The 117,847-nt window shown below is 38.1% G+C and overlaps 5 protein-coding genes across 7 annotated transcripts; all 5 read left to right on the forward strand.

Annotated features, from left to right (window-relative positions):
• The first annotated feature begins 9,840 nt into the window (after positions 1–9,840).
• si:ch73-40i7.2 (FYN-binding protein 1) lies at positions 9,841–26,373 on the forward strand. The gene is made up of 16 exons (XM_062423777.1): positions 9,841–9,954; positions 14,474–15,107; positions 16,111–16,225; positions 17,016–17,071; positions 17,403–17,440; positions 17,789–17,820; positions 18,453–18,585; positions 18,797–18,959; positions 22,144–22,294; positions 22,516–22,532; positions 23,178–23,238; positions 23,476–23,518; positions 24,109–24,271; positions 25,216–25,249; positions 25,714–25,751; positions 25,885–26,373. The coding sequence occupies exons 1-16, from the start codon at positions 9,952–9,954 to the stop codon at positions 25,908–25,910; spliced, it is 1,707 nt and encodes a 568-aa protein (XP_062279761.1). The 5' UTR covers positions 9,841–9,951; the 3' UTR covers positions 25,911–26,373.
• A 1,676-nt stretch (positions 26,374–28,049) lies between these two features.
• On the forward strand, positions 28,050–32,938 carry pex11g (peroxisomal biogenesis factor 11 gamma). Its single transcript, XM_062423779.1, has 5 exons — positions 28,050–28,282; positions 28,918–29,115; positions 30,178–30,356; positions 31,252–31,320; positions 31,446–32,938. The coding sequence occupies exons 1-5, from the start codon at positions 28,220–28,222 to the stop codon at positions 31,657–31,659; spliced, it is 723 nt and encodes a 240-aa protein (XP_062279763.1). The 5' UTR covers positions 28,050–28,219; the 3' UTR covers positions 31,660–32,938.
• Positions 32,939–33,418: 480 nt separating this feature from the next.
• On the forward strand, positions 33,419–43,960 carry si:ch73-40i7.5 (amyloid-beta A4 precursor protein-binding family A member 3). Of its 2 annotated transcripts, XM_062423780.1 has the most exons (11): positions 33,419–33,643; positions 35,041–36,176; positions 36,538–36,568; positions 36,686–36,831; positions 37,514–37,600; positions 39,140–39,319; positions 40,150–40,329; positions 41,546–41,758; positions 42,239–42,358; positions 42,972–43,112; positions 43,200–43,960. In XM_062423780.1, exons 2-11 carry the CDS (start codon positions 35,172–35,174, stop codon positions 43,269–43,271), a joined length of 2,175 nt encoding a protein of 724 aa, XP_062279764.1. In that variant the 5' UTR covers positions 33,419–33,643; positions 35,041–35,171; the 3' UTR covers positions 43,272–43,960. The 2 variants fall into 2 exon arrangements, with proteins under 2 accessions (XP_062279764.1, XP_062279765.1); XM_062423781.1 differs by lacking the exon at positions 33,419–33,643 and having other exon boundaries at positions 34,993–36,176.
• An 883-nt stretch (positions 43,961–44,843) lies between these two features.
• abca7 (ATP-binding cassette, sub-family A (ABC1), member 7) lies at positions 44,844–77,779 on the forward strand. The gene is made up of 49 exons (XM_062423449.1): positions 44,844–44,934; positions 46,813–46,911; positions 48,843–48,936; positions 49,780–49,921; positions 50,372–50,496; positions 52,116–52,234; positions 52,597–52,794; positions 52,945–53,037; positions 53,374–53,611; positions 53,981–54,120; positions 54,686–54,802; positions 54,901–55,098; positions 55,234–55,439; positions 55,758–55,934; positions 56,211–56,433; positions 56,829–57,050; positions 57,279–57,483; positions 59,890–60,003; positions 60,348–60,519; positions 60,766–60,897; positions 61,029–61,168; positions 61,314–61,451; positions 62,654–62,898; positions 63,228–63,285; positions 63,430–63,632; positions 64,343–64,469; positions 65,055–65,200; positions 65,458–65,582; positions 65,813–65,920; positions 66,410–66,602; positions 66,907–67,001; positions 67,508–67,540; positions 67,705–67,810; positions 67,898–67,972; positions 68,123–68,292; positions 68,665–68,842; positions 69,889–70,004; positions 70,510–70,654; positions 70,902–71,025; positions 71,392–71,521; positions 71,679–71,805; positions 72,165–72,227; positions 72,710–72,816; positions 72,932–73,073; positions 73,403–73,537; positions 73,914–74,017; positions 74,304–74,396; positions 75,331–75,580; positions 75,740–77,779. Exons 2-49 carry the CDS (start codon positions 46,846–46,848, stop codon positions 76,205–76,207), a joined length of 7,125 nt encoding a protein of 2,374 aa, XP_062279433.1. The 5' UTR covers positions 44,844–44,934; positions 46,813–46,845; the 3' UTR covers positions 76,208–77,779.
• Positions 77,780–86,440: 8,661 nt separating this feature from the next.
• On the forward strand, positions 86,441–96,883 carry r3hdm4 (R3H domain containing 4). 2 transcript variants are annotated; one of them, XR_009925431.1, is made up of 9 exons: positions 86,441–86,619; positions 89,328–89,485; positions 89,757–89,878; positions 90,026–90,143; positions 90,230–90,315; positions 91,018–91,103; positions 91,801–91,856; positions 92,395–95,863; positions 95,902–96,883. XR_009925431.1 is itself a non-coding variant. In XM_062424367.1 (8 exons), the coding sequence occupies exons 1-8, from the start codon at positions 86,579–86,581 to the stop codon at positions 92,496–92,498; spliced, it is 771 nt and encodes a 256-aa protein (XP_062280351.1). In that variant the 5' UTR covers positions 86,441–86,578; the 3' UTR covers positions 92,499–96,883. The 2 variants fall into 2 exon arrangements, 1 of the variants encoding a protein (XP_062280351.1); XM_062424367.1 differs by having other exon boundaries at positions 92,395–96,883.
• Positions 96,884–117,847: the final 20,964 nt, after the last annotated feature.

Consider the following 117,847-nt stretch of genomic DNA (forward strand, 5'->3'; position numbering starts at 1 on the left):
ACCCGATGGGAGTTTAAGTCAAGTCATGTACACGTCAATCATCTTCTAAAGAATCGCTGAAAAAATAAGAAAAACAAAGACAACTCTTAAAACAGACATGGGTCACAGGGGTTGAAGACTGTGTAGTTAGTTATTCAGCCGTAAAATAATGGTCACATGTACAGGGGAGGAACAGCGATTTTACAAGTGTGGGGGTTCTAGTGGTGGGACATGAGCACTGCAACCTCTCACCTTCTGCCTCCATCCCAGTCTCCACAAATCAAAATGAATGCCATGTTTTTCTACATTTTACACTACACAGCCAGTTGTAAGTGACAGAAGCACCGTGTGTGACCGCTTTACTTTATGTTATTTCAACTGTTTACTCTTCCTTTGCCTGGTGGGTTGGTCAAATGGCTGTGATTGGTTGGATCGCTGTTCAATTAATCTAACTTGGTCAGTGGGTTTTCATATATGGGGAACTCAATCAATAACCACCTCAGGAAAAAGTGTGGGGGATGAAATGATATTTCTGTGAAAGTGCGGATATCACAACACCCGTAACACCCAAGGCTGCGACGCACACACGCATGTATCTTCTTCTGCATATTTATATATAGTAGGCTACCCTCACATACTGTATATAGTGTAACTTACACCTCCCAAATTACTTTCCTAAAAAAAATCCATGTGTGTGAAATTATGTGAAACTTGTGTAATATTTGAAAATATATGATTTTGATGCCTCCATTGGTGGTATAAAAAAGACAATATATGCCAGACAGTGATGCATGCCAATATTGGGCCAATTTTGAGGAGACCTTTTCAATTTTCTATAAACCAAAACTTATAAGATCAGATTTGATATATGACTGTTCGCTAACCCCCTATTAGCAAGTGTTGATACATCTGTCAGTTTGCAATGATAATGGCAGCAGATTTAACAAAATCAATGTATATACTAATATAATGTATAATGAAACAATAGGTCCTTGATTGCAGACAGAAGTGGACAAAAGCAGATGATCATTTCTAGCCATTTTATAAGCAATAGCTAGCTAATGTAAGTTAATGTAAGCTCTGTCAGTTGATTTAAAACACTTTATTTGACTGACGCATGATATCAGGCTAAAAGGCTGAAGATAAAGCTGCACGACTTAGGCAAAAATCAGTATATATTTCTCCTTGATGACCTGTGAGTGAGTTAGGAGTTTAAGGGAAAATGTACGATCAGACTGATATTTCGTTCTAATATTTTTGAGATATCCATGTTCTGTTTAGGACTGCTATCTAGATGCAATTGGAGAGAAAAGGCTTTTTTGGATGAGGACAAACAGATGTGTTTGGCAAATTTAAAACAAATAAAGTGGGTTTGTTTGAGTGTAAACTTCCCCAATCCAATGAAGAGTCACTAACATTACTGTCATAGGAGGTTTCTGGGGAGGTTTTGGGCATGCACTCTTCCCTGCAGCACTGATCCATTGTCTTCTCACAACAAGAAGAACCCACTTTCTGACACCACGGACTGTCGTGGGATTTTTCTGTAAAGACAGGACTAAACAACAAAGAGAGAGATCTTTTTAGTTTATTCAAATACGTCTGCAGGCGGGCGAGTTTTAACACAGAACGTGCTATGGAAAAAAAGGCACACTGAAGTCTACACAGAGTTGTCTTTTATACACACAGGCAAAAACATCAACATACAAAACATCCCATACACCTGTGATGCATACGTCATAACCTACTGACAAGTTACCTTACATGGCTCTCAGCCAAGTTGAGAGTGGACAGAAACAGACCTCAAGGTCTCCTTCCTGTCTTGAATATAACTGTATGACTCTAGACAACTGAACAAACAATGGATGTATTTTTCCTAATACACATCACTATAACTAAACTCTGTTTACAGAACCAACTTTCACATATCCAGAGAATAAAACACACACAATGGATGTGAGAGGCTTTTTCTGTCTTTCAACAAACAAACTACTAATGTAGTTAGTTCAATATGGGATATCTCTTGGCTTTAAATAGGTAGTAAGATAAACCAGACATGCTACAAATAGAGTATTTAATCTATTCCTTACAAATTCACTCTTGTGAATTTGTTGGCAGGGCTACCACCCTGCCAACTCTTTAAATATCCTACAGAGCATCTGTGCTACTACAGCGCCATGTTCACTGAGTCAGTATGTGGGGAAATCCAAAGTTTGACAGGCCTGCTGTGCCTATTTACATTTGCTAAGCTGTGACTGCACATTGGTATTTGGGAAAGGAGTTCAGTGACAGTTAGTTGTCAGTTACATAAAAAAGTCTCCTCATTGTGAATTTACATAAATTATAAACACAAGTTTCTCTGTTTGCCACAGCTTTGGCACTGACATGCAGGATTTAAATATACATTAAATCAATATCGATTCATTTCAGTCTCACTGGAACCAGTATTTCATATTCATGTTTACCTGATATTTTCATCAACTGTGTGTGTGTGTGTGTGTGTGCGTGTGCGTGCGTGCATGTGTGTGTGTGTGTGTTGAAGGGCATTGAGGCAACAGGGAGGAAACAGGGGAAACACAAGCAGAGAGTTTGGTTGAAAATTTCATTCAGCGGCCTTAAAATCATCGATGAGAGGACCGGGGTGAGTCACATAAGCTGAAACTCACTCTCTCTCTCTCTCTCTCTCTCTCTCTCTCTCTCTCTCTCTCTCTCTCACTACTCGTTGTTATAGCGCCTCCCTCAGGTTGATTGTTAATCTTCAAACTGTTCTGTCAAGTGTGTGCAACCACAACACCGACTGTGGATTTCTAGTGGTCAACAAAAGCTGCTCTTTCCCCCGAAAACTAAACAATTCTCAGGATGATTCATTATTCAATTATTTTTTTGCCTGTCATGGATCATAAAATTGCTCTCAATTACTTTGTTTTCTAGTTGTTTTACAAAAGGAAAAGCCAGTGAGCCACTCTACTGTAAATGATTCCACCTGAAGCTCAGTTAGAAGTAAAAGTTTCTGTTTTAATTTCCTGAAAAGCATCACGTTTGGCATACTGTGCTGTGTTTTCTTCCAATAGTTAGCAGTTAAACATTAATCGGTGTTAAATGAAATAAGGAAGTAGCATGTTTTGAGATGATTGAGGTTTTGGTTCCACATCTGCAATCTGTTTTGGTCCGAGCTTTGGTTTCTGTGATAACAGAAGAAGGCTTTGCAACCACAAACTGCTGCCTCTAAAGAAGGAAAAATACAAAAAGCTAAATTGTAACAAATTGATTTTTTTTCTCCTTCAAATACACTGTCGGGATTTAGAATTAAGTTCTTATCTTGGATATTTACAAGGCAAAAAAAACAATAATCCTGTTAATGAGTCAGTAGAAAGCATTTGAAATTACTAAAGAGGGGAATCTAGTTACATTTTATGGTTATAACATATTTCCTCTTTTTCATGCAGCTAATTGTACTTTTCTATTCCCTTTCTTCCTTGGTGTTTTACTGCTGAATGTTTGTGAAGTGGTTAGTTGTGATGTAACTTAATGCTCAAATCCTCTTAATTTATTTATTTTTTCTGTTTTTCAGGCTGTACTCCACTACCACGAGAGGAGCAGGATCAGCTCTTTAACAAAAGATGAGTCCGACCCCCGAGCTCTGGCCTACATCTACCAAGAAGACGACACATACAGCCTCTTCTACATCAGAATGGCCAACCTGGTAACAACACAGAGTAGAAACGGAGGAGCAGTGAAACAAAGGGAACTCTTAATGACATTTAAATTCTTGAAATGGGTGGCGTTCTTCATAAATACCAGTCATGTTTATAGAAACGAAAAAAGTCCTAGGAAACAAGATGACTTATCTCATAAAAGATACAGGTCACTCTCAGCTAACCACACATACATCACCACAGTAATTATAACTGTTGCATAATCACTATCAATGCCCCATTGAACCAGATTGAACACATTAGCACAATAAATCATCCTCTCAAATTGAAAGAAAAACTGATTAATGGTGTTTTAGGTTTCACTTGATATGAACAGACAGACAGATACAAGCTTAAATGTATCTATCAGTATGTGAAACTTGCTCTGATCATTCTACTTATTGATAAGAAACGCTTTTCTAATGTGTTTTCAATTTAAGTAATGGGGCAGAAACTACACAGTCCTCGTTTTGAGCAAAAATGTAGTACAACGTTTATCTGTAGCTGATTGTAAACCAGCAAGCAAGTGGTTTATTTCACATGAAAACTTTGTTTAGTTCAAGGTTTCTGTGGAAAGTTTTTAAGCTACGAAATCACCTAAAGTTAGTGAAACATGGTGGTTTCGGTTAAGTGATGATAAACATGTTGTGCTTTAAGTCATTGCAGACTTATTCTGTGTTAAATCAAAACTATGATCTTTCCTAAACCCACACACACTGCCTTAACATGACCATTAAGAAGCTTTTTATGTATTTATTTTGGGGCTTGATTGGGGCGTGATTACTTAGCATGGTGGTCGAGTGGTTACTCGACCACCAGGGCGCTCCCATAAAGAAGTTTAATATTGCTGCAGACACCACCAGCAGATATTGTAGTTCAAGATTATAAAAGAGAAATTATCAAGTGGGAAAATTAACAGCAACATTTTGCCACATTTACATCCAAACAGGGTTTTAAAAAGTAGTGTGAATTTTTTACAGCAATTTTTACTCACTGAACATTTTACTCACATTTCACTTTTTTCTTTTAATTTGCTCCTTAAAATTCATTTTTATCAACTGGCTTTGACATCTTTTTATACTTAATGCACATTGTATACATTTTTGTTTTTTACGTACGTCTGTTTTACAGTTTTCTGCCATGTCTTTTACTCTTGTATCTCTGTTTTATTGTGCATTTTATCTAAAGCACTTTATTATTATGATAACGACAATTATTATTATTAATGTTAATAATATGTGTTCATCAGGCAGATCCAGTCCTGGCTGACTTAAATGAAATCTGTCAGAGTGTGGACCAAGAGACACCAACACAAGTCAGAGAAAATCTTTTATTTTATTTTTTTTAATCAGTGGACTTTTTCGTCAATACCATGTTTTTATTTTAATTTAATTTAATTTTCTGTTCTTTCTTTTCTTTTAACAGAATGATGCCTTATTGGTTCTAGATGAGAGTTCAGCCCCTCCACCTGAGGTAAATGAAATAAACTAAATGTTGCACATCTTTTAAAACGCACTACATGCCTTCCTGAGTTTCACTATTGAACATCTGTAGACAAAAGAGGATCCAGTTGTTGAAACAAAACTCTTTTTTTTCTGACAGTTTTTCACTATTATTTTTAGGTTTCAGCTCATGAGTACGTGTTCAGTCCACAACCAGAGTCTTCATTTGGACAAATTAAACAGGTACGATTAATAGAACTTCATATCTAACATGGGAGGGATTTTATCCAAACTGCTCCTCAGTGCCTGGTCCAACCAAACGCCTTGACACAAAAATATGAACATTTTTCATCATTTTTAAAATATTGTCAACGCAAACCACAATGGTCACATTTGTCCCTGTGAAAAAACTACCAAAAGAAGCTCAAAAATACATTATTATTATAAAGTGATGAGCCGATTGGGTTACAAAATAGCAAATTGTGAGTGTGTTTCCTGTTCAAACTACAGTTCATAACATTTAAAGTGAGCTAGTTAGTTAGCTGATCAGCCTTTAAGATCATGCATGTTGTGAACAAATGAGAGAAGTAAAAGTATTTCCATTTCATTTAGATTTGTATATTATTTAAGATGTATCAATAGCCTTCAGCCTTAAAACATTTCTGCATACTTATTGCTTCATGTATGTCTGTTTGGCTCCACTCTCAACTATGCAAACTACAGCTAAAACTTCAACTCAAAATCTGCCTCATACAAAATGAAATTTATTTGTTTTTTTATTGTTACTAAATTAAAAACACAGACTTCATCTTCTCTGTTTTTTGTCTGCAGACTTCTTCCAGTAATGAGCTGATGGAAGTCTTCTCCATCCAGTTGGAGGGGCCGATGATGCCCACACAGAGCGAATGTGCCAGTCCGCCAGGTCAGTTACACCACGAGATGAGGAACTGATACAGTATGTTTTTACCCTGAGTTAAAGCAGGTTTTCTTCTTAAAAACAGGAATAAGTGCTTCCAAACAACCTTTTTTTTGTGCTGCTTTTACAACTTTCCTCAATTTCTCTATTAATGTTTTAAAGATTATTACAGCAAGAAATCACTAAATGAATTTACATGTGCTTTTCAAAAATAAATGGGATGTATTTGGATAATTTTCAATAAACTTTAATACACTGGGCTTTCTAAATGTGACACATTTATTTCCTGGTTTTTCTTACGACTGATAATTAGTTGTACTTTGTTGAATCTGACAGATTTAGCTCTGTTCTGTCTGTGGATTTAGTTGGTTTGCTTTTAAAGGGGACAGCTCCAAAAAATGGACATAGAGCATTTTTAAAGGCACAACATACAGTATGTAGTTACAGTCCCTGTTGCCATCACTTCAAGGCCAGCATTCATGCAGATGTAATGTGCCATCATGCAAATAAACACATAGAAAACAGGCTGTTCCATCATAAAACTAGAGGACCATAAAACAAACAAACGTTCACTACTTCCCTCATCAGGTTGACTCGCTTTTGGTACCGTCATGACGTATTGAATCAGTGCTTTGACACTTCTGTAGTGTGAAAAACACACATCACACTGTGGTAGTGAAACTGTGTTTCAGTAGAAAATGATTGTAGTGGTATAGAGCCTGCAAACTAAAACTTCAGTCACATCAAATAACAACAAATCAGTCTTAATCTGGTCAGAACTAAACACTTCGTCCTCACCCACATACAATATAATATATATAATTAAATTATTGGATATCTCCAGTCATTATACTCATAAGAAATCTTTTATCCTCATAATTTCATTACATTTACACACAATCGGTTGGCTGAAGTACTGCCTAACTAGCACTAACCCTCCACATGTACATAATATACTGTACATTATTACAATATACATAAGTATACATTGTGATAAATTCATGAGATCAGACAGGAAAGTGGATGACTTGACGCCATACACTGATTCTCAAACAGCTGGCCCTCAACTGACCTCTGACCTTTGTCCTGGAAGTCAGAGAAAGGAGAGATTTCCCTGAACATACAGTTTTTTCCCCCATGATCACTCTGTATACATTTTCTGTGACGTGCACGCTCACTGTGAATACTATAATTCCCATGGTTGAGGCATGTTTTAATATTTCATACAGTAAGACAGAAGAATGTGAACTGTTTGCTGTGCATAAGTGACGTAAGAGATAATCTCACAGATATTCAAATGCTCAGTTCCCACACTAGAAGATTAAATTATTTTCCTCCTCTGTCCCTCCTCTTGAGAAAAATCATGAAACGCAGAAGAAACACAGCAAGAAACAGAACCAGATCCAGAACCTTTTAGATTTTAGATATTTTGTTGAAGCTCTTCTCTGGTCTACATGTGAGGAGGCGGCAGTGTGATGTTCATGTAGTTCAGCCAAAGTTCAGAGTGTAGAGGTTAGGGTAGAGGATGGTAATATGTACATCTTCCAGGCCTGGGTTTACAGCCTTTTTTTCTTGTGTTTGTCTGATTATATTAGCAAACAATCACAACAGTTTTTACCTTCAACTTTAACCAAGCTGTTTTATTTCCCTTAATGAATCACACATGTCCAATAGAGGTGAAATGCAATAATCAAACAGTAATTAAAAGGTTGTAAAATAACCTTTAAAAAGTTTATCAAAGAAATCCGGAAGTTAGCAAAATGCCAGGAGACGCATAGATCTCATGTCTGTATGGTAAACATGAAACCAGAAGAGGATTAGCGTAGCTTAGTATTAAGAGACTGTAAACAGCTAGTCTACCAGCACATCTAAAACTTACTAATTAACACATTATATGTTCATTAGTTTAATCCGTAAAAACAGAAGTGAAAAAGCAACAAGAGAAGTATTAAACAATTAAACAACTGATTGTTTCAGCACGAATATGAGCATCCTCTTAAGCGAGTGAGTTGTGGTGAATATGTTTGATTGGCCGAGGGAGTATTTTGTTGCTCTCGACTGTTAACAGACAATAATATATAACTGTTCAATTAAAGCAGATTTGAGTTTTAAGATTAACTTATTTTCTCTGCTTCAGTTCCTCCAGAATCTCAAAAGCCAACGTTGTCCACCTCTCAGATCCTCTCCATGTACCCCACACAGCCAGTAGGGGGTTCTCCATACTCCTCTCCCGCATACTCTCCCCTTGCAGCTCCCTGGCCCACCATGCCTGGCAACATGGCTCCGTGGCCAGCAGCAGGCATCGTTGCTCCCCCTGCAGGCAGCCAGATTCAGGCTCACAACTCGCAGCCCGGAGGCATGATGAGAGGAAACCCAATCAACTACCTGGCTCCGCCTTCTGCTGCTAATGGGTACCACACCCCTCTAAACCCCGCCTACCCCCCTCCTGCAACAGCAACACTGCAGTCAGTGTCGCCCCCTATGGAGCAGAATCTTTTCCTGTTATAAACTGGTTAGACTGGGGGAAATGGTTAGTGTGGTTTGGATTAGGAATAAAATTATAATTAAAATGGCTCTATGGCTTTTGCTTTGCTTTTGTTTTATCATCTATTTTAATTTTTAGAATTTAGCTGCAATGATTTTAGAGGTGCAATGTCCGTTTGTGGGGTGATCCAGTCTGAAATATCTCAACAACAACTTAAATAACTGACATTTAGAGAGTCATGATGCCCAGAGGATGAATCCTGCTGCCTTTTCCTATAGCACCACCAGCAAGTAAAAATGTTCTCTCATATTGTGAAATGACTCAAAAATGATGAATTTGCAAAGACTTTTGTACAGACATTCATGGTTCCCAGACAATAATCTTAATGACATTGCTAATTTGTCTAAAACCACCATGAAGTTAACATTTTTGGGTGTTAGTGAAATGTTTATTGCTTCTATGAGGTTTTTTTGTTCAGAAATGTAAGCATTAGTAGTAAATAGTAAGTAAGGAATAGTAAAAACTTTGGTGATCTCATCCCCGTCATTTCATCGATATTTTATGGTTCATGCAAATTCATTACATCAGTCTCAGCTGTACTTTGTGTTTAGTGTCACTTATTACAAGATTACAACACTGAAACAAGTTGAGTTATGAGGACATTTTCTGTCAGTTTAAACTGGAAAATATGGGAGATCTGAAAAGATAATTGTCCTGCTCTTGTTTCTCAAAAAATGTGTGGAAAGTGAGACTGAATTATTATTGATGTCAACACTTGATCCATATCACACTTTGATTCTCCTGCATTTTCACAGTTTGTACTTGATTGTATCTAATACCTCAAATTATTTTTCCTTTCTTTCTTTGATTTCTGAACCTTACTTTTTTTAAATTGTCTTTAAAATTGTACATACAAAATCAAATACAGAACACAAAAGAAGCTTACAACCTACTTTTAGTTCATTTTACTTGGTTTCATTTATTATTTTTTTAAAGACAATATTTCAGATTTTCTTTTAATTTTTTGCACACGTGATATGAAAAAAATGCATAAATAGGGGAGATAAAAATGAATAAACACACATTTTGCCAGAGTGACAAAAAAAACTAATTTTTCTTTGCTATATTGAAATATCCCATAACACATATTCTGTACATTATCAAACATATGACGGATTAAAGCCTGACCTTTTAAGAAGACACAAAACAAACTGGCAGTTGAATGTTTCTCCACAGTTAATCTCATGTTGTGCTGCTGTCAGTCACCTAGTGGCTGAATTACAAATCATTTCCTCATTTGCAGTAAGTTTAGCTGAGCGCGGGTCATGTAGTGTAGCAGTCTGTACAGTAGCATCAGCCTGGATACTGAATCAATGCTGGACATGTAGCACTTTATTATCACCTAACTCTGGAAGAACAACATCACTAAAGGCAAACATGGTAAGAAATAGTTGCTTACAATTGTTATTAAAAAATATTTGTGGTGGTTGTGTTCACATATATATATATATGAAAGAGTGTTTTAATTATGGCCATTTCCTTTTGACCGTCAACACTGCTATGAATAACCTGACTGATGTTGAAAGGCCAGCGACAGATTTTATTGTATAACTGTGGGTAATACCTCAGTTTACCTTTGTGAAGTGTCTTAAGAATTTTTTTTACCTGGGTAACAGACTTTTTTCAGATATTTCAAAAGAGTGTAACCTGACTTTCTGGTATCCTTAGTTAATTGTCGTATTGTTTAGTCACAGTTCCCTACAGTAATTACATAATTTTTACAGTATTAAGGGGAAGTTGGATTTTTGAAACAGAAGAAATGGTCATGGTGCTGCTAATGAAAGAGAGCTTTCACAGTTATCACCAGTTAATGATTGACTCTGCTACTGAAAGCACTATTAACACAACTGCGCTCTTACTTTTCTATTTACCTATCTAACAACTGTGGGAAGAGAAGGTATATCCTATTTATAAGTTCCTTTTACTGTCAGGAAAAGGCAATCAATTAAATTGTAATATTTGTATGCCTTAAAGGATTCTGTGCTTCCTCCTGGAATTTTTTCCATATCAGGGTACACACCTGTATAGGTTTTAATCCACTGTGACTCAAAAACTCCAGTAATCATTTAATTTCCAGCAGCTCTTTAATAGAGGAACAATTAAATGAATGAATGAACTACATCACATGTCTGTTATCTGTAGCTGTGTTCAGATATGAACTCTGTAACACTGACAGGCTGGAAGATAATATTTGCTAAAAGATTATTACCTTCATATTTTGCAGTAGTCTTAAAAGAGATTGAAACTTCACCAATATTCCAAAAAGCTACCAATTCAAATACATACAAATATTTGAAAGTGCAAGTGTCTCCTGAGTTAAGAAGTAATATTGTATTTGACACTCTTTCAAAAAAAAAAGAAAGAAATTTTCTTTCTGACTCTCATTGCATTTTCTCTGCAGCCCACCTGCACAGCTACAGCCTGTGACAAGGCCGTTTTAAAACACATCTGATATAATGTGTCAGTGCCACCAAAGGCAGCAACACGCACACAATGCACACACACGTACACACACACTTTGTTCTGCAGATGCTCGCTGACTGAAAGTAGGACTGTGTGTGTGTTTTGTGGTGTAGAAACAAGGTATTTTTCTGTTTCCTTTCTTCATTGTAATGAGAGAGACGGATGCGAGGAAAACTTGCAGCTCATTGGTGCAAGGGTGACAGCGGAGGGCGTTTCTATGGCAACCAGTGCAGGTTGCTGGCTGAGGTAAAGAGATGTGTGGTTGCATACACTTCCTGCTCTTCCTCACACCCTCAGTTTCTTTTTGCAAAGGTTACAACTGGGTGTTAAGATAGATATTTCATTCCTTTCTCATCTTGTTTTCTTTTTGTCAACACAACAGAGTTCAAGAATTATTCATTCATAAAGTTTCACTTCTCTCACTAAGTTAGCGCTTACGTTTTGCTGATCCTGTTGGTCAGTTAGCTAACTAGCAATGTTTCCTGACTCCACCTGCCGAAGTTTAACTCAGCCGATGCGATTATTTCTGTTCCTTTGATAAACTGTTCTGAGCAGTTTACTCACACTCTCTTCCCTCTTTTAGTTTGGTTATGTGTCTGGGTGTGATGGATAACATTCAAACTCCAAATAATACCACAGAAACACCTAAAAATTAGAACTTCACACCTCAATTTCACTGATAAGGAGAAACGTTTTTCTGTTTTGAACGTCCGTTCTAAAAAACACTCTCACAAACATGGTTACAGTGAAGAAAACCGTCTCATAAGACTAAACAGATTGATATCAATATTTGATCACCAGTTTCTCATTTATGGAAAGCAGATGCGTTTAAAGCCAGTATTCCAAACAACAAATGCAACTTCTCCATTTTACGAAAATTGCAGCATGACTGCCTTTTTAACGTTGGTCATGAAATCTTTCCCAATATTTCTTGTAACTGGGTGTTCACATGAAATACAGAAACACAGTACAAAGGAGTAACAATCTGATGGCAGGTGTGGCCCAAAGGCATACAAAGATAATTGTATATACACACAAACACATCGATCTTTCCACATGTAGCACATTTTACGAAACTCATATTTCCCAAGTAACAGAGGACAGAAGGAAACCAAATGAAACAAATGAACTAATTGAACAACATACCTGAGCTAGTTACTGATATTCTTAGTGGACAAACGAAAATAAGTTTTCTTTTATAATTTAAACAGTTGTTTAGTGTCAGTATCAGTTATTGTACACTCAAGCTTTTAACAACTGAAACAACAAAAGTGACATTATCCCTCATCTCCTATAGTTGCAGATCCACAAATGTAAACATATGTAAGCTACAACTTATTAGTTAGGCACGGCCACTCCACTGGATGCCACTAAATCTCACACACTGGTCCTTTAAAAAAACAAATTCCAAGCAAAAGTTGATGTTCTGTTTGATCCATCCACACCTGGAGATCATGCTGCAAACCACAGCAGAACAAGGCAGGTGTGGAGTCCTGGGAGTGGAAACCTAAGATACACTGAAGTGTACTTTAAGACTTGTCCTTAAGTGACCCAGAACATACAAAAACAGAAATATCTTATCCAAAAATTATTTTTGTGCAGCTGGTATAGATTTGTGTGTATACATTTGGCCCTGTACTTATTCAAAGGGATTTTAAAGTCACCACAGGGGATCAAATCAAGGTAAAGAGTAGTTATGAGGAATTATGAAACAGTGAAACTATGAAACTATGAACAGAGTTCAAGGGGAACCTTAACACTGCCATATGAACTGCTTGTGTTCCCACCATAATGTCACATTTGTCACGGTCTCAGAATCCTGTAGACATTTAAGATGTTATTTAAAAAAGTAAATTAAAACTGCACATAGACATCATGCCGTGTAAACAGGTACATATGTATCCCTGTTTTAATGGTGGAAAGAGTATTCAGATCCTTTACTTAAGTAAAAGTACCAGTACAGTGATCTAAAAATACTCCATAACAAGTAATAGTACTGCATGGAAAAATACATGAGTATTATCAGCTTGTACTTAAAGTATTGTAGTTAAAGTAGTGGTTTGGTCCATCTGACTGATATGTTATTAAAAATGACATAATTAGATAATAATATAATAATAATTAATATTGAAGCATCAGCGTGTAAGCAACATGTTACTGTTGAAGCTGCTGGAGGTGGAGCTAGTTTGATATACTTTATATATAGTTAACTAGTTTAGTGCAGTGGTTCCCAACCTAGGGGTCGGGCCCCTCCAAAGGGTCACCAAAAACATTTGAGGCCTCATGAGATGATTAATAGGAGAGGAAAGAAGACAAAACAAAGTTCTGGTACTCAAATCTTTTCCTCTTATCTTTGATTTCTGGTGAAATATTGAATAATTTAAATAACATGTATTTAAATGAAACCATGTGAGAAGATTACAGGGAAAAATCACAATTTGGTGGAGCTGTTAACAACCCATAGTTCAGTAGCATGTCTGCAGGCAGTGACATGTTATGCATGACTTCAGGGCCTACATGACTGTATTGCCTGAGCAGTTTTAAAAAGTGTGTGTGTGGTTTTTATTATGTAGCTGTGGGAATAGTGTTGACTAATGGTTGATAAGAAAATCAACACTTCAAATATGTTGTTGCATTCTTCACATTTATGTTATGCTGTTATGTCATCATGTTTTAGGAAGCATGAGACCATAATTTAGTGTGACTGTCTATGAACAAACAGTGTAAAACTTAAAGAATACTGTCTCTGCTCTCTTAAATTGATTAATCACCCATTTATTAATGCCTTTTTTAGTCATAAGGTATTGATACATGCCAATTATATTTGTAGTTCAATATTTTGCAAAGAGAATAATTATGAAGGAATACATGGGCAAAGTTCATACTGTAAAGAGTATGTAATATGTACAGTATATAACATATGTCCAGTATGTTATTGTTAATGCAGTTACAACAATTGTCCTTATAAGAAAGAGGTGATAGGGCTTTAAGCAAGTCAAAATTGCTGCTAAATGATTTAAATTAGGTAATTATTTGAATTAAAGTAGCTTTATAGAGTGGCCTTGACAATCGTGTAAAAAAAAAACGTACATACTAGAAGGGCCTGTTGTGACAAAATTCTTCATAATAATTAATTGTGAACAGAATCTCTGACAGGATTTACACTGACTGATTGCTGCTTTCAGTCTCTTGTTGTTGAGTCTGCTCAGGCTTTTGTCTGCTGCACAGACTTATCATATTTTTGAAGATAAAAAAAACCAGGAAACTGTGTTGTTGCAGAGTGCATTCACACTTTCTAAAGAAAGCGTAGGGGTTTGTCGATTGCAGTATGATTGTGTGCGTAGGGGGCATGCCTTGCTCTGTGCCTTGCTGCTAACTTCCTGCTTCTTAAGTGCAGCAGCTTCAGTTTGCGTTTCTGATTCTGTTTTGTTGTCAGGAGGAGAGCGTGGATGTCAAGGCTCTGAGGGCCAGGTTCAACAGCAAGGCCAACACTTCAGACAGCAGCAGCCGAGACAGCGGCTCCCCAAAATCTCCACGACCTGGGTTTGGGAGAGCAATCCTCCCAGCACTAGAGAACAATCTGGCCCATCAAAGACTGTCCCCCACAGTTCCTCCCCCATTCGCTGGCCCAGGCCTGGTGAGGCTCCCGAGGGCAGAGCCGACGATGGCAGCCTCCATCCCCTCCAGACCTGGTCCCTTCCCTCGGCCTCCTCCCAATCCAGGCATCAGAGCATCCTTCCAGCCGGCAGACTCCAACAAGGTGAAGCAGACGGGGGAGAGGCTGCAGAACATGATGCGGACGCACCAGAAGCCTGCGGTTATCAAGCCGGCTCCACCTGTAGCTCCAGCTCAGGGTCATGCACCAGCTCATGCCCCCACTCCTCCCCCATTCCGACAACAGTCCAGACAGAGGAGTGCTGGGGAAGTGACCCCGCTGAGGAAACCCCTTCCCCCTGAAGGACCTCTGCCCTTAAAACCGAAACGACCTCCACACGTCAATCTGGAACCCTTCCTGAGGGTTACCCGGGGAGCAGTGGCACCGACATTGCCTGCTCCAAGGAGGAGTGATGGTGAGTCTGTCTCCCCTGAATCGTTAATTTCTCCTCCTGCACATTAACAGCAGAAAACTCAACTTCTCGTCTGTTTTTGGGTTGGCAAAATTGTGACAGAGGTTGTTGGATTTAGATATAGCTCAACATGTTCCTGTCCTGACACCTTGTAGCCTATTTTTGCTTGATATATAGATAGATATAGATAGATATAGATAAAATATATTCATATTTTCTTTTACTGATTTCAAATACTTTTTAATCTCATCTGTAACACCTGTTGTCTTTATGTTTATTTGTAGTACTGGTGATCCAGGTGTTTAAACTTATACTGATGCTATTGATGTCAAACAGTGGAAAGTTACTGTAAGTCAGTTTATTGGATAGAGTTACTGTAAAACCTAAATAGAGTTGTGTGCAGTTGTTTGCATAAGTAAAATCATAAATACTGAACTTTAAAATGAATGTTGTGAACACTGTGTAGTCAAAGATTTGCTTAAGTGAAACCACGGAGTCTTTGCATCATAAATTATTTGAAGTAAAAGTTCCAGTTATGCAGAATGCTAAAGTGTGTTTCAGAGTGTGCATTATTACATAAATATATTATTGTATTAGATTGGAGATTAATAACATGTACGCACCTTTTTAATGTTGTAGTTTGTCAAATTTTAAATACTGCTGCGTAATTAAATCAATGTACCAATCCATCTTATTTTGTAAACCCGCTGAGTGCTTCGTATGTACAATCCCAAAAACTAACCTGCAACTATTGCAGTCAGATTATTAGAGGGTTACCCCCCTCTAATAATCTGACTTAAATTATTAAATACTTAAATTATTCCATCTTATAAGTATAGTAAGTGTAAAGCACAGAGTGCTTCATCTCTCTGTGCTAATAAGAAAGAAAAGCGAGAAAGGACTTTTTGTTGACTGTCAGTGTGACTGTTTTTTATAGAATGTAATCCTTTGCATCTTTCAAAATACTTCTTCACATATGGATGTTCTCTGTGATTCCCCCAAGCAGCAAGCTCCCAAGGCTCAGCAGGCAGAAAAATGTCTTTACCTACAGTAATCAGTCCTCCCAAGCCTCCACAACGATCCAACAAACCCCGCGGGCTACCGCACCAGATTGCCTCCGTGTGAGTATTTCACTGAAATTCACAACATGCTGCTGTTATTTCACAAACTGCAGAATGGGTACACACAGAGAAATCTACCATAGGTATTAATTTCATATCAACACATTTTGCAATAATAAAATCAGGGAGTATGCCAGAATGAAATAAGAGTCCATCACAGCTGCCATGATGGCAGGAAATAGTGTGTTTGTGTGTATGCAAAGCACTTACAGCCAAACAAATCATATAAGAGGCTGTAATTTATAGTAGACGAATGGAGGTATAAATAGAATATTTGCAATGTGTGGAAAAGTCACACTCTTCTGGGGACAACATTTTCAGTATCCAGGTATCATCATGCTTTCTCCTCTATCTTCCTGTCAGGCTTTATTTTAAGCTACCTAATTAAGGAAAAGCGATGCCATTACACAAATAATCAGCTTCTTTTTCAGTGTAGATAACTGCTGTTTGTGTCCCTTTCTATCTAAATAACATTGAATATAACATGACAGGTGTGTTTCATTTGCAGAAAAATGCATCTCTTGGTTCTCAGTGCTCAGTGTTTAACAAGAGATTAACACTGTCGCCTGTTCTCACACAGTGAAAAGAAAAGGTGCTAAGAAACGCCTGCACTATATATAGTGATATTGAATAAAATAGAAAATATTGCAAAAACATTCTTTCTTTCTTTCTTTCTTTCTTTCTTTCTTTCTTTCTTTCTTTCTTTCTTTCTTTCTTTCTTTCTTTCTTTCTTTCTTTCTTTCTTTCTTTCAAACAATGTTCGTTTATGTTTTTTTTGTTTTTACTGCAGGGACATTGACGATATCGAGGACACCTATGATGACATTGCAAGCTTTGACAAGACCGGTAAAAAACACACACACAAACATTTTTATTTTTTTGACTGATTCATGACTGTAACTCCTTTGGTTCCCCCAATCTATAGTGTGCAGGATAATACAATGTGATCTTATTCTTACAATTGGAACAAATTAACTTTAAAAATTACATTTATCCCTTTCTAGAAGAAAATGATTACTTAGTTATTCTTTTTATACCTTATCAACCATTGACTTCAATTTTAAATTTATATATTCTTTCCACATCGTTGTGATAATAAGCCTTTATGAATGTGAATGTGCCTCTCTTTAAAAGGGAAGACTACTGTTCATTTCTTTTTTATTGTGTGATTTCACAGACTCCTGGAGTGACAACAGTTCTCAGTGTGTGGAAGAGGTAAGGACAAAAAAATGAAACTAAACTTAATTTACTATAAAGTGAAAAAAACATTTTCTGTAAGAATTCAAAACCAGGTGGCTGCTCTTGTGAGAACACGTTGCACTCTTCCCTAAAAATACAAATTTATGATGAAATTTAATTTAAATGAAAGTTTACACACAATTAATTGTCAATGGAGCACACTGATTTGTTTGATTTCTAGATTTGGGAATTAAACATGTTCAAGGACACTGATGCACAAGTGCAGTTTGTTCTAGGGCACAAAAAGAGAGCAGGTGTTATTGCATTTTAATATGCTTGTTTTTTTTGTTCTTTAAAAGTTCAAATAAATCCTTTCTCTTGCAGGATGCTGATGACGTTTATGAGTTCATTGATGAGTGAGTGTAAACTTTCTGTTTTTACAGTTGAATTACATAATTGTGTGTGAATTTAACATGTTACCCTACTTGCCTATAGTAGAGTGTGGCTGCAGCTGCATGAACATGAAGCAGAATAGTGTTTCTATTATTTATGGTACTGCTGATGTTATTTTTGCATCTGTTGCTACCACAGCTGCAGTGGTTACCATTGTAAGAACCACTGTTATAGCAGTACTCCAGTTCTCTCAGTTAAACGTGTTATTGCTTGATGCGTGATTATAGTGTCTGATAATATTTCTTTAATTTATGGTTATGTATTGCTTCTGTGATTCAAGATATTTCCTGCAAAATGATGGTTATGTGACAAAATGAAGGGATGAACTGTTTAAATATCAGCATAACTAGAATACACTGAGAAAGTGAAAGGGGGTGAAGTTTGTTGGATACTGTTAACTGTTGCTGTTAACTGAGAAATGCTCAGGGTGTGAATAAATTCAGCCCAATCGTTGTTTTTGTTTTGTTGGGTGCCAGTAAAAATACATCTTTTTTTCCCAGAAGTGAAATTGCTGAGAATATTTAGCATGTAGGAGGTGTATTGTGCGATGTCGGGAATCTAAAATGTCATGTTTCATTCGATTGTACAATTACAGAGACCAAATAGAAGTGAACCGGTCTAACGCTGAAAAGAAAAACAAAAAAGAGGCAAAGAAGCTACAGGAGCAGCAGAAGAAAGAGCAGATGGAGCGCCAGAAAAGAGAAAACCAGTTGAAGAAAAACTTTCAGGTATGATTCCAACAACATCCTGAATTTATTTAAAAAAATCCTGGTTTAATTAATTTTGTATTCCTTCTTGAACATTCAGATGGACCATTTAGCTTATGTGCGTCAAGAAAACATTGAGGCTCATTGAGGCTTGTTTCCGTCCATTGCACCCTCATCCAAATCTCATTCATATCTGTCAACTTTAACACCTTTCCTCTCTGTCCCTCTGTAGTTACAAGGGGAGGTGGAGGTTATCAATACAGCCAGAGTCCGGCAAGACTGGAACGGAGGAGGAAAACTGGACCTCAGCGTGCGACAAGGCGAGAGTGTAGAGATCATCCGAGTGAAAAATAACCCAGGAGGCAAATGGCTGGTTCGCTCTATGAACGGAAACTGTGAGTTTCACTTTGAATCTCACTGTAAATCAAGCATGGGCAGGAAACCTTCCCATCTGAGCTCAAATCAAAACGTTTAGGCGGTGACATAATCTTAAAGATGGAAAGGTGGTTGTTGTTATGGTGGTCTACTCTTAAACTGTGTGCTTGATATTTATTAAAGATGGCAAGCAGGTTTATGGATTACAGACTGGATGTGCTATGTAGCCTAGTTTTCTGTAAATATCCAATAACATTTTAGGTCCCCTGTTTAGCAATAATAAGCAGGACATAAACAGTTCACACATGTTCATAACATGCTATAATGTAATTCTAAGACGATATCAGGACATTTTTTAGGGTTAATCAATGTACAATATCAACATTCATAACAGAATTTATATTGCAATGATATAATACACCTGTCTTTTACTCTATTGTAATAACTACAGTACAACATGTTATAAACCATTCATTAACTGTTACAGTATGCTTAAAAACGATATAGCTTATATCATTATAAATTCTATAGCTTAAAATAGTCATAGTGGTTTGTGCATGTGTGCAGGGGCGGACTGGGACAAAAAATCGGCCCTGGCATTTTGGACCAGACCGGCCCACTACATTCGATAACGCACACCTTTTCGGTCTTTTGAATGTGTATACCAACTGTGCAACTCCAGAGGTGTTCACAAGTCATTTTTTGCAAGTCCAAGTCAAGTCTCAAGTCTCTCGCCAACACTAAATCAAATTCAAATTCTGACCTTAGACCTGTACAATCCTTCATATAGGACAGTATGAAAATTGATCAATTGTAGGTTCACTATAGTGAATCTACTGCAAAGAAACACACACTAAGAATTATTTCAATTTTCATTAACAAAAAATAATTATTTAAGGTGCATGGTGCAAGAAAATGAAGTTATACTAATATACTAGTTATACTAACTTAAATTGCGCAATATTTTGTTTTTTAATAATTAGTAGAACAGGCAACGGTTAAGGTGAAAGGCAAAAACAGCATGAAAAATGTTAACATATAAGCCAACTTGTTTTTACTGTTGAGTGTGCTATCCTTCCACATTTCCACTAACTAACTGGTGTGTGAAGGTAAAGGTAAACGAAAAAGACATTAGACCCTTCATATAGCACCTACCTGCAGCTCTGCAGTGCTGGCTCTCCCTGCATCACCCTCACCACTGTTAGCTTCCAGCTGAACTTCATCTGATCTCTAATATAAAAGCAGTGGACATGAATAAGGTATAGAAAAATACTGATGGGAATATCAAGAACAAGCAAAAAACACACAGACAGAATAACAAATTTCTAGATGTGGGAGATGTGTAACGTTACTCGTTTTCAAGTTACATGGGCTAAGTTAATAGAAAAATCATGTTCTTTTACAACCATACTGTATTCAGTGACAAATCGCTTTTGGAAAGTCCGCCATATTTTCGCCAGCCAACGTTGGCTAGTAACGTTAATAGTAACAACGTTTACCAGAGTGTACTAGTTGTTGAATCACAACATCAGCTTAACATCAACAAGTCTAACGTTAGACAGAAAATATAATTATCTTTCTGGACAAAATTATTACCAAGTCACATTTCCTTTCTTTCTTTTCTTTCCCATGAGAAAGAAATCACTTAAACTCATCTTAACCTCTGTCCTGTCGCCAGCTGCAGGCCACTGCCTGTGTTTCCCGCTTCTGGGGCTGGTGACAAGATGCTGTATCGCGCTTTCGAAATAAAAGCAAGTGAGTTAAAGATTTAAAGAAATAATTTTAAAAATAACTTTTTTTTGCCGAATGCAATATGCAGGCAGGACCAAAGCGAAAGTGTTTAACAATGTGATCGGGCCAGCCCAGTGTCAATCGGGCCGCTGATTTACTGGTTTTATGGGCCGGTCAGACCAATATAATTTTTTTTTTAAAGTGTCGGGGGTCGGCCCAAATAGCACGTCAGCCCACCGGGAAAATGCCCGGTATGCCAGATGGCCAGTCCGTCCCTGCATGTGTGTGTGTGTGTGTGTGTGTGTGTGTGTGTGTGTGTGTGTGTGTGTGTGTGTGTGTGTGTGTGTGTGTGTGTGTGTGTGTGTGTGCTCATGTGCTTATGAGGATTTACAAAAAACTATTTAGTTTAGATATTTCTGACTATGACTATGGTTTCCTCTATTTTAATTTGTATATACAAAGATGGTGTATCATGTTATGCAGATGATACTCTACTCTGTCTGTGAAACCAAATAGGCCTGCTAACTGTACAGCTCTCAACCACTCTGCCTCTTTCTATGTGCTTCTTAACCTTTTGAGTAGTAAATATAGAACAAGATGAACCATGTAAGACAATAATGGCATAAAATTGGATGTAAAGAATGCCGCAGAGCAGAGCAGAGCAGAGCAGTATTTTTTCCACTGAGAAAATTAGGCCGTGGAAAGTAATGAGATACTTTTTTAAGTTTAACCAATGCTTACATTTCTTTCTCTTGTATGCTAAAGAGCAATGTAGCATGAAAGTAGTGTTGCTATGGTAACCTGCGGTTTAAAATAGCTTTCACGCTGATTTACATGATAGTCAAGTAGAACTACGGTAAGAAAGAAATAGTTCACATGGTACTACTGTACTAATGCATATATATATAAACAGAATATTTATTGCACATTGACTTAGCTGTAAGTGGGTTTGAGATAGATTACCACTTTTAAATAAATGTTCAACAAAAACGAAACACATATATCACAATCTATCATCTGTTTACTTTGAATTGTTCATGTGATCTTTGTTTCTGCAGATTAACCAACTTTTCTTCCTTTGAATGACAAGTCTGCCAATCCATCAGCAGCATAGCAGAGTGAAAAAAAACCTATACAATGACTATCACAGCACTGTAATGACCTTTTACTGATATACTCTAATGATATGATAAAAAACACAACTTCTTGTTCATATCCTTGATTCAAACAACATCCTAGTACACCAAAATCCACCATTATCAGAAGAAGCAAAAACAATCTTGCATATAATAGTGTCATTAAGCTTATGACATACATATTTAATGAAACTGTTTCTATATAAAAATTGCAAGCCAAGATATGTAAACATAAATACTTAAATCATTTTATGAGATTATATGAAGAAATGCCCAGTGCATTGAACTGTCATAATAAAGACATGGCACATCATTTTGTCTTTGTGTCAACTTTCAGACGGATACATCAGTAACCAGTGTGTGGACATTGACTATGAGGCAGTCAAGCGCAAAGCACTCCAGTCCAGAAAAACAGACACATCAACATTACCTCCAGCACCTCCAGACCCTCCGCACATGTTAAATATGGAGTCCAATAACAGAGACAGGTGTAGTAGATCCTGTTCATCCTGCTGTGACAAAATTGTCTCACTATATTGTGCAAAACATTTATTTCCTCCTAACATAAGACATTGCTCTTCTGTCAACTTTTTCTAAAGGTGTAAAAGTCATGCTTTGTGAACACTAAATTGTTTAGCTGCATTGCTTTCTCAGTTTCACCCGCATCTGTTCCAACTAACATGGTGTTTGTGTTTCCTCTTCTCTGCAGCATGGATGAAGATGACGGTAAGTGGCAACACAACATGTATTAACATCACTGGCAGATTAGGATTTGTGCCATATAAAATATTGCTGAATTTATTTACTTCACTCACTGGACAAAAAACAGCAAATCCATAACTCTTTATTTATCCTAAAGAACACAACATTTGGGTTGAATGTGGATTTGATGTGAGTGAAAATACATCACCAAATATTAGTATAATTATCCTGCCAAAGATAATAAATAAATAAATAAGTCCTGGAAAAGTATTTTCACGTTTTACCGGAAATTCATTTCCTAATATTATTACACAGTAAAAAAAAAAAGTAAAACATGGGTTTGACTGTTTTAGAGTTTTTTGTTTTGTTTTGCTTTCTTATCCCTTTAAAGTATGAATCTGTTGATTTATTTCGTTTCAGCTCTCATTTTTTTAATTTTTGGTGTAATGCTCAATGTTTCATGCTAGTGTACATTTGCAACAGGCACTTTATTATACACACTGATACTGACATGGATTATTTTATCATTTGAATCAAGTTATTAATATCACTAATTTAAAGTTGCAGCTGCTTCACTAAAACATAATTTACAGAAAAACGTTCATCTTTTTTCAACATGACAAGATATTTTTAGTTTTTTAGTTATTTTTTTCCGTGTTTTCACCTCAGATGACTACGATGACGTTCAACCAATACCTGATGATTTTCCCCCACCACCGCTTGAAGTCAGGTATCTATCCATATCTGGTTCACTGAAAAGGAACAGGAAATAACTGGTTAGATACTGACAGCTATGTGTAGCTGCAGTATCACTGCACTGTAAATCTTATTGTTGATCTGATATGTTGAAGTTGAGGTGATGTTCACATATAAAAACAGAATTACAAAAGAAAAAAAATGTGAGAAATGCGTTACTTGATTATTGTTGTCTTTAATTATCAAACTGTAAAATCATCTTTCCTTTCAGCATTGATCCCAAAGTGGAAAAGGAGCTAAGAAAAAAATTCAAGGTAAGTATTCTTTACATCAGATTATTTGTTTTTTAATTGTAGATAAAGCAGAGTGCCGTCAACATAGCGGTGAAAGGAAGATCAAATGTCTTGATCTTATAATCTAATCAAAAAGTTATATCATTGATCCTTGCAACATCTATCACACCCATCACACTTACTTGTCCTATTCAAGTGGCTTTGACCAAGGCAGTGAACATTTTAAACCTGCTCACTAAGTATAAAAATGTTGGTTAAGCAATGAAAAACTCAAATGTAGTATTTGTTCTATGTGTGTTATTTTATCAAATGCTCGGTTAAAAAAAAAAAAAAAAAAAGGATCACTGTGTAAAAATAAGTAATTACGTAATTAAGATGACTGTATGTAACGTTGTTGACATGTGAAAAAAATGTTTTAAAAAAGAGAGAGAAATAAAGAAATCCAAGAGGGAGCGTGTGAAAGATACACGCAAGATAAGACTAATGGCATGAAGGTGATAGGTAATGCTAAATTAAGAATTCAAATAATTTATTTGAGAGCACAAATTCCTAAACTGTGCATTAAATAAATAATAAATAAGTAAACCTCAAATGTAACTGTTGTTTCTCAGTTTGATGGGCCATTCAAGGTGCTGCACACCATGATGGTGGATCCTAACAGCGTCATAAAGAAACCAGGAGCGAAGGATCTGTCTGTGGTTCAGGGAGAAGTCCTGGACGTCATCCAGCTCACCAACAGCAAGAAAGCTCTGTGTCGCAACCGGTTTGGAAAATGTATGTAAACACACACATCCCTCTGTGGTTGTATGTTATTTTGATCTGCACTTTGACACATAAGCAGTTGTGGTTGGCTTTAGAAATAAGAGTTAATGGCATGCGTAAAGGTTACCTGGTGATGAGAGGTTTTTGCATAACCATGAGGTCCAGAATAGCCACATGTGCTCTCAGTGTGTCAGTATTACATGACTCATTTGAAAGAGTATTTTACTGTGTGCGTTAGTGCCTCTGCTCTTTGAACTAGGACGGAAGTTCTTATCCTTATCAGAGCACAACACAAACATTAAGAAGAGGCTTCGTCATCATGGCTACGTGATTAAAACACACACACAGGAATTTTGTAACACCTGTATCCACCCAATGAATGAACACCATGTCAAGTATAACAATGGTGGAAACTAAGACTGCAACAAATTATTGTTTTCATTATTGATAAATCTACCAACTATTTTCTTGATACATTGATTAATTTCTTGTTGACTTTTGAAAAACTGGAAGTTGACATTTTGACTTTTGTTTGATTATGCAATATTTCTACACAAATTCTCACCCGTGCTTGTAATATTGCATCTGAATAGTGTTTCATTACTATCAGATCCCAGCAGCACTTCTGTTTTTCTGTGACTTGGATAGTAATAAATAATTAATTAATAATTAATGATAATTAAACACAAAAATACAATCATAAGGTTCCAAAACAAATGTGTATTTCTTGTATTCAAAGGTTGATGCACAATCCCTGCTTGATTGGTACATGCTGGTAGCATGGAACCATATTGTGGGGAATAAACTGTACAATGATTAGTGTTTGTCAGATGGTTATGAAATATATTTTCCAAAAAATAAATTACAGATGATAATTTAATAAATTCACTGTACTGTGTTTCACAAATTCAAATTGACTGTCATACATAAAATGTGTTTTGTCTCACTCTTCACAGATGGTTATGTGTCCAGATCTCTTCTTCTTCCAATGTAAGTGAATTATCAGTTCATATTTGACGCTGACAGTTTTAATGATACTTTCATATGGTCTTTTTATACTGTGAATAAATGATAAATTAACCGTAGCCTAAGTAAATACTTTATTTATTGTGGTGTTAACAGCTCATCTTTGACTTAGATTTTTGTCCTATTATTAATTCTTATGAAAGATTTTGTTTTTGTCTTTGAGAGTATGGATGAAAAGAGTCATTGAGTGACAACTAAATTATTGGTCATTACATATGAATACAGACATGTATAAAAAAAATGTATGTACACTTAAAGTATGTACATACATTTTTACCAATTTAAACATGTAGTACATTTTTTCTTCTTCATATCATATCATATCATATCATATCATGTTTACAAGTTCTGGATATAGATTTTGAACAGAAATATTATAATGAAAAACAACTTTCTGCTGTCAGTTTAACATCAATCTTCATTCACAGGGAAGGAGACATTTACGATGATGTTGACTGTGCAAACGGTCAGTTTATAGGTTTTTTTTAACCTTATTTATGAAATTTCTTGTTAAAACTGAAATATTCACTTATGGCAGCTCATGTGTGTGACTGTTTAATGTATGTATCTTATCTGTTTTTATTTCTTTCTTCTTTCAGACATCTACGACAACGACGATTTTTAAAACCATCAAACTAAGCACAAACAAACTCACACAATTAGAAAGAGAAAGAAAGATTCAAACTATATTAAATTTAAAAACTAGAGCTATATCAAACTATAACTGTATAAAACTAGAAAATAGAAGACACATTTTGCTTTATTTGATTGCACCATTTGTGTTCAGTTGCACAGGATTGACAGTCTGCTGCCTGTTACACCTGAGACAGAACAGAAAAGAGCTGGCTGGCTCACAAACAAACAAACGTATTCTTATATCAGACTAAAGCTACTTAACAAACTATACAAAACTGACAATAACAGAAAACAGAGTGAGAACAGAAATCAGTCTGTAAGATCAGTCACACACACACTTTCCTTATGCTGAGAATAACAGACATGTCACCATTACATTGTTTGTCAAACTGCTTGTATAAAAGATGAATACACTATTTCTGTAGCTTTGTGTATTGCTTGACTTCTTAGATAATTTAAAATAAATAAAATAACTTTTTGACAGATATCTGTGTCTCTCTGTTTGAATTGAAGCTCTGAATCATCTCAAGAAGTCTCAAAAGAAGAAGTGCAAATACAGCTCACTCTTTTCTTTTTTTTCTGTTTTCTTTTCCGAGACTATGATTTTACATGGTAATATGAATTTTAGAAATGCATAAAGAACAACAACAACAAAAAAGGTTACTACAAAATGCACTTTAGAATTACTGGACTATTGACATGACTTATTATTAAAATTATTAAAAGGGATTCACAACTTGCTTTTCTGCAGCAAGAGGTAAATAAAGCCACACATTTAAGTTGATGCAAAAGGTGTCCCAACTTTATTTGATGACAGTCAAACTCTCTGCCTTGGGCTGAGCTAAGGGGGTGGCTTCTAGGGCAGCAGCCCCAAAAGTTTTTTTAGTTTTCTAAAAGTTGACTTCAAACAGCTGCTGACTGAATCTGAGTGAGTTTATAACAATTGGATTAATAGTGAAACTTCTGAAGGCATTTCAGTTGAGATATTAATGTAATTTTTTTTGTTTTCTTTTCTTTTTGATTTAATGCCCTATTGTTATATATTTATTTCTATGTGCATTCTTTTTGGAAAATTGTTTAAGGACCGATGTAAATCACTGATACTCAGCGATGGGAATAAGGGCGTTATAAATAAACGGCGTTACTAACGGCGTTATTTTTTCAGTAACGAGTAATCAAATTAATTACTGTTTGTCCCGTTACAACGTTGTTACCGTTACTGCCCAAAAAAAGTAGCGTTACTTCTTCAGACCTCACTGAAGCGGTTTTCTTTGGGTTCAGTGTACTTGTGTGACTATCAATGCAGCGTGTGTGAGAGCAAAGCGTCCTGATAGCTCTGTGTTGCTGCTTATTAAACCAATCGCACCCCCCCCCCCCCCCCCCCCCCCCACCCTCACAGGACCTTTTTATTGATTTATTCATTTCCAGTACAATCTTTCATAGTTATATTAAGAGAAGTTAATATTGTTATTGCTTTTTGAGGAATACAATTCAATTGCTGCACATCTGCTACGTAAAATTATATAATTTAGTTCTTTTTTAGTACATTTCTTAAGCATAATTTAATTTTGAACGTGTTTTGGGCCATTTGTTGTTGATTGGGGCAGCCAAGTAATATGACATATTTGAAACGTAATAGTTACTTTTCCTGGTAATTAATTACTTTGACAAATGATGTACTAACTCAGTTACTTTTTGGGAGAAGTAATGAGTAACTATAATTAATTACTTTTTCAAAGTAATGTGCCCAACACTGCTGATACTACCACTAATGTTTGCAGTAGTCATACAATGCAGTAAAATTAAATTCTGCACATGTGAACCATCAAAGTGCCCTTGCTTTGGGCACTCTGGGCTTAGCCCCGGATGTCACCTCATGGATCCGCCCCTGGGTCTGGTCTGGGGCTTTTTTGCTGCATCAAGAGTCGTCAACTTCAGTAAAGTGACTGGATTGCATTTTGCAGAGCCATGCAACACCCTCACCCTCCGGTCTACGTCTGTGGTGCAAGAAGTACTCAGATCCTGAAGTACCAAAGACTCGAACTGAGGAGGGCAGCAGTGCGTCGAGTCAACCAAAACAACTCAACGAGAAGAAGAAGAAGAAGAAGAAGAAGAAGAAGAAGAAGAAGGAAGAATAAGCAGCTCGATGCTTCCTGTTCAAAGTCCAGTAGATGAAAGGTTTAATGTTGATCAGAAAAACTGAAACCTGAGGATGTCGTGCAGGAACGGGGCTCTTCACAGAGCTTCATAGATCAGTTTGTATTTGTTTTACAGTGTGTGTGTGAGAGAGCTGCAGACATGCAGCAGGCTGTGGAGTCTCTGGTCCGCCTGCTGGAGTCCTACAGAGGAAGAGACAAAGTTGTGAGTAGTCAGCTGTTGCCAGTCCTGATGAGGGCTTTAAATAAACAACTGACTGTCTGCTGTGGGATTATACATCAGTGTTATTAATTAGGGCTGCACCTAACGATTATTGGCATTGTCAATTAAGCTGTCGAGTATTTTCTCAATTAATTGATTAATTGTGAAAATGGGCAATTACTGTTTATCAAAGTCAAAGGATTAAAGGTCTTCAGATGTCTTGTTTTGAAAGATGTTTAGTTTACAATCATGTCTGACAAAGAAAAGCATCAAATCATCATATTTTTGCTGTAAAAATGGCTAAAATTATCCGATTGTCAGAATAGTTGCAAAAAATAATTATTAACCATTAACAAAGCATTTAGATACAACATATAAAACCTGTAGAAAGGCTGGTTTATAAGAAAGTAATACTGAAATGTCAGTACTATTGCAGAAGTATGATTCTTATTTTCAGTTTTCTCCTTTATTAATGCTTATTTTTACTGTGTGATATTACTTATCGTTGAATTACTGCATTAATACTGCATGTAACAGCAAAAATAAATATTATACAAACTGTACAGATCTATGTCAGTGTGAAAGTTTATGAAACATGTTATAACATCCTCTTATAACTTTCTCGTTCATCTTTGCAGATCAGGACGGTGTGTTATGGCTCCCAGCTGGTCGGAGGAGTTCTCTCCCGTAAGGCAGAAGCAGACGTTTCATCCCACCAGCTCGGGAAAAGTCTGCTGCTGTTTTCTGCTCAGCTCAGTCACTGCAGGACGGTGCTGAGGCTGTTCGACGATCTGTCCATGCTGGCTTACTCACACGGCTACGGGTTTGGAACCGAGGTACGCCACACAACTCCTCTCTGCTCACTGTGTTCCTCCTGGGATTAGGGCTGCAACTACCAAATATTTTCATTATCGATTAATCTGCTGACCAGGGCAGGGCGATATCACCTTAAATCATTATCTCGATTAATTGCCACATTATTAAATACACCTGTGCACAAGATCCTCTGTCCTCACAGTGGAGCTCTTATTTGTACTAAAAAATATACAGTAATCCAATGGATTTTGATTTAGTTGTTTTAATTTACTATTCCCAGTAGTTAAAAACACTTTTAGAAATTTCTTTTGTTATAACAGAAAATTGAAAGTATAATATATCTCATTTTAACATATCTTGTCATAATAAGTAATACAGATGGATTTGAGAAACACTTTTAGGACTTCTGTTATCTCATTATCTTATTATCTGAATCTTTTAGAGTGATGTTATTTTAACAAACACTTAACAGGCTGCTGTGTCTGAAACAACCTGCTGCAGCCTCCTGATTTACCAAACATATTCACATGACTACAGTTAGGCCGGTTAAAGAGTCATAATGTCTGTTTCAGTTACTCTACGATTAATTACCCAGCCTTATTTTCTCAATGAATCAATTAACTGTGTTAAAAACTGTGTTATAAAATGATATATGATGATTGATGATAAGTGAAAAATGCTAATTTTAATTCCCCCAAGCCCAAGATCATATCTTCATATGTCTTGTTTTGTTTGAATAACACTCCAAAATCAGAAGATATTCAGTTTATTATCATGTATGACACAGAGGAGCATTAAATCCTCGCATTTCATAAACTGGAACGTTGCAGGTCCATGTGGGATATGTTGCTATTAAGTTAAGACTAACAAAATCATAGTTATCTTTGTTAAAATGACCTGCACATACAGCAATATGTACTAATTCATTTTAGAATATGGTCATAAAAACACCTCTTAATTCAATCCTGTGAGGCAGCATTTATGAATGTTATCATATGAAAATTCAGTGTTTGATATATAAACATGCAGCTTTACAACGTGGCAGTAAAATGAGGGATTAACATGCTGCATGTCTTCTAAAGGAAGAGGACAAAGTCGTTCGCTGGATATCAATACTGAACAACGTGGCCGACCAGCTCTACTACCCCTGTGAACACATCGCCTGGGCTGCGGACGCCGAGCTGATCAAACTGAAGTCTGATAAATGGTGGCTGTTCAGCACGGTGCTGTGGGGAACCTCGCTGCTGCTGGGAATACTCAGGTGACGTCATCTTCCCACAGATGACACGCTGACACAAAATGTTTGGAGTCCCAGAAATGACAAATATCACTTGTAGGCGGGGGCATAATTTACATTGTCCTATTTTAAATACCCCTTACTTTTTCAGTTTCAGTTTTATTCATTCATTAAAATAACTTCAAACATCAGCCCATAAATGTCCAACCACCAAAATCGAGACCACAGATGCTCTGATTATATTAATAATATTCTCATTTGAGTCATGTTCATTTATTAGTGTGTGTTACAGCCATTAAACTTTACGACAAAGGGATTTTTGCCCTGGGTTTCACATCTCAGGAGACATACATAATGCGCTATTCTTTGGGTTCATGTTACTGGTGTTCATGCCGAAAAATGCCTCTACATTGTGGGTATCACAATAATTTAGTCTTTTTTATTTACTGATAATTATCCTAAAAAGACACCAGAACAGACCAAAACAAGACAGTGCTGTTTGTTGAAATGATGTTCAATAATATTATTATTTATGGCATTTAAAGGGTCATTGTTAACATTCAAAATAGTGGTTTGATTTAAGGGTTAGTGAATTATAATACTAATATACTAAATAATATTTTTCTCATTTAAAAGTCGGTTTTATCAGTATGCTGTGTTGAAAGTTGTTCTGTCTGTTTGGCACTTTGATGACAAGTGGACTCACTTGTCTCACTCATTTATTTGTTATTGGTTCTTTTAATATTTGAAAAGTAAAGATCGTGTTCAAAGTGTAATTGTAGTGTAAATAACACTGTCTTTCAAGCCTAAAGTGAAGGACTTTGTAACCTTGAGTATTCTCCAGTCTCTTTCACTACCTGCTGAATATGGAGCATAAACAGCGTCAGTCTGAGGGTCATGTGACTTCTTCGTTCTGCAGGTCGCTACGAGTTCTGCTGCTGCTGAAAAAGAAGCTGAAGAGATGTGAGAGAGATGGAACTGGCAGCAGGTGGTCTTTAAAATATTTGATCCCTTTTCAATAAAGTTGGACATGCTTCTAGACATGATGAAGGTATTTCTGTCTGAAACCCTGAAACCACTTGTCCTGATTAACTTTGTGTTTTTCTCCCGTAGTCGCTCTCGCCTTCGCAGGCAGATGCAAGGAGAGCTGCTGTCTGTCCTCAGCAGCATGGCTGACCTCAGTAACGCCGTTCACTGGATGCCGCCCGGCTTCCTGTGGGCAGGACGATTCCCCAGCTGGCTGGTCGGACTGATGGGCACCACCTCATCTGTGATTGGTTTGATCCAGATGAACGCTGGCAGCAACGACCAATCTGAAAGTGCCTAGTCCTCATCTCACAGGGAGAGGTGTTTTATCAGTGCTGCAGGAATCACATGTATCTGTGGAAAAAGCTGAGCGAAAGGATGTCAAGTCGGTCTTTAATGTGGTCAGACTCAAGTCAGACTGTCTGTGGAGATTCAGTGCAGTTTTCTATTGAGTAAAATGTCCAAAATACATAATCAACACCCTCTAGACTTATAACTAAATAGCAATAAGTGAATATAATCAAAATCATCTAAGAGATTTTTTCAGTTGTGACCTCTTGAAATAGATTGTTTTTTTTCTATATATTTGAAGATTTTAGTCAGTCATTAGTGGAAGATATGATTTGATAATGAGATGAATCAATTAAATTTTCATTCACATTTTCCGTCACATTTCTCAGCTGACTGTTGTAGCAACATAATCAAATGTTGTCTTACATATAAAAGCATCAGAACAGCGTATTACTGCAGTGTAGAGATTGTCAGAAAGTATTGAGCAGGTAATGGCTCTTGCTTTTTGTTGTCACCCTTTCAGTGCAACCAAGTGTCCAAATATTTGAATGGGACAACAACTGTTTTCCCTAAGAAATACACGTCTCCTCAGGGGTTTTTCAACATGCAAAGTCTTCCAAGCCTTCATCCTGCTCCTCTCAGGTCACAGGTTGATTCTTTCAACTGCCATTATGTGGATGAGTAGGTTTAAGCCCAGAATAAAGGCACATTTGTCACTACTTGTTCAGTGGATCACCCTAGAAAGTCAGTGCAAAAGTAGCTAAATGATTAATTATGATTATAAAAACGATTGTTTTTAAAGATCGCCGATGTAAGATGAATCCAAGAGGATTTCGAATGTGTGGAAGCCTGCCTGGTAATTGTTGCCTTAGACATGCACTCCATACACCTGTTTTTTAATATCACATTCACAATGAAAACTGAATTAATTATTACATCTTTGTGATTTAATGTCTGCTGTAGTTGCTCAAGTGAACAAGATATTTCTGTGCCACTGTGTTAAAGTCCAAGTCAGTGTTTCTTTAACACTGACTTTAATGTCCTCTAGCTACACTACAGCAACCAGTTTCTCAGGCTGCTGTGGTTGTGACAACCTAGAAATTAGCTGCAGAAATATGATTTACATTAAAGAATCAATAAAAGAAAGCTGTAATGCAAAGTAATTGGACGACACTGGTGAGGTTTTGTGTAGAAACAGTCTTTCTAACTAGTCAAGTGAAACAGAAGCTGCTTTAGTAATGTGTAATTATGTAAAATAATGAACTTTTTAAATAAATAAATAGTTTTTTCGTCCTCGGATCATTTTTTATCGACGTTTGATTGAGCGGGACTGGACGCTTCAGCGGTGACGTTTGGCCACCGAGCAACCGTTGCGTTCACAAACTAACGGGCGGGTCGTAATTGAGAAAGGAAAACAAAAAAAATATTTAAAGAGATTTAAAAAGGCGAATTACTTCATTGAAGCACCTTTTCAGTATGCTGTAGTAGTAGGGTTGATAACCTGCTCTTTAATACATGTATAATACAAAGTGTATAACACCAGGATGATCGATACAGCTGATTATACATGGGGTGATTAAGTTGTGAGTCATGAAACTGTTACAAGTAATTATTATTATTGTACTCCAAAAAACTGTGTTTGTGCTATGAATGTATCTTAGCCCTTAGATATATATGATTAAGCCTCTATAGCGTCAGGAAAGGAGGAAAGTGGTGGTGAGTTGGTAAATTACAGGAGTACGTGAAAGCAGCACAAATTCAGAGTCAGCGAATAAATAAAATCGGTCGACTTCATGAGCGACAGTAAAGAAACTATATCACACCGAGACTCCTTTCAGTGTGATTATGTGACATTACACAACATTTAACGGTGCCGTGGCTTTGTTAGTATGACGAATAAAATAAAGCCAAAGTTTTGGAAAAGACTCAAATCCCGGAGCACGTCAGTTTATCAGTCGTGGCACAAAGAAAGCGAGAAGGACCTAAAATATCAGGTGAGGGTTCCTCTTTTTACTTCTACTTTACTATTTGGATATAAAGTACATATTTCCATATTTCATAAGTGAGCTGCTCTTAGGAAGCTGGGTTTTTATTAGCTCACGGGTTAGCTTTAGGCTACTTGGACAGCTAACTTCAGCTAGCAACTCAGCTGATTGTGACTCTCAGTGTCTGAACTCTACTCAGGTTTTTTTTTTTTTGGGGGGGGGGGGGGGGGGGGTGTCTTCAATTTTCTCTACTGTCTGTGACTCGTAATCGGTACTACTATTTGATTTGGAGTTTCAAATCCACTTTCCATCCACATTTTCTCTATTTAAAGCGTCACTGTTAATTTCAGAACATGTTTAAATCAGTAAAGTTGCATAATAGCGACAACTTTAATTCACACAAACAAGGTCTTATAATTTAATCCAAACCAGGGGCGATTCTAGGATCAGACCTTTAGGGGGGCTCAACTCATAGTGAGAATTTGACATACAATGCCCTGCAAGTGTTCAAACCCCCTGCTAAATTACTCATTTCACTGAATAACGTAAATTACGACAAGAAATATGAGTGGTCTACTGTAGTGTATAATAATAATGGTTCAGAATAAACAATCACAGATTTCTACAGAGAGGACCCAAAGATAAGTTAATGAACCCTTAGGGAAAAACTATATATAAATGACAGAACTATCCAAAGTACATTAAACCTGTTAAAATGAAACCATTAATCTATGTGTAATGAAAACACCACGGCTAAACATTGAATAGATATTTTTCCTTCTTAGTTAACACTCAAGGTATACAAAACAGTAGATCAGAGAACACCTGTATAGATTTGGTCACCTATGAAAAATAAAATCATGTGTGGTTTCATGGCAAATGTAAAGGTAAATCTACATGTGTGTACAAATACACTTGCACATATATGTGGAGTAGACAACAATAAAGCACAAAGTAAATTATTTCAATGAATTTGGTAGGAATATTGAAAATGGTCAGAGGTTGTTGTCAGTGCCGGATGGTAGCAAAGGTAAAATTACAGATTTTTTTTTAATAGGGCGTAACTGTGTTATCCAAGCAACCAGACTGTAGGGTACGTTTATATACATAATGAAAAGAAAACTGAATGACTTATATGAAAAAATAGAAAATAATAAATAGTTGTTATTTAGGGGTTTGTATGATGGTCACTGTTCTCACATGTGTTATCGTTGACCTTTGAGCTTCAGGTTGCTGCTTCTATCTCAATGATCATGGGTCCAGGAGGATAAGAAGGTTGTGTCACAAAATACTGGCTTACCTGATGCAGTTGTGTGTAGCCTACTAGTAATAAACACATAAGACGGTCTTTAGTTAAACCGACTGTTTGCATTAGTATGACTCTTTTTTTTAATGCTTTGTTTCAGTGCTATTCAGATAGTTGGAAACTTAGTGAACGACACTCCTGATGGCTTTAAATGAAAGTCTCCTGCATCGTGACTTCAACCAGGATTCAACACAGTAATGCCAGTTTTCCTCTGACGGGGTTTCTTACAAAATGGACTTGAGCTCTGCTGATCAGTCAGCTCCTGCACCCTCAGACACCCAGGGCTCCGCCTCTGTCTCTGTCAATGAAGCCTCTGGGGTCGTCGAGGTCAACAGGCGGACGGTGGCAGGTTCAGTGGTCGAGGATCTGGACTCTTACAACCTGATAGAGCCTCCTCCTTTAGACTGGAAGTCTGACTCCTCCAGTGAAGTGGGCTCAGCAGATGATCTAGACGACCCGGGCTTCCCTCCCGCTGTTGATGATCTGAACAAGGCGAGTCCAGGTGAGGCGGTTTTAGTATCTTTAGACGTGGATACCACTGTGGCTTCACTTGACATGAACCAGGAGGAGCTTATGGGAAGTAACACAGACTTAGTCCAGGATCCTGAGGTGGATGTGGACGAAGAGCATGAAGTAGTTAAGGAACAGGAAGGAGGGATCGTGGCGGACTTGGAGGGAAGTCAGGAGCACCAGGAGGAGATAACAGTCAGGGATGTGGAGAATATACTTACTGAAGAAGAGATTGCTAACAGGAGATCAGGTGATGAAGACCACACCCGCATCCACACCCTGCTCAGCCAGCTCCAGCTGATGGGTGAAGAGCCTCACCCCAGCTGCAGGACGCCACCGTGCTTTTCCCAGCATCAGTACTCCAGCCTGTCTGACCCGCAGGCGTGTTCTCCCTCCCTGTTAACAGACGACAGCTCTGAAACCACTGGGCTGTTGTTCTCTGAAAACCACCAGCGAGACCTGCTGGGGCTTCTGCAGTGCACAGACCTCAGCTCTCCATCCCATCCCCCCTGCCTGCCGCACAGAGGGGAAGTGGACGCTGTCGTGTCAGTTTCCTACAGCCAGGAGGACGCCCAGAGGTTATGGGGACATTATGGGAATGGTCGGCAGCAGCGGCACAGAGACGACTCCCTCACCTCCCTGCCTGACGATGAGTATCCTGAGCCGGTGTGGATGAAGCTGGGGGAAGAGCCTCCGGAGGAAGAAGCTGGTGCAGAGAGCGAGCAGGTGGGATATCAATCTGCCTCTTCTTACTGCATCTACTGCTATTATTATTTGTATTTTCTGTTATGAATGAAACTATTATTTTCAGTTTGCTTTTTGTTGTTTAAATTAATTAATTACTTAGTCTAAAAAATTTCAAAATTCATGTCGAATAATCATCATAAGTTACCAGAGCCTAATGTAACTCTTAAGTACACTTTAAATAATATTTTTACTACCCAAGATTGCTTTGTATTTGTAAAGCATAGATATGCAGCTTCTTTTGGTAATTTAACTAATTTTAACTAAATTGATTGAATATCAGAATTAATCTTTTACATTTCTGTACTTGAAAATTCATTAATTGTATTAACTGTATTTGCAGCGTGCTGATGATCAGCCATCATATAGAGACGGTAAGTCACCCCAATGTGCTTCTCTTCCAAATCGGTGTACAAAAATATGTTAAATATCTCATTAACAATAGAAAAAAAAGGCAGGATGATTATAATGTTTGTTACTGTGCTTTTTAGTGCCTGGTCCATGTGACCCTGAAGACCTTTTAGAGGGAGTAATATTTGGTGCCAAGTACCTGGGTTCCACCCAGCTCAAATCGGAAAAGAACCCGTCTACAAACGCCCGTATGACCCAGGCTCAGGAGGCTGTGGATCGCATAAAGGTAAACTTCATTATGAGATGCACCAAAACCATCATTACCCCGGATATATCATTTTAACAGTGACATGACACTTTCACAACACCTGCCTCGACTGTGACAACTTAACCCTGTGTGTAGACAGTGTTGCACGTGCAGCACGTCAGCAGATCAGCAGCAGCAGTCAGTGCTCCATCTGTGTCTCTACAATGGAGGCGTTCAGGTTCAGTGTTGAGCATAGGTCACCAGAGTTTTGGAGAGCTCAGAGCCCAAAACACATGACTGTAGTGACACGCTTAAAACGGAGGAAAATAGATTTGAAGCGTAAATGAACACTTGATGTTGTGGTTACACCCGTGAGACACAGCTGAGAGTCTGCTCGGAGCCGGTGCAGACAGCTGCATCAATTAAAATTTGAATGTATCGGTTACACGTGACATGCACGTGAAAAACACATCTGACACGCTTGCTGTCTAGACACGGCTAAAAAAAAGACACAAGGTTATTTGTTAGTTTATCTTTGTTGTGTCTTTGCAGTACTGATTTTTATTTTACTCTAAAAATACTGTTAAAGAATCAAAGTCTTTCCATTATAACACATATTTGAATATACTTGTGCTGTAGTAAAACTCAAATTGTTCCTCGGATATTGATCCATATTGATAATGGGTGCAGCACTGGTAAAGTCTGGGACTGTTTGTTTCAGGCTCCAGAAGGTGAGTCGCAGCCAATGACGGAGGTGGATCTGTTCATCTCCACTCGGCGGATCAAAGTGCTCACTGCTGACACACAGGTATATTTTTCTAGCTGCTTGCAAAAAGTCATGTGACCTAGTACTACGCTGTTATATCAAGTTTCTTTTCCTCTTTTGTTTGGATCACTTCACATCATTACAGTATACTTTTTTTTTTTTGCACGTTAAGATTTGCTCTTAGCTGCTATGAACAGCTTTGGAGTCCAAATCATCAAGTTACAACAATGTTCTTCAAAAATGTCTTAACCTCATCTTACTTCACCCAAAAATACATACAATAGATAGTATTTACACTGTGGCCTGTGAGTAAAGTGTGTTGTAAAATCATAATTTGTGTAGAGGCGTTATGGAAAGAAAATACTAACATAGTACCGTACGTGTAGGAACCTCTGCATTGGTTAGATGTTATTATCGAATAATATGCCAGTTATTTCTCTTTACAGTTCAAGGATTCAAAAGCTTTATTGTAATATACAATATGTCAGATAATAGTGAATAAAATCACCTTTTAAAATTTCAAAAAGCCTGAGGTAACATCTTCAAATTGCTAAATACCAAACATATTCAGTTTATTATCATATATGACAATCAAAAAATAGCATAAAAGCCTCAGATTTAAGAAGCTGGAACCATTAAATATTGAGGAGTCATGCCTGAAAGATCATAAAATGATTAATTCATTATCAAAGTACTTGGCAATTAACTTTCTCTCAATTAACTGTTGCGACTCTAGCATGTAATTACCATTGTGTGTTGTTTGTTTGTTATTTTTCCTGTACGAGTTCCTTGAACCAAGACACTGAACCAACTCTGTCATTATGAGCATCAGCTAAATGCCACAAATCTTGTTTTGATAAATTTTTTTTCAGTAAAAACATGAAGTGAACTTTTATTTTTTACAGTTTTAAGCATTGCACTTCTTCAGTTTACCTCTTTGAGCTGAGCTGACCTGCGGGAATCCTTAATATAGAATTGGATGGTGATTTAATATTAGAGCTCAGCTGTAATGTTGCAGTAACAGTAGAGTCTCATTCACTGTGTGGTTCAGTCGGCAGGAGAGAAAAAGTGGGTCATTGACTTCCAGCTCTCTGTTTGCACGGCTGGTTGCTCCTCACTGCAACATACTTACAAATATGAAGATCATAATTACAAATAATATTAATGTCACTATTAATTTCACTCCTTCCATCACATATCAGCATCTTGCCTTTTGAATCATAACTTGCAGTCAAAGGGAAATTTGAAGTTTTTTTAGTTGAAGAGAAATCTTTTGTTGAAGGATAGTCTTCTTAATTAAGTTTGACTTCTGAATTCAGTTTTCTGGCAGCCATTTGTTTGACATTGGAGCGTCCTTGCATGTCTCACTAAGTAGAGGTTTGGAAATGTTCTCTTCTTGCAAATATAGTACAGGGTGATAACTGAACTAACAAAAAGGGGAAAAAATAAAGGTGTGGCTTTACTCATTGTAATGGATTACAGCAAGTTTCAAGTCTCTGCAAGTTGAAGTGAACAGCAGACCTTCCTGCCTCCTTAATGTTAGTAAAATAATTAACCCTTTTGTGTCTCGTTTCCACTCAGGAGGCCATGATGGATCACGCTCTGCAGATGATCTCTTACATTGCAGACATTGGCAAAATCGTGGTCTTGATGGCACGAAGGAAACGTAAAGGGCAGGATGCCGACTCCGACCCCTCCTCTTCATCCTCCTCGGGGCCTCAGAAGTGTTTAATGATCTGCCATGTCTTCTCCTCAGATGATGTAAGTTAGTGATTGCACAGACATGGCAGCTTTTAGATCTTACACCGTGTTCACAGTTTGGAAGAAGATTAAATTCATTTAGCTTAAGTAAACTTCTTCGCTACAAAGTAGAGGCTGTCTAGGCTAGATCTAATATATTGAACCCTGCACTCTTACAGCCGCTGCGGTCTGACAATTGAGTAATTTCCTTTCATAGTGGCAGCAGCTTCGTAGTTTCAATTCATCTGTAGTCTTGAGCTTTGAACTGTATAACCCAGGACAAATATTAAGGTGTCTCTTGTGACCCATAATGTTGAGTTTGCCTCAGATTGAACGTACTGGTTTCTGTCAGACAACAGTGGCCTGGTTTCCTTCCTCTAGACAGCCAGCGAGTTCTCCTGAATATAAAAGTGGTCTGGCTGTCGTCCCAGTTTCCCACAGTTGGCAAGTCTGAAAAGGAGGAAGAGTTTCTTTTAGAAACTAATTAGCTGCAGGATACTGAAGGCCATGAGGACACTGTTTCTGCTGCTAGTTTTTCTTAATTGAATTCATTCAGTATGAACTCTTATTTGTGTTAGGAAGGTGAATGGAACAAATAATGGAGCACCTTTCTAAAGGAAAGTAGGGAACTTTGTCCTACTCAGAGATTGATACATCTTTTGGGAAAGAACTCCTTGCTTCAGTTTGTTCATGTTAAAACGGAGGATAAGAAAAGAAAGCAGTTTGTTGTCAAAGAAGAACATCTCCTACACAAATCCCTTAGGAAACTTACTGTGCACATTTAAAATCTTCTTAAAAATGATTTAACTACAATGTTGAAACAAGAGTCTCATTCCCGTCTCTCCATATAGGCTCAGATCATAGCCCAGGCTATCGGTCAGGCTTTCGGAGTGGCCTACCAGCAGTTCCTTCAGACCAACGGCATCAAGGCCAGCGATCTCAGGCCTGGCGAGTACAGCAACTACCTGGAAAGTCAGGAGCTCTACAACGGGGACCTGGCCCACTTCTCTGACACTCAGAACCTCCGAGACGTAAGCAGCGTGATTGTGGCTACATTCTTTAACATAAACTGCAGTTTTATGATTCACAAAGTCCTCGTCATAATCATTTATTGCACAAAGCAGCCCTTAACAAGAGATCTACAAACAAAGGTATATTTGTTTTAGTAGACCTGTAGGATTGTGAAATATAGAAAAAATATTGTTATTTATATTAAAATATGAACAGAATCATTTCTTCAGAAAGGCACAGGTTTAAAACATCTTGAAAAATACATTATGAAACTGAACTGATGTTAATGCAGCTTTATACTACCAAAATCTACCTTTCAGTATTGAACAGTCTCTCTTTAAAGGGGGGGCTTTAAAAAGGGTTTCGTTAACTTACTTACAGAGGACGGCAGCTGATGGTAGTTACAGTTTCACAGGAAATATCAAAAGTTTTTATACAACTCCTGCAATATAATCCACTTCGTCATCGCCTATCTGTCTGCTCAGTATGTTCTTGTTCGTATTTTGCTTGTAATTAGAAGACAGCTGGGGGTAACGCTCAAAATAATATACAGTAAAAATAATTTTTTTTAGACAAATAACACAAGAAGAGAAGAGAGAAGTGCCTTACTGCTCCTAGTTCCCAACCATCGCATGGGAAAAATGCTGCTCAACAGTTGGATGACAACCATTGTTCTTCTGAGCCGTCTTCCTCCTGTATAAAATGACTAGTGTGATTACCTCTTTAAAAGAAGCAAACGTCATAGACATGTTTTCATTCGAACAGCTGATTTGACTAAGAAAGAGACAGACATAAAGTACAGACAAAAACTACGGTATATACAGATAAACATACATTTTAGAGAGGTAAGAAAAATGTGCAGGTTTACACAAAATGTTGCTTAATAGGCTGATATACATGGAAACAGCATGCAGTTATTACCATTTGTGTGGATAAGATCTGTGTTTAATATAAATAGAAATACAGACACAAGAATTTAATGTAATGGATTAGAGTTAAACAGATTAAAAGTATGAGGTATATAACACAGAGAGACCAATTTATTACAGTACTGTATATGTAACATTACAAATTACTTCATTGCTCATTATTTTCTAGCTTTATGTTTGTGTTTTCTATGATTTCTGCCATTAATTTAAAAAAAAGTGAAAAATAACCTTCGAATGTAGATAATTGTAGTTTAATTGTTGCCTAACTGAATAAAAATGCCTTAATTTCTGTGTGTCTGTGGTTCAGGTCGTCATCACCAAGGCTCCTGGAGATATTTTGGGGCTGGCAGTGGTAGAGTCAGGCTGGGGCTCCATACTGCCCACCGTGGTGGTGGCCAACCTCCTTCATGGAGGCCCTGCTGAGCGCTGCGGCGATCTCAGCATCGGCGACCGCATCATGTCCGTCAACGGCACCAGTTTGGTGGGTCTGCCAATCACCACCTGCCAGAACATCATCCGGGTGAGAAGGAAAGATGAAGAACTATAACTTATAATCACAGTGGTGATATTTACTAAAATGTACTGTCCTAAGGATGCACTAGATGGCACTGTGCTTCCATGTAGTATGAGTGTTCCAGTATTGATCCGATAGTGCATCAGAGTATTGATTTGGTGTTTCCAAGCCAATATCAGTATTCATCCACTGTAATATTTGGTGCTGATATTCAATATTTTGTTGGTGTTTCAAGAGTTTTCCTTATTTCAAAGTTGAAAAGCCTTTGACACATTTTTAAACACCTGTTTTTTGCACCCTGCAAAAAGACTAATATTTTATGTCAGCTATGGATATTACTGGTTCTATTTAGTTGAGAGTGTAAAAGTGTAAAGTCTTCAATGAGAAAAGAAAACAAGGTCCAAAGCCCCAAAACACTGACAGTACATTAAACAAATACTCTACCCATAATTTGTTGCTCTCATTCACATTTTGTTTTTATCTCAGGACTTGAAAAACCAAAAGTATGTGAAGCTCAGCATTGTGCACTGCCCTCCGGTCACCATGGCGATTATCAGGAGGCCAGATCCCAAGTTTCAGCTGGGCTTCAGTGTGGAGGACGGCATCGTAAGTCAATGTTCATCTATTAAATCTTTCACTACAGAATTTATATCAGGTTTGTCTCACCAACAAGTTAAGTGGTGATGATGAATGCAAAGCAGAAGCAGAGGAAAGGCAGGCTGCAAAATAAAACATTTTTGTTCATCAGCCAAATAGCTAGTGAATGTTCAACTTTTACCAGCCACTCAATAGATTACCATGAGTGAAGCCAATCTACCATACACATATTTTATCAGCATTTGTCTGGTGCTAAAGTTGTTCCCTGATTGAAGGCCTGTATCAAACAAACCACCAGTGAATATTAAGAGGAAAGTAAACATGAAATGCTATCCTACCTGAACGCAAACTGTCAGGATACCTGAGAATGGCACTGAACTCATTGCTGTCAATTTAAAATCTAGTTTTAATGATCGACCCTGTGTATTCAGTCACTATTATCTTGTTAAAAGGTCATTTAAAAGCATAAAAGGTTCTTAACATTGGGAACAGTACTTTGACAGACAAAATAATCCCAAGTCAAAGTCCATCTACTATCTTATTCCAGAGCTTTCAAACACATTTAATGCATCTCTTGGCCTTGAAAATTAAAAGGTTCCTCCTTTTCCTTTTCCCACTACAGATCTGCAGTCTGATGCGAGGCGGTATAGCAGAGAGGGGAGGCATCCGTGTTGGACACCGCATCATTGAAATCAACGGGCAGAGCGTGGTCGCCACGCCGCACAACAAGATCATCCAGATCCTGACTAATGCAGTTGGAGAGGTGCGAGTTACATTGGTTTTACATTTTTGAATGGGATCACATTGTCACAGTGTCACAGTTTAAATTTAGTTTCTACCCTCTTGGCAGATTCACTTGAAGACGATGCCAGCCTCAACATATCGGCTCTTAACGGGACAAGAGCAACCGGTGTTTCTTTAAACGCTTCCTTCTTCATCCAGGACAAAAATACTGCACAGTGTTCAAACCACATAAACTTTTGCCAAACTCACAAGAAATATTATGCAACTGATCATACAGCATATCAGAAGCTGTTGTCACACCACTGAATACTGCAAAATATGTCTAGCTATATTTTTTAAGATAAAGTGCATTGAATTATTGTAAAAACAAATTTTAAAGTGACAGGGATAGATGTTAGCTCGCAATTTATATTTATCAGATATTTAACAACGCAGGCGGTAGCTGAGATGCAAATATGCATAAACGCAATATTTTTTCAACTTCACTAACTTACATGGTGGTGAACAGTGTTGAGTATACTTTACTACAGATGGGTTTTTGGTCTTCCAGCCTGTTGTGGGCTGCCAGTGTGCCTGAACTGAAAGTGCTTACAGGGGAAACTTTATTAAGTCAGGATAAAGGATCTTTGTATTTCATCGTGATGTACTTCCACTCCCTCATGTAGATGTGCATGTCAACAAATGTCATTCAAGAGCTTCAAAGACTTTTTAGTGTGGTGCTCTGGTTCATTCATATGCTGCTTTTCCTGACTGTACCTGACAGGAAGCAGATATGCACATTTAAAGATAACTGCCTTACTTGATAGAGAGATAAGTATATTTTTAAGAATTTTGTGTTTTGGATGTTCATTAAAATGATATGTAAGATATCTTTTGGATGTTATTTATTGAGATTCAGTGGTCGATCAGTATGTTTCACATGCAAAGTTGCGTTTGGTATTATTTGTTATACTATAGCTATCTATCTATCTATCTATCTATCTATCTATCTATCTATCTATCTATCTATCTATCTATCTGTCTGTCTATCTATGCATCTATCATTTTAATGTTTTGAAAACAAAAGACATCTTTTTAAATACTGCTGAGTAACAGCTACAGAATTTTTGAACATAGACAATTGTATGTTAATATAATAAATATATGTTATTTAACTGATAATGTAATTGAACACAGATCTTATAATAATAATAATAATAATAAGATACAATGTATCTTTATCGATCCCCTTTGGAGAAATTCAAATTGACACACCAGTGTAGTAGAAAAAAAGTAGCAGCTTAAGGGGTGAAAGTGTACTAAAATAAAATCAACAATAAATAAGACAAAATAGGATCAAATTAAAAGAAATACTAGATATACACTAAACTGGATCTTTGTGTAAATAAACCTGCAATATATACATTTGCAATATGCAGACTTCCTGAGATTATATGCATGTGAATGTTCCTGAAATTTACATACAGTATATAAATATAATCTAATGCAGTACTTGTGAATGCAATGTTATTAATAAACATTGCTAATGCTTTTTAATGATATGTAAAATATGCCACTTACAGTAATAAAACAATACCATCTATTTACCCATAACACTGCACTGTCAATGCCTGACCAATCAGCTGTCTCCAATTCCCAAAACATTGACGATAACCAATCATAGTCTATACCGGCTTCTGTGATACGCCCCCATTAAAGCAAGATAGCCAATCGGCGTTGGCTTTGGGCGGGACTTTCTTTAGCTTCCACCTGGTGTTACAAACGAAATGGAGAGTCAAGCGGTCGACTGTTGGTGTGTCCGAATCAGTGAAAGGAGACCTTATCACCCAAAGTTCAGAAAGGTAACAATTAATAACAGTTTTACGAGTCTTTGGAGCTCAAAATGTTATATTTATTTTCTTCGGTAAGGGCCTGTTCGCTTGCTAACAGCATCACTTGTAACATGCTAGGAAGAGGAAGCTGTAACCTTAACTGTTAGCTAAATGTTTTCCTTGCTAGCTTACTGTTAATTATTTTATTTAGTAGTTTACATTATATATGAATAGTGAAATAAACAGTAGTAATTATATCATTTACATAATAGTTTCACTTTACATTTTGTTTGACTAAGTTGCATCCCAAATTAAATGCTGCAATGCCTTATTTTTCATGTGTTCATTTAACGCTAAATTGCTTATATTTTTAATATATTTTTTATTTATATATATATATATTACATAATGCCAGCAACATTAAGTTACAGTTATTTTAGCGTTACATGGATGTAATAATCTGTTTTCCTGTTTGAGATGTTCACAAAGTTTTAAAGGGGAATTATTTTAGGGAAATTACATAAACACACTCTTACACCTGCACTAACATCTGCAAAGCCTTTATAAGTAAATAGATAAAAGCACAATTATAGTTTGACTGTGAGGTTTTTTATTTGCAAAGCAAATGAGCCTCGACTATTGCATTATAAACTGGCACAAACCATGAGCACAGATTACTTTCTACAGCACCAAAACACGAGGAAGACACAGCCACACTGTAAAAGGCAACTCGCAGAGCAAAAATGAATGTTAGCGTCTGCAGAGGTAAGCTGTTCGGATCAGGAGGATTTCAGGATGAAGCAGGGGATTGTCAGACCTGAGCAGATCACACTGGCAAAATAAGACAACCTTCACTCACAATAAATGCAAAAAAACCAGCCTTTTGCATTCCTCGTAAATCTAATTTTTAACTTCCTCCAACATATTTGTGTCTCTGGCAAGAACACGAAAACAAAACAGTTTGTGAAAAAAAGAAGCTTTTAGTTACTGAGGATTAAGCTCAGTTGTCTTCCGCTGTAGTTTTGTCCTTTGCAGGGGAAAGTTCAGATACAGTTCAACACTACTGATCTCACTAATGATAGCTTATTTGTAGTAAGGATCAGAAAGCAATTTACAAAGTTTTGAAGACATTGGAATAAGATATTTCTTTTATGTATGTATGTATTTTTTAACACACACAAACACGCACTAAATGACAAAAACAAACCAGGACAGAAACACTACAAAAGAGAAAACTTAACTGACCAAATATCAAGTTCTGATATTTTATTTCACTGTTGAATATCACAATCATATACAAGTCAGATCTTTCTCTCAAGATCTTTGAAAATAGAAGTGAAAATACATATTTGAATGAATTTAAAGACTTGTTGGCAGAACACTCTTTGAAGGAAATTGTCTTAAACGTCTTTCTTATCAAGATAAACGGACTACAAACTCAACTCTGTTCCTTGAAAAAAAAACACATTTAAAAGCTGGAGTGATTATTTTATGAGATAATCTGACAGTGTTATGAGACAGTGTCAAACTAAGCCACAAGTCCCCACTAGTACTGTAAATAGTAATGTTTCTCATTTAACTTTTATTCATGTAAATAACTTCAGGGCTCCTTCAGCTTGTGCACACAGTGTTACCGACCTGCTCTGTATTTAAGTTAAAATGTTTCAAACACTTATTTCTTCTTGTTATTTGGGGCGACTGCAGCTTAAAATTTAGAAACTGTAGAACAAATCCTAAAATCTGGTTAGAGGGTGATTGTTTCTGAATAGGGAGTGACAGGAAACAAAGAGACAGAGACTAAAATGTGAAGAAAAAAACCCCAAAACTGAGCTGTACTTGAACTTTGGGAGAGGGCGCCCATGCTGACCTCTTGTTTTTCTCACTATCTCCATGTTGTGTGTTTTCTAGTAAAGCATCATGGCCAGGTAGCTGTCAAGAGCGATGGGATTTCTCAGGCAGCTCGCTCTCCTGCTCTGGAAGAACGTCACATACCGCAGGAGAAACAAGGTCCCAACATTTTTACTGCTTGGAAAGAAACAAGAATAGTCTGTCGATTCTGCTTGGAAAAATCATTTTGCAGGAAAAAAGGAAAAATATTATTTTGAGGCCTATATACTGTCCAATATGTGCCGATATGTTGTTGTTTTTAAAGCTATGTAGGCAGCAGTTTATGTGTATTTGATCCTTTTTCGTAATTCAAGTTTATTACATATGTACATACATTTTTTTTTGTTCTGTTTTTTATCTATCGTTATTTATAATCGTCAGATTCCCAGTAAAGTCATTTTATACATAAAGTTTATTGTTAAACTGTAGAATATTATTCCTCTATCACATATCTTGGAAGCAAGTCTTTTATAACCTTATTTGAGGGATCATTGCCAAAGATGTGTGTTTATGTATAGGCTGATTGATATTAGAATTATTTTGCTCCCTAACATCAGTATCAGCAACAGCCCCAAAAATCCAGTATTGGTCGATACAACACAAGTCGTCTATGAATAAGTTAGGATTATCTGCATTGTCTCTTTTTTATTTTATTTTTAACCTCCCCTCAATTTAAAAAAGTTGAGTGTCTTATGTGTGTGAAAATAAAATAAATAGATATGTTGTATTTATTTATACATTGATTTAATTTGACTTACCGTAAAAAACGGTGTATAAGACACACCTTTAACGAAATTACACTGGTGTGTCCTATACACCAGTAAAATACAGAGAGAGGTTGCATCTGGGCATGATTATAGGTATGTAAAGGGCCGTCCACACTAAGAACAATAACTATATCTATAAAAAATAATTACGATGTGAGCATCCACATGAACAATAATATCCTGTAAACAGCGGTGTCAAACACGCGCTGCACACTTCAGCTGTTTCGGCTGCTAATGAAAATAGATATTGATCAGCTGTTACTGCTGTATGTTGCATGGAAAAAGAAGAAATAACACCAGGCGGGTTCATTGCGGGTGCTAATTCAGGGTGTTGTTCAGAGGTATTTCGGGACATTGGTTTCTATGGTGCTTCAGTATTTACAGACCAAACTGATGTTGAAGTACGATATGTAAATGAGCACAGTTAAGAAGCTTTTGTTGAGCTGTGGCAGCAACACACAGTATGAACACAGATCTCAAGAATAAAAGATTCACTAACTTGTTTTTCCACTGGATGGAACAGAGGATGATATTTTGTTTGACTCTAGGACTGACACAGAGTCCGAGGACAGTTACTCAGGCGCACTATTTGCGCACATCGACAGCTCTAATGAAGAGTTTTTGGGACTAAGTGAGCATAAAGCTTCACACTGTATCAAATATGTAAAGTTACTGTGTTCTTTTAAAAGGTTTAATTGAAACTCAGCCTGATCCGAACCCGGTCAGAGCTAATATACCGGTCCAGTTCAGTTAAGCAAATCATTACCGGACCATAAACCATTAACCAGACACACTGTTTCAGGTGTAATAGGTGTGTTTTGATTGTGTTTCAAATAAAAGTAGATTTTAAAAGTTTTGGAATATAAACAAATAAACCAGTCTATAATAGAAAAGGCTTTGCCCAGCATGAGACCCCCCAAAATGTACTGCGTCTTATACACCAGTATGACTTATACACCAGTTTTTATGGTATTTATTCTGTTTTTATTTTTATTTTAATTGACTATTACTTATTTCTTAGAGTAAGGTATTTTTTCAGTGTTTATATATGTGGGTGTGACAGCGAGGGCAGTTGAAACCAGGTTTGTGTGTACTTTTTTATATCCTGTATATCTTAGATCTAAATAATATATAAAATATCGAAATAAATTATCCATGTGAGTTCCAGTGGAGGCCACAGTAGATGAGCGGGTTGGGGGTAACTCCTGTAGGTGTCTGACAGACGTTGCTGAAAGTCATGGATTACTTGACCTGTAACAGTTCTCATGTTCTCCTCTTATGTAGATCCAGCTGATCATCGAGCTCCTCTGGCCGCTCTTCCTCTTCGTCATCCTCATCTCTGTTCGTCATTCTCACCCTCCTTACAAACAGAGCCAATGTGAGTCATATTATGTAATCACTGTTTTTCTATCTCGCAGTTCAGAAAAAGACTTGCAGGTCTGAAAAATGGCCTCCTGCCAACAAGATAAAGAGGATTAGCTAAGTGAGAGCGACTCCTGTGCCACGCACGCACAGTTATTTTCCTAACATGCTCTGCTGTTGACCTTCTTTGAGAAGTTCTACATTAGCATTAGCATTAGCATAAGGTGACCTAGCATAACATGGTAATATAATAGAACGTAACACAATATATGCCAGTTGCTGAGTGTATCAAACTGTCTATGACACCTTAAAGCATCCTAGTTATTTAATTTTTTGCAGATCATTTTTATTTTCCGGAGACACTCACAAGTTGGAAAAGAAAGCACAAAAACACAACTTTGTATATTACCAACTTGTATTATTTATGATGGATTTATTAGGTGCAACTATAATATAAAGAAGTACTTTACTACTTTCTTACTACTTTGAATGTATTTTGACACTAAGTATTACCTGCTGCAACATACAGTAAATTTTGCTTGTGAGGATAAAAACTTTACAAACCATGGATGTTGTGCAAGTGTTTTTTTATGTAGACATTTCCTACATAAAGACAAATCTTAATCTTCTGTTTGTCTTGTCCTCTTCAGGCTTGCATGTAAAGACAGTTCACAACAGGTTGAGAATCATAACATTATAATTTAATGTCAGTTATGTGAAAAGCACAGTATGTGTTCATAGAACTGTTGGTGGGATTGTATTTCAGGTCACTTGCACAGTATTTTCATTGTGTTTTGTCCCAGGCTAATCTTCTGTTAATGAACTGTTTGTGTTTGAACTTCTTGTCTTTTAATTGTAGGTCACTTTCCAAACAAAGCCTTGCCATCAGCAGGCACCTTGCCCTGGATTCAGGGCATTATCTGCAACATCAACAATCCGTGCTTCCACAGCCCAACACGTGGGGAGACACCGGGCCAAGTTGGCAACTTTGACAATTCCATGTAGGTAGATTGGAGGGGGACAGCTGTCTGGAGTGGCGGAGTTAACAAGAGGATCATTGTTTGTAGGATACAGTAGTACAGATGAACAGACAAGCTGCAGTCAGATCTGAAAAGTCTGAAAATGTTCAATGAGTACATTAAGTCTTATTTAATGATAAGCAAATGTGTTTTAAATCCGAATTCTAGCATTGCATTGAGCTTGAATTGTTATTGCATAACAATAAGAGTAATAGTGTTAAAATCGCCTCTTAGTTGTTGTTCTCTGTTCATCAGATTTGAGTTTCAGACAAATAACCTTTTTTTCATGCAAAGTTTTCTATAAATTACTTAAATTTGGGGTCTGCTGGGCTATTGGTTGAACACTATTAGTAGTCGTCTTAGATGGAAAGTTGGTGTTTTACTGATCATGTGTCTGTCCCAGTAAGAACTCCTCTCTCTGTCCTTCTCCAGAATTTCTCGTCTCTTCGTGGACGCCCAGACGGTTCTGTCCTACAGTGGAAACCGGAGCTTCTCTGGCTTTCAGGATCTGATATGGAGTGTACGGAGGCTGGGAGAGCGACCTGGAGCCTGGCCAAGTACTACAGCTTGTTTGAATCTAAAACTAACACTGATCTGAAGCGACAACTTGACATTCTTACACAGTCACTATTAAACAAATTGGTAACATTAGATTACCAATAATGAAGGAATCCAGTTATTGTGGCAGGCAAAACACACACAAACTGGACACAACTGCATCTTTATGTTGCTTTCCAAGAAACGCAATAAATTATGTATGTAGGACCCATTAGGACCTCAGCTTCTGTCAGTAAAGTTGTAGTGCAGTTTAAACAAAACAGTCGTTGTGTGGTCGATTTCAGGAAAACTTGATAACCATGTTTGAATACAACACAAGGAACTCTTAACACCTCCAAGGCACTCTCTTAAAACAATTTAAACGTCTTTATTGTCACGGCATGGTCATATAAGACTTCAGTTTCAAGCTTTCGTCAGGGAGTCAAACAGATCTCACAAAAAAAAAAACACCTGTAAAAAAAGAAAAGAAATGTGGGATATAATCGGTGAGTTCCTGCAGGCCATCAGCAACAAGAAAGCATACAGTTTCTTCCTCTTTTTTTTAATACACTGTTGTTCCCAGACTCATCTGAAGAGTCACTGTAGCAGCCAGTCACTGATCTGTGTGAATGGCTTTAAACAGGTGTCGAGTGACCGGCTGAATGCAGCCATTTATTGAGCTGGTTGTGCAAGCAGTACTGAGTAGCTGTTCAGCCTCTCCTTGCTGTGTGCAGATTGAGTTACATGACTACCCAGGACAAACAATTGAATGAATGAAAGCAGGTCCTTCAGTGGGGTTTAAATCCCATGTAAAGGCTCCAACAGACATCTGATGGCTCCCACAATCCTGACCTACTTATACAGTAAAGAACATACTATTAAAACTCAAAACTGTTCTTTCATTATTTATTTATTCATATTAATTGAGGGAATTCGCAGTTTTAGCTTACTAAGATTCTCTCTTTGTTACAGCTCTTTAGGAGGCAAAAATAACTTAAATTGTTCATTTAACCCTCACATCGCAGAATAAAGCGCTGTTTTCTTTGATGACCATTTTTTCATTACACTGATGTCCACTGAAAACCCCAAAAATGATGAGAGGAGGAAATTAATATCATTGAGTCTTTAACTGTCGCCAGTATAAATAGTTTACGTAATTGAAACTTCAAGTTCAATCTAACCATTCAAGTTAGAACTGTAGATAAGCTAATGAGTTAGCCTATCTGATCTGAAATGTATGGTCATGAATGATGAAAAATGCAAATATCAGTCAACTCAACAGGCTTTCAGAACTGAGTTTTTGTTTTATTTTTTGAGTTTTGGGAATACAGCAGATTTCTGGTCCTGAAAGAAAAAGGGTTTTTTCTAAAACGGTTCGACACCTACTAATGAGCCTGATAGAGCAGACTACAGTTAGCCAGCAACAAGCAAACAAATATAAGTAAACAGTTTAAGTTTAGGATGTCAGACATTATGTGAAAAACAGCTAATTAACTTTAATTATCCTAGTTTAAACATGTCTGGTAGTGTCTGAAAGAGAGAGCTTGTGTTTTGAGCAATCTGTTTTAGATATTCTGTCTGTTTGAAATACTGTTTTAAGTGTAACACTGAGCACTTAATGTTTGTGTTTCCACTACAGATCTCCCAGTAGAAGAATACCTGAGACCCAATGAGACGTTCTCCACCTTCCTGTTGACCAATGGCAGCCTGTCGCCAAGGACAGTGGACCAGCTGATGAAAGCTCGTCTCAATCTTCAGGTGAGATATCACCTTTTTTCCCCAAAAGATGTCAAATGTACTTTACTTGCATTTCAGACACATAAAATTAAATGTAATCAATTCAATAATAATTCCATAGATACCTACAATTCATATTTTCTATAGTCCTAATGCACAAATAATGACAATTATTAAAGTAAATGGTACAGAAAACACAGCTATGAATTCAGCAGAATGAAGGAAACCATGTAAAGTTATATGAAGTAAAGTCAGCCTTAAACAACTTTCAGTATAACTGTGTAACATACACGATGTACCATCAACACAGATGACAATTGCAAGTAAGAAGCAAGTTTTATATATTGTTTGTTAAAGTTGGAATATCGATGTGAACCATCCAGGTTGCTATGGTTGGAGGTCAGATGCAGCTGAAGGACTTGGTGTGTAACGCAGACATTTTAGGACTGTTTCTGACGGCGGGCAGAGGAGAAGCAAACATGACGGACCTGCAGACTCAGCTGTGTGACCTGCCAGCTGACATCCTGCAGGAGGCCGAGCGCCGCTTTATCTCTCAGCTCGACTTTACTAAGTTCTTCACGGTAGGAATCAGTGGACATAATAAGTGCTATCACAGTGGTTTTTTGTTTGTTTGTTTGTGTTTCATAAATCAATTGTTGAAATATGCATCTGTTTGAGCATTGATTAGCACAAAATTCAGTGGATTGATTGTTTTCCCTCCTCTCTGTCAGAGAGACCGTCTGATGGCCAACGCTGGCGACCTCAGGGTCATCAGCCAAGCTGTCACCTCAGCCTCTCAGGAGCTGGCTGTCCTCGTAGACGATGTAAGAACACAAACCTCAATCTTCATTTCCATCTATACCTGTATTTAGTTCAGACAATAGCCTGTAGATTGGACAGATTGTTTGAAGGTGCTATACATTTTTATCAATAACTTATTACGATGTTAGTGTTGAGAATTTAGAATAATAATCTTAAGTAAATGAGATTATCAGTCTTAAGCAGCCTCTGCTTTTTGCATTGAAGTCTTTCGTATTACAAGGTGTAAACCAACCATTTTTGCACGAGAATATATCAAGGCTCCATGCATTTCTTCCCTCGTCTTTGTTTCCTTTTTCTTCCTCCATAACCTTCACTCTTACTTCTCTGTCTTCTCTCAGTTCTCCTCTCTCTCCAGCTTTACGGAAATGAGCACCGCACTCCGACTTCTGTCTCCGGAGAATCGGACCGCGCTGCCCAGGGAAAGTTTCCGGGCTTTTTCAAGGATCATGTGTGGTCACCCCGAGGTTGGCGGCGAGCGAATCCCATCACTCAACTGGTATGAAGACAATGACATCAAGTCCTTCTTGGGCAAAAATGGAACTGAGGACACCAACCTGTACCAGGACAACACCACCAGTAAGAGGCTTTCCACAACCTTCTGTAATGAAATCTGTACTAATATTTGACAAGTTGTTCTGTTGAGTGACGTAACATGCAGATGATGCAGATGAGGACATTATTTTAGTTTCAGTGATTAGCTTTAAAACACTGAAACCTGGCAAATGTTATTCACTTCTCAGTTGATTTTCAAAATGCAAATGATCACAAATAAAAAAAGAAAAAGGACTTTCATTTCATTCTTGTGTAAACTTTTAAATCAATAGTAATTACAAAAATCATCAATGGACATTATGAACTACAGACTGCTCTACATGTATTGTGTGTATTATTTAACCAGATATTTTCAACATTTCTCCTGTTTGGTCTTTTCTTTCTTCCCTGCAGCTCCATTCTGTAAAAGTCTGATCCAGGGTCTGGAGTCCAACCCTCTGTCTCGCATTGTGTGGCGAGGAATCAAACCTCTGTTCATCGGAAAACTGCTGTACACGCCAGACACTCCTGAAGTACAACAAGTCATGAAAGAGGTACATGTCACATATTAGAGAGTCCAAGAAATGACGCTTGACTTTATCTTAACAGAGAAATAGTATTTTAGTTTATAATCATTAAGATTGTTTACTTGTATCACAAACAAATCCTCTAGTTGTTTTCCGATGATAATAAAGTGGTAGAAACATTATTGTGCTGGCATTTTATGTAACCAAAACATCTTCAATATTTGAAGAATTTCTTGTTGAAAATTAGTAGCTACAAGTGAGTGTTTTAGTTTTTTAATGAATGTTGATTCAAAGTACAAAGATTTATAGCATAGCCGAATGGCAAATGCTGAGGTTTTGTGTCTCACATTGGGACAAAACCCTGATTAAAATTTTAAATTATTAAATTTTTCCTTTCTAGAGTTCCTGTTCTTTGTTCATGCCCAGTTGGCTTAGCTCAAGACATCATGTCACTAAAATGTCCTCAGATATAAAGCCAGTTATTTAAAGTATTCTGGATTTGAATTAAAGTATTCTGTTGTAAGACAGCCAAAGGTTGGCAAATGATGTAAATTCATCCATTTAAGGTAACTAGAAGTTCTGTCTACTGAAGGTGAACAAGACTTTCGAGGACCTGCAGATCCTCCAGGAGCTGAATGACGCCTGGATTGAAGTGGGACCACAAATCAAGAATTACATGGAGAACAGTGTGGAGATTCAGCTTCTGCAGGTCTGACTCACCGGCTGCAGCTTTACTCTACAGGAAGGAAGACTTTATATGACTCATCGTGTATGATTTGATATAATGTGTGTGTGTGTGTGTGGCAGGATTTGTTAAAGCGGCCTGAGGTCGCAGTGCTGGTTAACATGCGTCTGGAGAACACATCCTGGACGGCCTCGCGGATCACACGTTTCCTGTCCACACCCTCGCCAGACACCCCTCAGAGGCCTGGAGCACCTCCCACCTGGCTGGACATCTACAACGACGTCAGCCACACCATCACCATGCTCGCACAAATCACAGAGGTTCTCCTTTCATTCTCCTTAAGCACTCTTGTTTCTTTTCCCGCTCAGTCAGAAATGTATTCCTCTACTGGGAATAAATGCTCTTCTCTGTCTTTCACCTCTCATATCTTTTGCATTTCCTGTCGTCTCCTGCAGTGTTTCTCCCTGAACAAACTGGAGGGGTTTGAGACTGAAGGTCAGTTGGTCAACAGGGCGCTGGAGCTACTGGAGGAGAGGGAGTTTTGGGCAGGTGTGGTTTTCATGCTTCCCAACTCCTCGTCTCCTAAACTGCCGTCTCACATCACCTACAAGATCCGAATGGATATTGATGATGTTACCCGCACCAATAAAATCAAGGACAGGTACCCAGAACATCCCACTTATATTCTACTTCTTATAGGCCTTTTCACTCAAGTTGTGAGAAAACAGTTTAGGTTTTGTGTGAATGGAACATATGAAACATGGACATTATGGAGAATTATGTTTGAATTAGGGTATTTTGATCTCTCTGCTGATGCGGCTTCTTTATTTAAGATATATTCACAAATTCATCTCTGTCATCAAAACAAAAGTTTGTCAATATTCATGTTGTGCCACCATTAAAAGAATTACCTACCAGCACTTCAACATGGATGAACAAAAGGATTTTTTTAATGATGTATTTGGTTTTTTTTCTTCAGGTTTTGGGATCCTGGTCCAGCAGCAGACCCGTTCAACGACATGCGCTACATTTGGGGCGGCTTTGTGTATGTCCAGGACCTGGTGGAGAGAGCTGTGACCCGCATCCTGAGCGGAGTTAAACAAACAACCGGCATCTACATCCAGCAGATGCCATACCCCTGCTATGTGGATGATGTGTGAGTCATACGTCACTGTAACTGTGCCACTCATAGATTGTGGGAACAGACCAGTGCAGCCACTGAGTTTGGGGGTTCAGTGCCGTGTTCAGGGGCACCTTTATGATAGCTGTCAATCTTAATCATTCCCCATTTCCCCATTTGATGTGTGGATTTGAACAGAATTTTAAAACTCTTTAAACTCACACAATCAGGATGTCCTTATCAAAAAGCTGAATAGATGCATCTTATTTTGCATCACCAAATAAGTCAAAATTTTGGTTACCTTTCCAACAGTTTCCTCCGAGTGCTGAACCGCTCTTTGCCGCTTTTCATGACACTGGCCTGGATCTACTCAGTGGCCATGATCATCAAGGGCGTGGTGTACGAGAAGGAGGCGAGGCTGAAGGAAACCATGAGGATTATGGGTCTGAGTACGGGAACGCTGTGGCTCAGCTGGTTCATCAGCAGCATTGTTCCTTTCCTGGTTTCTGCAGCGCTCCTTATTGCTATGCTCAAGGCAAGATGACCACTCACTTTACTCAAATAAGGAAAATACACACTATACAGATTGGAAGGCTGGGTGTGATCAGTCTGGTTTGCTTTAGGTGAAACAATATGTAATTGTTGAGCTACTTACTGTAATTGTGGTTTCAGCTGAAAATAACAGCAATGATATTTATGTGACAGCGCAAAAATCAAGAGAAAATTTAAAATCTCACCATCACACTGTTCATCTTGACCATCCAGAAAAAATATTATTGGCCTTTAGCCAGATTTATATGAAATTCAAGTTTTATAACTCTACAGCTAGTGTCTAACATTCAACTTTATTTTACTTACTTACTTACTTTTTTCCTCCTGTAGCCAATGACTAACCCATCTTCTCTTCCTTATTCTCCTCCTTATTTTCAGTGGGGGGACATCCTGCCATACAGCGACCCGACTGTTGTGTTTTTCTTTCTGACGGCATTTGCCACCGCTACGATCATGCAGTGTTTCCTCATCAGCACCTTCTTCTCCAAGGCCAACCTAGCTGCTGCCTGCGGGGGCGTCATATACTTCAGCCTCTACCTGCCCTATGTACTATGTGTGGCCTGGAGAGACCACCTCAAGACCACTCACAGAGTCTTTGCTGTGAGTAAAATCACAAAAGTCATGGAAACAATCAGAAAGTTTCCTTCCTTCTCAGTTTGATGTACAGTTCCAGAAAAAGACTCATAGCTGCACAGAATTAATGATCAATCATTACATTTATTTAGTATTATTAGTACAATACATGTACAGTTTAACTCAGAAAACTTTACATTCAATTAAAATATATGATTACAAGATTTAAAATGTTTTTTTTCCTTTTCCCTTCAGAGTTTCCTCTCTCCTGTGGCATTTGGGTTCGGCTGTGAGTACTTCTCTCAGTATGAGGAACAAGGGGTGGGCATCCAGTGGTACAACCTGCACTCGAGTCCTGTGGAAGGAGATTCTTACAGTTTCACTACCTCTATATTCATGCTTTATGTAGATGCCTTCATCTACGCTACTGCAGCCTGGTACATCGAAGCCGTGTTCCCTGGTAGGACTGCATTCACTTTTATTATAACTTTTATTTAGCTTCAAAAACAAGCCGCAGACTGGATTTGAGCTCTGGTAATGGCAAAAGTGTAGTGTACACTTTATTTCCTGTAGAGATAGGTTAAAGTTAAGTTACCATGAAAGAACCACAGATTCTCTTTTTTGTAAAGGAGTAAACCATGATGAAACCATCAACCTGCAACCTTGACCCGCTTCCCACCGCACTTCTAAAGGCCTGTCTCCCTGCTCTCACCACCCTCATCACAACCACTGTAAACTCCTCTCTTTCCTCTGGCCATGTCCCCTCCTCCCTAAAGCTTGCATCAGTCACCCCCGTACTAAAGAAACCCGGCCTTGATCCTGATTCCCCTAACAACTACCGCCCCATTTCCAATCTGCCTTTTCTATCAAAAATCCTCGAACGTGTTGTTGCCAAACAACTCATCACCTACCTAGACTCAAACGACCTCTTCGAACTCTTCCAATCTGGTTTCCGCTCTAAACACAGTACAGAAACTGCCCTCCTCAAAGTGACAAATGACCTTCTGCTATCCTCTGACACCGGCTCCCTCAACATCCTCATCCTCCTTGACCTCAGTGCTGCCTTTGACACGATCCACCACTCCATTCTCATCTCCCGTCTTCAATCCACCCTCGGCATCACTGGCACCGTCCTCTCCGGGCTCAGATCCTATCTCTCCGACAGACACCAATTCATTGCCATCAACAACTGTCAATCAGCCACTGCTCCTCTCATCCACGGTGTCCCCCAGGGCTCTGTGCTTGGTCCACTCCTCTTCATTCTATACATGCTTCCACTTGGTCAGATCCTCCGTCACCATGGTCTCCAGTTCCACTGCTACGCCGATGACACACAGCTTTACCTCCCCTCCAAAACCATCACTGCCTCCACCCTCTCAACCCTCTCCAATTGTCTGACTGCCATTAAGACCTGGATGCAAAATAACTTCCTCAAACTCAACTCCAACAAATCCGAAGTCCTCATCATTGGTCCTGACTCCCTCACCCACTCCACTCAGAACTTCTCCCTCAACATTGACGGCTCCACCATCACCCCCTCCACCAAAATCCGTAACCTTGGAGTTATCCTGGATCCCACTCTCTCCTTCCTCCCCCATGTCAACCATATCACCAAAACCGCCTTTTTCCACCTCCGAAACATCGCCCGCCTCCGCCCCAACCTGTCTACTACCGCTGCTGAGACACTCATTCATGCTTTCATTACATCAAGGCTCGATTACTGCAACAGTCTTTTCTACGGCACCACCACCAAAGTCCTCAATAAACTCCAATACGTCCAGAACTCTGCTGCACGCCTCCTCACCGGTACCCGCTCCAGAGAACACATCACACCTGTCCTCCGTGAACTTCACTGGCTTCCAATCAAACACAGAATCAACTTTAAAATCCTCCTCACCACCTACAAGGCCCTCAACAACTTAGCACCCCCCTACCTTGCTGACCTCCTTCATCACCACGCCCCCTCCCGATCCCTCAGGTCCGTCTCTGCCAACCTGCTACAAGTCCCCCGGACTAAGTGCCGGACCTGGGGTGATCGGGCCTTCTCTGTTGCTGCCCCCACCCTATGGAATTCACTCCCCCCTCACATCAAAATCTCCCCAACCCTCTCCTCTTTCAAATCTGCACTAAAAACACACCTTTTCATACTAGCCTTCAACTCCTAGCTCCCACTGGACTCGTCATGTTTTAACCTTTGTTTTTGTCTTCTTTTGTTTGTTTGTTTTTTTTTAACCTTTTATAACTTATAAAAATTTGTTTCATAGCTTTAAATAGGGAAATAGGGAAATTGTAAAGCGTCTTTGAGCACCGCATAAAGCGCTATATAAGTTTGATTTATTATTATTATTATTATTATTAACTATAAACGTCCAAGTCTACAGGCACTGAACATTTCTCAAATGACAGTGTTTAGTTGGTGTCTTACTTGCATATTTAGGACTGAACTATAACTGTAACTTTTCCAAGGTTTCCTACATTAGTCTCAGAATGAGACTAGATTAATCAGTGCAAAGATAATAACAAAAGAAAATAACTTGTTAAAACAGTCAAATTAAATCTTGATAACAGACAAAATAACTTTTTTTGCTTAATGTTTCCACAGTGTGCTGCAGTTGCTTTTTTGATAATGTTGTAATTGTGTGTTTGGCCGATGTATCTGTAGAATAGCATAACTCTGAAGTCATACAAGTGCTTTGCTGAAAACAGCTTTACAGAGGAATGAACTGTGGCTTAAGAATCTCTGGTTAAACTGAATCTTTCTTAAAACAAATAAACCAGCCTGACCTTTGTTTAGATCCAGTTTTGAAAATGCCAAAACATTCCCTCAGCTGAATGTGTGCATGACTGATGTGTGTGTTTACACCAGGTGAATATGGGATCCCGAGACCCTGGTACTTCATCTTCCAGGTAAACTACTGGGGTGGAGTCCCCCTGGAGGTGGGCATGCCAATTCCCCCTGCGCCCACAGAAGAGGATGAAGGTACGAGACTCAGGAAGCTGCTGTACATCAGCACCTGTTGCTCTTTTCTTACACTGAATGTATTAATAGATATTACAAACTACCATCAGTTTGTAAACAGAAGTCACATGACTCATATCTTGTACCATTGTAAGTAGCATTGGACAGTTTTAGTAACTTGTTATCCTGCCCAGTTACTGCTGTCTTCTCGCCTGGTCTTCATACCAGTTAAACGACCCTGCTTGTAGTTTAAGCCTATTAATACAAATCAAGTAAATGAGATAAGACAAAAATTCCATTGACTACACAGTTTAAGAACTCAAGCAGAACTCAAGTCCAGACTAAATACATGTGTCTGTTATCAGATCACATTGAACCAGAACCCAATAATCTGGTCCTTGGAGTGACCATAAGAAACCTGGTGAAAATCTACAAGAAGGGAGCCAAGCTGGCCATCAACCACCTCAACATGAAGTTCTACGAGGGGCAGATCACCTCATTTCTCGGCCACAACGGAGCCGGCAAGACTACGACCATGTAAGATCTGAGGACTGAAAGATGATGATTATGTTTATAAGGGTAGTTTAGAGTTTATTTCTATAGGATTTTACCTTTTGTCACCTCATCTCTTGTACATTTTTGTTTGTTAAAGATAATTCAAGTGAAATTATTTAGTTTTTTCAGCCAGCATCAGCACTCATAAGGTCACAAATTAAAGTATGTTACATGTATTACATCAGGATCTAATAAACAAAGCATTTATACTCTTGTATCTGCTGTCAGATCTGTCCTGACTGGACTGTTCCCGCCTACCTCGGGGACAGTGTATATCAAGGGGATGGACATCCGCCATGACATGGACATCATCCGGAGGACACTGGGAGTTTGTCCACAGCATAATGTTCTGTTCGACATGTAAGACTCGTCTCAGCTGTGTCTTCTGTGTTCTGCTCATACTGATAATAAGCTGTCAAGCAAGTAACTGGTCTCATTATTATTGATTTACGCGTTTTCATATTTTCACTGTGTGTGTGTCTCTCTCTCAGTCTAACGGTGGAGGAGCACGTGTGGTTTTATGGGTGTCTGAAAGGTTTGTCTGAAGCAGAGGTGAAGGCTGAGCTGGACACTCTGCTGGACGACGTCGGCCTGCTGGAAAAACGACATGAACAGACCAAGAACCTCTCTGGTAAACTCACTAGTTTAACTTCTATATTAAAACATGACTTGACCCTCTCGTGTGTAAATCTGTGTGAATACAAAGGAGGTGTCAACTCTTTCTTGATGAATTGTTTTCTGTTCCAAAACTAAAATCCTCCCTGTCTGTCCATCAGGTGGGATGCAGAGGAAGCTGTCTGTTGCAATAGCGTTTGTCGGAGGCTCCAAGGTGGTTGTTCTGGATGAACCTACAGCTGGTGTTGACCCTTACTCCCGCCGAGGGATCTGGGATCTGTTGCTCAAATACCGTAAAGGTGTGGGCCAGGAGGGCTGTGGAGTTGTGCAGCCTGGGGGGGGTCAGGACCTGGCAACATGTTGTGAAAGGGAATTTCTTCAAATTTGGTACAAAAGTCCACTTGGACTCAAGGATGAACTGATTACAATTTAGTGGTCAAAGGTCACTGACCTCACAAACCACATTTTTGGCCATAACTCAAGGATCCATATGTTAATTATAACAAAGTTTCACACAGATGTCTAATAGGATAAAATGATAAAGGGATGACATTTTATATACAAAACAATAAAGGTCAGCTTCACTGTGATTATAATGTTCTGCAAAAAGAACAGAACAGGAACAGAAGGGGGAGATTGTGACCATGTTTCACATTTGGTCGGATATTGAATTGGTGAAACTAATCTTGGGGGCCCAAGATTAGTTTCACTAAGACTTTATTAAATTCCTTCAGAGTCTTCAATACAATACAACTCATCCAATATTACTTGAGAACTGTGTGGTAATTTCTAGTTTTCCTGGATGGGTTGAGAGCAGGCCTTGATTTAAGATCAGATTAAATGCTTTTCATGAAAGAGTATGCTGGCCTAACCTGCCAAACCACCACTGCTCGTTTCAGTGTGACACCTCATAGTTTCATCAGCTTGAATTGAAGACATTACATGAAGAAAAATAATCATTTTGTATTAAGAAAGGTTTTGAAATCATTACTGTGACACCTTGGTGTACTTTGCTGGGAGGATTGTTTGAAGATTGATTGCTTGTTTCTTTCTCATACTAGTGGCATTGTTTATTGTAGTGATTGACAAAATTAAGTTGCTTCTTTTGTCAAAAGTATTAATCGAGGATTGCTTAAAGATTGATTGCTTGTTTCTTTCTCATACTGGTGGCATTGTTTATTGTAGTGATTGACAAAATTAAGTTGCTTCTTTTGTCAAAAGTATTAATCGAGGATTGCTTAAAGATTGATTGCTTGTTTCTTTCTCATACTGGTGGCATTGTTTATTGTAGTGATTGACAAAATTAAGTTGCTTCTTTTGTCAAAAGTATTAATCGTTTTCTTAAGAAAGAATTATTTTTTCCTTTCACCATGTGCTACAACTGCTTTAATCTACTACTCTCAAACCCTGTTTCCAAACCCCCATTCCTAATCTGACACACTTCGCACGACAAAAAAATGTATGAGAAATAAAATAAAGTTAACATGTTTTACTCTGTCAGATCGGACCATCATCCTGTCCACTCATTACATGGACGAGGCGGAGCTGCTGGGTGACCGCATCGCCATCATCTCTCAGGGGAAGTTGTGCTGCTGTGGCTCGCCACTCTTTCTGAAAACTAAACTGGGATCTGGCTACTACCTCACTGTGGTCAAGAGAGCAGGACTGGACACCAGCATGCCCAGCAGTACCAGTATCAGCACCAGTACCAGTACCAGCACCAACAAGCTGCCTCCTCTTACCAAGGTTTTTCAGCGATGCTTAACTTCACATTCACATAGTTTCAGTCCAAAAATTGAAAAAAAGGGTCTGGCGAGGAGCCGTTCATTTTCTTGTATTTGAGGCAGGAATCTCGCTGGAATGAGAGCATGGGTATACTCAGGCTAGGTGATGACAGCATTGCAGGAGTGAAATGACAGAAACACAGAAAAAGCCTCTTAACATTAAAAAAAAAGACTAATGACAATTCATGAAAGAATCAAAATCCACAGACATTTTGGCTTTCTTTGCAGATCGTGTCACACCATCATATTTGACTTCTCTGTAAATGTTGGAAACTGTGTTGTGTGTTTCAGGACAGCGAGTCCTCCATGAGTGAAGACACAGGGCTGGGAAGTGAGGAGAGCAGCTCATGTGAGTGTTAAACTTTCTCTTAACTGAGATGGTTCAGTATTATTGAAGTACAGTTTGGTGCATTTTCACTTTCTACAAGTAATAATTAAATAAGAATAAAACACCACATGATCTCCTTCCTCATCATCATCATCTTCATGGCAGACCTGGCAGCTTTGCTCGCCCTGGCGCAGCACCACATCCCGGGTGCGAGGCTGGTGGAGGAGTCGGGGCGTGAGGCAGTCATGAACCTGCCGCAGACGTCCGCCAAGGACAGCAGCCTGGCTGTCTTCCTGGCCGAACTGGATCAGAGGCTGAATGAGCTGGGCCTCAGCAGCTACGGCCTGTCAGATAGCACACTGGAAGAAGTAAGTATCTACGTTATATTTACATTTAAAATCTTTTAGATGGATGAACATGGTGGAACCTATGACATAATGACGTTGACAGTGTTTTGTTAATTACTCTCACTGCCAGAGGAGGGAGACAAAAGCACCCAACAAGGATGGATGTAAAAAATAGTCAATTAAACTGCTGCCGCTATGAAACTGTGCAAGTAGCAGTTGCCACGAGCTTAAACATCATAGCACACAACAGTGCATCCTGAAACACCTCTGCACTAACCTTACCAAGTTATATATGCGCTACGGATTTGTGTTGTAACACAATCTCCATCTCACCCTCACACCCACCATCTGTGTTCCTTTCCCACCTGCGTGATCTCAGCCAGGTTTTAACAGGAAGGCTGGATATTTGTGGAGCAGCCATGGTCATAATGGGATTAAAGCTAGCATCAGATTAACACTGATAGCGGATTTATGGAGCCTGATAAGAGGTCTGTTTGAGCTATTAAGTTCTCTCTCCCTGATCTTCTGACCTCTGTAAAGCTTCTGGATGCTCTTTTACTGCCACCTGCTGTCAGGACTTGTGGGTGCTTGTTTCATTGACAAAATCCTTGTTTTAGACCTTGTAGATTTACCCTGATAAAAGGTCTTTCACACTTTATATCACTTCAAATAGCATCTAATTCAATTTGTAAAGAGTTTAATCTTTTATCATGATATCTCATCTTTTCCAGATCTTTCTGCGAGTTGCAGAGGAAACCGGTGTGGATGCTGAACCAGAGCTGCAGGATGAACCTTCCCCCAGTCAGCAGCAATCAGGGCAGCGAGTGGAGAGACAACATGCTGAAGAACCAGAGACAGGTGTGTACACACACTCACAGTCACACAAATACATGTATGTATCACACAGTGTTTCATGTACAGTCAGTCTGCTGTCTTGTCTCCTAGTCTGACTGTTTGTTTCCATAATGCTGCCAGGAAGGAAAAGGCTTCGTAAGCAAGGTACCCTCAGATCACCCCTCACTGAAAATCTGAATTAGATAGTTAATAGTGTTTTAAATTTTCCCCATATTAGATATATCTGAAAATATTGTCACGCTCCTTTTCCACTGAGCATAGGTTCATGAAAGTTAACATGGACACCAACATTTTTGTATTGAATCTTCCGTTTTTAAAGATTTTTTTATATTTCACTGTCAACTTGTAGAATTACTCAGTATTTCAATTAGTTAGCCATTACACTTATTCTTATTGAAATTTGGAATACATTACTGTTTTTGAATAAAAGATTTATTTCCAAAAAACAAGACAGCATTAAAATGTGTGAAGTCTGTATTTTTCCAATCAAATGTGAACCTTCATCATCTCAGAGGTGGACAGCACTGAATGTTTGATCTGAGCCCATCATATCAGTGTAAACTCACATTTTACCTTCCCTGCATGCAGAACCTGAGGAAACAGACCCGCTAAGCGGAGATGGCCAAGGCGGGTTGCCCCTGACCGGATGGTGGCTGACCTGGCAGCAGCTGAGAGCTCTCTTCATCAAACGCTGGCTTTACGCTCGCAGGAGCCGCAGAGGTTTCTTCGCTCAGGTGATGACAAACACCAGCAGCAGCTTGTTAGAAGGCTAGATTCAAAGTTCATCTGTCATTACAAGATTCATAGTTTCCATAATGAAAACAGGGGCTGTGCCTGCTTTGTTAGTTACTAATAAGTTGTTAGGGTCCTCATTGACTTATTATTTAGTGTTTCTCTGGAAAAATAGCCCTTAGTCATTTTTAAGTATCAGACAATCTTTTTGTAAGTTTTCTGGAGAAGTCACTCAGCTGAAGTTTGATTTGTGCTTCAGATTGTTCTGCCTGCTGTGTTTGTGCTCATCGCACTGCTCTTCAGCCTCATCGTACCGCCGTTTGGGAAGTACCCTTCTCTGCAGCTCCAGCCCTGGATGTATGGAGAGCAGTATACCTTCTATAGGTGGGCCTGCACCCAAATATTCACCATTACATGAGTGCAGAAAATATTTATGTTCATCAAAAAATTGCACTGATAGCTGCTGCATCTCCATTTCATTGGTAATCTGTGATCTCAGTCTACTCTATTACTCTTTCAGTGGTAACCTACTACAAACTGGAGGTTTAAATTTTATGTTTTCTTCATTTGATCCTTTGTTATTGTTATTCAGACCTCTGATTTCATATTTACAGCAACGATGCCCCTGGAAACCCGGCCATGGAGAACCTGCTGGAGGCCCTGCTTGACCAGCCAGGTTTTGGTACCAAGTGCATAGAAAAAGAGGAAAAGGAAAACAGCATGTAAGGCGACCTCTTTACACACAGACAATGTCTGCCATTGATCAGTTGTGTTTTATTTAGGTAGTGGAATCACACATAGGTTTCTACATTGTGGACAATAAGTTTCTCAGCATACTTCAAATGGAAAACTGTTTAGTAATTAAAAACATAGGGATACAAACAAGTACAAATGTAGTCATTACACTTTATAAAAACCTTACTGCTTAAGGTGAAGCTACATTTTTCTGTCTCTTGTGGAATCTTCACAAAGTATAAAACTCTGGATTTGAGTTAAGAAATTGTCGGTGACCTCTACTGGCATTAGTATAAATTGCCACAACATCTACTTTTCAACTTTATCTCTGTCAAGACAAGTCTCTGGTTTTGTGAAAATCTATAACTGTAGCTATAAATATTCACATTGTTTTTGTGCACTTATTCAGGCAACTTTTCAAATTTTGAATTAAAAACCTTCAATCGCGTTCACTCTACTATATGTTCTCACTGCAGGAGCCCTCAGTGTGAAAGCGAGCGGAGCAGCTTCTTCATGCGGCCACAGTTGTCATACTCCACCTGGAAAATGTTCAGCAGAGGCAACTGGAGCAAAGAGAGACCCTCTCCTGACTGTCAGTGCAGCACAGAGGAAGTCCGCCGGATGCTCCCAGACTGTCCACAGGGTGCTGGTGGACTTCCGCCTCCACAGGTCAGTTTGATGTCAGATGAGATTGTGCTGTTGAAGGATCTGAGCTCTGCATTGAGAACATGCAGATTGGACTGAAAACATCATCGCTACACATATGAAATTATCCTGTTTGTTCACTTGAAATGGAGCTGAGTAAACTTAATAGTTTGAAAGGATGATTCAAAATGTATCTTAATTTAAAATCTGCAGCCTTTTAACATCTTTATTAAAGGTTTGCTTGAATGTTATGGACAATACTGTCATCTGTTCATATAGCTAACCTCACTGCTTTTAGTTGACATCTTTTCATTTTATCATTTTTCAGATCAAGAGGCTAACTGGAGACATCCTCCAAAATCTGACAAGTTATAACGTCTCTGATTATCTGGTGAAGACCTACTCTCAGATCCTTAAGAAAAGGTACTTCAATCTATAACATTCATACAGTAGGAGTATTTTTTATCACATTTATCATATGTAAATTGAGTTTAAAAAAAAAAAAAGGCAGTCTCTGTCTTTAATGTCAATGCCAGTTTTGTTTGTTAAATAATTAATTATTTTTTATTTCCCAATGAGGAAAATGGCTCATAAATACTTGTATTCCCCTTTCAATGCCTTTCAGATTAATATAAAATCTGATTAATTGTAAATAAATACTATAGAACCTTATTGATAGTTTTATTTTTAATAGCTGATGTTGATCACATGCAAAATATTTACACTTTACAAACTACGTTCAGACAAACATTTGACCTTGAATCAAGTCTGATGATATCAGACAAAATAATGGAAATATCTGCATGTTTCTAAAAAATATATGTTTCATTTTGTAGTTTGCATATAAAATGACAGCTGTGGTTAGTTTCAGTTTCTTCAGTAAATTTTCCTCACAGATTTACAGTTTCCCCTTAATGTGTCATTCACAGCCTGAAAACCAAGAAGTGGGTGAATGAATTCAGGTAAGTTGCTGTCATGAAAAACATCTTCAGTGCCTATAACTTTAATATTTTGCAGCTCGAGATTTCTATACCCGTCTACACTCTTATAAAGAAAAGGCACAAAACAAACCATCAGACTTAGCACCGTTCCAGAAGTTAATTAAAGTTAAATCATTGTGCTTTAGATATGGAGGCTTCTCTCTCGGAGGCAGCGCCACCCAGACTTTATCTCAGGTGCATCATGTCGAAGACTCGATCTTGGCAATCAGGACTCGTTACCAAGTTCCACAGGTGAAGTGAGGTTTCAGGCTTGTTTAACCAACGCTGCTGTTTTCCTGAATGTTTCTAATGTTTCTGATGTTTTTTGGTGCATCACAGAATAGTTCACTGGACAATCTCCTAAACAGACTGCCAGATTTTCTGGGAGGACTAAACAGTCAGAACAATGTGAAGGTAAACATGTGTCTCTTTTTTGTGTATTTAGTCTTTACTTAGTTGTTTGCTTTTTTTCTTCAAACATAGACATCTGCTATGTGTAGACATTTCTAGCAGTGCAGTCAAGTCTAATAGTGAAATATGTGTCTCTCTCTCTGCTGTACTCAGGTGTGGTACAATAACAAAGGTTGGCATTCTATGGTGTCATTTGTTAACGTGATGAACAACGGCCTGCTGAGAGCCAGCCTGCCACCAGGTTCAGAGAGGAGAAAACACGGCATCACTGCCTACAACCACCCACTCAACCTTACCAAGGAGCAACTCACCGAAATGGCCATGTTAGTTCTCTGCTGTGGTGTTTTGGGGTTGTTATTGGCAGATGTGGGTACTTATATTTATATATTTCCCCCAATCCGTTGTCAAGTGGGGAATTTGTCTCAATCAGGGCTCTTTATTCCCAATAGATTACCTATTTGAAGGAACTTTTAAGTCTATTCAATATAATAATTTCCTTTAATTGGCAGTAATGTATAGCATGCATGATAGTTTGACCAAGAGAACCTTGAGCCAATTACACAGAAGAAGCTAATTTAATAATTGGAATATGCAGTCATAACCAGCAGGTCATTCTATAACTATTTTAGCTTTGCTTAATCATAATGCACAGTATGTTTTGTTTATGTTTACCTGACTCTGAGTTTCTCTTTCAGGATGGCCACATCGGTGGATGTTCTGGTTTCTATCTGTGTGATATTTGCCATGTCCTTTGTGCCGGCCAGCTTTGTCCTTTTTCTGATTGAAGAGCGAGTCAGCAAAGCCAAACACCTTCAGTTTGTCAGCGGGGTCAAACCAATCCTCTACTGGCTGGCCAACTTTACCTGGGACATGGTCAGTACTGGAGAGGAATGAGGGTCTAACACATATTCTGACAATGTGACAAGTGTTTCTTCTGAAAACTATCTCAAAATATCCTGTTCTTAGACAGGTAGGTCAAGTCATTTATCACGTTTTAGGGCCCAGCTTCATTGGAGGGATGTGTCTGGTGATGCATCATATTACAGCAGAGAAGAAACCAGCACTAAGAAAAGATCAATTCTGTCAGTGGCAGTGTAGACATTGAGTTTAATAAGAGCCACAGATTACGAGTTGCTTCAGCAACAGAACCTGACCTCTGTTTACTTTCCATCTACAGTATATCCATATTTTAATGTCAAAATAGTAGTTCTGTATATCATAAAATGTACTTTAAGATAATCAACAACGAATAGTTTACTGCCACATTTATGGTTAGTTGGTTTTCTGTCATAAATGAAAACATTCTTATTATTAAATGTATTATTATTATTAGTCATAAGGACCTTGTACCAAAGCTAAGGCTGTTTTCATATACAAAATAACCAATACATCATCCAGCTAAAAGTATTTAACTTTGCTCAACATCTGCTGCAGTGCAAATGGGACATGACGGAGCATCTAATATGTGAGAGCACACATTCCTGGTAGAGTACAGCCTGTTTATTTCAACTGGCAATCTTCAAAATGAAGGATAAAATGTTTTTTTCCATCATAACAGTGGTGCAAAATCTTGTCTCATAGTATTATAAAGAGCTGGGAAGTGTTTCAAGTCTCATAAGCCTTCAATTTTATGGATCTATTGCTCCATCTGGCCTCATTTTGTTGAATTTCATCTTCCTAAAACAACACCCCTTTACCAACAGAGCTCCTTCTCTTAACACAGGACTGTTTTTGGTCTGGTATGAACGATCACTAACTTGAATGTTATGATGTTGTGATACATTTCTTTGAGCACTATTACAACAGTTACAGCATGTTTGGATCTTGTATTTTTAAGCATTAATTGATGCTCAGTGAACAATAATATTCTTCCTCTTTCTTCCTGTTTTTCCTGAAATTATATTTTGTCATCTTATCAGCTTAACTACACCGTCCCCGCCACCATGGTGGTGCTGATCTTCATCAGTTTCCAACAGCAGTCGTACGTCTCTGAGACCAACCTGCCTGCTCTCGTCCTGCTCCTCCTGCTCTATGGGTACGTTCAAGCAGACTTCACTGACCTCTCTTAATGCTGCTGTTCTCCTAAAATCATACATCATCATATCTCAGCAGACTGAATAATCAGAGTGACTCATATCTGTTCCCGTACTCCAGGATCTGCTGATTTCTTTTGATTCAGATTAATTTCAGAGCCTTCCTGTGTGCTTGTCTTGATCTTGACCTTTCTTTCATTCAGTTTTTTCATTCAGACATAACTACAAAGGCAGAGACATTTTCATCGTTAATCTTTAAATTATCTTGTTAGTCACAGAATTACATTTTATGATGGAATTAAATAAACCCAAATCCTTTCATTAACATTTAAATGACTTCCATATTGCTTGGATTTACATTTATGATGATACATGATTTTCTCATTTTCAGGTCTCTATGTAGACAAAGGCTCTTTTGTCCCAGTCTGCTAGTTGGATCCTGGTCTGTGACCAGTAAAGTAAAGTGTCTGTTTTTACTTACTGGATTATCTTATCATTCCTTTTTAGGTGGTCCATCACTCCTTTGATGTACCCAGCATCCTTTGTGTTCTCCGTTCCCAGTACGGCCTATGTCTTTCTGACCTCCATCAACCTCTTCATCGGGATCAATGGCAGCATCGCCACATTCGTGTTGGAGCTGTTTGTAGACGAGGTATACACTGCACCAGTCATACATAAACATTGAACTTCAAAGCAGCTAGTCATTATAGCAATGTTGTTTTCATCAGTGAGAGTATGAATTCAGTCACATCCAGCTCTGGATTTAAAAAGTTTGGGAATTTATAAATTAATTATGAAATGTATAAAATGTTGTCAGTAATATTTTAGTGATTTAAAAATATATATATTATCTAGTGCTTTAACTAGTTCATGATTTATTGTTGATTTCTTCTCTTCAGCATTTGAATGAGGTGAACAGGATCCTGAAGAAGGTGTTCCTCATATTCCCTCATTTCTGTCTCGGACGAGGACTCATCGACATGGCCAAGAACCAGGCCATGGCTGACGCCTTTCAGAGGCTGGGTACGGACTGGAGGAGGGGTTTTATTATTTATTATTTAGTATAAATCTTTTATATACTGTATAGTATATATAAGAAAGAAAGTATTACTCTGTACTCTAAGAAACCACAAACGTTTTCACTGTTGATGTTTACTCCTCATTATTGTGGTGATTGTGCAGTTGGAATAATAGACAGATAGATAGATAGATAGATAGATAGATAGATAGATAGATAGATAGATAGATAGATAGATAGATAGATAGATAGATAGATAGATAGATAGATAGATAGATAGATAGATAGATAGATAGATAGATATAATATACTGCATATTGTATTGTTAAAGTTTATCCAGGAATGTGTTTGTGCTATTATTTCTCCTCCAGGCACCAAACAGACTCTGGACCCTCTTCAGTGGGACTTTGTAGGGAAGAACCTCTTCGCGATGGCAGCTGAAGGTGTTATCTTTTTCATCTTTACCATACTGCTGCAGTACAAGTTCTTCATTCGCTATAGGTATATTCAAACCTCCTGTCTCCATGAACAGAAGACTCAGCATGTGCTCTTCAATTGTATTTCTTGTCTCAAGCTGTCATACTTTTACAATCTATCCCACAGTAGTAAAGCAGTAAAAACTCAATTAAATTCTCTGGTGTTGCATTGCTCTGTTCAGGCCATGGTGGAACGAGCCTGAGATGCCTCCTCTCGGCCCAGAAGATGAGGACGTGGCAAGGGAGAGAGAGAGGGTCAAAAGTGGCAACGCCCAAGCTGACATCCTCACCATGATAGATCTCAGCAAGGTACAACCAGCAAACAAGCCTTAAAAAGTAAAACTGTGTACGTCATCTACTTCATTCAGGCTCTTGCGGCTTAATGGGAACATGAATGGGAACTGAATCCATCTTTTGATTTAAATATATCTCATCAAAAACATTCGGAGAGTAATTCCTCCAAAAAGCATGTTGGTACAAGGTTGGAAGAGCAAGTAGGATAATCAAAGAGTACAGTGTCAAAGAGTCTTCTTGTATGCACACAAATACACAATCAGTGTATTAAGTCATGTCGATGCGCAAAGTCTTTGATAAACCTTCTCAGTTGATCCTAAACTGAGAGTGACTCTCTGGTCATCAATGTAACAAAGTGTTTTTGTGTTTCTCAGGTTTACAAAGCAGGCAGGAAGCCGGCAGTGGATCGTCTCTGTCTGGGGATTCCTCGTGGCGAGGTGAGAAATAATCACACCAAATGCAATCCAAATTCATCTCTGTTATATTGATAAATCAGTTTTTCTCTTTCTACTGCATGATGTCCCAGTTAAAACAATTATTACTGCTTCTTGAACTGCAACTACGACTGCTGTCACTATCACAGTAGAGCCACTATTACTGCTGCAATACAACTCCTTCTATTGTTATCATTACTACTAAAACTGTTCCCACTGCAGCTATTACTACTCCAATCACCACTGCTGCTGTCTCTAAAAAATACTGCTATTGCTACATCCAGACCTACATTTGTTATGACCATATTTAAGCTACTGCTGCTGCTGTAGCGACTATCGCCACCACTGCTACTATTGGTACTACTTTTATCCAGTTTTTGATTCAATAAATTCAGATAGTATAGAGGTCCCAGCTGCTGGTTGTAGCTGTTGTATGAATATATTGATTTGTAACATGTTGTAACTGTTGCGTTTCTGTCCTTCAGTGTTTTGGCCTGCTGGGAGTGAATGGAGCAGGGAAGACTTCTACATTTCGCATGCTGACAGGAGACACGCCCATCACCTGTGGAGAGGCTTTCCTCAACCACTACAGGTAATAAACTCTCAACACCACCCACTGCAGTAACTGAAATCCAACGTCTACAAAGGTTTCATCTGAATGACATCAAGCAGAACAAATGTGTGAAACTGTTTCTGTGGTTTCTCAGTGTGCTGACAGAGATGGAGCGAGTCCACCAGCTGATGGGTTACTGTCCACAGTTTGATGCCATCAGCGACCTGCTGACAGGTCGGGAACATCTGGAGCTTTACGCCCGCCTGCGAGGGGTGCCAGAGGAGTCTGTCAACAAGGTGCCGTAAAGGAACAGTTCACCCCAAAACTGAAGTTAAAACAGCAAGATATGATGGAGAGATGTGAATGAACATCCTCTCGTTCAATCTTAATACATTTAACTACCTGTACTGTGTTCAAATGAAATTACACTGAATCTCAAAAGTTTTAAAAATCCAAATGTAAAAAGATACTTCACTGCTCTGTATAACCTTCATGTTAATAACATCTTACATGTCAAGGTCAGCTCTCTTTTTTTTCTATACTACGCTAAAATGAATAAGGTTTGGCATATTTAGGTGCAGTCTGCAGGATGTCACAATGATGTTCTTCCTCTGCTGTCCTGTAGGTGGCTCAGTGGGGGGTGAAGAAGCTGGGACTCACCCAGTACGCTGAGCGGGAGGCCGGAGGCTACAGTGGAGGCAACAAGAGGAAACTCTCCACTGCCATCTCCCTCATTGGGGCTCCGCCTGTTATATTCCTGGTGAGGTTTAAACTAAAATTGTCTCTCAGACACTGAAACCCTTCAAGTCACCTAATGGCCATCCAAATAGAGTAAACATTATTGGTAGTAAACAAATGTTGTAGCTGAAGATAAATTGTTATTGTCATCTTTCCCCTTAATATGATACAAAAAGAGACTTAAATACATGATTAGCCAAATACTACATTTATACTGTAAGACAAACATTTCACACAATACCACACAGTACTACTCTTTCATGAAAAAACATACAGATAAATAATGTTGCAAAATGTTTACAAAAACTTTACATTAGCACCCTTTCTCAAAAGGGTTTCACATATAAGCTTCTGTATTTTCTCTCACATCTTTGTTTTCTTTCTTTCTTTCTGGTCAGGACGAGCCCACCACTGGTATGGATCCAAAGGCTAAAAGATTTCTGTGGAATTGCATCGTCAGCGTCACCAAAGAGGGAAGAGCTGTAGTTCTCACCTCCCACAGGTAGGAGGAGATGTTCACTAAGATGTACAAGCCCATGAAAAGTAGATATTGATCTAATACAACGTTGTAATGCCAAAGACAGACCAGCAGGAATACCCACAACTCTCTTTTCAATTGTGGAGTGCTGAAAAATACAAACACTGATGGAAAGTGATTTTTATATCAGTTCAGACTGCTTATTATGTCTTTACTGTAGCATACTTTATCTACTACTGCATCAATTATGGCTGGTAGTTTCCTCAATGTGTGAAAGAAAACAGATTTTATCCTGTGTCTGTATGGGCAGCATGGAGGAATGTGAGGCTCTCTGCACCAGAATGGCCATCATGGTCAACGGCAGGTTCCAGTGTCTCGGATCTGTACAACACCTGAAGAACAGGTAACCTCACACTGCACTCCTAACTGGTCTGTAGCTGCATAGTTTTTGTCTGACTGTCACAAATTTTACACTCCAAATACATTTGATTAGTCTATAAATGAATGTTTTGGCTTCTTTTGCATTAAGCAGAACACACAAATATTTCACATCTTCACGTCGCCTGATTTCACGCCACCTCATCTGTGTCCAACACTAAATTAACGCTGGGCCGAAACAAACTTCCTGGAATTCAGCGTCTCCACTGAGGTGACAGGATCTGTGATGAAGCCATTTGCAGTCACATCAAAGAGAGCAACAAGGACACTAAGACTGTTTATCTCAACAATATTTTTACTCAATTTACATGCAAGTCATCGTCACTGCCATTAAAACTAAAAGCTTTTGCACTTTTGTGTCTGTGCAGCTCAACCAGGTAAAAGTTATTTTGTATTTAATTTAGGGATGCACGATAATTTCAGCTCGTATAAAGGCTTTAAAATTAAATATCAGCATCGGCCTGAAATGCATATTTATGTCAATATGAGGCGTATTCATTGCTGATGTTCATAGTGCTTCCTCCACAGGCTCCAATTCACTCAGCTGCCTGACAGACCAGCTGCTTCTTCCCATTTTAAACTACATAAAATAGAGACTAAAATGTAGCACCATCCATCTAAGAAGAACACATATCTTGAGGTCGACTGGCTGATGCGTAATATAGTCAGGAGAATTTAAAAGTATCAGCTATGATACTTAAGGGTCTCATAAAACAACTCTATGACCTTAATGATTTTATTGTATGTATTTGTGCAGAATAACTTTTAATAACTTTTGTTGTAATCTTGTTACTTCTTATTGAAATTGGATTATTTTCAGAAACCAATTCCTATAAGCAGTAATGATGTAACATATTAAACTTTAAATAATGTTTTTCTTTCCATCCTTCATCATTTAGGTTTGGTGATGGCTACACCATCATTCTCCATCTGGCAGACACCAAAGCCGACCCAGACTCGTGCGCGATCAACACCTACATGAAGACATCCTTCCCCAGTATCGAGCTGAAGGAGCGCCACCAGAACGTGCTGCGGTACCAGCTGCCCTCACACGACTGCTGTCTGGCTCGTGCCTTTGATATGCTGGCCAATAACTATGAGGAGCTGGGCATCGTTGACTTTTCTGTCTCACAGACTACTCTGGACCAGGTGAGGAGAGGGATGCAACTGGGATGAAAGCATTTAATTATTGCATGCATACTACTACTGTTATCAGAAAGAAAGTGACGGATAGATGACTGTCTTTATCTCAAGAGCTGAACAAGCTCATATGATTCCTTTGACATTAAAGCTTCTTCATTATTGTAGGTGTTTGTCAACTTTGCCAAAGAGCAGACTGATGACGATCGCCTCACAGATGTAGTCATCAGCAATGGGACAATACAGACCAACACACAGGCTGGCCTGTGCATCCAGATCAACCCCCCCACCATCCAAGCACCGCCATCAATCAAATCCCTTCAGCCCAGTACGACCCCACAGCAGCACAAGAAATCACCTGACAGGAAACCAAAAGAGGGTACATCAAAACAAGCTAAAAGTAGTAAAGGAAAGTCTAAAGAAGGCAACAAAGAGAAAAGCAGCGACACGGCGATGAGCAGAATACCTCAACCAGTGACGAGCCGGAAGAGCAGCAGTGGCTCAAACAGCAGCTATAGTGGTGCTCAGGGAGAAACCAGTAAACCCAGTGGGTCCAAACACACAGGAGAGAGCTCCAGCAAAGATCCTTCTGCACTCTTTATAATCGGCACCAACACACAAGACAGCTCGCTGTGAAGTGAACGTGTGCAGCGTGAGCAGAGAATTCATGTTGAAAGGACCAACTACAGTTAAAAAGCTTTTTGTTTATATTCATTATATTGAATAATGCTCAAATCCGGCAGCAACCTCCATATGCAACATAGAACAGTCCGTCAAAAAGTGTAGAATGGAAAAGATGGACATTGAAAGTGTTTCTGTTACTGTGAGACTGAGACATAGAGGTAAATCTATCCCTTTACCTCCTGAAGAAAGAATCAAAAGTTAAGGCTTCCTAATGTGGCTTCGGTGCCTTCTTCACCTGTAAACAGATCTGCAGCTTTACACCCTCGACTTGGGTTTATAAATCCTACACTGTCTTTTTCTTTTCTGTATCAGTTTCATCACTACAAAGTTATGATTTATGTATCCTCAAATAATATTTATAGGTTCAAAACAAAGAGTGGCGTTCCTCAGGGCTCAATCATTAGACCTCTCGCGATCTTATCTTCATTTTGCAGAAAAGCACTTTAAAGAAGAAAATGCTGCACGCGCTCAAATAGTAGCTCCAGTACTTGTTACACGTCATTATTAAGCTGATTTTATATATCAGGAAGTATTTAAGAGGTTGTGCAAGAATAATATACAGTATATCTTATGTGGAGACCAAATTATTGTTGAATACCTCTTAAATATGTAATGATGATCTTGACAAGTGTTGTTGTTTTATAAATCATTATTTTGTCTATACATGAATTTTTAAAAACCTTTTTTATTTATGTGATCTGTCATTTAGTGACAATATCAAATGGAGGGTGGAAAAAAAACCACCTGGCTGGTATTTTCTCTCATTTGTGTTATTTCTACATGTACGTACTGTATAATCACAACATAGAAAAATTCTTAGAAAAGATATTGAAATATGCGCAAAATATAAAATTATTGGATAAAAGCTTTGAAGACTCAGCGTTGTATAACATAATTATAGATCCTTTAACATAATGCCAATTTTTTTAATTCAGATTTGATCAGTAAAGTAATAAAAGTCTGCAAACACATTCATCACGTCTTCTTTAAACAGAATGAATTGTCATGTTCAGTCTGAGCTGTAAACAACAACAACAACAATGCCTTTGGTCAACTTTTAGCTATTTTTTTTATTTGTTAAATGTTTCTGTTAATCAAAACAAACTGCATATCTATTTATTTTCAAACCAAAAAAGAAAAAAAAAGATACAGCCGACTGAATGTCTGAAGCTGGTTGTGACTGCACTGTAATGCACTGTTACATATACAGAAGTGTGTTACATGATGTAACTACAGTATAGGCATGAGACAAACTGAAGGGTTTCACTCCAAAATGCAAACTGCTGCATTAAAATACTCCAATTTTAATATGTGGAAAAGGTAATTAAAAGTCTCAACTGACTTTAAAAAAAAAAAAAAAGGCTGAAACAAACAAAAAAAAGTAATCAAATTAAGTTTTCTATGTCTCATTTTGGAGTGAAGTCTTTACTACTGAATGTACTATAAAGGTATTATGCTTGAGCAGTTCTACTTGAACATTATTGTAAGATGTACACTGTATACTGAAAATATACTAGTAAAGAAAACATGGGTGTACTGTACGAACATTGTGAGTGTTTCTGTGAGTCCAGTTTGTTGTTTTTGATGAGTCACCGCCACGTGTCAGGATTTAGGAGGTTTTTTCTTAGTCATAGTGAGGACGAGCGTTGGTATCGGTGCAGGGCAGAGTGGAGTGAGCCTCCGCTGCCTGTTTACGCTCCATCCTCCTGCTGATGTGCCTGAAACTGCTGGACTGTTTAAAGTAAAGACAGAAAACACATCCAGTTATTAAAGTTATTCATGTGACTGAAGATTTGTCTCAATTATCCAGATGGTCAAATAGAAGATGCTGCTATTCAGAACAATAAACCTATTACTCATTCTTAGATCAATGAAACAAACTATACATCAAGCAAAAGCACTTTTGATTTCATTCAGTTTTGTATTTGAGGTCAATAAATGTAAATTTTAGGCTATAGTCACCAATATTTTAATCAATATCTTAAAATAGGCATACTCAGTGATCGGGAAATGGTAAGATTAGTGTTAAAAGCATGAAGAAATCTTTACCGAAAAAAGAAGCAACAAACAATAAGTTAAAATATTATAAAAATGTGCAGATTATACTTTAAAAAATTGTTCTCTCAGACTTTTCGGTCTATTTCTCTCAATATCTGATATTTTCATAAAGACCATGTAGTCAAATAATTTTGTTCTATGATGTTATTTTCCACATTCCCTGTTTATAATTTAGGGAAAATAAAACATTTTGTCACTTCTCCACAGAACCACCAAACATACATTTTTTCCAGGTTTCCCTCCTCAGTGCATCGTCCAGTCTGCTGCTCGACCCTCTTCTCACTGAGACTGTGTGAGGAGGAGGTGAAGAGCTGGTCAGACTGGACGAGTCTCTGCAGTCCTCCTCGTCTCCTCCCCAGCTTCTGAGTGACCGTCTGCAGCAGAGCCTCCAGACTGGACAAGGAGATGTCAGGAAGACGAAACTCTGCAGATCGCTGTAGACGAGAAAGACGGTTAAAAAAAAAAAAACTCTTTGAAGGTAAAGCCAGCTGCAGACCACACTTTATTCACAAAGTCACTTTTAATTATATTTTTCTAAATCGTGTCCTATAATTGCTCTTAGTTGTCAAACTATTGATTTTGTTTGTTTGTTTTTTGTTGTTGTTGTTGTTGTTGTGTGTTTTGTGCCTGGGGGCCTTATTTTTCGGACATGGTCTGAAATGCATGACTAAAGTGCATTTAGGGCGTGTCCAAAACCACTTTTGATGGTTTAATGGCGGAAAAGCTGGTCGGTGGTCCAGGCGCATGGTTCAAAAGGGTTATACTTCAGTCTCTTAATTAATCATGGGTGTGTTTTGGCCTTTAAAAGCCAGGTGCGCTTACACTTTGGTGGATCGATGTTGTAATGGTGCATTTGTCAAATAGAAAGAAAGTGATCTGCAGCACTGGAATGAGTTTTGAGATGGGTGGGGGGTCCAAATTTGGATAATGTAGGGTGGATTAGGGTAATGTGGGACATTGATTAATGTGGGACAACTAAGATCCAGTGCATTTATCTCTTTTTCTATTCAGTTATTTTAAAGCTAACTAGTATGCATACTGTATAAATTATATTGTTTAACATACACACACAGGCTATTACTTTTTAAACCTATCAAACGAAGAAAGCAAACAATTATAGGCCTACTAAATTAAATGACCAAATATGGGTATGCACATTTCAGAATATTTTGGCAGATAATGTACAATGTTTTTCTAAGCCAGTGTCCCAGATTATAAAATCAATTTTATCAAATTTAGTCCTTAGTACTGATAAAATAATTATAGTAGGTGACTTTAACATTCATGTGGATGTTGAGAATGATAGCCTTAACACTGCATTTATTGCATTATTAGACTCAATTGGCTTCTCTCAAAATGTGAATGAGCCAACTCACTGTTACAACCACACCCTCGACCTTGTTCTGACATATGGTATTGAAGTTGAACATTTAATAGTTTTCCCTCATAATCCTTCTTTATCAGACCACTACTTAATAACATTTGAATTTGTATTACTGGACTATACACCATTGGACAGACATGTTCTTACTAGATGTCTGTCTGATGGTGCTGTCACTAAATTTAAAGAAAAAATTCCATCAATGTTGAGCTCAATGCCATGTATCAATACAACAGGGATGACTTATTCTGATTTTAGTCCCCCCCAGATTGACTGTATTGTTGATAGCGCTGCAGACTTACTGAGAACAACTCTGGACTCCATCGCTCCTTTAAAAAAGAAGGTAATTAAACAACAGAAAACAGCTCCTTGGTATAATTCCCAAACTCGACAATTAAAACAAATTTTACGAAAACTAGAAAGAATATGGCGTTCCACTAAATCAGAAGAATATCACCTAACCTGGCAAGACAGTCTCAAAACATACAAGAAGGCCCTCCGTAACACCAGAGCTGCCTACTATTCATCACTAATAGAGGAGAATAAAAATAGTCCAAGGTTTCTTTTCAGCACTTTGGCTAAACTGACAAAGAGTCATAACACTACTGATCTATGTATTCCTTTAACTCTCAGTAGTGATGACTTCATGAGTTTCTTTAATGATAAAATCTTAACTATTAGGGACACAATTAATCACCTCCTGCCCTCAATACGCACTGATTCATCCTCTAACATAGGAAACTCAGAAACTACTGTTAAACCTGATATTTATCTAGACTGTTTCTCTCCAGTCGACCTTATAGAACTAACCTCAATGATCACTTCCTCTAAACCATCAACCTGTCTCTTAGACCCGATTCCAACTAGGCTGCTTAAGGAAGTCTTTCCCTCTGTTAGCACTTCCTTATTAGACATGATCAATCTGTCTTTAGTGACAGGATATGTACCACAGTCTTTTAAAGTAGCTGTCATTAAACCACTTCTTAAGAAGCCAACTCTTGATTCAGAGGTTTTAGCCAACTATAGGCCCATATCTAACCTCCCCTTTCTCTCTAAGATCCTCGAGAAAGCAGTTGCTAATCAGCTGTGTAACTTTCTAAATAATAACAGCTTATTTGAGGATTTTCAGTCTGGATTTAGAGCTCATCATAGTACAGAAACTGCACTGGTAAAAGTTACAAATGACCTCTTAACTTCATCAGACTTCTCTCTGTCCTCGCCCTGTTAGATCTTAGTGCTGCCTTCGACACTATTGATCATCAAATCCTGTTAAAGAGACTTGAACATTTAATTGGTATTAAAGGAACAGCATTAAATTGGTTTAAATCCTATCTGTCAGATAGATTTCAGTTTGTAAATGTTAATGATAAATCCTCCATGCAAACAAAAGTTAAACACGGTGTTCCTCAGGGTTCAGTGCTTGGACCAATACTATTCTCCTTATATATGCTTCCTTTAGGAAACATTATTCGGAAACACTCAATACATTTTCATTGTTATGCAGATGACACTCAATTATATCTATCAATAAAGCCTAATGAAATCAACCAGTTAACTAAACTACAAACATGCATTAAGGACATAAAGGCCTGGATGACCTGTAACTTCCTGCTGTTAAACTCAGAAAAAACTGAAGTTATTGTGCTTGGCCCTAAACACCTCAGAAACACATTATCCAATAATATAACTACTCTGGATGGCATTACTTTGGCCTCCAGTACTACTGTAAGGAACCTAGGAGTTATATTTGACCAGGATCTGTCCTTTAATTCCCACATAAAACCAATTTCAAGGTCTGCCTATTTTCATCTGCGTAACATTTCAAAAATCAGACATATTCTGTCTCAAAATGATGCTGAAAAACTAATCCATGCATTTGTTACTTCAAGGCTGGATTATTGTAATTATCATTATTATCAGGCTGTCCTAATAAATCTCTAAAGGCTCTCCAACTGGTCCAGAATGCAGATGCACGCGTTCTGACAAAAACTAGAAAGAGAGATCATATTACTCCTATTTTGGCTTCACTGCATTGGCTTCCCGTAAAATCAAGAATAGAATTTAAAATCCTTCTCCTCACTTTTAAAGCTCTTAATGGTCAGGCTCCATCATACCTTAAAGAGCTTATAGTACCTTATGTACCTACCAGAACACTGCGCTGCCAGAACGCAGGCCTACTTGTGGTACCTAGTATCTCTAAAAGTAGAATGGGAGGCAGAGCCTTCAGTTATCAGGCTCCTCTCCTGTGGAACCATCTCCCAGATTCGGTCCGGAGGGCAGACACCCTCTCTACTTTTAAGAGTAGGCTTAAAACTTTCCTTTTTGATAAAGCTTATAGTTAGCCAGCTCCTAGTTTATGCTGCTATAGGCTTAGACTGCCGGGGGACTCCTACCTCTATGATGCACTGAGCTCCTCTCTCCTCCTCTCTTTCTCTATCCATCCATCTATATCCATTAACATTCATGTACTATTAATGCATTCAATAACCTACACTTCTTCCCCGGAGTTGTCTGTGCTTTCTCGTCTCACAGGCAATCTGGGCCTGTAGACGTCCGGACGACAGATTCCAGTCCCGGACCTTCTAGCTTCAATGTTTATGAACTATGTGCTTCTCTCTCTCTCCTATTCTTGCTCTCTCTCCCCCCTACCCCAACCGGTCAAGGCAGATGGCCGCCCACTTTGAGCCTGGTTCTGCCTGAGGTTTCTTCCTGTTAAAAGGGAGTTTTTTCTTGCCATTGTCGCTAAGTGCTTGCTCATGTGGGAATGTTGGGTCTCTTTAAAATTAAAACCTGAAGAGTACGGTTTAGAACCTGCTCTATGTGTAAAGTGCCTTGAGATAACTTTGTTGTGATTTGGCGCTATACAAATAAAGATTGATTGATTGATTGAAAATCCACAAATTGAAACTATTGGGCACAAGGAACACTAATTTATGTGCCATTTTCCCTAGTGAGTACCCCCTAACCCTAACCCTTGTCTTCTGATTTAATAAGTAAACGTTTTTGGGATTTCATAATGATAAAAGGTGTTGATCTAATGCACTGGATTCATATGTAAATATTGTCATAATCGGACTGATGCGTTTTCAGCGATTACTGTAATGCAGCCTATCTCACCTCATACATAAGTCACATAGCCTAATTTAGTAATTCATGTTACACAACAGCAAAAAACGCACAAAGTTGGGGAAAGAGGCTGCTGAGCTTCTAACCCGAGGTGTGGAGGTGTGTGTGGTTATACTGGAGCAGCCTGGTGCCATCAGCTGATTTAATGAACAGTGAGCGGCTGTGCGTAATGGCACTCTGACCAATGTAACGTGGCAATAACAAAGCTGTGTACTTGCGTAAATATGCACACAGTATGGGAAGTTTCATATATGTTGTTTCTAAACAATGCCAGTAACTCAATCACTGCTCAGGAAGCTGCTGCAATTTCTTGTTTATAAAACATCTGTTGTGAAAAACTGTGACTTAATCATGTCGTCTCAATCACGTGCTGTGGTGTCAGACCTGTGTGTGATGAAGCAAGTTGCTGATAGATGTTTTAAATCCAACTGCTTGAGTAGTTTATCTTAGGATTTTAAAGGATGTATTCACAGTTTTTCAAACCTGTCTTAAAACAACAGTCAGGTGCCCAAATGAACACTGACATGTTTTTCTTTCTGTAACAACTCCTCCTGCACTTACAAAGTCAAAATCCACCATCCTACTTTTATACAAAGATGTATTTAAAACTTGATCTGAAGCCTATATGAAGCTTCAGCTGTCCAAATGAATTAAATCAAGAAGATATCTTTCAACGTTAGTCTTTTTAGTGCCAAAGTCTAGCTGTTCTTTCACTGCAGCTCAACTGGGAATCACAAAAAGGGAATTTGATACTAAAAAGACTGTAAATGTGTCAGATATCCACTTGATATGACTAACTCAGACTGCTGAAGCCTCATATAAGCTTCAGCCACACTTTTAAATGCACAAAATGACTGTATTGACACACTGAATTTTGCCTCCATCACTTCCATTGAAAGCACATTTGAAGAGGATGTTTTAACAGCCAGTATGAACCAGAGGAATGATTACAGTGAAGAAAACCTCTTACAGTGTCCATATGGACCTAACTGTGGATTTAAGACAGACTTAAAAAATCATGAAATTATCCTTTAAGGAGCAGAGACAGTAATCTGTTAAGATCTTAAAAAACAACTTTTTGTAGTTTAACTCACAGTTTTAGAGTAGAAGGGATTGTCTAACCAGGGTCTGCTGTCTGCTGCTGGTTCTGTAACTGCTCCGTCGCCTCCACAGTCTGAAGCTTTCACGTTGGAAGAGATGTTTGTAGTTTGTTCAGATGAACTGATGGGAAGTAGAAGTGTGTGGCAGCTCTTAGCCTTTGGACAATCTCGACACTCAGGAGCTGGTTTAGGTTGAGTTATCGGTGGCAGAACAAATCGAGGACTCACTAGTTGTTTGGTTTCTGTGACTCTGGCTGAAGTTAATCCTGTGTGAGAGACATTTGGATCATCATGTGTCTCTTCAGATAGTTTATTTTTGCAGCTGGTTTCTGGTTGTTTTTCACTTACGCAGTTATTCTCCTCTTCTTTCTCTTCCTCCATGGGCTCCTTGGCTGAGGCTAAAACAGGCATCAAGTTAACACAAATCCTCATTATATTCCCTGATTTCTCACATGTTGTAGTAACTTTGCCTGTGGTGGATTTACTATTTGATGTGGTAACTTTAATCTTCTCTTTTGACTTTACCGTCCTCATCCTGGGAGCTGATGTCATAATTTCACCCACAATCATCGGACATATGTCTGGTTCATGTTTTTCTGCCCTTGTCTTCTTTTCTTTCCACATTCCAAAAAATGTGTAAAGATACCTCTGCGATTCTTCTCTGAATGGGTCCAAACATCTCTCAAAACAGCCTCTGAAGAAATAAAACGTTGCCCAAACTCCACAGAGTTTTGTTTATGTGCCTCTCGGATATATCACACTGAACAGCTCCTTTTCTATGCAGCTGCAGCAGTGAGAAAAGCACAGAACAATTGAAGAACGGAACAGAACGACTGTGGAAGGCCTAATAAACTGGCTGTTATGGTAACATGCACACAAACTCTTTATAATGAGTGGGGGGGGAAATCACTGTTGCTTCAAATCAGGGATGAAAAGGGGTTCATGTCTGACCTGTAACTATTCAAAGCTGCTGGATTTTACAAGTGAGGGAGGCAGAAGTGACTATTTTTGTAAGATATGACAGGAATTGTTGCTGGTGAGATATACCAAAGATTGTCTATTTTAAAGATGAATCACTCAGGAGCTAAAAAAACAAACATGTTCCACACTTCAGTCGTGCACATTTGTATCAAGCTGGCTTTACAAAATTACTCTCTGACAAAAGGAGAGAGATGATCATTTATTCATTAACATTAGCCTCTTTGTGGTGATTGTTAGTAGGAGCTGTGGAGACATGGAAGGTTATCAATGGTTGATTTTAAAGTTGCACATATCGCAATTTTACATCAACAATGACTCAAATGATTATTTGTAACGTGACAAACCCACTGAGAATTATCAGCTCCTCTCAGCTTTGTCGACCATTTTAGTGTATTTCAGCTTTGTAGGAGCCAAAATACATATATGCTTGTGTTTATGTATTTGTTTGGGCTGAACATATTGCGTTACTTGCATTGATTGACACATGGATGCGTTTTCCTCTTATTTTACCTGTTCACTTGGGTGGCAGCAGGAGTTTTAGACAAAAGGAGGTTAGTAGGACAGTAGGATATTTTCTGTTGACCATTACCGTCATTGTCACAATACTCTCTACAAGTTTATTGTTTTGGTTTCACAAATGCAGCTTTACCATTTTGTTCAGTCTCAATGCTCTCATTAGCCTTGTTTCCAGTAACAGTAGGCAGCTTTTTTCCCTTTCTTTAAAACATTTTTTTTTAATCCTGCATTTAAATCACACTTACCAGCTAAATTGACTTTAAATACTAAAGTACAAGTACTAATTTTGCTGAAATTGGGCTGAGAGTAATTTTTTAATGCTGCTTATGCATTGACACATCAGCATTAATGATTTACTTTGTCCAACTTAATTTAATATATCATATACTTTTACTTAAGTAAAGGATCTGAGTACTTCTTCCAACACTGCAGGTCACAGAATCTGACTAGCTGAGTCTTTGGCTGCAAGCTGCCACGATAAATGTCAGTTAGGTGTGGTGAATGATGAATAGTAGAGTGAAGTTTATCAAATCAATTGACAATTTATCACTCTATTTTTCAATTCACATACATTTCATCACTCCTATTATTAATTCATAAGCATTTTAATCACTTCCATTTTTTAAAATTATTTTTTGTTACTTCCACCCTTGAGGCAACTTTTCTTAAATGATAAATGGCAAATTCTGTGTTGTGAATGATGAATGTAAGATGGAGAAAATGATGAAACATGGCTCTGTTTTCATTATATCACGACTGTTTTAATCAAATCGACTTTAAATTAATCAAATCATTTGATAATTTACTCTACTCTATTTTTCATTTCATATCCATTTGTACCCCTCTATTTTTCAATTCACATGCATTTTCATCACCTCCATTTTTAATTTAATTAATTAAATTTTTAATTTGTGTTACTTCCTACCCTCATTTTTCTGTACACTGAAGTGATGAGATGTTGAGGTCTTGTTTTTAGCCATAGAGTGAGACCTCTCCCTTCTCCTCTGGTCTTTGTCGGGGAGGTTCAGCCTGCTGCTAACAAAAGGAGCTCCAGACACCCTTTAACTTTTATGTATCTTTACTTCTGTGCTTATTTTTCACACATCTCCTTAAAAACAGAACCCCAACGCGGCTTCCTGACGTCTATTTCTCTTCAATAAGATGGTTGTTTTGACAAATAACAATGAAGACCAGGATTATATGTGAGTGTCTCTTAACTTCACGGTTAGCAGCATTAATTAGCTTCAACTCAATTTAAATGGCTAGTTTAAGCGTTAAGGCAGGAGTTGTAGCCCTATAATCTTACTATCGTGCTCATTAATTAAAAGAGTCGATCAATTCCGGGTTGATAATCAAGTTAAGGTTATATGTTTAGGTTTTAACCTGGCTAGTCCTCGTTAGCCTGTTAGCTGCTAACTAGGTGATCTGGACATGTTGGGGTGTGTTTGTTTTTTTTAAGCTGTCATCCTCAGTGTGTTTTAAACACAAAGAGTGTTTTTCCCCCTTAAATTCAGATGTTGTATAGATTTCCTGGTGTGCGTGTTAATGTACAAAACATCAGGGAACAGAAGTGAGACAGATGAGGAAGCTAAGTGAGAGGAAAGTAATGCTTATAAATGAAAATGCTTATACACCCTGCAGCCTGTTATTATTATTACCTAGTTTTTACACTTGAGTTTTGCAGTGTCTCATTTTGCAACCCTTTTAAGTATCATGTTTCTGTAGTGGGGTTGACCTGCAGGCTAAATATTGCATCAGCTGAGCTTGTTGAGAGAGAGAGAGAGAGAGAGAGAGAGAGAGAGAGAGAGAGAGAGAGAGAGAGAGAGAGAGAGAGAGAGAGAGAGAGAGAGAGAGAGAGAGAGAGAGAGAGAGAGAGAGAGAGAGAGAGAGAGGCCCACAACACACTGACCTACATCTGAGGCTGCTCTAAGATGCCCCCTTCTCACTATGATCCGGTTATTAAATCGACACTGAAACATGATTTTCTTGATTTAATCATCCCTCCTTTTTATACTGAACCTCCTTCAATTAATCATTTTGTCCAAAAATGTTGATTAGCACTTCCCAAAAGCCCAAGATGCAACCTAAAATGTTCTACTATTGCTGAATGACTTTGATATATTTGATGGATATTGCAATTTGAATATGATTAGAGGAAATTTTATTTATTCATTCATTTATTAATTTTTTTACATAATTATTCTCATTTTCATTGAAACTCATATTAAAATGATTATAGTGTGATTATAGTTTTTGTTGTTGTTTTTTGCTGGTATCTGTACCAAACAAATATGTTTTTTTTAAAGTCTGTAGGATATAATGTGTAGGCCAGGACATCCCTGCAGAACAACACTATTTAATTTAAAATGCAATTTTAAAACATATTTAATCTTTGACAAATATTAGGCCTCCTGCAGGTTGGAAATTGCACTAGGCCATTATGCAATTTCGTTAAAATTTCGAGCCAGAAAATGTTCACATTTAAATTATTTGAAATGATTACTCCATTGTCATACTAGTTTTAGATTAATTGTCTTTCAAACAAATTAATTGTTGCAGTTCAACAGGGAAACACAAAGAGGAAACAGACTGTAACTCTGGAAGATCTCATCTTTATTTGACTAACTCAGACAGCTGAAGCCTCATATAAGCTTCAGATAAGCTTCAACGCATTCATACACAAAACAAGGCTGGTGGAGTTTGTCCTCACCACTAACACTGAACGCACAGTGTGAAGGGATCTCATAATGATTAGTATGAACAGGAGGAGTGATTACAGTGAGAAAAACATGTTTCAGTGGTCATTTGTGGTCCTGACTGTTGTTTTAAGACCAATTTGATCAATTTGTTTTAGCAGGGTGGTGACCCACTTCACCTTTTTTGGCCACTTTTTGTTGTTGTAATTGGGTTCGTTTCTAAACTGCTACAAGACTGCAGTATAATGACATGCTCTATTCTCAGTCCAGCTGAAAATCTGAATGTTTGTGTGATGTAAAGCACCAGCAGTAAACGTTAGATTTTGTTGTCGTAGTTATTATTTATAGTCATCAGGTATGCTGTTAGTGAGCTGTTGATGAGACGGACAGGTTTTCTATTTGTACTGAACGTGGACTCATGAGAACTAGTGCTGAAGGACTTTGAACACTCCTTGGTTGTATGTAAAGCTGCAACAATTAATCAATGAACAGGAGATTAATCTGATACTATTTCGATAATCGAATAATTTTAAAGCAAAAATAACAAACGTTAGCTTGTTTTAGCTCCTCAGATGTGATGATTTAATTCAAGATAATTGGCAGATGAATCGACAATGTAAATCATTGTACAGCTGCAATGATTAGATGATTAGTAAACAGCAAATTATTTGTCAACTGTTTTGATAATCGATAATCATTTAAACTTAAAGAAAAAATCAGAGGCTGGAATCAGAGAATATGGATATTCTCTGATTCCAGCCTCTGAGATGTGAATATTTTCTGGTTTCTTTTGTCCTCTGTGATACTAAACTGAATGTCTTTGGGTTGTGGACTGTTCGTCGGGACAAAAATAATCAAGAGGTTGATTGATGATGGAAATTATTGTTAGTTGCAGACCGACATGCTTGAGAAGAGCACACAGCATTAAAAAAGGATAACACCCCTGAAATTAATGAAAACTTTATCAACCTGTATACTGAATAAAAGCTCTTTCTAATCTTTGTATCCTCTTACATTCACAGATTTTTTTATTTCCTGAGCATCATTGGAAATAAAAAATAATCACCGACTGAAGTAGAAGTATATAAATCAGATCAATAGAAAGTGGGGTTACCTACAAATTACAACACAAAGCAAATTTCAATCCAGTATCATGAAATCACTGAGACTGATGATGTTTAAGGATTATAATGACATCTTGTGTGTTTTTGCAGCCTGATAGAGGAGCGTAAATGCAGCTCCCTGCCCAGCTCTCCCGCCAAGCGAGTGTCTCCCACCAAAAAGAAGCAGTTCTTTATCAACCAAGCCATCCGCAACTCTGACCTCACTCCCCGGGCCAAAGGCAAGAAGAGCCTCCGCCGACAGGAGAACAGTAAGATCTCGTTTCACATCATCAGAGTAGACGATACTATAAATATATATATATATAAAAATATATATACATATATATATATATATAAAAATATATATACATATATATATATATATAAAAATATATATATATATATATAAAAATATATATACATATATATATACATATATAAAAAAATATATATATATATATATATATATATATATATATATATACATATATATATATCACCACTTTCCTTCTGACTCTTCTCTGTTTTTCTGAAAATCAGCGCGCTATCTTGCTAATCTTCTTGAGAAGGATGAGTGCTCCAAAGATGATCTGGAGGTCTGCAGTAACCCGGCCATCCCGTCCATCTTCACTGAAGCCTGCACCAACGGAAACTACGTTGAGGTGAGTCAGCTGCGTTCACATTGTGATCAGCTTTGCCTTTTTCCTTTTAAGCACTATTGACCGTCTTAAGTTTTAAGAGTCTCTGTCATTTCTCATCTAGACATGATGTCCCGTTTTTAATGAATCCTCTTTCTCTTGTTTTTGTAGCCTTGGAACGACTTCATGAATTGCTCTGGTGAGGAGCAGGAGAGGCTGTTGTCTCTGCTCGAGCAGGACGAAGCCAAGAAGAAAAACACCAACCGGCTCCTTAAAGACCAGAGGAATGGTGAGGGTCCAGGCTTTTTAAAATGTCATCATTTGTCTTTGTTTTTAAAAGGCTGCAATGGTTAAAAGCCACTCTGCTCTCCACAGTAAATCCTGCCTTCACTGCTCAGGACTGCTTCCAGAGGATCGATCGAAGACTGCGAGCAACTCTGAAACGGAAACAAATCCCCATAGTGAGTGTCACCTCATATTATGTCATTGTTACTGCCTTTTTGGTGCCAAAATCTCTCTTTTTGTTTCAATCATGCCTCTGCAGCCAAACAGGAAAACAATATCCGTCAAAACACAAAGAGGGATTTTTTTACTTGACTATAACTGTAGAAGATATCTACTTTATTTGACATACTCAGACAGGCTGAAGTCACATATTAGCTTCAGATAAACTTTTAAATATATTTCTCTATAAATAATAATAATAATAATGATATAAATATGTTGCTCTAAATGAGGACTTTGGATTTTGGCCCAGATCACTTACATCATAGGTGCATTATGAAGGGATCCTCTATTGGTCAGTATTAACAAAGCAAGCAAAACCTGTTTCAGTGTTCATATGAGCATGTGACTGTTGTTTTAAGACCTAAAAAAGTGTATACTGTCCTTTTTAATGCAGTTTTACAAATGACAAATACATTTAAAGCAGTTCAGGGGGATTCAGATAAATTTTACAAACTACCCACATTATACAGTTGTAAAAATCATCTCCTGTAATATAAGTGTGGTTTATGACAGGAAAGAAGAAGAAAATCTACTAATGCACTTTATCCAAACAGCACATGGACGGTGTGCTGCAGCACTAATCATGCATTAGGAGACTTTGTGGTTACAGGATAGTGTTTCTCTTCCTTCGACCCACTGTTTGATTCTCCTCGCAGGGAACTCTGGAAGTGCTTGAGGAGCACCTTGTGAGCTTCTTCAATGCTCAACCTCACTCAGTCTACACAACCAACCTCGCCAGCAGGTAAAAATCCTCAGGTTTCCAGTGCATAGAAGCCATTAATTATATAAATGGAGTTTGTGAAATACTTCAGTGAAGGCCTGAAAAGTGGTTGTTAAAATGTCTAAAACATACAATCTGTTTTTCTATCTACATCTAACCTCTAATTCTCATAAATTGTTACAGAAGTAGTTTTGGTCCTTGTCCTTGAGCTGCGTTACCCTCTAACATCACTGGTGAAAGACGTTCTAGTTTTCTCATTTTGTGGTGACATGTAGGCCGACCAAATAAACCCCCCACTGTTTCCCAGATTAACTGTATTTGACATAATTTGGTACACAGCTGTGGGAGGTGGTTAAAACCTCTGCACGCACACAGTCATACTTTTCAACAGACTCAACACATTATAAATATACAGGTTGAATACTCAAGCTCAGGCTGATGGAAACTAATCGTGTTTCCCCACCTGGAAAATCCATTTAATATTACATTACATGTGAGGAAATGGCGCCATCGCAGCAGCTGGAACTACAACACAGCAAACAAAAAACAAGATGTGAGAAAATGGCAAACAAGTGCCACTTTGGGGAAACTGGGTCACTCCAGCAGGAATGCAGTATTCAGTTTGAATCAGGTTGATTGTTTCTGTAAATAGACGCTGTGCAGGAGCAGAGTGTGGACTGTGGAGTCATGACTTTGTTGTTTGTTGTTTGTGAATCAGCTTTGAGAGACTGCTGCTTCACGCCGTCTGCCAGTATATGGACCTCGTCTCTGCAAGTGAGTGGAAACACATGCTGGACATTGTATCAAACTAATGGAAGTATTTTGTCCTTTTAAAATGATTTTTTTTTTAAACAGAACATTTGATTTACCATCTGTGTAAAGAAAGTTCTGCTCTAAAATATTGTGCTTGTTTAGTGACATTTTTGTAAATGAATTCACCATTTACAGATATTAGTGTCTCCCTGCTGGTAATGGAGTATTATTTTGAATAATTTCACAGCTTTTCTACACTGATAATAAGAAAATAGTGAGAAAATTGATGAATTCATACATTTTTGTATAAATGTGGTAACATTTTGAGAAAAAGTAAAGACAGAAACCATCAGTTAATCTGTATTATCCATCAAAACCCTACAGACATGCTGATAGCAAATAAACAGCTAGAATAAGGGGTTTAATAACGATGCATTTTTATAAATTATGAATACTTTCCTGTTTACGTAATCATGCTTACACAGGTGGACAGGCTTTCAATGTGTCGCTGTCACACGAGCGTGATCAAAGTCTGCTTGCTGTTTGTTTAAACACTCAGGCACCGACTACAAGGGGTCACGCCAGACTGAAGTGGTGAACAAACAAGAGGTGTTCCTGCCTCCAGGCCTCCTGCTGTCCGCCTACCTGGAGCAGATGAGCTGAGACGAGGACCGCACTCTGTTACTCCTCTCCCTCCGTGAGGCTCTTTTGCAGGCAGGGGCTCCACGAGATGTAGTTAAAGTACGCAGTCTTTACGTAATGTCTGTGTAATGTCTGTCAAGCTCGATGTCTCACACTTAAAAATACCTGCTTAGTTTTGATCTGGTTTCTCTGGTTGGTTTCTGGTATCTGGTTTCTGTAGCAAATTTTCCATTAATTTTATCTATGAACTAATTCAGTTAGTCCACCTTGTTGAGGATATACATGTTAAATTCTACACAAACACTAGTATGCTTGCATGTATTAGCATTCAGCTCAAAGCACAAGTTAACATATAAATCTTAATCTGATTAAATTTGAGCCATGTCTAACAGAGCTGAGCTGGCCAGCTTCAGTCTGAGATGACCTGATACGGCCGCTAAACACGAGATGATCCCTTTTGATTTAGGTAACATCTCTCAAGCCAAACTGTACATTATTTCGCCCCATATTAAATCAGATTATTAGACTTATCAAATATGTTTTATAATATGGTGCGTAATAAGTTTTTTTTTTTTTAAATTAACAGCTGTTCACATACAGCATTGACATTTACATTAATTTCATTTTCTTAAGTTACTCATGGATATAGTAATATATAATTGTGAGGAATGATTCTTTACATTGTGAAAATGTGGTAAATTCATCATCTGATCAGTTAAGTTGGTTTCATGATACAATTCAGGCAAATATCAAATAGATGGGAGTAGTTGTCATTAGCAGGATGATAGCATTAGGTCAAAATGGATTTTTAAGCCAGAAATCCTCAAAGCAATGCTTTTTTCTTGCAGTCTTTTACAGTGCAAATAGTAGAATTTAACAACATATGTTAAGACAACATCAAATCTCACAGTAACAGTCAGTAAATCTCACATTATTGCCATACTGTTGACTTTAATGTCTATCAAAGTTTTCTTACAAACTGATGTCATCATATCCATAATGTTTTTCTTATGAGTTTTGATAACATCTTCCAGCACTGGTTGGTGGGAAGTCGTAGTTATGGGTAGCGAGCTCATATTAAAGGTCAGTAATAATTTTTAAAAAACAACTTCAAAACATTAACGATTGACAATAATGATGTAAAATGAATGGAAGATTTACTTGGAACCTGTTTCCGCTGTGTAAAGACATGTGAGTCTTTAGTGCTAATTTATGATTGACAGTGTGTACAGGTGCTAAGACAGAGGAACTGCAACACTGCCTGAACAATTAGCCTGTAGGATTTGTGTCAATAGTGAGATAAGATGCATGAATATTAGTAATCTCACTATATGCGCAGACACATTACTCATCATAGGTAGTCTTTTTTGTCTGTGGTGTGAAATAACAGCTTCTGATATGCTTGGTAAGTTAAAAAACAACTAAAAACATCTTGGATAATTATCTGTAATATGTATGAGAAGAAATCTCGCCTTTTAGGTACAATTTCTTCAGGATCTACTTTTGGGGGAAAACATATTTTCTTTGTATTTATCTCTGCTAGTTTGGTCTCTGATGCATTAACGCCTTGTCTACACCAGATGTGTTTGAGCTGCGGTTTTTAAGTCATCTGACAGAACATGACTGAGAAATAATAGAGTAACAACTGTATAACATTTCCACCTGAAATGTTCTTTTAGGCTTCAGTTGCAAGTCTGTTTATTTCCATTTACACGGTCCACTAACATACTTGTGGGTACTTGTTTCTGGGCTTTGTCAAAACACTTCTGAGTGCGCAGTATTGTGGCTGAACATATCCCACACAGACCCAGCTGCTGCTTTGGTAAAGCTTTTACCAATTTTATACTTATTTCCTGGAGGTTTTTGAGTAATTTGCAGGTAAAAAACTGTTAAGTTTTAGGAAGTTTTAGAGACAGTATGGTGCAATATGGTACAAGACAAAAAGGGAAAGAAGGTTGAATTGGTTAATGACTCTCATTATACTTGGATTCATGCAAAAATGTTAATTTGTGAGAATTCATGTCAAACAATATGTCAGTTTATTAGACTTTTCAATCATTTCCTAAAAGTATCTGCTGTTTATGTAGTCTTGACACACAAAACTACACACTGAAAACTAAATATTATGTCAGTTAAATAATTATAAAGAATCTGATTTTATAAGAATTTCTGTAAATTTATCAACTATGTATAAATCCAAATATAATGAGGGACACTCACCAACTTCACGCTTTTTTGTTTTTACTTAGAATATGTATCAAATTGCACCATCCTCTCTGTAAAATGTCATGAAAGTGAACCCTAAAATACTTGCAAATTACAAAACTTTCTAGCCTGTAAAGGGGACCTGTAAAATAAATCATTACTGCTGCTTTCACTGCACACTGATGTACACAAAGTGCAAATGTTACTTCAGTCATGTCAATATTCAAAGAAAAGATAAGGAACTATTGTTAAAGTTGCCATTCACTTGAAGATTTAATGTTGGATTTTTTTTTTTTTGCATCATGCACGGTGCTCAGTTTACACTCTTTCTACGTATACAGGTGATACGGTTTTGAATGTATACTGTATGTACAGTAGATGTTACATTGATGGAAAAATATGTTAAAGATGTAAGGTGTTTTGATGGTGAAACCTGCAGAGCTTTGACTCTCAGTGTTTCATGTCAATATTATTTACTACCCCAGAGAAGCACTTCTGCCTTATAAATACAACTTTCTATGTTTTTTTTTCTGTACATATATTTCTACATTTCTACTTACTGGATTTTGGAAACATATATCCAGGTTATTTAAAAACAAAGATGTATCCCTGATTCTTTTATACTGTTGTTTGCAGTGTATCAAAACTTGAGCTTTCGGTGCATTTTGTCAACAACCAAAGTTTGTGTGTTTGTTGCGTGGAAATCTAATTCTCAGGCTGTCAACTTTCTCACTCTGAATGTCATGTTGTGATTTCACATGGTGTCAGTTTTATGTGTACTGTGTACTCTCTTCAAGATGAAATTGTTTTGAGCATGTTCACCCCAGCACCTTGGGGCGCTGCCAACAAAAAAAAAACATGAAGTAGTAGTTGTACTGTAAATAGTAAAATCAAGTATCTGACTTGTGCCAATGTTTGCATTGAAAAATCCTGTAATAGTCTGAAAGCTTTATACACTCGACTCAAACATCCATCCATCCATCCATCCATCCATCCATCCATCCATCCATCCATCCATCCATCCATCCACCGCTTATCTGCAATGGGGTCACATTGGCATTAGGCTAATTAAGGAAACCCAGCTTTCATCCTGTCAAAACCCTTTAGCTCCTGTTGGGGGAATCCCTAGGCGATTCCCTCCAGCTTTCTGGCTCTACCCGGGGGTCTCCTACCAGTTGGATGTGCCTGGTTTGGGCACCTGGTTAGGCTTCCTAACCAGGTGCCCAAACCACCTCAGCTGGCTCCTTTCAAGGTGAAGTAGCAGGAGCTCTACTTTGAGGTCCCCCTAGATCTCCAAGCTCTTAGCCCCATCTCTGAATGCGAACACAGCTCTCACTGCAGTACTCCATACTCCCATAACATCACCCACAAGGTGCCCTGAGAGACATGGTTGTAAGCCTTCTCCAAGTCTACATAACAAATGTAGACTAGATGTACAAACTTCCATGAACCCTCAAGTATCCTTGCAAGGGTGAAGAAATGGTCCACTGTCCCACAGCCAGGACAGAATCTAAATGGTTCCTCCTGAATTTGAGATTCAACAATCGACCAGAGCCGCCTCTTCAGGACTCTGGCATAAGCTTTGTCCGGGACGCTGAGTGGTGTGATCCCTTAATAGTTTGAGCAAACCATCCGCTCCCCATTTTAAAAAATGGGAACCACCTCAGTCTGTCAGTCCTTAGGCTCTGTCCCTCACCTCCATGCAACATTTAAGAGGCCTGCTATGTCCAGAGTCTTCAGCATCTTAGGACGAATATCATCCACACCTGGCACCTTGCCTCTGAGGAGCTTTTTGAATACCTCAGAGATCTCTGTCGGGGACATGAGTGATGTTTCTCCTGAGTCGTCAAACTCTGCCTCCTTCATGGAGGGCATGTAGGTCAGGTTTAGCAGTCCATCCACCGCCCCTAGTCTCCCCAAACTTCTCTCACACCCAGTTTTTGCTTCAGTTAAAACCAAAGCTGCTGCCCTTTTGGCCCTTCAGTGCTCATCTTCTGCACCAGGAGACCCCTCGATCAGCCAAACCCTAAGACTGAAACATGTTTGTGTATATAAGGATGTGTGTGCTACTGTACTTATTTATAATTATCACTGCAACTATTAAAGGATTTAAGACTTTTTTTCTTCATTTAATTATGTAATTAAGAACGATGAAAGCCATGTCTGAAAAGACGGTTTTAATAAATATGAGTGTAATTCCACTGATCGTCTCTTTGCTTAAAAACCTTTTATGATTCAGTAACAAATTCAGTCTTTCATCATCTTTATTTCATATATTAAATTTCAAATCGTCAGTCTTTCTTCCACATCTGACATTCTTTAGGTTCTGTTCTTATCACATTACTACATGTTCATGTGAAAAATTACTAGACAATTTGTTTACCACTGTACTTTTTTAATTAGCTTACACTATTTGACTCAACTGCTTGAAATTAGGCTAAACTGCAATGTTCATTTTTTATAATTATGTTTTAACTTTACAAACTAAACCTCAAGGTAAAAGGTTTTGTTCTAAAGGAGAATACACTAACTAGTGCCAACCATGATGCTTTGAATTTGACAACACAATTGTCAAAAGTGTTATAGAGACTTTAGGATGTTGTCCAAATAATGACATTTTATTATTTATTTTAAGAGATATTAGTACTTTTTAAAATGTACTTAATGATGTTTTCTTTCCTTTATACATATATATATTCTGATGTCTCTAAAGTTAGGTTTTAGATTTAGAGTAGTTCTGTCAACATTAGAGGAAAGCTCTGTGGGTTTTGCTGTGGTTATATCCACTAGATGGCAGTATAGTACAAAGAAATTCTGGCCATCAGCCACTACATGCTTCATTTCCAATGATCAATGATATGATCATTTTTAGTTGCACACATAATTTGCTGCAACAGATTTAGTTTGATTCTTACAGAACCAACTATAAAAATGTATTCTATAATGTAAACATTTAATCAAAAAGGACTTATATTGATGAAACTATTTGGATGGATGACCCTTAGCATTTGTCAGCTATTAGAGATGCATTGAAATCATCTCTTTGATTTTCAAAGTTTTCAAAGCATGACAACTAACAGCTCCACAGTGTCGAAAACCCTGTAAAATTAAAGGACTGTTGACAGTTTCACAATTGTTTCAAGTCCGTCTTGAAAAAAATCAGGTACCCAAATGAACATTGAAACTGTTTTTTCTTGCCACCATTATTCCTCCTGTTCACAAAGGCCATTAGAAAATCCCTTCATTATGCACTTACAATGTACATGAATGGGGGCCAAAATCTGCCAAAGCTGCCAAAAATGTATTTAAAAGTTTATCTGAAGCTAATACAAAGCATCAGCCATCTAAATTGGTCACATTGAGTAGATATCTTTCAGCTTCTAAAAGCTTAGCGTCTAAGTCCCTCTTTTTGTAACTACACTTCCACCAGTAGCTCAACAGAGAAACACAAAGAGGGAAGCTAAAAAGACTGTAAATGTGGCAGATATTATCAATGGTCTCAAAATCCATGACACCATATGGCAAACAGGAACCGAAACAACCTATAGGAGGAGCAATCACGAGCTGAAACTATACAGTATGATTACGACATCATCAGTAAAGTACTACTATGTTATTTACTTAAATATTAAAGTTTGTATACATCATGTATTGTTCAAACGGAAATATTTACAGGAATTTGGCTTCATACTGAAACATAAACTTAAACAATCACACAAGACATAAGAGCACATACTAATCAAATGAATTTGATGCATTAGAAATATGAATAACAGTTAAAAGTAAAGGCTGAACGCATCTTTTAATGTAGTTGTACGAACAGGTTCAAATCCAAATAAACGACCAAAACTAAAGTTATATTTGCATGTCAAACACTTCATTATTTACAGGAAAATAGAGATACTCAAAGCTGTACCATTACTGATGTTGTTGGAAGTCAAAGTAATTTAACAGCAGCAGGAAAAGATGTGGTTAATGTCAGTTTTAAGAAGGCTTTCTACTTGTTGTATTGCTCTGTACTGTTCTCTGCACTCAGGGAAATTAACACCATGTTGCACAAATGTTGCTGAACTGAAGTATTTTGGTTATAGTTAAGTAGTCTGTCTTCACCAGCAGGCTCTAGCTGATGATTTATGTTTTACTTTCATCGACCGTTTTAATCTGCAATCCTATTTTTACTTTAATGTCATCGCAGGTATAAAACTAGTTCTGTCCTGCGTTGACTGTACCCTCCAGCTGAATTGCAACAACGGCACATTTTTTAATTACTTTGATATCAAGTGTCAAATTATGAACTTCTAACTAATTTCATCTGTCACTGCGTCAGAGCAATGAGCACGCTCTTGCCCTGGATCCTGTTACATCTGATGAGGCAGATGAAGGATCGTTTTTCTGTTTTAAATATCTCAAGCTCTTTATTTTAGTTAACAGCTGCAGGACTCAACCAGCTACAGACCACTCAGCACTCACAGGCTTTTTTTCCTCTCTTACAAGTGTAAAATTATATTTGGAAATAGATAACGTGACCAGTGACTTTTAGAAGCTGTCAACATACGTGAGATGAGGACAAAAAAGACAATTTCCTGCTCTGAGTTTATTTATCTGTAGCTGAATGGTTTATTTTGACAGACAGAGTTTTCCTTTCTAAATTTGCAGTTTTTACCACATGGTTTCATCCATATGGAAGAACCAGGCCTTTTGTTTACATTGTGTTTTTTTCACTCTCAAATATGTGTATAATTACTCCCTGTGTTTCATATACAGGCTGTCAGAGCTGGAAAGGTTTTTTTTAAGGGTATAGTTATTGTAAAAGAGTTATGTTGGATTTTTTTTTAGAGTTTACTGCAGATTTTTTGATAGTTTCATAAATAAAAAAATTTGATAACAGACAGTTGCATTGAGGTAGAGCTACAACAAATAGCCAGCAGAATTTGATTCTAGCTTCTCCAATGTGAATATTTTCGGGTTTCTTTAGTTTTCTACTAGAGTAGAATGAATATCTTTGATTTGTGGACTGTTGTGGACAAAATAAGACATTTGAGAATGTCACCATGGTCTTTGGGAAATATTGATCGACATTTTTTCACAATTTTTTGTCATTTTATGGACCGAAAGACTAATTGATTGATTGATTGATTGAAATAATTGACAGATTAATTGATAATGAAAAAAATCATTAGTTTCCTCCACTAAGGGGTTTTCAACATTCTGTCATATTATTTGAGGTAAGGTCAAATAAGTCAAATAAGACCAGGAGCAACAGCCTGATATAGCTCAATCCTTTGTGTTTATTAAATATATATATTAAATATATAAAATTAAATATATATTCTAAAAATACTATGTTAGTTTTAAAAGTGAAATTATGTAAATTAACATGAATGACATAAATCAATATTGTGAAGCTTAATGAAATTTAAAGTACAGTTCAGTGATGTAGAGAAAACAAAATTAGATCAGCTGAGGTATTGGACTTTGCTTTTAAGCTTGTTCAGCCTCCCTGTTGTACTGAGATCTCCACCAAGGGGCCGTCACCAAAAATCAACACTGGCAAGAAATGTAAACACAATAGAAAATATATGTATACTGTAACTGTACAAATGTATTTAAAAACATATATATAGCAAGCTGCATGCATAAAATATAAATGTATTGTATTAATGAGTTTAAGCCCTTGATGGGGTTAAGTAGCTTGATTTTTTTTTTCAAGAATTTAAAACCTTTTGGAAACATTCATAAAGATTATACTTTTCATTCCAAACATTTCCATATTTCAGCATTTCATGACTCTTTTTACTTTTGACTCCTTAAAATATCTGCCTCTGAGCCCTCCTTAACAGGTTACGTTCTTAATGAGGACATGAGTTGTCAATAGTTAATCAAAGAGTGATTGTATCTTCTAAAGTAACCTAATTTGAAGGATTTTATACACCTGAAGAGGTGAAAGTATCAAGTATTTTATAAGAAAACAAGTAAAAAATTTAACAAACGTTTGTATTACAGATTTCTCCCCTTTTTCCCTTTAAACAACCTCTAAAACAATTGATAATCAAAATAGTTGGCAATTAAAATAAGTCTTTATCGATCTCCAGAGGGGAAATTTGCATGGTACAGCAGTGCAGGAAATAAATAAGAACAAGGAGTAAAACATATAAACATAATGAAAAGTCAGGTGAATAGATTTCAATCTATATATGTTATAAACACTATATACGATACAATACTTAGGCCATATTCATGACCTGGTGGTTCTGCTAGATGTACCTATAGATAAACAGTAGCTAGTATGTTTTGTAGGTGGCGCAATTAATACAAAATAAATTAAATATAGTGTTACCTACATATATGTACAGTACCAGTCAAAATCATGGACCCCCTGCCCCACAACTACCTGAATGACAAAGTGTATCCAAATCTCCTACTGGAACCAGAGATTATTTAAAAGTTGAACATTGTTACAGCTAATTGTTACAGCTCTACAATGTGTTTTAGACAACAATTAATGTCTATGGCAATGAGGAATGAACTATATCAGACTTTGGCTACACATCTATGAATATTATAAATATTTTTTTATTGTTTGATTTATTTGCTGAGTGACAAAAAATACAAAATGTGCCGTATCCTTGCCTTACTGTCACGTTAAAGTCCCCCTTCACTCAAATTTTTTTTATTTTCTTGTTTCTACAGTTGAATGTTTGAGCGTCATTGCACAGAATGATGCATGTACAGAGTTTGTTCCTCTGAGCTTATTAAAAATGTTTAAATGTACTATTTAAAAGTAGTTTGGTGCCAATTCTGGTCCAAATATTCAATGTATACAAGTGTGATGTGGAAACTCAAAGCACAAACACTGAGAATAGACCTTATTTTCTGTGATGTAGTTAACGTTTTAAAATGAAATATATTTGTATAATTTGCATTCTGACTGCAATGGAGAGCTCCTTCACTGTAAATGTACCCATCATGGGAATAATAAAAGAATATCTTATCTTATTTATAGAGTCTGCCCCTTTTTAAATAATTGAGAGGAAACTTAAAAAGACTATTTAACCACACATTCAGAGTATTTTGCAAACATCTTAAAACATGTCTGGAGGGGCTCTTTAAGGTTTCATATGCCAGATATTGTATTAATAGATAATACAAGGCTTATAAATGACACAACCTGCACCTTTTCAACCCTCCTCCACCTCTCCGCCTCTCTATATAGTTCACACCCTCGCATTTACAGACAGCCCCTTGCCCCAGAGGGGGCGGGGGGTGCATGAAGGGGGTCTGGCCCCTGCTGATTCAGAGGTTAGGAATTTGCATCTGATTGCTGTTTGTCAACCAATGATCTGACTGTGCAGGCCAGAGAGTGTCTCCACGCCTCCCTCCCTCCCTCCGTCCATCCGTCCATCCGCCTGTCCGTCTGTCTGAGCTGATGCGAGCTCTCTCTCACAGCGACACGCAAACTCTGAAAAACGCACAATTACACGCGTGGATATATCATGCAGTCACATGAAACCATTTTATTTCTATCCGATAAACACACCAACCAACACCACCTCTCCTCCCCTTCCTCCTGTTATAGGTGCTTTCTTCTTCTTCTCTGTGTGTAACCGAGAGAGAGAGAGAGAAAGAGAGAGAGAGCGAGAGAGAGAGAGAGAGAGAGAGAGAGAGAGAGAGAGAGAGAGAGAGAGAGAGAGAGAGAGAGAGAGAGAGAGAGAGAGAGAGAGAGAGAGAGAGAGAGAGAGAGAGAGAGAGAGAGAGGAGGATTGAGAGACGGAGAGCAGGAATGTTTCTTCCGGTTCCAAAGAGTGTAAAAACCGAGCGGAAGCCGGTGTGGTAAGTTTATATTTCTCTTTATTTTAATTTATTGTCTTGTGCAGTCTTTTAAACGATTGTTTTTCATGGCTTCCCCTCTTTCTTTTTTTTCTTCTGCTTCTGTTTCTCTATAGTCACTAATAGGACGCGACGTCGTTTTCTTTTTTTTATCGATACAAGCTGATCAAATGGGCTGATCGATAGTCTGGTTATGTCACCTCAGCAGATATAATACAACCTGTACTCATGCAGATTCATTTATATTATTACAATGTGACATAAAAGCGTGTGTTTGACGTGTGTTCGCGATTTGTAGGCGGTTTAATCGATTTTTAACGTGATTATAAAGAGTAAAATAATTAAAAGCTGCAATTGTTCGTCTTTTCTCGTTGGGTTTCCTCCATTAACGTGACCAAAAGTCTCTCATAGTGTTAGACTCGTAACTTGTCCTCAGTTTTTAATACAAGCTGATTATTTACAGTATCGTTATCCGGTTAGTTTAGAGTCCAATAATGGATAAACCGATGCCTATGTGTCCGCTTTTAAAGATTTATGTAATAAAATTGTTAAAGTGAGTTTTGTTTTGTGTTTTAAAACGCATTGTCTACAATGGGGGCTGCACGTTTTGTAATAATTGTGGGTTGCTGTCTTTTTGTATTTTATTTTATTTTTTACAACGCCATTAAACACGCTCTACATGATTGTGTAACATTACATATTACACATCATATTGCCCCCCTTTAAGTCAGATATAAAAGCCAGTGCATGTGACAGCAGCTACAATGCTGGACTGCAGGGCCTTAACAGAAAGTTTGGTGTTTGTTAAAATGTCATGCTATGGGGGTCTAAAGGTGGGTTTATGAACGATTTTACAGCTGTTATCCTTTTAGGTCTTTCTATTATTCACATTAATGTATCAGAGTGTAACGTCAGGGTCATATTGTCCAAATCTGAGAGAGATTTCAGGCATATTTAAGACCAAAGCAGGCAAATGGACTTCATGTGTTTAAACGTGTAAGAATACGTTTTAAAGAAGGGAGGAACGACTTTACGGCTGATATCCTTTACGCCTTTCTGTTATTCACATTTACAAAACAGTAGTAGTAGTAGTAACGTCAGGGTCATATTGTCCAGACCAGGTTCATAGAGATTTCAGTCATACTTAAGACCAAAGCAGGTAATAAATGGACTACATGTGTTTAAAAATGTAAGAATAACTTTTAAAGACGGGGTTCGCAATTTTTCAAGTTTGTTTTAAAACAATAGTCAGGTGCCCTAAACGAACACTGACACGTTTCTTCTGTTCATACTCATCGTTAGGAGATCCCTTCATAATGCGTTTACAATGTAAGAGATGGGCGACAAAATCCACAGCTCTCTTTCTCTACAAAAATGTATTTAAAAGTTTATTTGAAGATAATATCCTCTGCCCTTTTAGTGTACAAGTTTGTGTTTTTGTACCCATCCTTCCACTGTGGCTGAACGCCATCTGTCAGGAAACACAGTTTCTTACTAAAAGACTGTAATTGTGGAAGATATCAACTTTATTTGATTTAATTTAGACAGCTGAGGCCTCATTATCTTTCTGCTCACTTAATTTGAAAGTATATGAAGAGGTCTGTATGAATACAGCCAGCAAAACCTGTTTCTCTGTTCATTTGGACACTTGACTTCTCTGCACGAAGCCTTCTCCAACTACCATGATTTCAGAAAAAGGTTTTAAGACTATGTTGTGGGTTTCTCACAGGTAAATCCCCTAAAACTGTTTCAGTGGAAGTGCAACGCAAAGGTGGATACAAAGTGTGTCTGCATCTCTTAGTAGCTAAGATCAAGTCATGTCAAAACATCCACAAGACAAGTCCAGCATGTCAGGGGAGAGACGTGGATACAATGCGCTGACTTCAGTGTTACAGCATGGTGGTGGGAAACTCTCTTTTTAAAGAAGGCGGTGGGTTGTGCCAAGCTGACAAACCTCACAGGCCCAATTCACAACCAAAACTGCGACACTGATGGGCATTTGGTTTGTGGTTGGGTGTTATAGTTTCTTACCAGGGGTTCACTGAAAAGTGGGGGTGGGGAAGTACACACATAGGAATCTGGTTTCGCTTTAAGGAAATGTATAGTATAGTATGTTGTCATGATGACCTTAAATATGTCTGGTTTCAGTTGTGCTTTTTATTGTATCAAATGCTTTCAGACGGATAGAAGAGACACAAGATATTGTCCCATATGTTTCACTCTGCTGTGTAACTTAGATGACAGGAAGACTGTATTCACAAATCCGGCAATGTGACGCTAAGATGCCGGAGGTTACAATGGGTGGGTGTTGTTTGAGGTATCTGTGGTCAAATTTTTTTCCTCTAGGAGGGTGAATTCATGACCTACCCTTCTCTGTACTGGTTACTCTCATTGGTTGGGCTTGATACATTTAGACGTGAGGAGTGAGATTGGTTATGGTAAAATATCAGGGGAAGCCAATCAGAGGCAGAGTAGGGTACAGAGGGTTAGGGATATAGTAGGGTGGGTCATGACTTTACCAGGACCCACTATACTCTTTCCCTACTTTCCAAGATTTTACAACTCTGGAAAGTTTTCACGACTTTTATCTTTCGGTGCGATGATCACGGGGTAAACAGCCGAATACGGTGTTCAAGTTACAAAATAATCCACCAAGGATGTGCGCTTGCATGCATGTGATTGGCCACTGCTGCGCCATGATGCCGGGTTGCATTTCGGCAAAAGTCAAGTATTCAACTTCTTGCCAGAGAGCCACTGTGTTTTTTTGCTGAGTTCTGTGTGCTCCTTGCTCCCACTGCATAAATGCACTTACTCCATACAAATGAATGAGAGGAGTGCTGTTCACCATGCATTGCATTGGTGTGAATGCAGCTAGACAGAGTTACGAAATATCCTTAGCATGATAAAAGTTTATGTTAACCCACACAAACGTTAATGCCACAAAGCAATGAGGAAATGAGATTTTGAAAGCTGACAACATGAACTAGAGATCTGAACGACAGGAACTGGATGAAGACGGAAGCTAGGAGAGTTGTGGAAGTTTACTCTCAGATTATTGTGGCAAAAGAAGTTGAAAAAGCCAAATACTTGTCAGGTTTTACTCCATCTGGTTTCTTATTCAATCAGCCATAACTGCAGTAGACTAAACATCTTTTTTCTGGTGTGACTCCTTTTTAAAATGTGCGTGATTTTCATATCAAAGTGCAGAGAAAGAAGAGAAAGAAAATGTGAGATATTAGATTGAACTTGGCACCTGCGGCTTCCCAATGTGATTATTAAGCACTGAAATTCTTAAGAGAGATTTCCAGGACTTTATCGCACCCCACACCCCTCCATCTTCCAATCACCTTAGGGGCTTGCCTACAAATTGCTGCACTAATCTGTTTGGTCCAATCTGGCATATGGTATCCTCAGGCCGGCACCGGCTCAGTGTTTCGAATGGAGAGAAATACTTGTACAGCATGGGGGTGGGGGTGTTTACGGTGTGATTGGCCCATTGTGGATTAGAAATGTATAGCCAGCGAAGTTCATTTCTTAAAAGGCCTTTTGCATAATGTAGGCTGGCCTAATCAGTAACACGCTCTCTTATGAAACCAAGTTGACATAAAAATGTGTGCGGTTGGGCTTGATTTGAAGAACTGATGCTTGTGTTGGTTTCTTTTTTTGTCATTTCCCATCAAAGGAAGGTGTTGAAATACAAGCAGACTTTAACCTGGCCATATATCAGTATAATATCAGTATTGTTACATCAAATGATGTAGGGTTTTGGTTAGTAAACAATGACAATAATACTTGATTATTGTGTCTTTCAAGGCTTAAATGATACGTTCACTATTTTTAAAGTCTGTCTTAAAACAAGAGTCAGGCACCCAATTGAAAACTGAAAGAGTTTTTCCTCACTGTGATTGTTCCTCCTGTTCACACTGACCAAATCCACAGGTTTATGCTTTCCTGTTCAGCTGCAGAGGAAGGATAGTAACAAAAACAGGGAAATTGGCACTATAAAAACTGTAACTTTGAAAGATGTTTACTTGATTTGACTCATTCGGACAGCTGAAACTTCATATTAGCTTTAGATAAACTTTTAAGTATATATTTTTGTGAATTTTGTTGTCTATCACTTACATTGTAAGTGCATTATGAAGGGATCTTCTAAAAGTCAGCATGAACAGGAGGAATGATTACGGAAATACACATAAATGGGCACCTGAGTAAGGTTTTAAGACAGACTTGAAAGATTGCGAACCCATTACAGGATGCACATCTCTGAAATTGTTAAAGAATAAAATGAACATCTACCTAAAGCTTGGTCATCTAAATACAAGCACCCAAAGTGCTAATAAGCATTTTAAATGGTCTTTATTGATAGTTTTTGACTGTTGTTGGCAATAGCCGTCGATTTTTAAAGATATCCTCCCTAAAATGTCATGTATTGCCCTCCATGTTCTTATAATGGAGAAAAAGCCTCTGAAAAAGAAAATAGAAACTCCATCTGAACAATGAGTGTTTTTACAAAATTGATTCAAAAAGATTAAATGTATACAATTTAGTAGTCTAGTAACAATTTGTCAATAATTTCAATTATTTATATATTAAACATCTCTATAATTGTAAATTAATCACTTTGTTTGAAGCTGTCACCCTGAGTTATGGGAAAATGTGATGGATCTTTTTTTCTGTTTTCTGAGCATTTCGAAGCTATATTGATGAATTAATTGTAGAGAAAGAACAGCTAAATCAATAATGCAAATAATTGTTAGGTGTAGCCCCGATTTAATATTTATTTATTGTTTTCGAGACCATTTTTACAGTCAGTGAGAAACTGTCTTCCTGTCAGAGGTCCACATGAACATATGGGACACGTGTTGCTGCTGGGCCATCGGTCACGTCTGTCCTCCCATAGATTTGGTTTCTGGTGGTATGCCTGCTCGCTGCTTTGTTGTTTTGATGTAACATACTGTTGGTTCCCCGGAGTGTATTTACCATACCTTCCTCCTCTTGACGTGTAAACTGGTCCCTATGGCCTCTTTTTCTAATCAAGCTTTTGGTGTGATCCGTATTGAAACCAACTCAGGTTTACACAAAGACATTAATATCTGTCATCTATATCTCATCTTGAGCCAGAGGTCTCGTTTGTTGTCAGAGTGATTGATATAATGTGTGTGACTTCACACCTCAGAGTGTGTTTGATTTTATTCAACATTAAAACTCAAGATGGACAAGCAGAAATACAGACCTCCAATCTCAGCCCCAGGATGGGGAGGGAAGGGGGGCATGTGAAGAATAATTAGAGCATTTAACAACAAGTGTATTTAGCAAATATCCTGGTCAGTTTGGCTCCGAGCATCATGGCCAAGCGAGCGGCAGTCACTGGCAGTTGGCCACTAAACTGGTTAGTTGCTGTGAATAAATGACATACACAAAGACAAACAGGTCTGGCGCCTGTTTGTTTTCTCATTATCAAACAATAATCCTGTATAGCGAGGTTGTAAAGACAGCTTTTTATGTTGTCACTAGATTCCAATCTCCCTTCAAGGCTTAAGGGTGTGGGCTCTGGCTTAAGGCCTACATGGTGTTACTTAAATGTTTTAGTAATAACCCACTTGTAAATAATATCAGCAAGAATTGCGTTACAGTGGCTGTGTGTTGTGTCTGTGCACCACAAGTTTTCCTGCCATTAAAGAAGTGGGAGGCAGCGTGGCTTGGCTGGCGTTCAGCTGCTCTTGTGCCAAAAGCTACATTTCTGAAGGGCTTGCACGGCACGTGGGGCTTTAACTGTGTTATCCTGCCAAAAAACACAAGAAAAAAAAATCACAAGCTACTTCACTGCTTGGGCCGAAGCCATGGGGGAATCCCGGCAGGGCTGACGGTGACGCAGGCAGAGCAGCCTAAGGAAAGGTTTTGGGATGCCCTGCAGTTCCTCAGCCGAGCTGCTAGGACAGTTGTAGGCCTTGAGTTTTTCAGCCAGCGCGATCTATCCTGGTACATGTCTGCCTGGATACCAACACACAGCTGCAACATGCTGACATGTCCGTCAAACCTGAAGCATTTGTATTTCATATTTGTGTCCTGCTGGCACTGGCAACCTGCCCAAGCAATCTAAAGCTAATTTATTTAGATCCATTCCAAAAGAACACATCCCTTGTGAGCAAACAGAGCTTGTAGTTTTTATTAGATGAGGCGTACACTCATAGAGCTGTGATTCGCATTTAGCATAGATGTGACCATGTCTGTTCTGGATGTCTCCATGTAGACCGCGTAAAGCTCTTTATCTAAGATTTCCACTCGTCCAATGCCTCTCTGCAGACAAAAGACTTGATTGTTAAAGATCACAATACAATGACACAACCGCACAGTCACCATATAAACCAACAAGTTAATCCAGTTTGGGACGTTCATGCCATTGAATGAAAATGCAAACCCCCTCACCCACCTCTCCCGCACTAGAGGAACTATCATCATACCGTCAGTCTAGTGTTACAATAGCGGTGCATTGAACTCTGCGAGCAGCAACACGCAGGCTGTCTCCTGAATCCGGGTTTTTTTATGGCAAAGTCAGCTTGCACACAGGAGGAATTTGGTCGCCTCTGCAGCTCACGTTAAGCATGAAAACAGCACCAATTAAATAAAAGTGAGTCATGCAGGCAGGTTGTAAATAATTCAATTTAGTAACATGTTTTATTCCAGGAAACGTGCAAAATGTGTTTTTTTTTCTTGTGAAACTGACTTATCAGAAGCTGTTGAAGTGAAATGTGCACTGAATGCACAGCTAAACAAAACTAATGCAATCCAGTACAATAACCTCACATTCAGCTCTATTGTTGTTCAAGCACAGATTGTTCACCTGCTGTCAAGATTGTGTCAGAAATGTGTTGATTGAGTTTCTGATTGGACTGTATGGAAACAAAAGAGGGGGGAAAAAAGCAATGAGCATGAGCTGGAAATACAACAATTCAACCAGAACGGAGCTGAAAACCTGACGCACAGTGACGTAGTTTGACTTCAGTGATCACATCCTTATAAGAAGGACCGGTGTTTCTCCGCCAGAGCCGTCATCACATGAGATTTATGTTTACTCTCATAATACTACTGTCTCCAAGTGAAGCTGTTGGTAGGTTTGTAACACGGAGAGGTCAATATCCACCAGATGGGCGGCAAACATGAATGCCTGCGAACACTTCTGCTGAATCAGCAGATACTTCTCCCCCATTTTAGAGATTCATATCTGATGTCTTTTCTTTGTGGCTACATGAAGTTCTTCCGTAAAACTGGCCTCTGATGTTTTGTGTGTATTTTCCCTGTGGAATGATTTGTCTTTAAGTAGCATTTATTTAACATACATATGCTGTTTACAACCTACACAGGAATATTTTGTCCCACCCCATGTGTGGTCTTTGACCCACTCCTGAACAAAGATTTGAATATTGTGATTTTTCGTACATTGATTTCTTCACTTGAGCCACTCTTATCTGATATCTGGTGCCATGTATTTTTTAATATCAGTTACAAGCATTTCCACCAGTGTTGTTCTATTTTAAGACTGGAAAAGCCCCTGAAACATTAACCTAAGGGCCAAAAGTGCTGTCTAAATCTGCAAAACCTCAATAATGGACTCTGTGCTGCTGATATTGTTCTCTGTGTAAAGCACGCATGGACAAATAAACACATTAAATTTGAACTGTTGTGCAAGTGTGCACTAAACATACCAGCAAAGAGAAATGTCTCTCACATAGCCTGTTTCCAAGTGTAAAACATTACGCTACCACTTGGATCCACATAGTTAATATTTATAAGAGCCAACCTGATATCATACATGTGGCTCTAACAGATACCTTCTAGCACAGCTGAATCTTGTTGCTTGATAGATGGCCACAGATTTCACTGCTGAACAGTGGATCACTGGATTATATTTGCTATATGCCCACTTAATTTATGGCATAGCTGGGGCTAATCAGATTTGTCTCGCTGTGTTGCTGAAGTTCGGTGGAAGAGGTCAGTGGAAAGTGCGTGACCAGCCTGTGCGACACTTCCTCAATGATCTTGTTGTTGGTGCAATGGAGCTCAATGGAGCCTGTGTTATTGCCTTGCGAGGTAATACTGCAAGGAATGTGAGAGAGGGATGCATAATCAAGACCAGCACCACTGACCGACTTGTTTTTATGCCTTTTTTTTTCTTTTTTTATGTAGAAATGATCATGAATGGCTACTGTTTGGCTACTCCCCACACAGTTACCCTTTAAAGTCTGCTGCACTGAACGCTAACTAGTGTTTACATGATGAATGAATACTACAAACAAAATTTGATTTAAAATAAATAGCATGTTAATACATAACATTTATCCACTAAAATTAAGACATTTGCTAAATTAAACTGAGTGGATGAAATTAAATTAAATTTTTAAATATAAATGAACGCATAATTCATAAAAGGACCAGTGTGTAATATTTAGTGGCATCTATCAGTGAGGTTGCAGATTACAACCAAATGAACACATCTCCCCTTCCTTGCGTGTAGGAGAAGTTACAGCTGCTGCGAAAAATGTAAAAAGACCTAGATCCAGTATTTGGTTTGTCTGTTCTGGGCTACGGTAGAAACATGGCGGCGTCTTTTAAAGAGGACCTGATCCCTATGTAGATATAAAAGACTCACTCTAAGGTAACAAAAACACACAAATTCTTATTTTCAGGTGATTATACACTAATTAAATCATACTTATTAATATTAAATTCCATTTCTGCCATGTCTGTTCCACTAGATGACACTAAATCTTGCATTATGGCCCTTTAAATGAATCCTCATCTATTACCTTATATTTAAATTAAATACTACTGTGACTATGAGGGTGGTGCAATCAGAATTCCTTTGATATTTTTCATTTATACCTCAGACATTTCAGATTTACATTTAGTATTTTGCACTTTCACCACCATTTAAATGTAAGAAGCGTGCAGAAATTTATTTTCCTGTCAATCATGATCCCTTTTAGAGAGATCCTGGCTGTATATACATCAAACATTTTTGCCAGGCTCACAAAAATGGCGCTCATTTTTATATCATGTTACCCCTCGTATAGTCTATTGTGTGTTCATATATTTGTCACTTTGCCTGGAAAAAAAAAAGAAGGGAAAAAAAGGTCACTAGTTAATCTCACCAGCTTCTTGATTGTCACTGCAGGGAAGAGCTCAAAGCTGTTATCCAAAGCAAACTAACTGTTGATTTGAGTAAAACAAACAGCCTACAAGTAAACTGCAGCTTGGCTCATTTGCTTGTTAGGGACATAGAGATAATTGCCCCTGCTGTTTAAAAATGTATATGTAAACATGTGACAACTGAAATTGAGTTTCACATGTTGATTTTTGGAGTAGGGAAGGTGTTGAGGTGTCTTTTTACCTCCTTGTTTCAACATCTTTTATTGTACTATCACTCAGCATGTAACAGCACAAAAAAACAAACAAGAAAATAATAAAAAACCCCATTAAAATATTATAAACTTAACTATAAACCAAAGTGTGTTAAAATCTTTAGTGTGTTTTGCTGCAAAATGGAGTGTGATCACCGAATTGCCTCATATATTCAAGTGTCAGAATTGCATCACATTCAAACATAATTTTATCAATATTAAAAGAATAGAGCAGGACTGAAGAAAGAAAAAAAAGCTTACAGGCGCTACCGCAACTAGAAAACAACACATGTTTAATATTTGTCCAGGAACATCAGTACAAAACCTGTTTCACCACCTTCACAGCAGCGTATAGCAAACTGACACATGGTGCATGATGGCGCTGAGTGACGAGATGATTGAACCTGACAACAGACAATCTATGTACATGTATGATTATGACATCAAATGCAAACTACAGGTCAGGCTAGAGAAGAAAAAAAACTTTTGTTCAGAACAGGGTGTAACATGAACATCAATGCAATAGATGGTTAGATAAATACAGTGCAGTACATGAAGTACCAAAACGGCATCAACAGAAAAATCCAAGGGGGAACATTACAGTACCACCCACGCTGATACACATCTGATCTGTCAAGTGAGGAGCAGACAAGCCAGCAGAGAGAGAGCGTTTAAGCAGCAGCAGCAGCATAGTTGGAGAGGAAAAACATAAATCTTGTGGATTACCACTTTAAGAATCTGGTTGTCTCTGATTTTCCAGTCAAGCAGAACAGACAGACGTTCATTTTAATACCCAGTTTCAAGTCTCACAAAGACCTCACCCAGTTCATCTGAAACCGCACTGCTTTATCGGGCTAAAGATGGTTTCTTCTCTCGGTACATGAAAGGAAATGAAGCCTTTTCAATCCAAATGTTGAAAATGCAAGATATGTATCTGCACTTGATGTTGGCACATGAAAACTACCTACTGAGGAAAAACCCTTGTGTTTATGCTGTCTGAGTGAGCACCTTTTTTATTCTACTATCAAAACCTGTTTTTTGGAAGCACCTTATGTGAATTGTTTATCAGTTGTCAGTGATTTCCTGCAAAAAAACGCACAGAAAGTATGAATGAATTCCTCCACATTTGCTGCATTTTTGCAGTTGTGGCATCCAAAGGATTTGATGCTTGTTTTTAGAGTACATTCAACAGGCTACGTGTCTACGCAGGCAGCCAGTATTATATGTATGTGCACGTATTTGAGGCGTTGTGGGTCTCTTTATCTCGTTGGAGTTAGACCCTTAGCTCTCCTTCTTATCACTCTGTCCTGTTTGCTCAGACCTTGCAATCTTCCACCTCTCAAATGTGGGTTTAAAAAAACAAGAAAAAAAAGAAGATTAACCCATTAGCTCTCATCGTTTCTGCTTTATCCTTCATTCAGCCAACTGCCAAAGTTTCTGTCCTGGTGGCTCATCCCTGCCCCAAGCCTCCTATCCCAGCAGACCCGCTTCCCTTTAGCCAATTAAGGTGTTAAAAGAGCCCTCAGGATCTCGTATAGTCAGCTGTGCGTTTTGAGAGATTGTCTTTTATGTCGTATTCAGCTTTATTTTGCAATGTGGGACAATTGCTTTCTAGTTCTGACAGGAGGAAAGTCGATATTCTCTTGCCCCCACCCTGTTATGAGGAGGACAGAGGTCATGGTGCTGTCACTTTGCTCAACATATTAAAATGCCTTAAAATGTAAATTCAAGTGACAGGGAGGGTAAAAAAAATACAAGAGAGAAACATGTCTGACAGCAAACAGACAAACAGGCAGTGTTGTGGAGCAGTTAATGGCAGTCAGGTAGTGTGTGTTTATTCTTTCAAATGAATCCTTTATTCAAGTGGTTTCATTAAGAATGGGATCACTGTGGACAAGAATAAACATGTACAGTTTAAGCATTGACAGACGGACAGTTACAAACTTACAGCCTTAAAAAAAGTCTTAAAGGGAAATTAAAGAGTGTAACTATTTTTTTTACAGCTCATTCCTTTTGTGAGCTGCACAGTGCCCGCATTATTCCTGGGTACACTTACATCACAGCAGCTGTATTCATATGTGTCCTTTGGTCTTTGATCAACATAAAATGCAGAGTAGTCATACTGATGTGAAAGTAGACTGTCGCATTTCAAAAGAAAGGTCTGGAAATGAATTTGTGGAGGAATCCTTTATTAGACCTCTCCAGTGACCCTTCCCCCAGCAGCTCAGACATGGTCAGTGTTACCCAGTGATGGAGTAAAAACTACAATGTGAGCTGGTTGCTGTAATTTGGCTTTTAAAGCATTTTGACCTGCAGCAATAAGATTAGACCATGAGGAGACCTGTTTGCTGCCTGGCCTATTTTCTTTCTGGAACAAAGGAGGGGTTTTAAATGGTAGCTTCTTAACATCCCAAAGGGGTTGATAATGTAAAGAAATGACTCAATGTACAGGACTAAGACTGTTCAGTTTCACACCAAGTTATAGTCTAGATATCAAATGCCTTATCACTGTAGCCAAGTCTGGTTATTCACAGAGTGTGAAAAGGAGATACCAAAACCAACCTCCAGACATTTTTCACAGTAAGTTGCATCAGAAAGGTTTAGTAGGTAAGTGATATCACCCCTTTTAAGCACAGTTTTTAACACTAAATACTGGTTTGCGGACTGTAATATAAATGATGCACTACTAATCTAGATCTGAGGTTTTTTGTCATCAGTGTTATTGGTACACACAAAGGAAGACTTTTTCCTTAAGTAGTCTGTGTTGCTCTCATTTATTTACCATGATTAATCGAGCCTAAGGAACAGGTTGAAGGTTGAGATTAGCAGAGAATTAAAAAATCTGCAGACAAACATGGCTGAAACCGAGGAGACTAAATTATTCATACTTGAGCTATAGCACAGTAGGTTTGTCCTTTCAGGCAGGATACATATTCAACATGCGATTTTATAGCTCACAGTATACCGATACACGCCACGTCTAGCACCAACGTCTTTAAGCACTCTTGCCATTTCATGACCGTTATTGCTGTCATTAAAAAGGGTTTCTTCAAAAGCCTCCTCGTTTTGGGGAAGTGGGGAGAACATGTGAAGTGGCGCAATGTAATTTGCACCATCTAGCATGTAGGAAATCATGATGCCTACGATGAACATTGGCATGAAACAAAGCGACCACTTCTGCTTCCCTCTCAACAGGAAGAGTCAACAGAACAGCTTTGTTGTAATCACTTCTGTCTTTGAAATTACATATATGATACAGAACAAGAGACACCGTTAAAATGTATATTGTGCCTTCTGATTTGCACAAGTAAATAAAAGTGCTGTTTGTTAGGCGTTGTAAATAACAAAGCGTGCGTATGTACAGCACATGTATGGCCTGTGTAGGAGTGAATCTTTCTGTTTCACTTGTGTAAAGTAATCGGTTACTCTAAAGGTGAGGCATCTGAGTCCGTGGGCTGGTTTCTAATAGACAGACTTCAGACAGACGTCTGCTTTTAAGCTAAGGCCAAGATGATTTATCTCTTAGTTCAGAGGTTGGATAGCTGGATAAATGTAGGGTTCAAGTTTTTGTGAAACTGTCTAAATTGCACATAAATAATTGCATATAAAGAAAACGCAAACACTTCAAACTGTCCTTGAACTGTAGTTACAGTAGGACACACAGACAAGTTGTCTCCGTCAAACCAGATCCAGTTAGGTAAGATGTTTTAATCCTGCTTATACTGGTGCCATTCTCCCATCTGACAACTGCTGGCGTTCACTTGTGCCTCTATGGTCCTGAAAGAATGCAATGAATCAATATTGAATATCTGTCGGCTGCCTCACTGCATCTGCTCCGTCAGTTGTCACTTCCTTCACCCTCTGAAGAAACACAAGTTTCACAGCTCTTATTTCCTTGCGCAACATTTCTCTAACATACAGCCATAGTATAGTGTGACTTTTTTTTTTTTTTTCTGTGAATACTGTGTTTCACATGCTTGCTTTAGAGGTTTGAGTTGATGTAACATTTTTGCAATGAGTCGAACGATTACTTGCTTTCTGAAGCAGGTAAAATTTCTCGAGTATTGGCAGAACTTTGGTGCTTTTGAAGTAAATTTTGCGGCTCGGGCGTCTGACCAGTCGAACTCAACTGAGGAGCTGCAGGGTGTCTACTGCATGTTTATTGCTGCTGATCAGGTGTGTAGTCAAATAGGTGGCGGAAACTAAAGAACCTGAGGTTATTTGTCTTCTTGTTTTTCTTCAAACACGTCTGCTGTGTTTTGCATATAAGTCAGTCTACATTACCGTTGTTCCTCGTCGCCCACAGACATGCAAATTCTACTTCTTGTTGTACCATTTAAAAGGTTTTTCAGCTGTCCTGTGATATTTCTTTCAAATGAATCTCCTTATTTTTAAGGCCTTGAAGCGACATCCACACCTAAATGTTTTTGTTGTGTGTGAACAAAACCCCGTGAAAACATGTTTTGTGTGCATTTACACATCTGATGTGTCACTTGTGACAGACACAATACTTTACACACTTGGATATTTTTGATATTGTGTAATGATAGGTTGATCTCCCAGATGAATCAAACATGTGTGATGCTGCACAAGCTGTTTTTAGTTTTCAGCTAGATCTCATATTATTGAACTGTCTGACTGAGAAACACATCTGCAAGCCGAAACGTCTCCTTTAAAGAATAATTGTGATAACCGGGATAATTGTGGGTGTTGTCCGTCTTCTCGTTATGTATTTGTGACGATGTAAACACAAGATATGAAAACAGAACTTAATTTCACTCTCCAACCTATGGAGAGACCTCGGATCTCCTCGTGTTCAGAACATTCAAACAACGTAATTATCCTGCTATTCCTGTGAAACCTGTGTATGATTTTCTGTGTATTTCCAGCGAGTGCGACTACTCAAGAGGGTGGAAAGCAGGGAGGAAACAACCCTCTTTCCCTACCCTCCCAAGAAATAATGATCCCTTTTGGTTATATCTTCATTGCAATGCAATGATGACGTGTACTGGAATATTGCAGGGTGAGGACTGCAGCGGTGGTCACATTTTGGGCAGGTTAAATGCATGGCTGCATGTATGTGGTAGTTATTGGCGCCTCTGATAGTTTGGTGTTCATTTTGCCTCAAAGCTGCCAACTCAAAAATAATGCTCTTTGAGAGACTTTTACACTCTGATATTAATAGAAATTAAAAAAACTAACTACCAGGCATTTTTTATTTTAGTTCGTTTTTTGGGTTAATAATGGTAAATACCAGCCATTATCAGCCTGAGTGTTAGAGACGATAGATGATCATATTCCCGGCATCTGTAAAGTAATCACACATGAAAGATACTTTGTGGTGTCTTACAGCAACGTATCTTTATAGTATATCAATGTTTGAGAAATATCAAATATTGGTGCAAAATATCGGAAACAGATATATCAGTGTAGTTTGGTTGAGTTTCCTGTAATAGCAATACAAATTAAACTGTAAGCCACAAACATTAGTCACACTTTCACTCAGAGTGCACCAAATTCACAAGTACATGCAGACAGAGGTCTATGAGAGTGTGAGGTTTTGGCAGGTGGTGATTACAGAGTATTTTCACGTATTAGTCACCGTAGCTGAATGAGTGCTGGTGTACAGTCACCGCTGCCTCCCATCATGACTGGTACCTCAGCATATCCACCACCTGTGATACTAATTTATTTCCCCATCTGCTGTTGACTTGGTGTGCAGCTCTTATCTCTGCCTGACTGATTTGAGCCACAGTCTCCCCAAACCCCAGACTTCTTCACAATTCGAACACTTTCTAAGTAAATGCAGAGCGAGAAAGATAGACAGTTAGTCTTCCTCAAATTAAATCATTGCTGGCAATATGAAACAGACATGATTGTTATGAGACTGAAGGTAGATGCTTACAACAGAATACTTTGCATACCAGAGCACTTTTG

This window comes from Scomber scombrus, chromosome 8 (genome assembly GCF_963691925.1).
Source record: "Scomber scombrus chromosome 8, fScoSco1.1, whole genome shotgun sequence".
Classification (NCBI taxonomy): Eukaryota; Metazoa; Chordata; class Actinopteri; order Scombriformes; family Scombridae; genus Scomber; species Scomber scombrus.

What these genes read in the sequence shown, in the direction of transcription:
- si:ch73-40i7.2 (XM_062423777.1), top strand. An exon ending in AGTTGAAGAAAAACTTTCAG is followed by an intron (nt 18,586 to 18,796) that starts GTATGATTCCAA and finishes GTCCCTCTGTAG; the next exon opens with TTACAAGGGGAGGTGGAGGT. An exon ending in TCGCAACCGGTTTGGAAAAT is followed by an intron (nt 24,272 to 25,215) that starts GTATGTAAACAC and finishes CACTCTTCACAG; the next exon opens with ATGGTTATGTGTCCAGATCT.
- pex11g (XM_062423779.1), top strand. Translation starts at nt 28,220, where the DNA reads ATGCAGCAGGCTGTGGAGTCTCTGGTCCGCCTGCTGGAGTCCTACAGA. An exon ending in ACAGAGGAAGAGACAAAGTT is followed by an intron (nt 28,283 to 28,917) that starts GTGAGTAGTCAG and finishes TCATCTTTGCAG; the next exon opens with ATCAGGACGGTGTGTTATGG. An exon ending in AGAGATGGAACTGGCAGCAG is followed by an intron (nt 31,321 to 31,445) that starts GTGGTCTTTAAA and finishes TTTCTCCCGTAG; the next exon opens with TCGCTCTCGCCTTCGCAGGC.
- si:ch73-40i7.5 (XM_062423780.1), top strand. Translation starts at nt 35,172, where the DNA reads ATGGACTTGAGCTCTGCTGATCAGTCAGCTCCTGCACCCTCAGACACC. An exon ending in TGCTCACTGCTGACACACAG is followed by an intron (nt 37,601 to 39,139) that starts GTATATTTTTCT and finishes GTTTCCACTCAG; the next exon opens with GAGGCCATGATGGATCACGC. An exon ending in ATGTCTTCTCCTCAGATGAT is followed by an intron (nt 39,320 to 40,149) that starts GTAAGTTAGTGA and finishes CTCTCCATATAG; the next exon opens with GCTCAGATCATAGCCCAGGC.
- abca7 (XM_062423449.1), top strand. Translation starts at nt 46,846, where the DNA reads ATGGGATTTCTCAGGCAGCTCGCTCTCCTGCTCTGGAAGAACGTCACA. An exon ending in TGCTGAAGAACCAGAGACAG is followed by an intron (nt 64,470 to 65,054) that starts GTGTGTACACAC and finishes CCCTGCATGCAG; the next exon opens with AACCTGAGGAAACAGACCCG. An exon ending in ACAGTCAGAACAATGTGAAG is followed by an intron (nt 67,973 to 68,122) that starts GTAAACATGTGT and finishes TGCTGTACTCAG; the next exon opens with GTGTGGTACAATAACAAAGG.
- r3hdm4 (XM_062424367.1), top strand. Translation starts at nt 86,579, where the DNA reads ATGGTTGTTTTGACAAATAACAATGAAGACCAGGATTATAT. An exon ending in CCTTAAAGACCAGAGGAATG is followed by an intron (nt 90,144 to 90,229) that starts GTGAGGGTCCAG and finishes TGCTCTCCACAG; the next exon opens with TAAATCCTGCCTTCACTGCT. An exon ending in TATGGACCTCGTCTCTGCAA is followed by an intron (nt 91,857 to 92,394) that starts GTGAGTGGAAAC and finishes TTAAACACTCAG; the next exon opens with GCACCGACTACAAGGGGTCA.